The 144,179-nt window shown below is 43.4% G+C and overlaps 1 protein-coding gene across 1 annotated transcript; it reads left to right on the plus strand.

The window, feature by feature from the left end:
* The first annotated feature begins 59,254 nt into the window (after positions 1–59,254).
* On the plus strand, positions 59,255–109,325 carry GRPR (gastrin releasing peptide receptor). Its single transcript, XM_073328012.1, has 3 exons — positions 59,255–59,673; positions 103,550–103,901; positions 108,933–109,325. The coding sequence occupies exons 1-3, from the start codon at positions 59,255–59,257 to the stop codon at positions 109,323–109,325; spliced, it is 1,164 nt and encodes a 387-aa protein (XP_073184113.1).
* The last annotated feature ends 34,854 nt before the right edge of the window (positions 109,326–144,179 follow it).

Genomic DNA, 144,179 nt, shown 5'->3' on the forward strand with positions numbered 1-144,179 from the left:
TCTTGCACCTCATGGCAGGGGAAAGCAAGTCACAAAGTTCCATGAAAGTGCCCTTACGCATGCGAAAGTTTTGCAGCCACTGGGAATCGTCCCAGACCTGCAACACTATGCGGTCCCACCAGTCTGTGCTTGTTTCCTGAGCCCAGAATCAGCGTTCCACCACATGAACCTGCCCCATTAGCAACATGATGCCCACATTGCCAGGGCCCGTGCTTTGAGAGAAGTCTGTGTCCATGTCCTCATCACTCTCGTCACCCTGCTGACATCGCCTACTCACCCGGTTTCGCTTTGCCAGGTTCTGGTGCTGCATATACTGCTGGATAATGCATGTGGTGTTTAACGTGCTCCTAATTGCCAAAGTGATCTGAGCGGGCTCCATGCTTGCCGTGGTATGGCATCTGCACAGAAAAAAGGCGCGGAATGTTTGTCTGCCATTGCCCTGATGGAGGGAGGGGCGACTGACGACATGGCTTATAGGGTTGGCTTACAGGGAATTAAAATCAACAAAGGGGGTGGCTTTGCTAGAAACTGAATGGCCCCATCAAGGATAGAACTCAAAACCTCAAGGATAGAACTCAAAACTGGGTTTAGCAGGCCATTGGTTTCACGTAGGGAGGGAGGAGAAAATGAATTCAAAACAAATCGGGTCTATTTCTTGTTTTGAGCCACTTCATCTATCTTTATACATCTTGCTGACGACAGACCGTGCAGTACAACCGCTAGCCATCATCATCTCCTGGGTGCTCGGCAGAAGACGATGCAGTACGACTACTGGCCATCATCTTCTGCTGGCTGCTGATTAAAAGACAGTGCACTGCCGGTAGGACTCAATCGCCATGAGACAAAACCTAAAAGGGAAATGACCTGGCTGAGTCACTCCCATGTTTGCCCAGGCGCCCCTGACCTCATCGAGGTCGGTTAAAAGAGCACCCAGGACTACGTCGACAATGGCCACCAGTCATACCGCACTGTCTGCTGCCAAAAGGCAATAAACTGCTGCTGTGTAGCAACGCAGTACCACATCTGCCAGCACCCAGGAGACATACGGTGATCGTTAGCTGAGCGGGCTCCACGCTTGCCAGGGTATGGCATCTGCACAGGCAACTCAAGAAAAAAGGCGCAAAACGATTGTCTGCCCTTGCTTTCACGGAAGGAGGGAGGGAAGGGGGGCCTGACGATATGTACCCAGAACCACCCGCAACAATGTTTTAGCCCCATCAGGCACTGGGATTTCTACCCAGAATTCAAATGGGCAGCGGAGACTGTGGGAACTGTGGGATAGCCACCTACAGTGCAACGCTCTGGAAGTCGACGGTTGCCTCGGTACTGTGGACACGCTCCGCCGACTACATGCACTTAGAGTATTTGTGTGGGGGGGACACACAATCAACTGTATAAAAACGCTTTCTACAAAACCAACTTCTATAAATTTGACCTAATTTTGTAGTGTAGACATACACTTTAAAGTGTAGCGTGTACTCCCTTCCTTGCCTAGCCTGTTCCACTAAGCAATGGGGACGGGGGCAGTTTCTGGCTTTACTTTTATTTACTTTATTTTTACTTTTATTCAAGAATTGCATAACATAGAAACCTTAGTCTGCTCTTAGCTGTTGTCTGCTACTGTCTAATCTGTCCCTTGTCACCTGCAGTCCAGAGAGCCCTGCCTTCCAAAACGAGCTTTGGTCTCTGCAGCCATACTCCCTGTCAGTCACAAGGATATCTGCTCCGTGCACCATCCGACTCTTTTTGGGGTGGGTAATAGCACTAGCAGGACAAGCCAGAAGCAGTCTTTGCACTGTGGAGAGCAATGGGTAAAGGATACAATGAATAGAAATCTCCTTACACCCTCCCATTGTATAGGGACAGGGCACACTTTCCCCCTCAGTTAGAAAATACCCTGTCTATTGTCTTTACACAGAGCTACAAGATGGGTGCAAATGAGTTTTAATTGATATGTAACTAGTGATTCAATTTCTCTTGCATAATATATGCTAACAAGTAATTTCCTTCTTGTAAACATATATTTAAAAACTAATTTAACCAATGGTATTTCCCCCCCAATTTGATTACATATTTAAAAGATACAAACAGGAGATCTATTATAGTTCCCAGGTTTATTACGTTTTAATATGTAAAAATTAAATAATAACGAATCATTGCTGGAAGTAAGAAGAGTCTTCATGCTACAAGACTGTGTGAACCCTGCTAACTACATCACAATCACTTTATATGGGCAAGATTTGTATCATTTATATGAATCTACAGTTTAGTACTGACAAGAAAAATGCATTCTCCGATCCAAATCTCCACTAGGGAAAAGAGCTAATGCGGTTGAGGTAAAGATATTAAAGAAAACCATTATCATTCCATGCATTGTCAGCTCATCTTTCATCTGTGTGAAGTTATTTATCATACTGGTTCCATAATAAACTCCTATTTACTAATCCACTTTAAAATTATCTCCCATTTTATTGTTTATTTTTTGATTGATTTTCATAAGGAAATACAATAAAAATACAGAATGGTAAATGGCTTGCAGCTTGAATATGTTACCAATTACTGCACATTTCAGAGGATGTCTTATGCATTTACGCAACTCTACAATTTGCCAAAGATGCAAGACCAGACTTTACAAAATCAGACAATATCACACAAATGTAACATGTTAGGGTGGGAGTAACTGTATATAAAATAAAAGACATACACAAATAGGCAAAAGGGGGAAGGAGGAGATGGGGCAGGAAGAGTGGAAGTCTGGCATTATTTAAGCTATCTCCACATTCTTTATCCAAATGTATCAAGAAATGGAATACAACTTTCTTCAAATTTATATAATTTCTCTCTATTTTGATAAGCTAATCTTTCCTTTGCTGCTAATTCAGACAGGTCCAAATACCACTGCTCTATTCTGGGCATAAACCTATTCCTCCATTTTTATAAAATTTTGTGCTTGGTAATCATTGCTGCCCACAAGAACCAATTTTTTTGTGGCAGGGTTAAACTCAAGATATAATTTTCAGCTGAGGTTTGCTAAAGCCAAGCACTATGTTCACTTTTGTGTCCACCTCTTTCCACAGCGGCCTGGCTGTTGGACAGTCCCACAGCATATGCATCAGGGTTCCTTTTTCTTTATTTCAGCATCGACAAACATGAGAGGACAAGGCCCCCATTTTGCACAATCTCTGTGGTGTCCAATACACTTTGAATAGAATCTTTTCCTGTATCATGCCTTGCCTGAGGACCACAGAAGCATTTTTAAGGTCCTGTAATATTGCTCTGCCAGTTGTGTTCTTTTAAGGGCTGTGATAACTCCCCTTCCCATCCTTTCACAAAACCCCAGACCAGTGGAGTTCCTCATCATTAGTAACGCATACATAGTGGACATGGGCCTAAGGAGTTTATGAAACATTTCCAAGGTTCCCAGTAACTCTGGGGCCTCTGGCAGGCTTAGGGCATCTGGACCAAACAGATATATTAGTAAGTGTTTTAGCTGTAAGTTCTGCCACTCGCTGAGGGTGTCAGGTGATATTGTTCTTTAGTGTTAGAAAAGAGACACAGCCCTCATCTTCGACTAACTCAGAAATCCATATGATGCACTTGCTCAGCCAGTTCTTCCAAATTATAGGTTTTTTCCCAGTGTGTAAGTCTGGGTTATCCCAGGCATGAGAGCAAGGGTGAATCTGGCACCTCTTAGCTCTGACCCTTCACATAACCACCATTGTAGGAATCTTATTTTTCTCCTTTGGACAAAAAGGAACCAAGCAGACCCAAAAGGGGAATTGGCTGTCTTAACATCCTTTCTTTTCCAGTCAGGTGGCTGGCAGTGGGATAGCATGCTGGAACCAGTTTGACATGTGACATGATAAAAGCATAACAATAATTGTGTATGTCTGGGAGCCCAAACCTTGGCTACAGGGAGCTGGAGATTTTTAAGTAATAGGTGTGGCCATTGACGAGGGTGCCACAGAAAGGCTCTAATAATATTATTACGTTTTCTAAAATAAAATGGAGGAACATATACAAGTAGGGTGCTTAGACTACAGAGAAGTCTAGGCAGAATAGTTATTGGTATTGTACTAATCCTTCCCCACACGCTCAGGGAGAGAGGATGTCACCTCTTTGTATCACTAGTTATTTGACAGAGTGCAGGATCTAAATTTATCTTCACTAGTTTGTTCATTTTTTTTTGTACTTTTATACCTACATACTTAATTGCATCACTTTGGCTGTGGAAATTCCATTGAGGAAAAGTCCCACTACATGACAACCAAGAGATTTCCAATAGCTCAATTTTTCCCCAATGTATTTTATAACCAGAAATTGCTCCAAATGTTTGAGTTAGTGATAGGCGGGATGGAATAGTGGTTTGTGATATGGCTATATACAAAAGGGCATCATGTGCATCTAATGCAAATTTATATTCCATTGAACCAAGCTGTATATCTCAACTATCTGGATGAGCTGTGTAGCTATTGCCAGGGGCTCAAGAGACAAACCAAGGCTTCCTTGCCTAGTACCCCAGAAGAAACTGTGAAGGTATCCAAGGTCACATTGTTGGTCCTGATGCAAGAGGTTGGGTGAAAATATAACCCAAGTTGGATCCAAGAACTAAATACAGGTCCAAATCCAAATTATTGTAAGGTATAAAATATATGCCTCCAGCCCACCCTACCAAAAGGCTTTTCTGTACCTAAGGCTAATATGCTTTGGAGTTATCATATTTCACTGCTATAATATCAATAAGTTGTCAAAAGTTCTCAGACCCATGATGACCTCTGACCGACGTGACTTGATTTGGGTGTATGATAGAACCCAATACTTTCTCCAGTCTTGTACCCAGAATTTTTGCCAATATTTGTACATCTCCATTAATTTAAATTGGCCTATGATTGGAACATAGAGTGGCATCTCTTTATGGTTTAGGAATAACTGATATTAAAGCTTCCCTCAGTGTAGGGGAAAGGGTGCCTTCTCGGAGTGGCTCATTAAGCATCTTGTCAGACAGGCCATCAAGGAATTGTCCACAGAATTCAGGGGGGAAACCTTCTGACCCAGGGGCTTTCCTCATTTTCATATTCTTACTCATCTCTTCAATTAACTCACCCTCTGTTAGGGGCATGTCAAGGTTTCCATTTGGGCTGCAGTAATTTGTGGTAATGGAATATTTTTGAAAAATTGATCCAAGGTATCTGAGAAGGTGTTTGTGTCTAAATTATACAGATTGATATAGCAATTAACAAACTCTTTATTAATATATTTAGGTAATTATCATTGTCCCTGCCAAAGCACGTCCTGGTGTCTGGGTGCAGCGTTGCAGGGCTTTTTTCATTATAGCACCCCCTGTAGTTGTTCTGGTGTTGCAATGGTCTGTGATTGTACCTGGCCTAACCCTCTGGCCAGGTCATTGCTCAATCCGTTCCCCTTCTGGGGTTAAAAGAAAATTCCCAAATAGGAAGCCCCACAGTCTAGTGGCTTTTAACACTGGTCCTCAACCTCTGTCTGGGACTGTCAAGGTTCCTTCCCCACTCTGAACTCTAGGGTACAGATGTGGGGACCTGCATGAAAACCTCCTAAGCTTACTTTTACCAGCTTAGGTTAAAACTTCCCCAAGGAACAAACTATTTTACCCTTTTCCCTTGGACTTCCACTGCCACCACCAAATGTTTATCTGGGTTTATTGGGAAAATGTTGTTTGGAAACGTCTTTCCCCCCAAAATCCTCCCAACCCTTGCACCCCACTTCCTTGGGAAGGTTTGGTAAAAATCCTCACCATTTGCATAGGTGACCACAGACCCAAACCCTTGGATCCTAGAACAATGAAAAAACATTCAGTTCTTGAAAAGAAACATTTTAATAGAAGAAACAGTAAAAAGTATCACCTCTGTAAAATCAGGGTAAAATACCTGTAAAATACCTTACAGGGTAATTAGATTTAAAACATAGAGAATCCCTCTAGGCAAAACCTTAAGTTACAAAAAGACACACAGACAGGAATATTCATTCTATTCAGCACAACTTAATTTCTCAGCCATTTAAAGAAATCATAATCTAACGCATATCTAGCTAGATTACTTACTAAGTTCTAAGACTTCATTCCTGTTCTGTCCCCGGCAAAAGCATCACACAGACAGACACAGACCCTTTGTTTTTCTCCCTCGTCCCAGCTTTTGAAAGTATCTTGTCTCCTCATTGGTCATTTTGGTCAGGTGCCAGCGAGGTTATCCTAGCTTCTTAACCCTTTACAGGTGAAAGGATTTTTCCTCTGGCCAGGAGGGATTTTAAAGGTGTTTACCCTTCCCTTTATATTTATGACAGGGGCCCACAATACTTGGCCTCTTCTCCTTCTAACGCCCATATCATTCCTTGTGGTCTGGAGCATGGTAGGGAAACCCAGGCCCCTCTTCTCCTCTGAGTTCTAGCCCAGGGGCCTATTCCTTCAATCTCTCTGCCATTTTCCCTGGGTTGCTCCTACCTTTTGCCCAACTTGTCAACGTTTTCTCCCCAGATCTCTGAATTTTACTATCCCCACTTGGGCTGTATGAGTCCTCACCACTTCTTCTTTGGCAGCTCCAGCAGCACTTCCTTAAAGCTGCTTCCAGCCTTTTTTGCAACAGCTGGGCTGTGACGAGCAACTCCTCTGTTTCTTGCCTGGGACTAGTGTAACGATGCTGCCCTTGGTGGGACACTTCTGAGAGTACCAATTCAGGACAAATTGCTTAGAGCAAGGCAGTTACAGCCCAAGGCTGGGGTTCCTTTGCACACCAAAGCAAACCAAACCAGCTGAACAGAAAACATGCTGGTTTTACCCCACTGGCTATCCAGAAATCATATAAGCAATTCCCGTAGACACTCCAGTTTCCCAGTATCAGCACCAATGCCACTCATTATGGGGACAAATGGTTTTCAATACACCAGTAAATGAAAAAAGATTCTCTCGATCCCAAAGGACCAAGCCCCAGACCCAGGTCAATATACAAGTCAGATCTTGCCCACAAATCACACTGTTGCCAATTCTTTAACATCTAAAATCAAAAGGTTTATTCATGAAAAGAAAGAAATATAGATGAGAGCTAGAATTGGTTAAATGGAATCAATTACATACAGTAATGGCAAAGTTCTTGGTTCAGGCCTGTAGCAGTGATGGAATAAGCTCCAGGTTCAATTCAAGTCTCTGGAGTACATCCACAGCTGGGATGGGTCATTCAGTCCTTTGTTCAGAGCGTCAGTTTGAAACAAAGTCCCTCCAGAGGCAAGAAGCAGGATTGAAGACAAAATGGAGATGAGGCAGCTGCCTTTTATAGTCTCTTCCAGGTGGAAGGACTCCTCTTTCTTCTTACTTTGGAAAATTACAACAGCAAGATGGAGCTAAGAGTCACATGGGCAAGTCATATGTCCATGCATGTCAGTTTGCAGGCTGATGCCATTGTTTACATGTTAGTTTGAATGTTCCCAGGAAAGCTCAGATGTGGATTGGTGTCTCCCAAAGTCTATTATCAGCTAAGTGTTTCTTGACTGAGCACTTACTGAGAATAGTCCCTTCTCAAGAAGTTGACCAAATGCTTCACTGAGGCTACTTAGAATCAAAACACATTGATATACATGTACATAGCCAATATTCATAACTTCAACTACAAAAATGATACACACATACAGATAGCATAATCACAATCAGCAAATCATAACCTTTCCATAGATACCTTACACAACACCCTTTGTACAACATTTGCGGCAAATATATAACAGTGGTTGCAACAATGATGTATACGGCCACAGGTTATGTCATTTATGTCACAACTAGTCAATATTTCATTCCTCCAATCCGAGGTTTCCCCCTCAGTTAGGTCTCAGCAGCTGGGATTCTGCCTTAAAGCAGCAACAAGGTTTTTGCCAGTTTTCTTTAGCTCAACACCCTTCCCAATTAGCCTTCCAATCCAGAGGGTTCAGCAGGCCAGCGTTCTCCTGTCGGTGACTGACTGCTGGGAGGGAGGAGCATTAAATATAATTAAGAGTATGTAAAGTCATTGGCCAAAGCAAGCTACAGTGATTAATGAAATGTCATTGCATTCATATTCAATGATCACAGAAAGTGGAACATTTTACCAAACTATTGTACACTATTGTTAAAGTTAGCTGAGACCATGACTGTGAAATAAAATGACCAGCTAGCAGAGAAGGGGGAAGTGAGAGAGATACACTGGGCGAACCAAAACAGTTGTGGATTGACCCTTTTTTCAGACTATGGGATAGTGACTGAACAGATTGTGAATTAAGTTAAAGTGAATTAAGCCACTTTAATTCTGAATGAGTGTGTCCACACAAGGATTTAATGCAGTTTAACAAATCTACTTTAAATTAACACCTTTAGTTAATTTTGATTAATTTTTCTGAATGTCCTCTGTGTACACGAGAACAGAGACCTAGTGATGTTAAACTAAATCATTCTCTTGGGAGTATTCATTCCCTCAGGGAACTGAGAAAAAAACATTTAAAGGGAAGGTATGACATAAAGAGTTAAGTTTCAGCAGTAATTTTAAAGTTTTCACATATCCTGCAGGACACTACCAAGTGCCATGCTTCCTGTTGGTTCTCACACACAAACAGGAAGACTTAGTAGAGTATGAATCAAAGAATATAGCCAGACTAGATTACAGCAGCCTCAGTACTGTTGTATAATTTATTTCTTGCTGTCAGTTAAATACATAAATTATCCTAAAATCTGCCTCAATCATCACTGAAGTACTACAGGTCAACAGTGGGAGCAAGGTTCTTTGCACCCTCCCATTTTGCATACCCACAAAGGGGCCAGTCACAGTCTAGCATTTCATTAAGAAAGAGTAATAGCATACATCAAGGAGACAGCTAGATTGCTCCACACCTGAGCCCTTGACTATATGGACCTTTGTTACAGTGTTTCATTCTGAGAGTTCCAGCCGCTGAGTGGACCCAGATCTGAAGAGATGAGCAGTTCCAGATCCTGGAGTGTTGCCAGCTCTCATGATTTATTCTCAGTCCTGCAATATATGAAGTTTCACTTAAAGCCCCAGCTCCTGGACACAAGTTACTATGTGAGACTCTTGCTTTCATTTAAAAAAGTAATTGTCTAGCCTTTATGGTTTCAGAGAAAAGCTTGAAAGTGGGACTTCAGCACACCCCAGAGGCTCAATGGCCAGAAAGGAAATAAAAAGAACCCAGCATTTGTTACTGTTTTAAAATCTAATGATTCTAAAGCCAACCTAATGACTTTTTGTTCCAGGCATGACTCAAAGATTTTTGAACATTTGGAGTCGGCAGTGCTGGTGATGTGAAATCAAATCTATCTGAATGAGAGAAAAAAAAATCAATATTTTATGTGTTCGCCATTTGCTATTGTGTGATGAATGCATTTACATAAATTAGAATATAAAAGTTTTCAGGATGATGTGGTGATGTTAAAGGACAAGCCACAGACTAGACCTGGAAGACTCTGTGAGTCTGTGATTGCATCTACCTTTGAGGAAGAAGAAAGAAGAGAACTATGCCAGGTGACACTAGTATCAGTACTCACATCTTTGCTTCAGAAACGATATTCCAAGCAACACTTGGAAATAAATACATTATTTAACCCTATCATAACTTAAATTCTTAATTAAAAAGCATTTTGCAAGCATCTTTCTGCTAACCTAGACCTGAGGCTTAGTCATTCAACAGCTGATTTAAGGAAGTCATTCACTAATAAAGTAAAGCACCGGTTTGATTTATTGCTTGATACTGTTCTTTCCCACTGGTAAAAGAACATCATTTTAAGGACTAGGCTGTAAATCCGACACAATCTTCTGCTTGATTTGAGTAATTGTTTCAAAAATGCTCTTTCTAATATCACAGAACATGTTACAAAATATATGATTATGAATATTATCATAGAAAACATTGTCACATTTAGGACTTTAAGAGACAAATGTTACCACCTGATATTCTGCTTGGATCTGCCCATATTTTTGTGGTTAAGAAATTTATAGCTGATCTTGCAACTCGCTGAGGATCCGCTGACATGTTCCTAGCTACAGGCAATAATTTTTGGCCTCCTGGCTCTGTATTAATTTCTTTCTGGAATCAGTTTGATCTGAACTGTTAGAGCCACATTATGATCTCACATGGATATGTCTCATCCATATTTGGCTGTGGCATGCCATAAATCATCAGCGTGGCACAATCTGTTTGCCAAAATACAGGTATGTGGGATATCAAATTTTGTTCTCTGACAGGCATGTTATCTAATGCTGCAGCCTGTACTATACTGAGTATTTTGAAAAGTATCTAGATTTTAAAACATCTGTATTTTTACTTATATGTATTCTTTACTTTCTGATACATCTGTGACTTATAAACTGCTCAGGTTAGATTTTAATTTTATTTTTGACAAATTCATTTTAGGGCTTACACTTTCTATGGAAGAAATCAGCCCAGACATTTTTTTCCCCAATATGCCTGAGTTAAACCACCCCTGCAAATATATGTTTATAATGGATACACGGACAAACTTTTAGTTGGATGATTGCTAGAGTGCACAATAAATGTAAAAATCTTAACTGTTATGGGCAATATCAGCTTTTAATGGTACAATGGAAAAATTAGCACATTCTAGGAAGTTAACTTACCTCAGGTAACGTAGACCACTTTCACACCCAACAGCAGTTTGTAATGTGAACCAACCGAACAAACCAGATGGCGTGAATCACTATCTTATTCAGTGATACTTACTTGGACACTACGTGTTATTTATTCTCTTCAAAAAAAAAATCAGAAACTTTCAAACATTTGAAAACAAATGAGTTTAGTCATTGCCTACTGTGTAGGTGTACAAGTGAGACTTTAGTTCGAAAATAAACATTTCAATTGCGCTCACAGTTCTAAATGTATTTTCATCCATGTAAAATATTTGACATTATCTATGCTTTAGTGTTGTTCGTGGTATATAGTTGTGCATTTATGAACAGCAAATGAGAAAATATTAAGGACTAAGTGCAGGTTGGATGGAAGACGTTGAATCTAAATGTTCTTTCTATTTGCATTATTCTGGGGGAATAAGTACAGCACAGTAACAGTGAAGGACTGTATAGAACAGACAGCTGTTTTAATGCCAAAAAGCAGTTTCTGATTGAAGGAGACAATTCCCTAATATCTAATTATTTAGCCATTCAGGGGACTATATTGAAAAGGGCAGGTTAGAATCACCAGTAGAACCCACCTATCATGAATACCAGCAGTGCCTGGCTAATCTGCACGAATGACTGGGAGACCTATTGCAGATTAGTGAAATATGCGATTTAGGGGGGAAAACAAGCTTCTTGCTTGACAAATGTAGTTGGGTTCAACTCTATGTTCAAACTTCGTCATGCTGCAGTGGTACTGCCGTGTATTTTGTAAACATAAAGGTGTTTTAGAGAGATGGTGCCTTTGTACAGCAACATGCTGTTAAGTATCTTTGCTGAGAAGTGGAGTGTGGTGTAAGACAACAGCATTTTTTGTGGAGGATTTTATGAACTATATCTGGGTTGCGAGTTAACAGAATAAGAATGAGCAAGGGTCTACTCTAAGTGGAAAAGAAGCCGGGGAGTGAAGTAGGTTAGGAGACCCAGAAAAGACCTGGAGAGTGGCGGTGGGGAGAATGGGGAAGCATGACTAAACCAGGAAACAAAACAGCAGCTTAATCCAGCTCTTTGCTATAATTGAAATTAATGTAAGAAGATAAAAAGAACAAAGCCAACCTAATCTGCACAGATCTGTGCCCTAAATATGAATAACCACTAGTGGACAGACTGAACAAGTCTCCTGGTATTCTGGGGAATGTAGTTGACCTCTGCTGTGCTTTTGCTTTGACCAGTGGGAGTGCAGGAGGGGTGGGGTCAGCCAGGCTTGGTGGCCAATAGCAAGGTGGAGGGTGGGGGCTATGGTGGTGGCAGCACAGAAATTGGGTACCATGAGGCAGAAGCAGGTCAGTATGTCAAGGAAGGGGGTCATGCCCCATTCTCCCCCAGGCCTTGGCTGCGGCAGGGAAGGGGTAGATGCAGGGTTCAGGGAGTGGGTAACAGCCCCACTCACCTTGGGACTCACCACAGCAGGGGGAGTTCAGGGATCAGGCAGGGGGTTCATGCCCCATTCTTCCCAGGCCTTTGGGTGCAGTGGGAGGGGGATTGGAGGGTAATGCCCCCTCCTCTCTGAGGACTCAAAGAAGCAGGGTGGTGGGGGTGGGCCTGCATGGTTCTGTTCTGCTGCAAAAACTCTGCTGAAAACTAACTTCTTGTCTCCACTTCCCCAGGTGTAATGGAGGCCCTGCCTCCCCTAGTACCACCTATGGCCAGATTTATTATTGACTGTGGGGGAGCTGCAACTCTGTTTGCCTTGCTTCGTGTTCTACAGAGTACATGGCACTGGACAGAGTAGAGCGGTGGAGCGTGAGACTAAACAAGCTTGGGGAGGATAAACTGGACCCTCATTGTCCTGTAAAGAGCACAATGAGAGTAAAAAAATATAAATTGTACTACTGTGGCTGGAGGAGGAAGTGTGGCAGTGGCTGTTTTGGAAAAGTTAGAAAAACAAAGGGGAAGTGTGGTGGCAGCCATTTTCAAAGCGGCGCAGCAAGCAATGAGGAAAGACAACAAGAAGACCTACGTGTCTGGGAAAGGAAAGAATCATAGAAATGTAGGACTGGAAGGAACCTCAAGAGGTCTTCTAGACCAGTCCCCTGTACCCTAGGCAGGACTATGTATTAACCAGACCATTCCTGACAAGTGTTTTCTCTAACCTGTTCTTAAAAATCTCCCATGACACAGATTCCACAATCTCCCTAGGCAATTTGTTTTAATGCTTAACTACCATGACAGGCAGTTTTTCCTTATGTCCAACCTAAACTGCCCTTGCTGCATTTAAGTCTATTGCTTCTTGTCCTATCCTCGGTGATTAACAAGAACAAATTTTCTCCCTCCTTCTCGTAACAGCCTTTTATGTACTTGAAAACTGTTATCATGTCCCCTCTCAGTATTCTCTTCTCCAGACTAAACAAACCAACCTTTTTCGATCTTCTCTCTTAGGTCATGTTTTTTAGACCTTTAATAATTTTTGTTGCTTTTCTCTGGATTTTCTCCAGTTTGTCCACATCTTTCCTGAAATGTGGAGCCCAGAACTGGATACAATACTTCAGCTGAGGCCTTATCAGCTATACCAGATAACCACAATTCTTAGAAAGAACAATATAAGATATAAATCATAGAAATGTAGGGACTTGGAAGGGACCTCAAGAAGTCATTGAATTAGCCCCCTGCTCTGTGGCAAGACCAAGTAGACCATACCTGACAGGTAAGTTTTTCCAATCTGTTTTTAAAAGCTTCCAATGATGGGGATTCCACAACCTCCCTTGGAAGCCTATTCCAAAGCATAACTGACCTTAAGGGGGTTCCCATTTAGACTGTCCTTTAAATAGAAGGACAGATGCAAAAGAAGGGAAACAAGTACTTATGGACATGGGAATTGTGAATCAACTCTAGAACAATCTGGATGGGATCAAAAGCTTCTGTCCTACAGGTCACCAAGAAATCACTGGGGATCAGTGAGATCAAGGAGAGCCAGAATAATTAAAAGAGATGCATCTTCAAGACAACATGAGAGCAGAAGAAACTGTCCAAGTCCACAAGAACAAAATTGGGCTAAGACATTCCAATAAATAATGGATATTATATCCAACTGGTTATAATGATAAAGGGATGTAGTTAAATGGAAGTTTTGGAATTTGGGCAGGTATTAGGCTTCAAAACAAACAAGAAGTCAGAAATTTTAGGAACTGATATTCCCGAAAGGGTCAAAACCAGCTGGTGTCAGCTACATACATTTAAATAAGTAAAGGAATCTTTAAAATATTTAGGAATAAATATTGTGGAGAAACATAAATATCTTTTAAAGATAAATTACCTTACACTGTGAAATAAAATAATAAAAGACTTGAAAGAATGGAACAAATATGAAATTGCTTGGCTAGGTAGGGTAGCCTTGGTAAAGATGAATGTCCTCCCAAAGGTATTTTTGTTTCAGTGCATCCCTGTTGGTATCCCTGACATGACATTAAAAAAAAAAGAAGATAGGATGCGCTATTAAAATTAACCAGGAAACATAAAAGACAAACGGTGAGTTCCAAAGTTCTATAAAAGCCTACAAAGTGGGATGGACTAACTTTCCCTAATTTGTCTTATTATGCATTACAGTTAAAAGATGTGATCAACTGGATCAATAGACCATCCAAACACTGAGTAAAACTTGAACAAGACTGGAGCCCAACTATAGCTATTCATAATAATTTGGTACAGGTTCAACTTAATTCAGTAACAAGAGATGTCAAATAGATAGGCTATTTAATCAACTTTATTAATCAAAGATTATTAATCAAAGATTAAAACAACATAACACAGAAAGGAAAAACAATATGTTACCACAGATCTAGGAGGCAGCAGTGCAACTGGTCAATTTGTCTCAAAATCTGAGCACACTCCACCTCTATATACACTAGGGTTGAGGGTTTCACATTTCTTTCCATTACTTCTTGTCTATTATCTTTTGTATGTTTTTGAAGACTTTGCCAGGCTTGCACAGCCCCATGCAATAGACTGCACCAAACCTGTAACTAGTTCATTATCTTGTTTTGGCCATAGTATTGTAGACGTCAGCAAAACCTTAGAGATATCCTTTACCAGTCATAGCTTGGTGCACAGGGCATGTTTGCTAAGCATCAACAAAATCAGTCATCTTTGTCCTTGTCTCTGGAATGTCTCTATACCTAACACGGAGATTATAATATTTCAATTATCCCCTTGGTTAACTTGGTTAATTTAAGTAAAAATCATTTTGGAAAAGCTGAGCATGACAAAGTTCTTGGTAAGAAAACAACCCAGATGAAAAGCTCATGAAAGCTTATGCTCAAATAAATTGGTTAGTCTCTAAGGTGCCACAAGTCCTCCTTTTCTTTTTGTGGATACAGACTAACACGGTTGCTACTCTGAAACCTGTCATAGTTTTGGGAGGAAATTATTAAAGAGATTCATCTTATAACAAAATGGTGGCTTCCTAGAGATCCCCTGACCTGCTTACTTGATGCTGCAGTGAAGGATCTACATTTTAAACAGAATGACTAGGGCCCTACCAAATTCACAGTCCATTTTGGTCAATTTCACAGTCATAGGTTTTTAAAAATAGTAAATTTCATGGTTTCAGCTATTTAAATCTGAATTTTCATGGTGCTGCAATTGTTGGGGTCCTGACCCAAAAAGGAGTTGTGTGTGTGTGGGGGGTCACAAGGTTATTGTAGGGTCGGTTTGCCGAACTGCTACCCTTACTTCTGCGCTGCTGCTGGTGACAGCTCTGTCTTCAGAGCTGGGCAGCTGGAGAGCGGTGGCTGCTGGCTAGGCACCCAGCTCTGAAGACAGAGCTGTCACCAGCAGCAGCGCAGAAATGAGGATGGCATGGTGTGGTATTGCCACCCTTACTTCTGCGCTGCTGCCTGCAGAGCTGGGCCCTCAGTCAGCAGTGCCACTCTCTGGCCACCCAGCTCTGAAGGGAGCACAGAAGTAAGGGTGGCAATACTGTGACCCCCCCCCCCTAAAACAACCTTGCAACCCCCCACAACCCCCTTTTGGGTCAGGACCCCAATTTGAGAAACACTTCTCCTCCATGAAATCTGTATAGTATAGGGTAAAAGCACCCAAAAGCACCCAAATGCTGAGTTGTACAACTGCAGAGCATTGTGGGCTGTAGCTTAGCATGAGGGAACAAAACTCTGGGAAAAACATAGGCCAGTTCAGCTCTTGTATCTGCCAGGCATCTGTATAATGTGTTGGCTAACAAGTGTGGCTAACCTAACATATATGTGTTGGCTAACAAGTGCTTACAAGCCAGAAGCTTTAAGCAGTTTCTTAGAATATTAACCTGATCCTGAACAAATAAAGTATGATGCAGTATGTTAAAATTTAATGTAGCTATGCCTAAAGAAAGAAAGAAAGAAAGAAAGAAAGAAAGAAAGAAAGAAAGAAAGAAAGAAAGAAAGAAAGAAAGAAAATGGAGACTGCTCAAAAGTCTTAGGTCCAAATTCTTTCCTCAGAGACATACTCACCACTCCCATTGCCTTCAGTGGAAACAGGGAAATTCAGCATTTGAGGTCTGAGAATCAAACAGAGGCTTGAACAGACTGGAAAAATAGGCTGATATTGGGGTGAGAGAGGTGGCCTAAAAGGATCTGGTTTAAAAAATGGCAGAAAGGTGGTTAACTTAGAGGAGCTGCTTTGCCTGAATTTGCCATACCATGAGAATGCTCTTTTCATTGACATTCACCATATAGAAGTGGAACTCAACAAGGAAACAGAACAGTACATTGCTTTAACCTCCTTCAGACATGACTGTTTGTAATGGTTGTTTCTAATTACCTTCTGAAGAGTCTGTTTACTTTCCTTTCTGTCTAAAAGCCTGGTGATTCTCAGTATGGTTTTAGTACACTACATTACTTTTGTCTTTTTTTTTTACTTTGCCTATTGCATAATTGTCTTTTATATATATGCATCCGATGAAGTGAGCGGTAGCTCACGAAAGCTTATGCTCAAATAAATTGGTTAGTCTCTAAGGTGCCACTAGTACTCCTTTTCTTTTTGTGTTTAAATTAACAGTCCTGGAATATTTCTGAACAAAAAAATCTATTCAGCTGTTTATATCTGCCTGGAACTGTTGCTGAAGAAAAAGGTGGATGTCAGAGTATTCTGAGTCCTGTCAAAGTCTGTGAGAGCAGCTATCTAAATGGATTTCTAAGGAAAGGCGGGATAGCCCATAAAGGAGCTTGACCAAAAACCATGCAATGCTGTTACATAAATCAATGGTACGACATGCCCTTAAATGTACAGATCTGTTCACTTAGTCTCAAAAAGCTAAAGCAGAAATACGGTTCAAGGATGGATGATGACAGTTATCATGGAGAGGCTTCTTTATGAGAACAGATTGAAAAGACTTTAGTTTAGATTGGAGAGGAATAAGAGGAGACATGATAGAGAGATATAAAATAATGGATAATGTGGAGTAGGCAAATTGACTCCCATTTACCCGTTCTCAGTTTACAAGAACAAGGGGGCATTCAAGGAAATTGACAGGATAAATGGAAATACTGTTTTACACAGCACATTGCCATCAGATAACATGGAAAACAAGAGCTAGTAAGATTCACAAAAGAGTTACATATGTACAAAGATAATGTAAATATCCAGTTACATTACTTAGAACAAATTTACAAAGGATATAATTGCTCAGGCTTCAGGAAATAAGCTAAGAACTAACTGCCTGGGCTAGGAAGTAAATTCCCTTATCTGGGCTACTGGTCAGATTTAGTATGGTAATTCTAGTATGGTCCTAATCAGACATTAAGCTCAGATAATTGTCCTGCATCTTTAATTTCTTTTATTTTCATTTTCTGTTAGGTTTGTTTGTCTTTGCTCCTCCCCCTGCACCCTTTTTTTTTTAACCTTTGGCAGACAGTCTGAATGAAGGAGAGTCACTCCATTGACATTGTGAAATGATTATGCATTTGTGATTTCAGTTTCCCTTACTGGGTGAAAGAATTAGTTTTACCATCAAAATATGATGCGTTCAGAGTAAATTAAAGCCACCATATGAGGCAGCTCATTGTTTATTATAATATAATTTAGTTTCATAACCAGACATCTCAGTTTTCTGGTTTTTTTAAAGTGTAAAGTATACGACAATGTATTACAATATTCCGTGAAGGAAAATCTATGTGACCTTTTCACAATAGGTGTATAAAATTAAAACGTCCTTTGTGTGCTGCCAAATGTACTATGTTAGGTATCCTAATAAGCTACTGAATGTTGCCATCAAAGCTGCCTGCAGAAGACCAGTAATGAAACAAACTCTATTATCTTCCAGGTGGAAACAGTTCACCCTGAGCAATCTGATATAATGAATACATCCAAGTATTTTTTTTTATGTAGTCATTATCCTCTAGCTGTATGATTAATAGGCTTAGTTGCATCTGGGTGGGAACATATCTCAAATAAATAGAATACATTGCCATTAACCATAACAGCATAACAGAGTTTTCATTGGCTTGAGATAGAAGCCAGTTATCTTTATAGTACTGCACATTCCTATGCATGGATTTGGTTTTTCTTGTTAATCTTTCTGATTACAATGACTGCTGACAGTCTTACTTTGTCAAAAATAAGTTAATGTGTTGTATTATACTTAGATCAGGTATAAATAAAGTGGGGTTGGTTTAGTTCACTTTTGGTTTAGATATTCAAACTGGGTCAGATATATTTGTACAATTTAATGTTATTGTATTAGTGGTTCTCAGTAGTCCCTGGACTTTCAGAGTGTGCCTCTCCAAGCAACTCAGACTGGATAAAAAATTTGTAAATATTGCAAATTAATCACTGGATTGGCATCAGACTGAAAAAAAGAGAGCTAAAATCAAAGGGCAGATTTTGTACCTTAATAACTTAGAGTTTGATGGCTTTCAGTACATGTGATTGATCAGAATCAATTATTGATGGAATCAGAACTGCTCAGCTGTATGTCACAGCCCATATACTGCAACCCATCAATGGAGATGGTCCTTTAGTTCGAGTGACAGGGGCCTGGGCTTCTGGACCAGAAACTGAGTGCTATCCTTGCTCTTGCCATGAAGTTCCAAATGGCTATACTGTGCAGAACAAGAATAATGGTGAAATCCCATGTGTGTGTAGATTTGTTACATGTAGTGAAGTCACCTAAAAATTTAGAAGTTAAGAATTAGAGCGTGACAGCACAGAAATTCTTGGAGAATGTTCGAAATGAGCATGGCAGTTGACTTAGAGACAGACTCTATGAAGTCAGAAAAAAATCACGGTAGTAGGGCCTGTAAGACTCTGAGAGAGAAAAAAATGGCATGGTAACAGCTGCAAATCTGTGCCAAATAAGGTCAACTCCTACTTCTTTTATGTCCTTTGGAGCTGAATAATAATCAGTGTAGTAAATAACCTGCAGTGAAACTGGGCAAACTCAGCAAGAGAACTGAACTGGAGGTATCCATTGCATATGCATCTGTGACGCAGGGAGCGCCTTACTGATGAGACGATGGGTCAGAGAGAATCGGTTTGAAAACGACCGAGGCCGTGGTAGGAATGGGACAATTTGATATTTTGTTTCACTTAACATTACCAGGCCTCCTTCCAATGTCTAAATTGCTTGTTTTCCTTCAATCATGGTGAAATTGATTGCATTTTCAAAATGTTAGTTATGTTGACATTTAATTTCTGATTCTAAAGTGATGATCCAAAATAACTAAAAGAAAGGCATGGAATGAACTCATATGACTACAGTGATCGGTGGAAGAACAAGCTCTTTTCAAGAGCGCTTGAATTGGGAGGAAAAATCAGGAAAGACGACAAAAGAATATCACTGAATAGGTTGTTCTATAGGTAAGATAATCATCTCTGGCTGCTAGATGACTGTGAATGTCCTTTTTTAAAAAACAAAACAAAACATAAAATCTCTGGAAAAGTCAAGGTGCTGTGGAAGGGGGGAGACGTTTTGTATGTAAAAGCACTGATTTTTCTCCCTGACGTACCACAATTAGAAACCTAGCATAAAAGGCTGATGCTAAAGTGATACTGAGAAGACTTTCGAAGAGCAGCAAACCTTATGATCTCACCATCAATTAAGGATGACTGCCCGAGGTCAATGCGGTGTGCAGCTTGAAGGTAAAAAAAAAGGCACAAAATAGTTGCAGCTTGTTTGCCAGGCAGTGGCCTGCATGCTGGAAGACTGTGTGTATGTATATGTAATATACACACCACCCAAGAGCATATAACACCAATCCTTTGCAACCTATGCAGGCTTCCCATTCGTTGCCAGATCCATTAAAAAGCACTAGGCCTAATACATTGCTTTTAGCAGACCCAGCTATCTCAGAAATTGCTTCAGTTTCTGTAACTTCCTGGATGCACTGTGTTTTTTCTGGAACACTACAGCTGCAGTGTGACCAACTCTCTCACGATTGCATCATGAGTAATGTGATTTTTGGCCTTTGCTGGGATGAAATGAAAGCTCTTCAGGGAGGGAAGAAGGGGGAGAAATTCCCTCTGATTGGCAGCCTTCTCCATATCCCCACCTATTGGGGAAGAGCAACCAATCAGGGCTGCTGCAGGAGGCACAACCCTTCCCACCTCCACTCCCTCTTAGAAGCCCAGAGGAGTTTTCAGGTAGTAGGGAAAAGAGGGAGCAGCTGACATAATTGTTACAAGAGGAAAGCGGAGAGGAGGGAGCAGAAAGAGCCCAGCAGCTCAAGATGCCTGTTCCCGACTCCCTTCCTGTGAAAAATTGATCAGTCTGCTCTTTGTTTCTCCTCCCTCCCCCTTTCCATCCCTGAAAAACTGGGCTGCGAATGGAGAAGGGGTGAATAATTCCTGGAGCTGCAGGCGTAGGAGAGGTACGCTGAGAGGCAAGAGGCTGGGGGTGCATAATTAACAGCTCAACTGGGGAAGAGGTAGATAAGAGGTTGGGGTGGCAAGACACAGAATTAATTAATTAGAATTTCTGGTTGGGTAGAAGAAGCGAGAAGCTCTGTGTGAGCCCCAGCCACTGCTACCCCCCGCCCCCCAGGGCCCTTTAAATCCCTGTCAGAGCCTTTGCTGCCAAAGCCCTGGGGTAGCGGCAGCGGGGCTCTGGCAGGGATTTAAAGAGACCTGGATCTCCAGCCTCCGCTACTGCCCCGACCCTTTAAATCCCCGCCACCACTACCCCAGGGCTCGGGCAGCAGGGCTCTGGCGGGGATTTAAAGGGCCCTGGGGTGGTAGCAGCGGCTGGAGCTCCAGGGCCCTTTAAATCCCCACTGCCGCCCTGCCTCTGCTACCCCAGGGCTTTAAATTGCCCTCTGGGAAAGCCGGTCCCAATACGGCGCACCGGCTCTTACTGGTACGCCGTACTGGGGCGTACCGGCTTACTTTCACCTCTGGTGATACTTCAGCCTTCATCTCACTGATGGTCTCTGTACCATATCCATTAAGACCTTGAGGGCAGCAGTAAAATAGCATTGGTTATATTTGACTGCTGCACTGGGTGAAATGAGGAGGTGTGAAATTGGGATGTCAGCGTACATCATCACAATTGCTTTTCCTTTAACATCCTTCACCCAGATTTGGTTCCATCCGTTCAAGATAGAATTTCATTCTGTGTAAAATTATTTTAAACTTTCTCACAGGTTTTCTTTAGATAGCCTTGTTCTAGTAGGCCCAAATCCCAAGGACAGCACGTGGCCCAAGTAGAAAATTGAATGCATCAGGTGGTGCCAAATAAATGAGGCAAGACCCCAGTGTCAAAAGTCCAACAAAAGCTTGGATGCAGGCAAAGCCCTCAGGCAACGGTGCCTGTCTATTTTAGAGCTGGCAACAGGAAGCTCCACCCTCCAAAAGAACACTATTTCATTTAACATTCCCCATGGCTTTTCAAACCACACCCCCCTACAACCCAGCTCCTGGGGAAGGAAAACCCCATTATGATATTGTTAGAAAATATATTAGACAAAAGTGATTTATGTTAAATCTTACACTGCCTAATTACCTTCTATTTAGCAGAGTACTCAATTATGTGGAAGCATATATTTGTGAAAATAAAGGTCTGAGCCTGTATCCATGGAATTCAATGACAAAGCCATGGGGCATGGTTCCCATTTACACTAAGGGCACTTTACACTGCTCTGGCAGTCTAATGGGGCTTTAAAGTAGAAGTAAATTAAATTACATTTGTACCCACTTTAAGGCTCCTTTGTACTATTAGAGCAGTATAAAGTGGCTTCGATGGAAATGAGAGTCTGGCTCATCGTCTTCAGTGGTGCAGGATCAGGACCTAAACATGGAACAACTTGATAACATTTTTACCAATGCACTTTTTTTATTTGAACTGTACATTATGGTAGTAGATAGTATTGTGTTCCAGAGCCCTGGAAACGGATTCTGAAGTGTAATTAGTAACCACTGACTAGACCATATAACTGTAGTTTAGTAGATTAATGCTGTTTATTGTTGCTAATACATTTTTAATTAAATTAATTTGGGGATTGAGACTAGCCTGATTCTCGTGCTTCTTCCGTTTCCAGATATGTGGGGGCTGGAATTGCCACGGCGTACCTCCTTTCCTTTTCTTGTTCCATCATAATGTTAATCTCAATTACAAAAATATTCCATAAAATTTTAGTTTGAAAATAAGAAACCTGCTCTGTAATTGACAGAACAGGGCCCTTTGAAACAAGACAACAAATGTGTAAAGTGCTCTGCAAGTGTATGGTACTAGATATTTTTTAATACTACTATTCATAAAATTCTGGTCAGGCATACACCTTCAAATTAAATGGGCAGAGACCACATAAAGAAGCAGTGTTTATTTGGAAGTGCCTCCCACAGCCAGCTTCACAAGGTAAGAACCATGTTGCAGGTAGAAGATTTGGTTTTATTACCACTGCCCTTGTTGAATTGCAATGGTGTACTAACTCTTGCAAAAGTCACCTGTGTCTGTCCCCCTGTCAGCATGAAGTAACCAGAGAGCCTAATATAGGGAGACTGTGTTTAGTTACCCTATGAATGGAAGACCTGGGAGCTGTGATAAGTGGTTGTTCAAATTGCTTTCCTGATACAAAGCTCAATACATTGTCTAATCCCTTGATTTATGACAAACAAAAGTCAAAACTGGTGGAAGGAAGGGGGAAAACTTCCTTTCAAAAGGAGTATAATAGTACAACTTGTTTAACATGATTTTGAATATATATATATATATATTTATGATGATGATGATTGGCTGTGAGTTATTTTATTTTATAACCTTCACCATGGTGCTACATGGTGACCTACAACCCACCATGGCAAAACCAACATCAACAGGAACATTTTTGTCTTAAAAATGCAGTCAAATATATTAAAAGCTATCCAAGCTGGGGTTTAAACATTCTGTTCCCAGTTACCTGTGAGGGTTTTTTTACATAGTTGGTAAAGCTCTACATCTAGACAAATTCCACTGTGTATAATAAAATGCATGGATGGGTACTCAATTATTTAGAGACAGATGTTTTGTCTTGGTAATATGGATGGTAATAAAAAAAGTGTATTAGTCAAATTCAAGTATCTATTACAAGTTCATATTTGTTTTGTACTGTCTTTTTACTAATGCAATAAAAGTTGTCCTAGAACAAGATGGCATACCTATTAGCTTTACACTTGCTACAGTAAGATAGCAATTTCCTATTTTTATTTTTTATTAATACAAATCAGATTTAAGCATAGAATGTATTGTTGGTGCTATACAAATAAATAACTTGAATTCCATCAGTAGGTTTTTTATTTCAAATTGTAATACCAAACCAAGCCAGTAGGGTTTTTGTTTGTTTGCTTGCTTGCTTTGGTTCCTTCAGGCCTCAGCTTCCAAGTAGAGCCAATCTCATCAGCCTTCTACCGTGAGCTGCACGCTTCTACCGTGAGCTGCATGCAATTATGGGGGGTGATGCCACCACTACCCCACCACTGTCCATGGACACCTGCAAGGAGGGAGTAGCACGGAGTGAGGAGGATGAGTTTTTGGAGGACGAAGAAAAGGAGGAGGAGGAGGACAATGCACAGGCTGCAAGTGGGGAATCTGTTTTCCCCCCTAGCCAGGAACTATTCTTAACGCTGGAGCCAATAGCCTCCCCCCACTCCCAAAGCATGTTCCCGGACCATGACCCTGGAGAAGGCACTTCTGGTGAGTGAGAGCTTGATCGGAGCCACACGGTGGGGGGTGGGGGGAAACCCAGCCATGCTGGGCTGTTCGTGTTTAGTTTAAAGGGCTCGTCCCTGTTCAGAGCCTCATCGGAGCCCCGCAGTGTGTGTGTGTGTGTGTGTGTGTGTGTGGTAGGGGAAGGGTGTTGTGTGAAGCAATCAGCCCACAGAGCCTGCAGGCCCTCCTTTTATATGGCAAACCCACCAGGCATTGCTTGCTATGGGAAAGGGGGCCCGGCAGTTTGAAAGCATTGAAATGAATGCGGAAGAAGCAGAACCCCACGTGCCCCTATGGCTGCCTGAAAGCTGAATTCTGTTGCCTGGCTGCATGCGATGGCTGACTCACACCAAAGTGGCAGGCACTTCAGTATAAGAGGCAAAATGAGACCATGTACAGAAAGAACATGTGCTGTGTACTGTGAATTGCCTGTTTCACTGAGAAAGAGTGTCCCCTTTGTTCTCTAAAATGTATCTTTTAAAATACTACCCTCCCTTTTTCTCCTCCCGCAGCAGGTGCAAATGGCCCCTATCTACTCTGTCCCAGAGGTTGGTCCAGATTAGAAGGCGGAAAAAACAAACTCAGGACAGCATGTTTGCTGAGCTCATGCAGTCCTCCTGCACTGATAGGGCCCAGCTGAATGCGTGGAGGCAAACAATTGCGGAGTCGCGTAAAGCGTTACATGACTGTGAAGAGAGGAGGGACGTGCATGATGAGAGCAGGCAGGATGCTATGGTCAAGCTCATGGGGGAGCAAACTGACATGCTCCGCTGTATGGTGGATCTAATGCGGGAAAGGCAGCAACGCCACAGACTGCCGCTGCAGCCCCAGAATAACTGCCCTCCCTCCTCCCCAAGTTCCATAGCCTCCTCACCCAAATGCCCAAGAACACAGGGAGGGAGGCTATGGGGACCCATTTTGATTTGGTTTCTGGACTTGTCCTAAGCATACAAAAGTTTCTCAGCCACTGGGAATCATTCCATACCCACAACACTATGCGGTCCCACCAGTCTGTGCGTGTTTCCCGGGCCCAGAATTGGCGTTCCACAGCATGAACCTGGCCCAATCGCACCATGATTTCCCAATCACCACATGCCATGCCGTCTGTGTCCGTGTCCTCATCACTATAGTAATCGCGCTGTCGTCGCTTCCTCGCCCGGTTTTGCAGGTACCGCACATACTGCTGGATAATGCGCGAGGTATTTACAATGGTCAAAACTGCAGTGGAGATCTGATCGGGCTCCATGGCTATGGCGCCTGCATGGGTAATCCTGGAAAAAAGGCGTGAAATGTAGGAGAGCAGAGTGGCAGCGGAAGCTGTGCTGTTCAGTTCACAGTAGCCAAAAAAAGGTGGAAAATGGTTGTCTTCTGTGGCTTTCACGGAGGTGGGAGCCCAGGACAGACAACATGGAGAAGCTGGGAAGCGTGGCAATAGCGGAAGAGCAGAGTTGGCGGCGGAAGCGTTCGATGAGGAAGAGAAAGAGTAATAGTAGAGATTACATAGGAAGATGAGAGGAAATGAGAGGTGGATTCATAGTAGCAGGAGAGCAGCGGTGCACCGTCTGTTGAAAGCAGTATGGCGTCTGCGCACCAAAAAGGCGCGAAACGATTGTCTGCCGTAGCTTTCACGAAGGGAGGAGCAACTGACGACACACACCCAGAAACACCCGCGAGAATGTTTTTGTCCCATCATGCACTGGGAGCTTAACCCAGAATTCCAATGCGCGGCAGAGACTGCAGGAACTGTGGGATAGCTACCCACAGTGCACTGCTCCAACATTCAATGCTAGCCTTGGTACTGTGGACGCACTCCGACAAATTCACGTGCTTTAGTGGGGACACAGAAGATCGAATGTATAAAATAGCTTCTGAAAATTCGAATAGAATAATTTCTAAATAATTTCATACTCTAGACGTACCCTCACATGCTTAAATTGCTTGTGACAGGAAAAATCTATGAAATCTTCTTCTTTATGCCTGCCTTTCTTATCCAGAGCTCAAACAAATGCGTGTTTAACCTCTGATATTTTTCCTTGATGCTTTGTTGATGTTTTTGCAGAAGTTATCTAGGGTCACAAAAATTGCCAGTCAGAGCCGTGTTGCTTCTTGACAATATAGGTGTTCATCCATTGTGAATAGCCGATGAACTCTGGTAGTTTCACCTAGTCAACGTAATAGCAAAATTTCAACCTATGGAGATTGGTCAGGGGAGACTGGAAACAATGAAATGGTAGTGCAGAGCCAAGCTTCTTACAGTGACTGTAAAGGAAGAGCACTCTTTGGTAAAAGTGATAAAGTTTGTATCAATTAAAGGTACACTATACATGATGTCTAATGTGTGGAGTGACATAGTAATTGACATCTTTCATTACCTGAGCTTTAAAAGTGTTGAAGAGGTCATGGTGCCCAGTATGGGTCTAGAGGAAGAATCCAGAGCTGCACAGGAACTATTTAACTTTGATCTTTGAAAATACTGAGGAAAGGACATAAAGTGAAGAGAATGATGCAGGCGATGGGGATAAAGTCGACAATGAGACTTTAGCAGTAGCTCAGTGTAATAGGGGCTCTATTCTGGAAAATGCGCTATATTCAATGACAGAGGAAGAGAAAGGTGAGAAAGCTGTCCCACTTTGAAGCCATTTAATCTTTTGAGAAATGCTTTTGTGGGGGTAGAAAATGGAAGTTGCTGATTGTGTGTACCTTCTCTTTAGGCAGTGCTGCAGCAGGATGAAAGAGAAAATAAATAATATAAAGAAACAAACTGTTGCCATGGATTTCACATCTTAAATTTTAAAGCATTAAGAACACACAATTTTAATTAGATAATTCATTACATTTTAATTGGTTTATTATATTGGATTAAAAACTGTTTTGCAATTAATTGGACTTTGCAGTTTAATTGCACTGTTATTTGAACTTTAAATAAACTCAACATTGAACATTAATATGTTCTATGTATTCATGTCCAGCCATTATGGATTTCATGTATCAAATGTATAAATAATAAAAGCACACAACTATTATTTAAACTAGATAATTAATTATATTGTTGTGTGGATTAAGCAAACACAGCATTGAACATTTTTATCTCTGCCAGTTATTCATTGGCTCCCAGAACCTTAGCAAAATATGGGGGAGGTTACATTTGATAATTTTGAATTCCTGCTCTAACAGGTACCTGGGGTAACCTAAATTATTATGTACTATGCAATTTTTAAAGTCATGAAGTTTTTCATGTTGAATATATTATGTTGCTGAACCACTTTGCAGCTACTTGAGGACATACCACTGAGTTGCAACACAGAACCTTCCATTGAGTCCAGAGAAGAAAGAAGGCCATTCTTTGATCTTTAAGTTCAAGTCCCCAAGGTCATACATAGCTCTGATGCAACATAGGGTCAGAGAACAGCAGTGCTCCAATACATAACCCTTTGCTGCAAGCTAGATCTCTTGAGATGAAATAGATATATGGTATAAAGACAAAGCTAAGCAAACCCTGGTAAAAAGATCAACAAACCTATTTAGATTGCAATGACGAAGGAGCTCGACCATGACAAGCCAGAAGATGACATCTTTAAAATGCGCTGCAGCAAAGCAAAAGGTCATGCAACAAAGACCCTTGGAACGAAGACAAAGACACATCGCTCCAAAGCATAATTGAATGCACAAAAGGCATGCACAGCATGGAAAGAAGATCAACAGAAACAAATCTCAATAAAGCACTTGGAAGAGTGATAGATAGCAATTCAACACACAGCTATTTTTAGAAAGGAGACCAAGACAAAGCCATTTCAGAATATTCTCAAAGGGCACATAATGAGAGTAAACTGACAACACAAAGTAAAATGGAGGATGGAGGAAAAGAGTGAGTGTATACAACACACATTTGGGCAAACCATCAAGGAGAGTGTGCTTTATTGTTTAAACTGACTGAAAAATGTTTTCCAAGGGAGTTAATTTGTATAATGTGACCCGTGCAATAAAGGCCATTGTTAAATAGCAAACGCTATATCGTCATTTAAGAGCCACTTTCTTGAAACGTTCAACAAGGAAACAAGAGTTGGGGTGAACGTTAAAAAGCATGAAGGGAAAAGGGGGAGGGAAATAAATAACTGAGGGGAAAACAACGGTCATAATATTTACATTTGCACAGGACCGAAGAGTTAGATTCTCAGGAGTGGTGGTGATGCATGATGAAGTGAGCTGTAGCTCACAAAAGCTCATGCTCAAATAAATTTGTTAGTCTCTAAGGTGCCACAAGTCCTCCTTTTCTTTTTATAGTGTGTCAGTGACCCAAAAACAACAAAAGGAAATCATGAAGTGAACAAGTGAGCCTTAAGAGATCATTGAGCCTTAAGAGATCATTATGTATGTGCATATGGGCATTTCCCTCTTTTCATTACATTTATTAAAAGAAGAGAAAAACTTATTTCCAGCAAGGTCTGCTCTCTTTTTTTCCTGCTTATTGTATAATAGCACTTCTTCACTTCTATTTCTTGGTCCCTTCTTCACTGTCCAGTATTCATTCTTGTTCTCAACAAACTGTGCTGTCTTAGCAGTGGTAAGACTCAGATATCTGAGTATTTTGTTCCAGGAGGATGGCTGAGTTTTGGATTGTCTTCTTGGCCCATCACACCACTGTCTGTTTTGTAGCCTCTGCATTTTTGGTGGCAGATTAGCTAGTTGAGGACTTCACAGCTGTTTGCTCCACTGAGGATGGAATAGCTTAATGATCAGGTTAATAATGAACAGGTTAAGTAGCCTTGTCAACCTGGAGACATGTTTCTAAGACTTATGTAGAATTATCACCCACAAGTTTATAATTTAAAAAAAGGTATTCCTGCTTATGGTTTCCAGAAAAAAGTAAGACATGTATTTATAAAGGGAGTTATTTAACTTTTATAAAATTGTTGAGTTTCCATACAAATGCAGGGGCCTCTGATTAAAGGCTGATTACATCTCAGTTATAGTTGGACTGTAAACAAAAGGCCCACTATTGTATGCAGGAGCCCATCTGTTATCCCCAAAATATATACTCTAGGTGCCTGAACTTAAAAGCATGGTATTGCTGTATTTTAGGTCGAAAGAGTTACTCACTGAAAGAAAGATAAATTAAATGCAGCATCACTAGGGATGTTCTGTCTCATATTAGAAATTGTAGTATGAACGTATAACAATTAAAAGGGCCTGCCAAGACTATTGGGACTCTCCCAGGATTTACTGATATCTCTGTAGAGAAGAGGTACTTTTAAATAGTTTAGTACTGTATTAATTCAGTGGTTCTCCTAAAAGCACTACTATCTCTGCCCATTATTTATTAGTCTTTAAATAAACAGGATAGTTTAAGGCTAATCAGTTGTTAATGTTAGAGTTAGATATTACAATTAAATATTCACTGCTTGAAGCAACCCCAGAGGTTCACACCACTATTGTGGGTACTAAATAGAGGTTTATTTAAGTAGCTTAGCAATATTTTCCCCTCCATAGGTGCTGGAATTATGGGCGTTCGGGGGGCTGCTGCACCCCCTGGCTTGAAGTGGTTTCCATCATATACAGGGTTTACAGCTTGGTTCAATGGCTCTCAGCACCCACACTATACAAATTGTTCCAGCACCCCTGTCCCCCCAGCAAAAGTTCCTGGATCTCCAGAGAATGTTTCAGCAAGATTGAGACTCCTGAAACCATCTAGAGTCAGAGTCTCTCATCCTCCAGCAAAGTGCACTCCTTCCCCTGGTAGCTAGAGCCCAAATAATTCTTTGAACGGCTCAGGCTCCGATCCACAAAGACATATAGGCATTGCAATGCTCAGCTCTTGCCCAGCAATGCATGGGGAAGCATAGGTGCCTGAGAATGGGATCCACAAAAACAAGCACAGAAGGTGGGGAACTGTCTAAGCTAGCCAGTAGCAAACACCAAGGAGAGGGGTGTGTCTCAAGTCCCACACCTTCACAGAGCTAGACACCCAAGTCTGGGCTGCAGGGAGGCACCTATCTCTGCTTGTGATATGCAGTCATGAATTCTCTCCTGGAGTCAGGTACCCAAGCTGTTTTCTACCAGAACAGGAGCAGTGCATGACTAACTCCACACAAAATGGCAGCCATTTGAGCTGTGTGAGATCCAGGTTCCATTCTCGCCTCTGCCATTATGTCTGGTGTTAGAAGTGCTCAGCACATACCTACTGGATCAGTCCCTGTGGGCAAGATAGGCCCAGCCATGCCTATTTTCCCCTGGTATGGGGATCATGCTGAGGCTTAGGCATGAGAAAGGCATCCTGGTGTTTGCCTGAGACAGCAGCGCACATGCCCAGAGGCAGAAACTTAGGTGCCTTGGGGACTTTTACATCAAAAAATTAGGTGCCAAGTGAATTCAGGCGCCTACAGGGTTAGGTGACAGCTGAGTGGCAGCTTTGCAGATTACAGTGGTGCCTGAATCTGGGCTGCAGGTTTCTTATTTGCTTTGGGGATCTGGGCCTCCCTTCCTTATCAAAGCCGATCTGTGAGCCATCAGTTTCAGGACAACTTGTCTAATCCCTTAGGTACTTTCCTGAACTTAGAAGGATTGCTATCTCTTCCTCTCCGAGCTGGGACTTGTTAGATACACCCTATAATTCTGTTATAGAAACAGGGGATGCAGCAAGAATGTATGCACCAGATTTATCAAAAGTGAGCGGGGTGCCAGGAAATTCTCTAAAAATATACAGTGGTCAAAACATGCTGATAATGAAATGGCACTGAGGTCAGTGCTGGGCCAGAGGGGAGCTGGCTCATATCTCTGCTATTCAGGGATTGTTTAAGACCCAGTACAAGCTGCCTTAACTTTCATCACTCTTCAGTGGTCCCTGAATGCCATTCAGGGGTGCAGAATTGATAGGCCATAAGATCACCATGCCTCCTCCTGCTCCTGATGTAAACTATCACTCTTCTGGCCTAGCTAGCCTCTTCTGGCCTAGCTAGCTCGACCACAAAAGGCCCCAGGTTAGTAGGGATTCCTACAGAGGGAGTGCAGAGCTGATGAAGGTATCTGCACAGAGGCCATTCAGAGTGGGGAGGAGGGGAAGGGGGGACTCCACAAAAGGCATAGGGCTTATGTGGGTGCAGTTAGGGCAATGCAGTATCCCTGTAGACACTGCATTACTTACATCTATTGGCTGTATTCTTGTAAATTTCATGGCCCCGCTGGTCTCCTCTCCAAGCCTGGCTGTCACCCAGGCTCCTGGCTCAGGCTGCTGACCCAGCTCCCCACCCCCTTGTGGGGAGTCCTGCTGGCCCCCGAGGTCCCAGCTCCCCACTCATAGCTGAGCTGCCGTTGGGGCTCTCAGCTCCCTAATGGGAGTACAACAACTGACCAGACTCCGGACATGCATATCCCCACCAGGAGCCCCGCTGCCCCCCAGGGTCTTGGCGCCCCACTCCCTGGACTCTGGGTGCAGATTTCCCCTCCGGAAGCCTGGCTGTCCACCCTGGGCTCACCGTTCCCCACCGGGACCATCGCTGCCATGCTCCCGGTGGGGAGTGAGGAGCTGAGAAGCCCAGTGTGGCTGCCCCATCCGCAGCAGGGAGCAGGGAGTCGGAGTGGGGCACCTGGGCTCCCAGCAGGGAGCGGGAAGCTGGGCTACCAGTGGGGAACTGCATGCAGAGCTGAGAGCACCCTCTCAAACACACACACTGCCCCTCTTAAGCTAGTGGAAGCACTCCTGCTGAGAATGCACACCACCAACAGAAGCAGGGCAGTGTGGATGTGAACCACTACAGTAATTACTGTGGTGGCTGTAAGTCAAGCTAACCTAACCAATTTAAGTTTATAGTATAGGCATGCCCTAAGACAGGGAAAGATTAATAGTCTGATTTTCAGAGGTGCTGAGCATCTGTAGCTCCCATGAATGACATGCTCCAGAGGTCACACAGAAACGGACATAACTTGAAATGTTTTTTTAGAGCTTGTCTAGGTGTCATCTGATTCCTCTACAACCCCTCAATTGTGTGAAATTTGCTTATTGAAATTTTATAAATGTAATGTGACCACACTCAAAACTGGGGCACTTTTGTGACAAGAAAGTTTTTAGGGTTGCGAAGCAGTCATAGAAAAGACACAAGTACACTTGTGTTGTTGTTAAGTGTCGGCATTGCTACTGGAAGCTTGTAATTCAGCAATGATATGTGCATATTACTTGGAGTGGAGGATTGTTTCATGTAGTGTTGTGAAGGAGTTTGTCATGGAACGCTGAATAAGCATTATTATTTTTCACTTTAAGCTAAAGAACGGCTTGGATAGTGAAATGAGATGCCCTTACATGCTGTGTTATGCAGGAAATAATGAAATCTCCATATGGCCTTTAAACATACAGTGGTGTGGTCACACTCAAAAAGTTTCTTTGCTTTTTAGAGATCTCATCAGTTCTCATGAAGACATCACATTTATTCTTTCTGGTTTTGTTGTGTCCCTTAATCTGAAATAAAAGTCATTCAGCATGTAATTATAGAGTTTTTCTTTGTGTATAACAGTAATTTGCTACTGGTTTTAGTCTCTGATATGGACAAAAATTATTTTTAGATAATTGCAATAGCAGAAAATATTCCATAAATTAGCCTATTGAAGTAAATTGAAAGACTACTATTTGACTTCAGTGAGTTTTCATCAGGCCCAGAAAGTTGATAGCATGGTTCTGAAACATAGTGTTCGGTGTGGGAACAGATTTACTGCAATGCTTAGTAGTAATTGTCTTTGAAAACTGTTTCAGACAACATTGTGGACATGGTCTAATTACACCAGTATCTAAGGCAACTCACTTTGAGTGGATAATTTTCATTAGAAATTACAGTATTTTGTCATGGAGATGCTGTAAAACATAAATTCTCTGCTCTATCCATTCTTTCTTCCATGTGATTGAATGGATTTCAGACACTGAGGAGAAGCATTTAACTATTTTCAGATCAAATAGTCACTTTCTGAACTTCCAAAGTATTTGATCACATTTGGCAGTTCTCTACATTCTGGCAAGCTCATGAGATCAGACTGGATTTGACTCAAGCTTTTAACCTCACACTAGAAGAATAAAAAACACCTCTCTCTTTGTCAATCAGACTTGGAGTTCCTAGCAAGGATTTGACTAAGTGTGACAACATGATAATGGGTACATTGGAAATTTTGGCAACCCAGATTCCCCTGGCTTGCTTTCTTCCTGATGGATGTCTCTAATAGAATAAATGTTATGTCTAGGGTGGCCATCCTTTCTAGTGACTTTGGATCATTTTCCTTGATGGTTTCCTTGAAAAACCAGCCAATAATTTTTTCCAGGTATAGGCACTATAACTAGCAGATCTCATATTTATGGTAAGATATGTCAGAAGGAGGTAGTTAGGAGTTAAAATGCTCTTTGTGATCTTTGTATAATTCAGGAAAGTTCCATGTTGTGCATTAGAGTTGGATTTAATCTCCTTTGAAACCCAGACGCTTGAGGGTGAGCTTTGCCTAATTACAAGCAAATACATAACATCTCTAGCAAATCAGTCAACCAATGATAAAGTTTGGTTGTGTGTCAGTCAAGGATAGCCGCATTTATTTATTTAATTTAAAAAACCCACTTGCAGTCGTCAGGAATGTTCAAGTTATGTAACTGGTAATCTACCATATGTGACCATATGATCTTATTTTTGTTTCCCTCATTCTTCTCTCCTTTTGTTATACTCGTGTCTTGTCTTGGTTTAAAAGGTGAACTTTGTGGCACAGAACGTGTGAGGTGAGGGGAATTTTCTTACACCCTCCCATGCTCGGTTCAAGCAATCTGGATAGCAATGGGTTTCCAAGTCGTTAGTATGAATTAGTGAGGAGGTCTTATTTTATATGAAACTGCTGAGCCAGGAAACAGATCCTGGAGATCCCCTAGCACCTTGAGCCCCTTTATTGTGAGTGTTGATAATAGCTATTGTAACTCCTTTACGGCTGCTAAAGGGAACAGATCTTTTATAGTAATATACTTAAACACCTGGCAGCAAATTGAGATCAAATCGGTAAAATTCAGTTGGAGGCACTTTCTGTATTCACTGATTTATGAATAGCTATTAACAGCTCTTTGTGGGCACATTACATGATATCCCATTTAACCAAGCAGGCAAACTATAACTATGGCAAAAAAACAAATTAACTGGTATATGAAAAAATATACCCAAATGTTTCCTGCTTAAGTAAACATCCCATTTGTACGCATCCCAAATAAGACGGTCATACTGTTGTGTTATAGGAATAACCAAGGCTTATGTTCAATGCTTTAATTTTATCTCTCTTTCTAGAGAACCCACAAAGCATTTTGTTGAGAGCTATGGTCCATCTCTTTATTGAGTTCTTCTGAAACCCTAAAGACAAGATCTACAAGCTTTTATCTGAGTCATTGTCACTCTTGAAGCTGAGAGAAAATTCTAGCAGTTATCAGAATTAGTTTCTAATCAGTTTTTGTGCTATAGTAGAATCCACTCATTTGCAATCTGTATGAATGGGATGCTTCATTAAGCATGATAATATGCTGGAAAAAAATTAGAGTAAGTTATTTCATATACCACATTGTCTGTTTATTGGCAAACTTCTAGCTTTCCCACTCAGTTAAATGAGATGTATTGTAGTGTGGCTGAAAACTAGGAAGAGCTGTCAATAAACCTGTGAACTCAGAAATTGCCTTAATCTGAGTTTAATTGATTGGATTTTGAATGCTTCTGCTTGATGACTGTGGACATATACTGAAAGATCCTTTTTCATTTTAATAACCATAATGAAGGAGTCACAACAACCATTCCATGAGACAAAATTATGGTTCTTGAAGCTCTAGGGATCTCATATCTTGATTGCTTAATATATATAGTATCACCAAACTGGGAAGTTAAGCCTAATAAAGGCCTATATCATGGTGGAATGACATAAGTGAAACTTGGGTAAACCACATTTCAGAAGAGATGGTTGGGCAGATTTGAGGATGATCTTTCCCAAAGTTTCCAGAGTCTCAGACAAACTGGTCTTATTCATTAAACCTAATTCATATGCACTTTCTCCACAGATCTGTTTTTATTTCTTTTCCCATCGAAACTAGGAATTTTAGTTATTAATGAATTCCTATACTGATGATCTCTTATCCCATTTTAGTGGATATACCATGTTTTTCCGTATTTGCAAAGTACGACCTTTATTATTCATTTTCAAGGCCAGGTTTTCAAAGTTCATACATAACTGCACATCTAATTTGTGTCTGCAATTCTTGTGCTTGTGCCTGGAGTTGCTGCAATTATACATAAAATAGGGGAATACACTTGCCTGTATATTTTTCTGAAAATCTGACCCAGAAATTTAATTTAATTTCTAAAGCAATAGATATCTACTGATCTTAATATAATGGACCTGATTATGGTCTCATTTACACCACAGTAAATCAGGAGTAATTCCATTGAGGTCTACATTATTATAAAATTGATGTCAGCTCAGGATCTTACTGTCTCATTGTTAATGAAGCCACATTCCAAAGATGGACAAAAAAAAGTTTCTTCACCTGGCCTACATCCAATTTAATTTCTCATTTCATTTTCTGCCTCTCTTCTGTGCTGTACCTGTTCTGTGGATAAAACTCTCTTACAGCTAGGGCCCTACCAAATTTGTGGTCCATTCTGGTCAATTTCACAGTCATAGGATTTTAAAAATCATTAATTTCATGTTTTCAGCTACTTAAATATAAAATGTCATTGTGTTGTAATTGCAGGGGTCGTGACCCAAAAAGGAGTTGTGTGGGGGTCACAAGGTTATTGTAGGGGGCGTTGTGGTACTGCTACCCTTACTTCTGCACTGCTGCTGGCAGCGGTGCTGCCTTCAGAGCTGGGCAGCTGGAGCACGGTGGCTGCTGGCCAGGATCCCAGCTCTAAACACAGAACTGCCATCAGCAGCAGCGCAGAAGTAAGGATGGCATGGGATGGTACCCATACTTCTGTGCTGTTGCAGCAGAGCTGGGCCCTCAGTCAGCAGCTGCCACTGTCTGGCCATCCAGCTCTGAAGGCAGCAGCACAGAAGTAAGGGTGACATGGTATGGTATTGCCACTCTGACTTCTGCACCGCTTCTGGCAGGGTGCTGCCTTCAGAGCTGGCTGCCCAGCTCACACAGAAGTAAGGGTGGCACTACCATGACCTCCCTAAAATAACCTTGCAACCCCGTTACAACTCCCTTTTGAGTCAGGACCCCCCATTTGAGAAACACGGTTCTCCCCCGGGAAATCTGAATAGTATAGGGCAAAAGCACACAAAAGACCAGATTTCACAGAAGGAGACCAGATTTCACAGTCCAAGATGCATTTTTCATGGCCGTGAATTTGGTAGGGCCCTATTTATATCCCTTGTAACTTTTATCTCACAACCTGTATTCACCCTTTTTCACTCTTTACCAATTCTGATCAAAATATTTGTTGCAATATTTTTCTCTTTCTTCCACTCTTCATTAACTGATCATGGGTTTTATATATTTGTTGGTTATTCATAATTGATCAATGAACAGTTTCCGTGGACATCTTTGACTCCATAGATTTTCACAAACTGTTCATAGTGAGCACTCCTCTTAGTATATATCTGTAATTTGGGATTCAGTCCCCTAAATTGCTAATGTATTCTTTTCCCTGATTGGATGGCCTAAACTTTATAAAGAGGAGCAGCACTTGAAGTAATCACACATAGGGTGCTGAATCTCTTATAGATGGAGTGAGAAGAATTTTATAGAAAGCAAAACACAGGAAATAAAGAGGCCTAGATAATTTTTGGACTTCAAATGTTTTCCTTTTCTCTCTTGCTTAAGAAAGGACATTATATGTGGTTATAAAACTTTACCTTAGGGTGTAAATGATCTCATCTACCAGCCATGGTTTTGTCAGCTTGCTTCTCCACATGAACGTTCTACAATGGATGCTTCATAAACTGAAGCTCTTGTTTTGTGTTAAGTCCTCTTGCCTTTCCTCCATTCCCTCCGATATGGCTTACTTTGCCATTACTCTCCTCTGGCAGAATTTATTTTTGCTACCAAGACCAGAAATCTTGCATGCATCCTTGCCTCAACCTTTCTTTCCTTTCTTACATCTCCTTTAGTTTCAAGTTATCCAGGGGCCAGGGCTCTAACGTGGCACTATGCATTCTTTCTCTCAGGTTCTTATCTGGCTGGTTCTTCCTCACATGTTCAGGGTCTAACTGATCACCATATGTAGGTCTGGGAAGGAATTTTCTCCCAGGTCAGATTGGCAGTGGCTTGGGGTGGGGTATTGACTTCCACTGCAGCCTGGGACATGGGGTCACTTGTCCGGATTATCTGAATCATAGAATCATAGAATTTCAGCATTGGAAGGGACCTCAGGAGGTCATCTAGTCCAACCCCCTGCTCAAAGCAGGACCAATCCCCAACTAAATCATCCCAGGCAGGGCTTTATCAAGCCTGACCTTAAAAACCTCTAAGAAAGGAGATTCCACCACCTCCCTAGGTAACCCATTCCAGTGCTTCACCACCCTCCTAGTGAAAAAGTTTTCCCTAATATCCAACCTAAACCTTCCCCACTGCAACTTGAGACCATTACTCCTTGTTCTGTCATCAGCTACCACTGAGAACAGTCCACTGAGAACAGTCCAGATCCATTCTCTTTGGAACCTCCTTTCAGGTAGTTGAAAGCAGCTATCAAATTCCCCCTCATTCTTCTCTTCTGCAGACTAAACAATCCCAGTTCCCTCAGCCTCTCCTCATAAGTCATGTGCTCCAGCCCCCTAATCATTTTTGTTGCCCTTTGCTGGACTCTTTCCAATTTTTCCACACCCTTCTTGTAGTGTGTGGCCCAAAACTGGACACAGTACTCCAGATGAGGCCTCACCAATGTCAAATAGAGGGGAACGATCACATCCCTCGATCTGCTGGCTATGCCCCTACTTATACATCCCAAAATGCCATTGGCCTTCTTGGCAACAAGGGCACACTGTTGACTCATATCCAGCTTCTTGTCCACTGTCACCCCTAGGTCCTTTTCTGCAGAACAGCTGCCTAACCACTCGGTCCCTAGTCTGTGCATGGGATTCTTCTGTCCTAAGTGCAGGACTCTGCACTTGTCATTGTTGAACCTCATCAGATTACTTTCGGCCCAATCCTCTAATTTGTCTAGGTCCCTCTGTATCCTATACCTACCTTCCAGCATATCTACCACTCCTCCCAGTTTAGTGTCATCTGCAAACTTGCTGAGGGTGCAATCCACGCCATCCTCGAGATCATTAATGAAGATATTGAACAAAACTGGCCCCAGGACTGACCCTTGGGGCACTCCGCTTGATACCGGCTGCCAACTAGACATGGAGCCATTGATCACTATCCATTGAGCCCGATGATCTAGCCAGCTTTCTATCCACCTAATAGGCCATTCATCCTGTCCATACTTCTTTAACTTGCTGGCAAGAATACTGCAGAAGACCGTATCAAAAGCTTTGTTAAAGTCTGGGTATATCTCACTTAATTCCCTGCCATTTCAGGGGCCTCAGGCACTGGTGCACCTCAGTCCCTCCTATTCTCTGCCTGTGGCACAAAACAGCTTAATCTCCTTTGGTCATAATAGCTTAATACTGTGGTCTAATGTCAGTTGTGGGTTTAGTGTGCAGGTGCTAAATGGAAGTTGGAATGGAGCTTCAAGCTCTCAGCAGCTGACCTACCAGTGGTCTGCTGCAACCATCTATCCATCTTCTCACAGGTTGTCCCCTACTCTAATGACTTGCCACCATTCTTTCCATGATCATTTTCTTGAGGTTGCTTCCATTGCTATGCCTGATGTGACCAAAGTACATAAGGTTGCACCTGTTGATTTCCATCAGCAGGGTCTACTTCTCCCCAGTAATGTTTCCAACAGAAGCATTAATCTTCTTCTCCACGCAGGGGATACACAAGAGTCTTTGCTTGCACTCCATCTCAAAGGCTTCAATTTTCTTCTTGTCAGCAGCATTCACTTCCCACAATTCACATCCATATGTTGCTATGGGGAAAAAATCAAGCTTTTCACTAGTTGACCCTGCATACATTTTGAGATGCCATGTTTTTTCCAAACTTTTATAAGGGAGGCCATGGCTGAGTGAGTCATTACTAGTCTTCTTCTGATTTCTTTGGAACAGCCTCCTTGGTTGGATGTGGATGATCCCAGATAATTGAATTGATCTACTGCCTCTACAGGTTGACCATTGATGGTGATGTTTGCTTGCATCCTGTTTTTGTTGATAATGTCAATGTACATGCATTTTGTTTTCACCACAATCAGGGACAGTCCATATTCCTAACTATCTTTTTTTACAGACGCCAACCTTATTTAATTGCATCAGTGGTAGCAGCAAAGATCATTGTGCCATCTGCACTATTTAAGTCAGTTATGAGGTGTCGAGCAATAGAAATCCCACCGCCTTCCACTTTTTCAAAACCTTCCAGGGCTTATCTCATAATAATTTCTGCATACATGTTGGAAAGGCTTGTGGACAGAATACACCCTTCTCTCCCATTCTACCCAGTGGAAAACCACTCGCTGTGGCCTGTTGCTCTTTGCATCGTGGTCTGTTGTTGATTGCAGAGAGTCGCAATGAGTCCAGTGGGGTGTCTTGGAATCCCCATGTCTGTCAATATCCTCCAGAGATGGTCACATTGAAAAATATCGAACGCTTTTGAGTGGTCAGTGAAAACATGATTAGAGGGTGATTGTACTCTAGCATTTTTCAGTGATGTGATGGATGTTGGCACTTAAATCACTTGCGCCTCATCCCTCTCTGAAGCCAGCCTGTTGTGGGGAGTTCTGCTCCTATCATTCCCTTCATGTGGTCCTAGATTATGTAAAGCAAAATTTTGCTCATACACAGTATCAGGGAGAAGATACGATATATTTCCTTTCTTTGGTAAGGGCAGAAAGATGCCCTTTGTCCAATCGTCCAGCCAATTTCTAATTTTTCCGTACAGCAAAGCAAATTTTCCAGTGAGATCATTACCAGGGTGACCAGTTGCTTTTATCAGTTTTGCTGGTATGTTATCAGCCCCGGGTGCTTTCCGCTGATCCAGTGCTTCTTTAATTGTTTGTCCAAAGTAAAATGGCTTCAACTGGAGAGACTGAGGAAGAGGCACATCCACCACCTCCTCCTCCGGCAATTCTTGCAAAAAATGGTATAGGCATCTAAAGGGTTTGCAGCTGTGGACCACAAGCAGAGATAGGGGCCTGTCTCAGAGAGGGGGCTTCAGACACACCCCTCTAGGTGGCATCTCCCATTGGCTAGCTTAGGTAAGGAAATGCCTAGCATGCTAGCTTTTGGGGATCAGATTCTTAGGCACCTGTCTCTCCCTGTTCATTGTAAAGGCAGTATAGACCCCTAACTCAGGCCTCATGGATCCCATTGTCGCTCCAGTGATTTCCTGTGTGCCTCAGCACTGAAATGGCTAAGTCCCTTTGTGGATCTGGGCCTATTAGACTTTATGATGAGCCTCCAATTGACTCTTGGGGGAACTGACAACTTCTGTGATTTAGGTTAAACTCCACCTGACTGCTGCGCATGATACAATACTGTAGCAAAAATTGTATTTACAGTAGAAGCCCTTTAAAAATTGAGATTTGTCAATCATTAATATACCATTATCACAGGTATATTCCATTGCACTGGTAAGAATTCTGAGAACCTGTGGTGACATCTGTGTGATAACAGGTGACTAATGCTGATGGTAGCACTGAACGCAGAATAACGTAGCCAGTTCCTGTTGTTAAGAGTAGACATCATTGCAGTCTCTGAGAGTCAGAAAACCTAGACCCACACATGAACAAAATGCAAATGATTTAATTAACTTCCTCTATTGAAAAACATGCATTCTAGTTGCTCGTGCTGATATGGGTGGTATAAATCCCATGCTGGTGGAAGGATATCCTGTGTGATTATTTTGGGGTTATTGTATTTTGCTTCCATAGATAACATAATATTTCAGTTTGTGGACTATGCTTCTTTGATCTCTTTAGACCTTATCAAGCTTTCTGAATGGAGATGCCCAGATTCAATTGTGCTCAACTGTTGTGGAGATACTTTAAGCATTTAAAGTGCTATTCGTTCCTCCTTGTCTGAAATACTTGAACTAGGACTTAAAACAGCAGAACCTTTAAATAATAAAGACCTTATTAAAGTCTTTAAAACCATAAGAATGACCCCCAATTAGCACACTTATTCAGGGAAACTTAGTTCACAGGAAGTGAGTTACAGTGATTATGCAAGAAGTAATTCATTGTCTGAAAAAGAGTTTGTGGTTATTATACAATATAGTTTCCCTTTTTTAGTTTTGCTGAAAACAAAAACTCTTTAGCTAGACCATAAAAACTCAGCAATATTTTAATGCATACAATATGTAAGTTTAGGCATTACTGCATATCTCTGTGCTGTTAAGAATATCACTTAAATGAAAATAGTGTACAATATGTTGCTAGATTTAGCAATATAAATATAATCATTGGTCAACTAAAGTTTTGTTCTATAGAGGGTTAATATTGTTGATATAGACATTTCTGATGCTTCACCTTAAATAGAACACTCTCTCCACATGTTCAGTAATAATTCTTGATAAATATGGCATGTTTATATAGAGTTAATGTTTGTGCAAACAAGGAGAAATGTATTCCAACATAAATACAAGAGGATGGCTAGAACTGAACTGAATCAAAACAAATAATCTGAGACTGGCTGCCAACTGTGATAAATATTATGGTGCCTTTGATACAATACAAATATTTTTCTGTTTGTAGTGTGATATTTCATTCCGTATTTATAACCTGTGGACGTGTACTTTTGCAGCAGCATAACCTGATCACTGTGCAGATTTGTCTTTAGCAAAAGCTTTTGAAACTATAAAGGATCTTTGAATAATGCTTTTGGCTTTGTTTGTTTGTTTTAGTTATAAACCTTGATCCAAACATTAAATGCTTTGCAGGATATATCTAGAGATTTATGTTTTCATAGTATATGGCATTATATGAGAACAGAGATGTCCACTACTTCTCCAGAAGCCTTCTTCTTTATTTATATCATTAGCAGAATTTGCCAGGATTTTAAGAAAAGATGTACTCTTTCACTTTAACTGCTAGATATTTGGTTAATTCAGACTGCATAGTCCACGAGTTTCTGGAAACCTTCAGCTTCTAGAAATGAAGAGATCTGTAAGTCTGCAGTAAATGTTTTGCCACTTTTGTACTTTTTGCATGTGCATCTTAGGATAATTGTTATTGTATTTTATTAGCCTTTCAAATGTTTCTTTTGTACTAGCATGTACCATCCAGCAGGCAGTTTCAACTGTGTGATGTCACCTCATTATAAAATTAATTTATTAATTCACATTAATTAAAATCACTCAGATGAATTTCCTTCCTGGATAAGCTGAAAATGTACCCTGTTAAGTACAGTTGGCAAGCATGTGGTCTCTTATATTTTGAAATAGAACAACATATAGAATATTAAAATACCCCAGAAACATAATGAAAATGCGGTGCACACACGTGTGTTGTGCGTTATAATAGACTGTAAATCCTGAACGCTGTTAGATGATGGGCCAAAACTGGAGCCTTTGATTTCTAAGGAGTTTGAATTCAGAACGGGGGGGGATCCTATTTTCTGGTTCAGATTGGCTCAACTCTCACAAGAAGAGCTGAACTCATGAGATTTCCACTGTTAGTAACTTAAATGTCTGAAACATCATCAAAGCCAACCCGTAACTCTTTCTTAAACCTAATCTCTACCTGGTTATACCACATCCTTGGTCAATGTGTATGTATTTCTACCTCTTGTGCCTCTTTTAGATCTTTTGAAAGCATAGTGGCCTCAGTATTTGAGGAAAAGGAGATGTAAAGTTGAGTGCCATGCCACAAACCAAAGCATCTCACTAACATCCCCTACTGGGCCTATGTACACCCTGATAAAGAGGAACGACAAGATAGGACCTGGAGGAACTTCATGTGTGAGGGTCCCTGTGATGAGACAGAGAGGTCCCATGCTAGGGTTAAGGAAAGCCTATGGGCCCAGCTAGACTTGCTCCACTATATCTGCACCCAGTGCCAAGCCTGAAGGGGGAATAAAAAGAAAGAGGAGGGCTCAGTTCAGGGCTGACTGGCCAGAGCTCTGCCTCTCAGCCTGAAGGGAGCTTCACCTGCTGAGCTGCAGAGAGGTGGGCCTGCTAGCTGGAGCAGCCACTGGAGAGGAACAGTTAAACCCCAAGGAGGGAGCAACACACGAATCAGAGACTGATTGAGAACAAGCCTGAAGGGAAGGATAGGAATGCTTCCAGAAGACTTGGGGACAGCCCACCACTGAGTTACATTTGCTTTTTTTTGTAGAACATTTCAGAGCTGAGCCCCTCAAAACCCCCAGAAGGGGCTAAGACTGAAGAGACAATTAGCTGGTGGGCTGGAGCCTGCCCCAGTGAACACCAGAGAGAACTTCTGTTGATGAGAGAGACAAGCTTTTGAGGCACACAGAGCTCTTCTTCGAGTCTGGGAAAGGTACTCAGAGTGTAACAGCTAAATACAAGGTGGAATAGATTGTTTAGCATAGGTAGATGGAATTACGTAAGTACTCAAAACACGGCTGACACCCAGTGTCTACTAAGACATAAGAATGGCCATACTGGGTCAGACCAAAGGTCCATCTAGCCCAGTATCCTGTCTTCCGACAGTGGCCAATGCCAGGTGCCCCAGAGGGAATGAACAGAACAGATAATCATCAAGTGATCCATTGCCTGTCGCTCATTCCCAGCTTCTGGCAAACAGAGGCTAGGGACACCATCCCTGCTCCTGGGAATTTATGCCAAATTATTAATAGGTGGTAGAATCATAGAATCATAGAATATCAGGGTTGGAAGGGACCTCAGGAGGTCATCTAGTCCAACCCCCTGCTCAAAGCAGGACCAATTACCAGTTAAATCATCCCAGCCAGGGCTTTGTCAAGCCTGACCTTAAAAACTTCTAAGGAAGGAGATTCTACCACCTCCCTAGGTAACGCATTCCAGTGTTTCACCACCCTCCTAGTGAAAAAGTTTTTCCTAATATCCAACCTAAACCTCCCTCACTGCAACTTGAGACCATTACTCCTTGTCCTGTCATCTTCTACCACTGAGAATAGTCTAGAACCATCTTCTTTGGAACCACCTCTCAGGTAGTTGAAAACAGCTATCAAATCCCCCTTCATTCTTCTCTTCTGCAGACTAAACAATCCCAGTTCCCTCAGCCTCTCCTCATAAGTCATGTGTTGCAGACCCCTAATAATTTTTGTTGCCCTTCGCTGGACTCTCTCTCCAATTTTTCCACATCCTTCTTGTAGTGTGGGGCCCAAAACTGGACACAGTACTCCAGATGAGGCCTCACCAATGTCGAATAGAGGGGAATGATCACGTTCCTCGATCTGCTGGCTATGCCCCTACTTATACATCCCAAAATGCCATTGGCCCTCTTGGCAACAAGGGCACACTGTTGACTCATATCCAGCTTCTCATCCACTGTCACCCCTAGGTCCTTTTCCGCAGAACTGCTGCCTAGCCATTCAGTCCCTAGTCTGTAGCAGTGTATTGGATTCTTCCGTCCTAAGTGCAGGACCCTGCACTTACCCTTATTGAACCTCATCAGATTTCTTTTGGCCCAATCCTCCAATTTGTCTAGGTCCCTCTGTATCCTATCCCTACCTGCCACCGTATCTACCACTCCTCCTAGTTTAGTATCATCATCCTCCACACCATCCTCCAGATCATTTATGAAGATATTCAACAAAACCGGCCCCAGGACTGACCCTTGGGGCACTCCACTTGATACCGGCTACCATCTAGACATGGAGCCATTGATCACTACCCGTTGAGCCCGACAATCTAGCCAACTTTCTACCCACCTTATAGTGCATTCATCCAGCCCATACTTCTTTAACTTGCTGACAAGAATACTGTGGGAGACCGTGTCAAAAGCTTTGCTATAGTCAAGAAATAATACATCCACTGCTTTCCCTTCATCCACAGAACCAGTAATCTCATCACAGAAGGCGATTAGATTAGTCAGGCATGACCTTCCCTTGGTGAATCCATGCTGACTGTTCCTGATCACTATCCTCTCGTGTAAGTGCTTCAGGATTGATTCCCTGAGGACCCGCTCCATGATTTTTCCGGGGACTGAGGTGAGGCTGACTGGCCTGTAGTTCCCAGGATCCTCCTTCTTCCCTTTTTTAAAGATGGGCACTACATTAGCCTTTTTCCAGTTATCCAGGACTTCCCCTGATCGCCATGAGTTTTCAAAGATAATGGCCAATGGTTCTGCAATCACAGCTGCCAACTCCTTTAGCACTCTCAGATGCAATGCATCCGGCCCCATGGACTTGTGCACGTCCAGCTTTTCTAAATAGTCCCTAGCCACTTCTTTCTCCACAGAGGGCTGGCCACCTACTCCCCATGCTGTGTTGCCCAGCGCAGCAGTCTGGGAGCTGACCTTGTTCGTGAAGACAGAGGCAAAAAAAGCATTGAGTAAATTAGCTTTTTCCACATCCTCCGTCCCTAGGTTGCCTACCTCATTCAGTAAGGGGCCCACACTCTCCTTGGCTTTCTTCTTGTTGCCAACATACCTGAGGAAACCCTTCTTGTTACTCTTAACATCTCTTGCTAGCTGCAGCTCCAGGTGCGATTTGGCCCTCCTGATTTCATTCCTACATGCCCGAGCAACAATTTTATACTCTTACCTGGTCATTTGTCCAATCTTCCACTTCTTGTAAGCTTCTTTTTTATGTTTAAGATCCGCAAGAATGTCACTGTTAAGCCAAGCTGGTTTCCTGCCATATTTACTATTCTTTCAACACATCGGGATGGTTTGTCCCTGTAACCTCAATAGGGATTCTTTGAAATACAGCCAGCTCTCCTGGACTCCTTTCCCCCTCATGTTATTCCCCCCAGGGGATCCTACCCATCAGTTCCCTGAGGGAGTCGAAGTCTGCTTTCCTGAAGTCCAGGGTCCGTATTCTGCTGCTTACCTTTCTTCCCTGTGTCAGGATCCTGAACTCGACCAACTCATGGTCACTGCCTCCCGGATTCCCATCCACTTTTACTTCCCCTACTAATTCTTCCCGGTTTGTGAGCAGCAGGTCAAGAAAAGCTCTCCCCCTAGTTGGCTCCTCCAGCACTTGCACCAGGAAATTGTCCCCTACATTTTCCAAAAACTTCCTGGATTGTCTGTGTTCTGCTGTATTGCTCTCCCAGCAGATATCAGGATGATTAAAGTCGCCCATGAGAACCAGGGCATGCCATCTAGTAACTTCTACGAGTTGCCCGAAGAAAGCCTCATCCACCTCATCCCCCTGGTCCGGTGGTCTATAGCAGGCTCCCACCACTACATCACTCTTGTTGCTCACACTTCTAAACTTAATCCAGAGACACTCAGGTTTTTCTGCAGTTTCATACTTGAGCTCTGAGCAGTCATACTGCTCCCTTACATACAGTGCTACTCCCCCACCTTTTCTGCCCTGCCTGTCCTTCCTGAACAGCTTATATCCGTCCATGACAGTACTCCAGTCATGTGAGTTATCCCACCAAGTCTCTGTTATTCCAATCATGTCATAATTCCTTGCCTTCACTAGGACCTCCAGTTCTCCCTGCTTGTTTCCAAGGCTTTGTGCATTCGTATATAAGCACATGAGATAACCTGCTGATCGCCCGTCATTCTCAGTATGAGGTAGGAGCCCTGCCCTCACAGACGTTCCTGCCTGTGCTTCCTCCCGGTATCCCGCTTGCCCACTTACCTCAGGGCTTTGGTCTCCTTCCCCCGGTGAACCTAGTTTAAAGCCCTCCTCACTAGGTTAGCCAGCCTGCTCGCAAAGATGCTCTTCCCTCTCTTCGTTAGTGCAGCAGTCTGTTGCACTTTAGTGGGACAGCAACACATGGGGAATTCAGAAGGCAACTGTTACACACTGCAAGTGTTTCTGCTCTCATAAGACAAATTGTTTCCTTTATACAAGATTTGTTCTCACTCAAACAGAAGAGAAAATAATAGAAAACAAACTGTGATAGTAGGTGTAGTACAAAATGATTTGTTCAAAATCAGTACTATTGAAAACCTCTGCTATATTACATGATTCCCGCCCCCTCAGAAACAATATGAAAAACTATAAAGGCTAATGTGACATCATGGTGTTTCTTTAACGCATTTCTCTGTGACTTGTGACACCTAGTTTTGTAATCTCGTATTTTTAGTTAAAAATGGGTTAAACAGCCCAGCTGACAATGTACCATACGTTTATTTTTCTTAAAATGTATCTATTTGACAATTGAATGTATGTAACTGCCTTGTTTCCCCTCCAATTTAAGTGCTATCAGTATTATTAATAATATTGCCATTTTTATCTGCCTTTGCATTACTTGGGAAATTGTGGAGGGCCATGGTGATTGACTCTGAAGAAGAATAAGTAAGTTTAACGCTGAAGAAAAGGATTTATAAACTTATTTCTGCAACATTTTACTGCAACAATTGTCTGTCATTGGCAGCCAGGAGAGAAACAGTTCCAGCCTTGGAAAAACTGGCACCTGCAGGAATATACTGCAATCTCATGGAAGGGACAAATATCTGACAACAAAGGTATCAGCACCACCAGAGACTGGACAGAGCTCAGCCTGCTCCTGTATCCTCACTGAACACCCCACAGTCTCTGGCAAGGACTACACCAGCAACTGTCCATGTGCCCTTAAGCAGCATTGTGCTATAAGCTCCTTATTGTCCACATCTAAATCCTGAAAGCACGTGTCTGAAGTGATAGCGTGAGTAAGCTGAGAGGGCAGGTGTGTGGGGGTAAGAACACGCCTCAGGCTGTAGCACGGCCCCGTGCTCATGCCAGCATGAAGTGTGATCAGGAGAAAAGTTTATGTACCAACTCTCAAGTTGCAATAGTCCTGCACCCTGCATTCCCACAATGCACTGGACCCTTTTCTGCCTGACCCTTACCCAGTCTATAAAGTTTCCACTCCCCCTGTTTTTCACCGGTAGTAGCGAGAGTCAGAACGGCTTTCTGCTGCACTCTTTTGATCAATACTGGGGAATGTGGATCCTGCTCTGAGAGCAGCCGCCTGGCCTGCTAACTGCACCTGGGTGCTGATCAATGTGTGGTTGGAGTACAGCATCCTCCACATTATACCCATATCCAGTACACCATGTGTAGACACTCGGTGTGGGTATGGGGAACACGCATGAGCATGTACACAGTCAAGTAATTGGGTATGCACTCCAGGTCAGACATCGTCTCTGTTTGACAGGGCACAGGAATCACTCTGACCTCTGTGCCCTTGTGTTCCATGCTGAAGAAGATGAGATGGGACAGAGAAAACCTGAGGCCATGATTTTTATTGGGCCACAGAGCTGATCATGTGCAGGAGCGGCAGCAGGCTGTGCCATCTCAAGGAATCATGTACCCTGTGCACTCCCTCTGCATGCCAGGGACATGGGGGAGGGGAATAGTGCTACTTGAAACGCAGTCTCTGTCGTCTCACCTAGATTGATGCTGCTCTGACCTTGTTATATTTAACAGCTTCTTCTGGTCTTATGAACTCAAAAGGTCACACATCCGGCTACCGTTAACATAGCTAGCAAGTGAAACAATACTTCCAGTGACCCCCCCCACCAGTTTTCCCTCCTCACTTATTAATATTGTTAATTAGCATGGAGGTAGTCCCTACAGGCCCCAGTCAATTTCATGGCTCCATTGTGCTAGGCACTGCACAGACTTAAGAGGATAAAGTCCTGGTTCCAAAGAGCCTAGAGGTTATTTTTACACTCCTGAGCCCCGTAACGTTAGAACGTGTATGCTGTATGTCACATTGTACTGGGCTTGGCTGGTAGCATCTTCAGTTAAATACATTCAAATTTAAATCCTACACCAGCAGCCAACCATTGTTAAGTTTTGCTGTTCTGTCTACGACCCAAGAGCAGTAGCAGGATTGAGTTGATTAAAGTGCAAGGTCTCAAGCATGCTCCTTGTGAGATAATGAGCCCATCTGAAGTGTGGGTTTTCCTGACCCTCACCAACACTGCTCTCCCCTACTTCCTCTACATCTAGGCTCAGATCCTTCCCTTTCTGTGTAAAAAGACATGTTGATTTAGTTGGGGATTGGTCCTGCTTTGAGCAGGGGGTTGGCCTAGATGACCCCCTGAGGTCCCTTCCAACCCTAATTTTCTATGATTCTATGATTCTAAGAACATACATGAAAGGTAGTTCAGATCCTGAACTCTTCAGGATTCTTTTAGTCACTTTGTCCCTTATGGAAACTGGGGCTTGAGTGATAAGGTTCTAGGAGAAGAAACCATGTAAAATAAGAAGATTCTAGGATCCACAGGATTAACAGAGGACAAACCTCAAATGCCTTGCTTTCTACGCATATGGACTCTGGCTCACACCCCACTACCAGTGGCTCATGGCTAAGAACACAGGGATCACATACTGGATCTGACCAATAAGTCCATCTAGTGTAGGCTTCCATCTCACGTCCCAGAGGAAGGTATGAGAAATCCCATGAGGCCACATTTTCAAAAGAGCTCAGCATGTTAGGTATTGAGCTCTTCTTGAAAATCCGGCTGTGACAGTTTGGGGAATATGTGTCTGTCAACTCATGAAATCTTTTTTGTATGTGAAATACGATCTATGGTTGTAATACTCGTGAATTAGCTCATCCATTTGGTAGCAGTGACCTGGCACATAGTGAACAGAACAGATTATGCCTGGGGAGCTGAAACAGGGCCATCAAGAACCATCAACAGTTGAATAGCTCTACCCTACTAGAACAATTGAGTTTCTGTCCACAGAACCAATGACTTGTAAGGGCTCTCTGCCAGCAGTCCCACATGGGTGCATGGAAAATCCCAGCATAAAGGAGCAACAGTCAAGGTGTCTCAGACTGCTTTTAAAAAGAGATGTGCTCTCTGAGTAAGGACAGCCATCCCAAACACAGGAGACAGCTGGAGAGGTGGGTAGGAGGAGAGAAGGGAGCTTTGACTTACCACAGAGACAATGATGAAGACCCAGGGACTCTCAGGAGTGGGAAGGACTAAGGACTTGCATTCAGGTTTTATTGTCTTGCCTAGATCCGTAACTTTCTTATGCTGTCTAATAGTGAAGTATGTGTTTGTTTAAGAACTCTCTGTGCAAAGCCTATGTTCCCTACTTTACCTGCTGTGTGTCTCTGAAGAGTTAAACTATAAACCATAGAGCCTACAAGGGTGCAGCTCTGGGGGAGTGTGCCTAAGCAACTGGAGAGGCTTGGGAGATTCACCACTGGTCTCGGGGCTTAGGACAATTGGACTGCGGAGTGTCATGTCCCAAGGAAGGATTTCAGACAGGGAACTGGCACTCAGTAGTATGCTCTAGAGACTTTGAGCCAAAGATAGTGATTGAACTCTGCCCAGACCCAGTTAGCTCGGATGCAAATATGATCCAAAGGTTGGTATGATTATGAGTCTGGTGATCATCCACTATGGGGCTCTGCCAGGGGTGTTGTGCTGACCATAGCTGTCTCAGTGGGTCTGCTGAGTTCATATGAAAATCTGTCTCCATTTGTGGAAGTTTTTAAAAGGGCCTACGTGAATTAGGTCCCTAAGTCTTGTTGCCTTTCAATGGGATTTAGACACTTTTGAAAATTCTATTCACTGAGCTCTTGACTATCTAGCCCTGAGCTCTTCTGAAAAGCTGGCCCATTGTGGCCATTCATGGAATAAGGATGAGTTTGTTCCTTATAGCTGTCTATTAGTGGTTGGCTTTATGACCCTTTTTAAGAAAAAGTCCTATATGTGACTTTGGCTAGTCCCATTATCTGTCAGAGAGACACTGTAATGCAGTTGATAGGAACAGGGTTAGGCTGCAGGAGACCCAGATTCTATTCCCAGTTCTGCCAATGGCCTGCTGGGTAACTTTGTCCAAGTCACTTCACTTTTCTGTGCCTGAGTTTCCCCATCTATATAACAGAGGTAAAGGTACTTCCCTTCCTTTGTAAGGAGACTTGGCATCGAAAGATGAAAAATACTATCTAGGACCTAGCTTTTGTATAAATTTGCAATCCCTTTACCTGCCCATTGTGAGTAAATACTACAAAGAGTGAGTGTTGTGCATGATTAAAGGAAATATCCCAACCATATACAATTTATGGTAAGAATGAAAAGACCTCTGGGAACTATCTTCATTGTTTCAAAATTATTGTTCTGAATTTACAAAGGCCAGATGTTGAAGTTTCGATAAGGTCTATCAGTGAATGTTATATGCTTTGGTACAGTGAAATGGCAAACTAAGGGTATGTCTATACTATGAAATTAGGTCAATTTTATATAAGTCGATCTTTAGAAAGCGATTTTATACAGTCAATTGTGTATATCCCTACTAAGCACATTAAGTCGGTGGAGTGCATCCTCAATACCATGGCTAGCATCGACTCAAGGAGTGGTGCACTGTGGGTAGCTATCCCACAGTTCCCACAGTCTCCACTGCCCATTGCAATTCTGGGTTAAGCTCCCAATGCCTGATCGGGCAAAAACATTGTCGCGGGAGGTTTTGGGTACATGTCATCAGTCTCCCCTCCCTCCCTCCCTCCATGAAAGCAACAGCAGACAATCGTTTCATGCCTTTTTTCCTGGGTTACCCACGCAGACACCATAGCATGGCAAGTATGGAGCCCGCTCAGCTCACTGCTGCTGTTGTGACCATTGTAAACACCTCGCGCATTTTCCTGTAGTATGTGCAGAACCTGGCTAGGAGCCACCAGCACGAGGACGACTGTGAGGAGGACATGGACACAGACATTCCTGAAAGCATGGGATATGGCAATTGGGACATCATGGTGCCAGTGGGGCAGGTTGATACAGTGGAATGCCGATTCTGGGCCTGGCAAAAAGGACAGACTGGTGGGACTGCTTAGTGTTGAAGGAATGGAATGATTCTCAGTGGCTGCAAAACTTTTGCATGCATAAGGCCACTTTCCTGGAACTTTGTGAGTTGCTTTCCCCTGCCCTGAAGCACAGGAATACCAAGATGAGAGCTGCGCTGACAGTTGAGAAGTGAGTGGCTATAGCCCTGTGGAAGTTTGCAATGCCTGACTGCTACCAGTCAGTCGGGAATCAGTTCAGAGTGGGCAAATCTACTGTGGGGATTGCTGTGATCCAACTACCCAATTCAATCACTGACCTTCTGCTAACAAGGGTAGTGACTCTAGGAAATGTGCAGGTCATAGTGGATGGCTTCGCTACAATGGGGTTCCCTAACTGTGGTGGGGCAATAGATGGAACACATATCCCTATCTTGGCACCAGACCACCTTGCCAACCCATACATAAACCACAAGGGGTACTTCTCAATGGTTCTGCAAGCATTGTTGGATCACAAGGGACATTTCACTGACATCAATGTGGGATGGCCGGGAAAGGTGCATGACGCTCGCATCTTTAGGAACTCAGGGCTGTTCGAGCAGCTGCAAGAAGGAACTTACTTCCCAGACCAGAAAATTACTGTTGGGGATGTTGAAATGCCAATAGTTATCCTTGGGGACCCAGCCTATCCCTTGCTCCCATGGCTCATGAAGGCAGGCAGCCTGGATAGTAGTAAGGAGCAGTTCAACTATAGGCTGAGCAAGTGCAGAATGGTGGTAGAATGTGCCTTTGGACGTTTAAAAGCTCTCTGGCACTGTTTGCTGATTAGGTTAGACCTCAGTGCAACCAATATTCCCATTGTTATTGCTGCTTGCTGTGTGCTCCATAATATCTGTGAGAGTAAGGGGGAGATGTTTATGGTGGGATGGGAGGTTGAGGCAAATCTCCTGGCGGCCAATTTTGAGCAGCCAGACACCAGGGCGATTAGAAGAGCACAGCTATCTGTGCTGCGCATCAGAGAGGCTTTGAAAACCAGTTTCATGACTGGCTAGGCTATGGTGTGACGGTTGTGTGTGTTTCTCCTTGATACAAACCCGCCCCCTTTGTTGATTTTAATTCCCTGTAAACCAACCACCATCCCCACTTCAATCACAGCTAGCAAAGGAAATAAAGTCACAGAAACCATGCATTCTTTCTTTATTAATTGAAAAAAAAGTGAGCATAACTGACAGGGTAGCCTGGGTGGGGTGGGGGAGGAGGGAAGGACAAGACCACATTGCTTATTGTAGCCACAATACACACGAAAACTGTTTGAATGACAGCCTTCTGTTGCTTGGGCCATCCTCTGGAGAGGAGTGGCTGGGTGCCCGGAGCCTCCCCTGCGTTCTTGGGTGTCTGGGTGAGGAGGACATGGAACTAGGGGAGGAGGGAAGGTGGTTATACAGTGGATGCAGTGGCGGTCTGTGCTCTTGTTGCCTTTCCTGCAACTCCACCAGACGCCTGAGGATGTCCGTTTGCTCCTCCATTAGCCTCAGCATCGCCTCCTGCCTCTTCTCATCACACTCACTTACCGCTTTCCTGGCCTCTGCCACTGAATGCCTCCATGCATTCAGCTGTGCCCTATCAGTGCGGGAGGACTGCATGAGCTCAGAAAACATGTCATCGCGAGTACATTTTTTTCGCCTTCTAATCTGCGATAACCTCAGGGATGGAGATGATAGGGGGAGCATAGAAACATTTGCACCTGTGGTGGGATAAAAAGGAAGAGTGGAATTTAAGAAGATACATTTCTGAGAACAAAAAGGAGACTCTTTCACAGTGAATCAAGCAATTCACAGCAGACAGCACATATGCTTTAGGTACAAAGTCTCATTTTGCCTTTTATATTGAGCTCCTGCTAATATGGTGACACATCACACACAGCTGGGCAACAGAATTCAGTTTCCAGGCAGCCATGGTAAGCCAAAGGGTATGCAGGGTTGGCTTTTTACACCTTCATAACATGTGGGAATGGTTTCAAACTGCAGCACCCTCCTTTCCCATAGCAAGCAATGCCAGTTGGGTTTGCCATTTAAAAGGAGGGGCTGCAATTTTCGGGTGGATGTGCAGCACACCCTTCCCCCCACCACTTGGTTATTCTCAAGGATGATCACTTTTAACCAAGCGCAAACAGCCCAGCATGAACGGGGTTCTTTTACTGTTCCCTTACAAAAATTCCCCTATTTCAACCAGGTGACCATAAATGATATCACTCTCCTGAGGCTAACACAGAAAGATATAGACCGAATGTTGCTTGAATGCAACCAAAACCCAGGACCATTCGCTGCCATGCTTTGTGCTGCAAGGATTCCAGACTACGTGCTACTGGCTTGGCATGATAAAGTGTCCTACCGTGGAGGACGAAATAAGGCAGCCCTCCCCAGAAACCTTCTGCAAAGGCTTTCAGAGTACCTCCAGGAACGCTTCATGGAGATGTCCCTAGAGGATTCCCGCTCCATCCCCAGACATGTTAACAGACTTTTCCAGTAGCTGTACTGACCGCGAATGCATCCCGCTTCTTCAGGGCAAATCAAACATTAAACACACTTGCTTTTAAACCCTGTACTGTAGTTACAAATGTGCACTCACCAGCGGTGCCTTCTTCAGCTTCAGGGTCCGGGAACCCACCTTGGGAGGGTATTGGCTCCAGGGTGATGAAAAGGTCCTGGCTGCCGGGGAGAACGGATTCTCCGCTTGTCTGCTGTGCATTCTCCTCCTCCTCTTCCTCATCCACAAAATCCTCCTCCCTGTTGCGTGAGACACCCCCCTTGCAGATGTCAACGGACAGTGGTGGAGTAGCGGTAGGGTCCCCCCCTAGAATGCCATACAGTTGATCATAGAAGTGACATGTATGGGGCTCTGACCTGGAGCGACCGTTTGCCTCCTTTGTCTTTTGGTAGGCTTGCCTGAGCTCCTTGACTTTCACGAGGCACTGCTGTGTGTCCCTGTTATAGCCTCTCTCCACCATGCCCTGTGCGATTTTGGTATATATATATTAGCATTTCTTCTTTTTGATCAGAGTTCAGCCTGCACAGATTTTTCTCCCCATACAGCAATCAGATCTAGCGTCTCCCGTTCGATCCATGCTGGAGCTCGTTTGCGATTCTGGGACTGCATGGTCACCTGTGCTGCTGAGCTCGCCACGCTGACCAAACAGGAAATGAAATTCAAAATTTCCCGGGGCTTTTCCTATGTACCTGGCTTGTGCATCAGAGTTGAAAATGCTGTCCAGAGCGGTCACATTGGAGCACTCTGGGATGGCTCCCGGAGGCCAATACTGTTGAATTGCATCTGCACTACCCCAAATTTGACCCAGCAAGGTCAATTTTAGTGCTACTCCCCTCACTGGGGAGGAGTACAGCAGTCGATTTTAAGAGCCCTTTAGGTTGACGGAACAGGGTTGGTTGTGTAGACACATTGCTTTTAAAATCGACCTAACGCAGCTAAATTCAACCTAACCTCGTAGTGTAGACCAGGGCTAAGTTTGATGTAAACAACGCAACATTTTTGTAACATAAATACTGTTTCAAGCTTCACAGTATTTGGCTTTTCCTTCTCTTGCTTTGTTTCTTGAACTTTCCATTCTCTGGATCTCCATTTCTAATCTTCATCTTTTCCTTTTGACAAACCAGGTCAGTGCTCCCAGAACTTTTATGAACTAAAGAACTTTTCAATCATTTATCAGTGCCTAGTGTCATTTCTTGGACATCACTGAACATGATGAGCTGACTGGATTTCCCTGTCTGGCTACAGCTGACAAAGGCACTGCAAGATGATCTCCAAGAAGAAGTGAAAGAGAGGGATGGCAAATAAAGGAACCCGCTTGACAAAGACAGAGTTCAAATAATTGTCCCATCTTTACTTATTTTCCTTTTATTTGTTTGTCCCAAATAGTTTGAATGAAGGAGACTTTACATCCTAAATTGTGATGGGTTGCGGACTTATGTATTCAAAGAAATGAGACTGGCAAGTGCTGTGATTTGACTGTATTTGTTGTTTAGATTTTTTAAAATGGCCTATTATCAGAAGAGAAGTTATTACAGATCCAGCCAGAAGTTTCTAAAGTAGTATTAATATACATTGGTGCTCACTGAAAACATACCATGCTGCATGGCTGTTGTCCAGTCTCTTTTTTATAGAATCATAGAATCTCAGGGTTGGAAGGGACCACTGGAGGTCATCTAGTCCAACCCCCTGCTCAAAGCAGGACCAATCCCCAACTAAATCATCCTTTTCTCCAGCAATGTTCCCTTTCCCATGCAGTAGGTGCTATTATTAGAGCCTCTCTTCTTTTCTGCATAACCACATGATCCCATTTCTGTTGGACTCCCATGATTTGGCTCCCCATTACCCTGAAAGGAAACAAAGGCTGCTACAGTAACTAACAACAGAGTCTGATAGAGATTGTGTGTGTATCCATTTTTTCTGGGCCAAATGCATGGTATGTTCTGAAGAGTAAACTTTAACTTTTGTCATACCTTTTTGTTTCAAATGGGAACAGTGAGATTTATTTCTTTTCCTACTCTCTTCCAGTAGGCACTGGGGCCCCGCTTTGGCAAAGCAGTCATTCATGTGCTTAACTTTAATCATGTAAGTAGTCCTGGTTAAAGTGAAGCATGTATTTAAGTTCATTTCTGAATCGGGGCCTGAATGGATAGCAGCAAAGCTAGCATCAAGTGCTTACATAGATCACATGGTTGAGTCAAAACCCAGTTATCAATATGCTACAATGCTCCCACTGACCCTTAACCTCATTTTAGCATGCAACTCATGAGTATCTGGCAATTAAAGTTTGTCCAATTATATTTGGAAATATTCAGCTCAATCTAATGGTCAGTATTTATGCTTTTTAGCAAATGTATTATTTGATTCACCCATCCCTTCTTGTGAATAATTCTGGTAATTGATAGCTTATTGTTTTACTTGCAGAATTACCAGGGTGCAATCCAGACCAGTCAGGGACTGTATCACGACATGCCCCATAACCCTCACAATGCTTTGCTGCTATAGCTCCCAACCTGGGCCACTCACAAACAGCCTGACAGCATGCAGGTCACACCCTGAGTGTCTGTGTATAGCTATAGCCCTGGTCCAACATCTCTGACCCCAGGAGCCTGTCAGCAAACACCAGCCGCATTCTGGCTTCCAGCAGCCTTGATTACTACCTGCAGGGCGAAACCAATCCACTCCCAGCTCTTATTTTTCCCAAAATGTGTGTTATGCACTGTCCAGCGTTCTCCTGGGCAGTTTGGATATTAGAGGTCCACTGCCCTTGTAAGGGTCAATATTCAACAGTTTGCTACTTTAATTGGAGTTTCCACACAGCACAGTTTAACTGCAACACTGGCTTAGTTTATATTAAAAATAAAACAAGTTTATTTCACTACAAAGAGATAGATTTTAAGTGAGTACAAGTACAAGGTATTAAAGTCAGAAATGGTCACAGGAGAAATAAAGATAAAACGGTTCCTAGTAGCTAAAACTTAACAAGCTAGACTTGATTCAAGGTAAAATCTTTACCACAGGTGCCCAGCAACATAGCTGACCAAATTCTCAGGACAGGATCTCCCCCAGAGTCACAGGGCTGGTTCCTTTGTCTTCTTAGGTGAAAGAGAAAGAGAGACGCCTTGGGATGTTTTTGCTCCTCAGTTTTGTAGTCCAGTCACCCTCTGACGTGGATTCTTCTGAGGATTACCCTCAAATCAAAGTGTATTCAAACAGTAAAAAAGGCAATAGGGAGTCTCATGGAGAAAATGGCTCCATGCTCTTTCTTCTCCCCTATGAATGCTGAAATGCAGATTTCATTGTCTTCTGCCATTTCACCTCTCTTGCTGTCTCAAGGACCCTGTTTACTACTTATATGTAAATTGAGGTAAAGATACATTCCTTTGTTTAGGATAGACCTGTATAACACCTTTCTCCTAGTCAGGGCTTTGTGGGTTTGAACATGTGCTAACAACAGCAGGCAAGGAGAAGTCATAACTTTACAAATAATGTTCCTACATATATTTCACCATGATATTATTGACTAGCAAGTTATTAGTTTTTGAATGATACCTCCCAAGGCATATTTTATACAAAAATTATTACAATAGTGGGTAAGGAGTGAATATAGGGGTGCTTTCAGTCAAAACCAGTTGCAAGGGTAACTTTCAAATTACATAACATCATTGAATTTTGTAGTGTGATTTAAATTTACCCTTATTCCTTCAGAAGACAGAGTCCTCATACTGTGAGTTGCATTTCTGTTATAAAGCAGTGAGGAATTAGTCATAATGGTCCCTTGATTAATTTATAAGAAAGATCACCTGCAGTACTTGGAGTGACCTAGATACATCATCCCCATGCTTCATCTAAATGTGTATTAGTGTTCTGTGTATACAATTACATTGAAGAGAAGTGTTTGGATCACTAGCATGAAAGGCACCTCAGAAATAGAAATTCCTGAGTTAAACAGTAAAATTTACCACTCCCCATGGTTGCCATGGAATTCCTGAATTATAGTGATGTTTCCAATAATGTGCAGATTTCAGGCTTATGGCAGTTGCTTAGTTTTCATAAGTGTCTACCTAGGCTAACTGTAATATTGATTTTGTCTTAATTGGTCAAGTTCAGTGGAGTTGTCCTGGGGGATGATTTTATTTTATTTTATTGAAGCAGATTGAATATTAGAATGCCAGCACTCTCAGTTGCAAAGGTATAATTGCTGGGCAAATCATAGTATTTGCAGGCTAATAAAACAGTCATTTTTAAGGCATTCCCTGAACCACATCCAAGAGTGAATTAAATGAGACAATGAAGCTCTTTTCGCTTATAATACTGAAAAAAACAAGAGGTAACAATAACAGTTTTATTGGTCTAAAGAGTTAACAGCGACTTCTTTCATGATCAGGCAGTGATTAAATTGTCCAGCAGGTGGCTGGCATTCTCCAGCAGAAACCTGCAGCTTCCATACTATTATTGTAATCATTTAAGCAAGCTTGCTACCCTCCTACAAAGCAGGGAGAGTGTTGACGTCCAGAGGTTCCTGCCTATAGGATCAGAGTCTTTAAAAGAGCTGTTCCCTTCCCTCACATTTAAACCCAGCCTACAGCTGCAGGTTCTGAGAACCGGAAGAGACTGGGAAATGCAGTTTGACAGCCACAATCAAAAGTTTTTGCAAAATGTAATTCATGTAATTCAGACTGAACTCTGCTCAGAAACAGTGTGCTGATGCTGAGAATTTAACTAGCCTGGATTCTGAAAATGCCTTGCGTCTATTTGTCTCTTAATTTGGTAAATGGCCTTTTAGAACTGAGTAATATGTATTCGCAAGCCAAATGAATGAGAGGGAGAAAAGTTCAAGGATCAAACTGATTCCAGATTATGGAAATAGTTCTGTTAAGTGACTTTTAAAAAAAAAATCACACAGTGATGTATGAAGTTCAGTCTCTTCTGTCTATTTAAAACAAGCATACAGCAAGAAAACTCAACTCAAGCAGCTTTATGTGAGGATTTTTGAACAAGAACATTATCTTCCAGTAGAACTGAATTCAGACAATGGCTTCTGAAGAGTGTTTTCTTCTAGACTTGGAAGTGGATAACTTTATTCTTTGCAACATCTCCATCAATCAAAGTGCAAATCTTTCCATCCTGAGTGATGATTGGTTCTACCCAGGTTTCCTGTATGCTATTCCAACTATTTATGGAATCATCATTTTGATAGGACTTATTGGCAATATCACTTTGATTAAGATATTTTGTACTGTGAAGTCCATGAGAAATGTTCCTAATTTGTTCATCTCCAGTCTGGCTTTAGGAGATCTACTCCTCTTAGTGACCTGTGTCCCTGTGGATGCCAGCAGGTACCTAGCTGATGAATGGCTCTTTGGTCGGGTTGGATGTAAACTTATCCCCTTTATACAACTCACTTCAGTGGGGGTGTCAGTCTTCACACTTACAGCTCTCTCAGCCGACAGGTGAGCTTCCTACTGAAAGCCTGAAATGTGATCTAGACTTTTATGGACCCACAGGCCATAAAAGGTACAAATGCAGATAGGTAAAATATATACTGTTGCCAATCTAACATAGTAGATTAATGCAATTTCAGTTTATTTCTGGTGTTCATGCCTCCAAACACAAATGTTAGTGGGGAAGTTTTCTGAGGCTACACTGAGTCTTTGTACAGATTAGTTAACATGGTCAGTTTAATTTAATGCAAAGAAAAATGATAGCCGATTAAGATAAAGTTAAAGCCTGGTGAGAAAAGTATCCATTAGTGAAGGATAATTTGTCCTAAGGCAGTATTACAAGTTTTTTAAATAAGATGATTTAGTCACAGGTCTTTACCAGGTCATATTTCAAGAAGTTTGAAGAGACTGAAGTAGCAATTTACTATAGGTGAAATCATTTCTCTCTGATGGCTCAGCTTTCACACAGCTGATTTCATCTGAGGCAACAGTTTATCACGTATGTTCAAAATATTCAAAATTAGGTGCCTGACGTTAGGGACCTAAATCTGTATCAGACACCTAAGTGGTCTGATTTTCAGAGATCCTGCCCTCAAAAGATTTGCCCTGGTTCACTGATTTGCCATTATCTAACCAAAACTGATCTGTGCTATAATTTCTGGCAAACGTGTTTTTCCAGTTAGTGTTCAGGTTATCTATCTATCTATCTATCTATCTATCTATCTACCTATCTATCTATCTATCTATCTATGTTTGACTTCTTAAAACTGCTGTGAGTGTAGGAATCAAGCTGTTTTAGATTTATGTAAAGCTTTTTGAACCAATTTTATAAACTTTAGTTTTCAAAAGTCAACAGACATTTGAATTGTAATATTACTTGCAAGGATACAGCCTACTTTTCTGATATATTACAAGAATTCACTTGCAGTACAGCTCTTACATAAATGCATGCCTATGTCAAACAGCCCAGACTGTCTCATTTGCACTCTGGGCTGCAGAATTGAAGTAACAGATTAATGAATACTGCTATACCTGCTTTAAGTTCTGAACCCTCACAAAGGTACCAACTCTGCCAGTAAGAAAAATAGTGTCCGTTTTGTTCTGCACAGAAAGACATTATGGATGGTATTTTCCTATTCATAAGGAAATCAAATATAAGCTGCTGTGCGAAGATAGAATTAACCATGTGCCAGTCTGGTTGGGCTTTCCTTCAAAAATCACTTCAAATATTTTCATTTCACTGTAAAGGGAGTTTACACATCGACTCCTACATATGCTCTGTGGCTTTAAAACAAACAAACAAAAAAACCCAGTCCATGACACTTCAGAGCATGGTTGGATGTCAGTGGGAATGGAATACAGTTTTGTAGTCACAGTGATTCGACGACTGTATATTAATGCACACATAAAGACACCATTATCAGTGTCAGTCCTAGATAAAACATACACCTTAATGAAGCCAATACTCTCGCTGTAAGAGAGGCGAGAAAATGAGCAAAGCTATATCAATACACCAGAACAGATCCTGTGATCCACCTGTGCTCTTCATTTCTGTGTGACAGGCAACAGGGCTCTTCACCTAGCACAGCTCATTTGAGAGGTTACTGAAAAGCAGGGATCTGTCATGATAGTATTTTTTTCTCGAGAAACTATTGAAAACTAGTATCCTTTCTATGGGTTTAATATAAATCACTCAAAACATGTCAGGAAAAGAAGAGTTCACTGCAAAGAACAAATTACACCAAGGGAAAGATTTGTTGCTACCTAATCACTTGCCAGTAAAAGCAAACAGTGCAGATGTTTTTTACTGAACAATCAGTGAACACAAGCTACTGCTGGAACAAGGGAGCTGAACAGAAAACTGCAGCTGTAGCAAGCTGTTTTCCAGAGATTGAAGCTTTTAATTTCAGCCCCATTTGAACTCAAAGCCATTTGCCCATCATGCTGTGCTGATAGTTGAAAATTGCACCACACTGAAATGTCATTTTGGGAAAATGACTTAAGGAACTAAGGCACCCTTCTTTCTGGCACAACCTGCCCACTCTCTGAGGTAGATTTTGAACTCACTGTATGAGGCTGTATCCATGGAACTACTATTAACCTTAGAGTGAAGAAACTTAAATCCTGTGCATCATACTGACACTGTTCCTTTAATGGCCTTTTCTGTTTAGTTTACTAAGATTTTTATTTTGGTTATTGTCAGTGCTGCTGGGACAATAAAGTTGCAAAAGAACAGGGGGTCACATTGGCCAGTTTGCAGATGCTCAGTAATATAATGTTTATTTTCCGGAGACTGTCAGCTTATGTTCCAGAATCCAATTAAAACTTACAGAATGGTTTAAAAAAAAAACCCCATCTCTCTAGACTCTAACCCTCATGGGCGCAAAGAAAGCTGTCCAAGTGTGAACCACCTGTAAACCAATGCAGTGATCTCTGCCTGAATCAGCAGCCAGACTGAGATGGTAGCTTTGATGTGTATAAACTTTGTCATTCATCTCAGTAAAGTGTTGACACTTAAACCCAGTGATTACAATTTCATTGTTTACTATGTCAGAGTTGATCCAAGTATGTTAGGAAGGACAAGGAGGGTCATATTTCTGAGGAGCTGCTCAATCTACTTTGAGCGGCATCCAAGCCCCACTAAAAGTGAGCTTAGTCCACAGAACTCAGCTGGGCATCTGAGCCTCACCAAGGAGGAGCATAGCCCAAGGATTCCAGCAGGGTATGCCATCCACACGAAGGGGAACCAAGTCTGAGGGGCCCCGTAGGGCATCTGATGGTCACTAAGGGGAACTCAGGAGAATCTGAACTCCACTGCCCTGTTATACCAAAGCTGTGGAGCCAGGAGAGCATGAACATCTGCACAGCCTGCTTTTATGTCTCCAGTGGAGGGGGTTTGTCATAGCATCGCAAACTTTTTTCCCCAGTTCATCTTTTGCATAAGAGTAAACTCAATTCTAGTGTACCTCCGGCACCACTGGCAAAGTTGCACAGTGTGTTGACAGTTAGAAAAAATACTATTATTATTGTTTATTGAAGTAGTGCCTAGAGGCTCCAATTAGGGATCAGAGCTCCAGTGTATTAGCTGCTGTAAGAACATATAGTAAAAATAGAGTCCCATGCCCAGACAGCTTACAGTCATATCTTACAATCTAAGCACACAATGAGAAACAATAGGTAGAATCAACAAACAGATTCGGGGGCAGGAGGGTAGGAGTCACAAGGTAGCAGTGAGATGAGTATGATAGTATAATAAGCAGTAGCCACAGCACCCCATTGTGTAGGCATCATGCAAGAGGTGAGTTTTAAGGAGATTGGAGAGAGGAGGGTGAAGTGATTGGGGAGCTGCTGCCTTGCAATCTTGCTCTGGTATTTACATTAAGCTAATTTGATATGGAAATCAGGGATAAGGAATAAATAGGAAAACCCAGATGTTTGACCATAATGACTCTTTAACCACTGAGCCACCACACTATTTTAAGTTCCTTTTAGTAGAGAAACCAGAAGAGTTACAAAAACCATAATCAGATTGAGTGCCACATAGGGTGACCAGATGTCCCGCTCTTATAGGGACAGTCCCGCTATTTGGGACTTTTTCTCACATAGGCACCAATTACCTCCCACCCTGTCCCAATTTTTCACATTTGCTATCTAGTCACCCTACAGAGAATTTTATATATTTATTTATTCTACTGATTTTAATTGCCAAATGCACTGAATTTATCAGGCAGGAAAAGTTTAATGAAAGTACAATGTAGAAGGAATGCAATTTTTAAGCTCAAGATAAAATAATTGAATGAGTTGATTCAAGTCAATTTAACATATCCTGAGCTCAGAGGAAGAGAGCATCCCAATTAGCAGAGTCCATGACAAGCTTACTGCAGCACATGGCAATAAATAACCCTTTAACCTTGACAGCCCTACACACATACACAGATTTTTTTGCTAAGTGCAAAGTAAAATCGTTATTTAATGACAGTAAGAATGATGGAAACTGCAGGAATGAAATGTGACTTTTCTTAACTTTTTTTCATTAATGAAAAATTAAAGTTTGTATTTTATGGGCAAATGTTCATACTTCTCTGGTTTTCTGAAGTTAATTTTAACATCAATTAATCCATGGTTTCATCACCTCATGTGATCGCTCTCATGTCTTTCCACTCTGTTGAAAAATCCATTCCACCAGTCTCCAGTTAGATCTGGAATCTTTAAGAAACAGCCCACTCAAAAAAATGCCACTCATGATAAGCTTTCAATGAAGTGTTCTTCCGTGAAAGGTCATTTTGACTGGCTTGGAGATATTTGTATTTCCTTTTGGCTTGGTAGCACCATTAGTTTTATATTTTCTTTAGGCTCATTCTTCCTTTTGAGCCTGTCATAACGAAGAATGAACTCACTAGGACAGTGGCATGAAGTTTGTGATCTTTAAGCAGTTTGTTTAGCGTTCCCTAGAAAGGATGAACAGAACTTCTCTGATGAGCGACCAGTTGTGATCTCAGGCCACAAAGAGACGCAGTTCAGCAGTGTAAGAAACAGAATGTTTTAAATCAGGGGTGGGCAAACTTTTTGGCCTGAGGGCCACACTGGGGTTGCAAAACTGTATGGAGGTCCGGGTAGGGAAGGCTGTGCCTCCCCAAACAGGCTGGCTCCCACCCCCCTGACTGTCCCCTTCAGAACCCGTGACCCATCCAACCCCCCAGCTCCTTGTCCCCTGACCTCCCCCTCCCGGGACCCCTGCCCCTAACAGCCCCCCGGGACCCCATCCTCATCCAACTCCCCCGACCCCTATCCACCCCCCGGGACTCCCATGCCTATCCAACCCTCCCCCCCACCACTCCCTGTCCCCTGACTGCCCTGACCCCTATCCACACCCCCACCCTTAACCACCCCCCAGGACCCCACCCTCTATCTAACCCCCCCTGCTCCCTGGCCCCTGACTGCCCCCCAGAACCCTCTGCCCCTTATCCAAGCTCCTCACCCCCTTACCAGGCCACTCAGAGTGGCAGGAGCTTGCAGCCCCGCTGCCCGGGTAGAGCCAACCACACCGCCGCGATGCCCAGCAGGAGCAGTAAGCCAGAGCGCTGGTGGTGCAGTGAGCTGAGGAGTGGGGGAGAGGGACGGTGGGGAAGAGGGGACAATGGGAGGGGCTGGGGCGAGCCTCCCTGGCTGGGAGCTCAAGGTCTGGGCAGGACGGTTCCATGGGCAGGATGTGGCCTGCGGGCCATAGTTTGCCCATCTCTGCTCTAGAGGAACAAGCACAGGACTAGGAGCAATGAATTCTTGCTTTCTAACGGTAGATCTGATGTGGACTTCCTCTGTTGACATAACTATGTCACTTAATCTTTCTGTTGTAGTTTTCCCATCTGTACAATAGGGATCCTACCACACAGAGTGTTTGTAAACTACCGTATGAATGCTAAACTTCACTAACATACACACAAACTCCTCCAGTGATCTGCCCTCCAGGGACCTACAATTTATTTAGACTATTGAACTTTCACTTGCAAAACTTCTGGCATTGTTAGCAGCTATGCACAAACACCAGGACAAAGTTCTGAGCTCTATTTCTCCTAGAGTAGGAGACAAGGATGGGAGCTGAAAAGCCCCTCCCCCTCCCCCCAAATTGAATTGGTTAAATGTGGGTGTACCCTGAAACAAGGGTTCTCAAACTTTTTCTTTTGGAGCCCCCCCCCCAACATGCTATAAAAACTCCATGGCCCGAGGGGGGGAGGGCGCTCTGGGATCGGAGAAAGGGGGCTTACGCCCCATTGGGCTGGGGGTAGCTCAGGGCTTTAGGCCTGCAAGGTGAGGGGCTTGGGGCTTTGTCCCCATGGGGTTGAGGGCTCCGGGTTTCTATCTTGTGGGGAGCTTCTGCCGAGGCTCAGGTCTCCGGGCTCAGGGATTCTGTCCCGTGGGGTGCCAGGGCTTGGGACTTCTGCCCTGTGGGGCAGCTTCTCTCAGGGCTCGGGGTGCTGGGGCTCCTGGCTTCAGCCCCACAGGGTGCTGGGGCTTGGGACTCTGGGCTGTAACTCTGCAAGCGGGGGCTCAGGGCTTCAACCTCGGAGGGTGCTGGGGCTTAGGACTCTGAGTGACAGCCGTCAGGGCTCAGGACTCCAAGCGGCCCTGCAGGGTGGACCCCGTAAAAGGGCTTGCAGTCTCCCAGTGGGCCATGGAGCTCCGGTTGAGAATCACTGCCCTAACGAATCATCTCACAAACTATCCGCTAAACCCTTAAGCCCAACCTGTGAATAATAGTGTGATCATAATAAACAGGAATCAGTTAAATTATAGGATGTGGGGAAACTGTTTTGCTAGATGGGGCATGCTACTGACTCTTTACTGTTATTTACTCTTTGTGTTCCAGTAAAGCCCAGAGGCCCCAATCAGGGTCACATCCCCACTGTGCTAGGTCTGTACAAACCAATAATAAATTATTTAGCACATAGACTGTTTAAAGAAAAGACACAACATTTGAATGAGACAACAAGTGAGGGAGGGGGCACAAGGAAGAGGTAACAATAATATGAACGTGTTGTCAGGTTGGCTACATTGTGCACACATCTGCTCAGCTGTGTTGGGTATGAGCAAGGAAGGTTGTATCCTGTACAGTTTGGCTTTGTATCTACCTGGGTGGCTTCTGGTTTCCTTTGAGCACTTCAGGGGTGTAAGGGCAGATAGGAAAGCGTTAAAGGGTGTGGGGTATTTGAAGCTGTGCTCCATGGCCTATCAGGCACCATTGCTGGGTACAAAAGAACAGGAAAATAAGTCGTGGCTGTGTGGTGGGAGAGAGATCAGGCTAAAAGAGGCTTGGTGAGTCCTTGGAGAGAGAGTGTGTATGTTTTCTAAAATCTGTGAGTGAACCCCGCTGAAGGAAGGCCGTTCATCAGGGTTATTGTCCTGTCTTGGCAGAGGACAGGAGTTTTTGTAATAGTGTTTATTAAATCCCACACAAGGACCGACTTTGTCTTCTTGGGTGTATGCTGGACACAGCTATGTGGCGAGAGCTCACACGTGTGACACTGGCCCACCCAGAAAAGTCAAAACTGTCTGTGTAGATGATGCTCTGTGAACTAAGAAAAAAGGCAATTCATTTTATTGTCCCTGTCACCGGAGATTTCTCTGTTGGTTTGTAAGAGTTTTCCCTCAGAGCATGAGGCTGACAGGCATTTCACTTTTTTTTATTTAAATGAGCTGGGCTGCCATGCACTGAACACGAACTCTCAGTTTTTCACAGAGATTGTTAAAACAAATGTCAAGGTTTTCATGCAGTGAGTTACAAGCCTTTCATCTTCCCAACATAATCTTGTTTTCACAAAACACAGGAGGAAGAAGTGTAGTTGCAGTGAGTTTGCAAATGGCATATTTATTTTAAGCATTCTAGGACAATTTCAAATGGAGGTGCGGACCCCTTTGGAAATCTTAGACATAGTCTACAGTCCCCAAGGGGTCCACAGACCACAGGTTGAAAAACACTGTTCTAGATTATCAAGGTGTTAATACTGGCAGTGTGCAGGGTTGTGTGCCACTCAGCTGTTTCAGAAAACTGCATCGTTATAGAATACAACAGCATTTGATAAATTTATGTGCAGGAGTTGCAAGCATACAGTGATGGGCTAGATCTACAAATGGGACTCAGGGTCACCACTGCAATGTCTAACTTTAGGTGCCCTGACACCTGATGGACTCCACGGCCCACAGTTAGGTGCCCAGGTTCCCTATACAATGCCTGGGAGAGTTAGGCACCTGAGACTCCAAATTCACAAAGCCCAGCATGCTAAGTGGGGAGCTGTCTAAGCTAACCAATAGGAAGATGAGGGGTGTGGCCCAAGCTCCACCCCTCAAAAGGACTTGGGCAGCTTCCTTTGCTTGGGATTCTCAGCTGTGAGCCTCTCCTGAAGTGAGGTGCCTAAGCCATATCAGCCCTTTTTCACAAAAAAGTGAGGAGGTAGACCCCCATCCCCATAGACTAATATTTGAACACTCTCTCAGGCTGTAGGAGACCTGGGTTCAAGTCCCTACTCTGCCTGATTCAGAGCAGAGAGCTGAACACAACTCTCCCATTTCCTGGTTGTGTGCCATATCCACCAGACTATTAGGTATTGTGGGATGGGGCTCTCTCCTGTTGAAGCTGTTCCACTTAGTATAACTATTGATTGAGCATGAGAGTGATGCTATGCTCCAATGGTGAGGGCATCCACCTGTGATGGGGGAAAGTCAGGTTCAAGGCTCTCCTCCAATACTTATTTAATTATTTATACAAAATGGAACAGCTTCAGCAGGAGACCTCAAGATATCCAGAGCTCAGAGGTTCAGGTACTCTCCTAAGAGGTCTGGGGTCAAATTCTTGCTCCATGTCAGACAAAGAGGGGATTTGAAACTGGTTCTCCCACTGAGTACTCCCAGTGAGTACTCTAACCACTGGACTATGGGGAGTGGAAAGGGACTTCCACCTGTATTTTGTGGTGGCGTGTCTGATCTGGTAGGCATGCTGTATGGTGGCCCCTGAGCAGTCCTCCCATATTGGGCTCTGCAGGCAAGGTAGGTGGGGAAATGCCTAGTCTGAGGAGCCTGCTGGGACTTGGGCATGCCCAAGGCATCAGACCTTAGGTAGCTGTGCAACACTGGCAGAAATGTAGGTACCTAGGGGACTTTTCTTGGTGGAAACTCAGTCAGCGATGGGAGTTTAGGTGCCTACTGGATTAGGCGGCAGCTGAGTGGAAGTTTTGAGGATCAGAATTTTGGACTTAGGTGCCTAAAGTGGTAGTTAGGCACCTAAATCCCTTTGTGAATCTAGACCTTGGTTGTTTACAGTTGAAGACAGTGGTAGCTGCAGTAGTTCAGGGCTTTGAAAATCAGGCTTGAGGTGTCTAAAGTTGGGTACTCAAAAATTGAGGCTACTTTTGAAAACGTTGGCCCTAACACTTGGCTTTGTGTTGTCTTGGGCAGCAGCAGAAATGGAATGAAAACTCAGACACACCTGACTCTCTGTCCTGTGCTTAGACTATGTTGTGTCCCTTACAGTAAGTGTGACTATACAAACAATGTGTGCTTCTTCTATGTACTGTTATAGCAGTTTATTGATCTCAAGAAAACCATGGAAAGAAAAGAAATCCACATCCTTTGGGAAGATATTTCCAAGGACTGAAAATTAGAGAAGCCAGTCTCCTTACCTGTTGAATTAACCTCTCCTGCTCCCTGTAGGCATACAGTATACTTTAGTAACTATATGTATAATACCAGAAGAAAGGGTAATGCCTGTAGATCCATTCAGCTGTCCAATTTTATTACTAGTGGACTATAGTGTCTACAGTGGGATTAAATAAAACATGCCACAGGGAAATAAAACCACAATATGGCTTGCTTTTCGACTCAGATTGGATTTCCATGCTATTGTTTTAAAGGTTTGATCTTTTGTGGGTGAAAAAAGCTTGAAATCATTTTTAGCATGGGTTATAAAACTTCAATGTGCATCTGGGTTATGAATGTATTCCAGGCAATCTAGCAATAACACTTCATAAACTCTGTATTGCTTCCAGGGCACTAAAGCACTGTTTTCAGATAATCTGCTTGTTGTGCTATAATTTTCTGTGTAGTAACGGGAAGCTTTTGAGTAAAGTCTGAGTAAATCATTTTCTGGAATAGCAAAAGATTGCCTGTTCAAAGCTATGAAAATTTGCTGAATAGTTCCCTCACAATTACTTTCTGGATTCAGATATGAGAGCTCTGAACCTGAACATTAACACTTCCGGTTCAGATAAGAAAATCTGAACCTGCTGAATGGCATAGGGTTTGATCCAACTTCTATTGAATTCAGTGGAAAGTCTCCCTTGACTACAGTGGGAGTTGCATTGGGCCCTTAATTAATTGTTTCCTCGTGATTGCTTTTGAATAGTTCTTATTGTGCTGCATGCACGGTATACATGTAGATATGCGTATCTCTTTTGCTTGATGTACAAAATCTTACATCCTGTGTTGATTTCCACTGTGTCAACACAATACAAACTCTTATAACAGCCGTGGTTTTAGTTTGCATTAGCTCAGCTCCCTTGTCCATCTGCATGAAGAAAAACAGCACAAACAGCATGAGCTTTCTTAATATTTTGATTACACTTCCAGTTACACCAGATGGCCTAAGCATGGTGGATCCAATTCCATTATCAGAAACACATACAATGGGACTTGTGGATGAAAATCTGAGGGCAGAATTGGTGCTAATGGGCCAGTGTGTGTCAATATTTAAGCAACAGCGGATTATGGGTGGGTTATTGTTTAATATTTGATGTTTTTAGGCATTACTGTAACACAGTCAGGAACCCTGGCTCCATTCTGCTAGGCACTGTCCAGACAATTACCAAAAAGAGCCCTGTTTCTGTCCCAGGGATCTCACAATCTATACATCAGATGGAACACAACAAGGGATAAAACAGAAAAATAGGATGTAAGTGAATTGGGAGGGTGAGCTTTCTGTAAAGGGAACAAGTGTTTGTGACAGATATTAGTCATGGCCATCAATTTACTACTGGAAGGCACTTGTGCCTGGATCCACAAAGGGATGGAGACATTGCAACGCTCAGCATCGCGGCACCTAGAAAATCCAGGGACAATATTACAATCCACAAAGTCTGAGCTAGGTTCCCTATACAACAAATGGGGAGAGAGAGGCACTGTAGAATGAGATCCACAAAAGCCAGCATAGATAGCAAGGAGTTACCTAAGCTAGCCAATGAGAGATGCCAAGAGAAAGGGTGTGTCCTAAACCCTGCACCTCTCTCGGACTGAGTTGCCTAAGTCCAGGCTTCAGGGAGGTGCCTATCTCTGCTTAGTGTTCCATAAACCAGAACCCCACTCCTGGAGTCAGACAGTTTCAGCACCTAAGTAGTTTCTCATAGGAATGACTTAGGTGGCTGCTTCGTACTGCACAAAACAACTGCTCCACTGTGGATAAATACTTACAATAGTCTGTGGGCCAGAAAGAGTGGGAGTGTCATAAATATAAAGGGAAGGGTAAACACCATTAAAATCCCTCCTGGCCAGAGGAAAAACCCTTTCACCTGTAAAGGGTTAAGAAGCTAGGAAAACCTCGCTGGCACCTGACCAACATGACCAATGAGGAGACAAGATACTTTCAAAAGCTGGAGGGTGGGGGAAACAAGGCTCTGTGGGTGGGTGTTATGCATTTGCAGGGAACAGAAAGGAATGGAGTCTTAGAACTTAGAAAGTATCTAGCTAGATATGCGTTAGATTCTGATTCCTTTAAATGGCTGAGAAAATAAGCTGTGCTGAATGGAATGGATATTCCTGTTTTTGTGTCTTTTTGTAACTTAAGGTTTTGCCTAGAGGGATTCTCTATGTTTTGAATCTAATTACCCTATAAGGTATTTACCATCCTGATTTTACAGAGGTGATTCTTTTACTTTTTCTTCTATTAAAATTCTTCTTTTAAGAACCTGATTGCTTTTTCCACTGTTCTTAAGATCCAAGGGTTTGGGTCTGTGTTCACCTATGTAAATTGGTGAGGATTTTTATCAAGCCTTCCCCAGGAAAGGGGGTGTAGGGTTTGGGGAGGATTTGGGGGGGAAAGACGTTTCCAAGTGGGCTCTTTCCTGGTTATATATCTGTTAGACACTTGGTGGTGGCAGCAATAAAGTCCAAGGGAAAAAGCAAAATAGTTTGTACCTTGGGGAAGTTTTGACCTAAGCTGGTAAAGATAAGCTTAGGAGTTTTTTCATGCAGGTCCCCACATCTGTACCCTAGAGTTCAGAGTGGCGAAGGAACCTTGACAGGGAGCGAGAGAGTGAGTGATTCCGTAGCCTTGTGGTTAGAGCACCCACATAGGATCCAGTCCCTCTGCACCAATCACTCTTTCATTGTTTATCCAGCGGAACAGCTTCAAAAGAAGAGACTGAGGAAGCTCCAACATTGGAATATCTTATAGTTCAGTGATTAGAGCAGTCCCCTGCAAGGTGGGAGACCCCCTTGTTTAAATCCTTTCTTCCCCCACTTCCAGAGAGGGGGGGAACTGAATCTGGGTCTCCCGCATTCCCAGGGATGGCTCTAACCACTGGGCTAAAAGTTACAAGATGGGCACCACCTCCTCTAGCTGGATTGTGAATGGGATTTTGCCTTTTCCAGACAGATTTTGAATGAGACCCAATCCAGCCTGCAGCCTCTGCGTACACCTAAAGCAGAGAAGTTAGGTAGATGAGTATATATCTTCCCCTGGTTCATGGATAACATAACTCTAGGGCTTAGGCAGGAGGTAGGAATCCAGACGCCTAGCGTGAAGCACCAGTGCACATTACCAGAGACAGAAAGTTTGGTGCTGAGGGAGCTTTCACATGTGAAAACTTAAATGTTGAGTGAGTGTAGGTGCCTACACGGCTCAGTGGGAGTTTTGTAGTTTACAGTAGAACTGTAAAACTTGGACTTAGGAACCTAAAAATGAGACTTGTGGATCAGAGCCTTAGATACTACTATGATGAGGGAGGCATAAGAACCTACCTGAAATAGAACAGAGTTTAGCAGAAAATCATAAGCATGCAATCATGAAAAATGGACTTGCATCAAACATATTGACACATCCTGAACAATGGATAGGCACCATTGTTTTAAATTGTGTTTTCTTTCTGAAAAGTGACTTTAAACATGGTATTGTGTGAGTTCCATTGGGCTGCTTTTCACTGGTTCCATATCAGATGTGCTTATTTTACAAGTAAAATGATGGGCTCTTTCTAAATGTGATCCTTGCAAATTCAGTCTGGGATTTTAAGTTAACCTGTATTTTCCTTCTCATTTATCACCACCACTAACAAAGATTCTTCAGGTTTAATTAAGCTGTTAGCTAAACAAGAAGCTCTTTTCTCTTCTTTTCTGTCTTTCTTTTTTTTTTTTTTCATTTTACAGTTATTTTTATATACTCTCGTATCCATTTTTATCCATGAAGAATGCAGGATCTGGGGTTTCACGATGTGGAATGGATTGTTAATCTTCATCTGAGTGACTTGTGGTGCTTGTGCAAGATACCATATAGTCAGACTAAAACATAGTACAGGCCTCCATAAATTAGGAAGAGCAAGAACAGGGGCAGTGTAAGCTTCTCCACCACGCCACCAATGCCTAAAAACTGTTCTAGAGCAGATCACTTCCAAGAGCGTAAGGCCATTTTTGTCTCCATGCTTATTCAGTTCTTGGCCTCAGTGCTAAGACTGCCATAATTGCTAAGACTTCCAAATTTTATAATGCTTTTAAATATACGGCTACAACACCTACTAGGACCTGGACTGAGACCACATATCTCATTTCACAAAAGGCAACAAAAAGCCATTAAAAGACAAACCATGAAACCCTGGCTTCTTTGAAGTCAGTAGAGTTTTACCAGGTACTTCAGTGGGACCAGGATTTCATGCAAGGACTTTTGACTGATAATCCCAAGTAGAGAACAGGGGCACTATTTAGGTGGAACAGGGAGGGGCTTCTGCACCTCCCCCACCCCCACGAGTTTCCTACAGGAGGTGTGCTCCCAGGCAGAACTCTTAACAACAGCACTGCATGCATGTGGAATGTGAGTTCTGCAGAGAGGTGCTGCTCCCAGCTTGTGCCCCTGGGGCAGGGAGTCAGTGTTTTGTTTACAAACAGAGGCAGGGTGATTACAATAAGAAAGGGCTGGTAATTAAATTAAGGATCTGGAAGTTCTTAGATGAGCCTGTAAAACAGGACTCCCTCTGCAGGGGGTGGGAGGTGTTGAAGAGAGAATGCAGGGCACTCCAAAGGAAGAAATGCAGCCAAGCCCTCTGAGCCAAGGTTACATTCAGAAAAGAGGGAGATTTGAGGTATGTGAGCCAAAACCAGGGAACAGCCAAAACCCAGGGAAGTTCCCACTCTACCTGTGGTACATATGTGGCCCCATCACCATACAGTCTGAACGCCTCAGAATATCTAACAAAAAGAAAAGGAGTACTTGTGGCACCTTAGAGACTAACCAATTTATTTGAGCATAAGCTTTTGTGAGCTACAGCTCACTTAGAATCATAGAATCATAGAATATCAGGGTTGGAAGGGACCTCAGGAGGTCATCTAGTCCAACCCCCTGCTCAAAAGCAGGACCAATCCCCAATTAAATCATCCCAGCCAGGGCTTTGTCAAGCCTGACCTTAAAAACTTCTAAGGAAGGAGATTCCACCACCTCCCTAGGCAACGCATTCCAGTGTTTCACCACCCTCCTAGTGAAAAAGTTTTTCCTAATATCCAACCTAAACCTCCCCCACTGCAACTTGAGACCATTACTCCTTGTCCTGTCATCTTCTACCACTGAGAATAGTCTAGAACCATCCTCTCTGGAACCACCTCTCAGGTAGTTGAAAGCAGCTATCAAATCCCCCCTCATTCTTCTCTTCTGCAGACTAAACAATCCCAGTTCCCTCAGCCTCTCCTCATAAGTCATGTGTTGCAGACCCCTAATAATTTTTGTTGCCCTTCGCTGGACTCTTTCCAATTTATCCACATCCTTCTTATAGTGTGGATAAACTGGACACAGTACTCCAGATGAGGCCTCACCAATGTCGAATAGAGGGGACGATCACATCCCACGATCTGCTCGCTATGCCCCTACTTATACATCCCAAAATGCCATTGGCCTTCTTGGCAACAAAGGCACACTGCTGACTCATATCCAGCTTCTCGTCCACTGTCACCCCTAGGTCCTTTTCCGCAGAACTGCTGCCTAGCCATTCGGTCCCTAGTCTGTAGCTGTGCATTGGGTTCTTCCGTCCTAAGTGCAAGACCCTGCACTTATCCTTATTGAACCTCATCAGATTTCTTTTGGCCCAATCCTCCAATTTGTCTAGGTCCCTCTGTATCCTATCCCTGCCCTCCAGCGTATCTACCACTCCTCCCAGTTTAGTATCATCCGCAAATTTGCTGAGAGTGCAATCCACACCATCCTCCAGATCATTTATGAAGATATTGAACAAAACCGGCCCCAGGACCAACCCTTGGGGCACTCCGCATTTATACTTGCTGCCAACTAGACATGGAGCCATTGATCACTACCCGTTGAGCCCGACAATCTAGCCAGCTTTCTACCCACCTTATAGTGCATTCATCCAGCCCATACTTCTTTAACTTGCTGACAAGAATACTGTGGGAGACCATGTCAAAAGCTTTGCTAAAGTCAAGAAACAATACATCCACTGCTTTCTCTTCATCCACAGAACCAGTAATCTCATCATAGAAGGCGATTAGATTAGTCAGGCGTGACCTTCCCTTGGTGAATCCATGCTGACTGTTCCTGATCACTTTCCTCTCATGTAAGTGCTTCAGGATTAATTCTTTGAGGACCTGCTCCATGATTTTTCCGGGGAATGAAGTGAGGCTGACTGGCCTGTAGTTCCCAGGATCCTCCTTCTTCCCTTTTTTAAAGATTGGCACTACATTAGCCTTTTTCCAGTCATCCGGGACTTCCCCCGTTCGCCACGAGTTTTCAAAAATAATGGCCAATGGCTCTGCAATCACAGCTGCCAGTTCCTTTAGCACTCTCGGATGCAACTCGTCCGGCCCCATGGACTTGTGCACGTCCAGCTTTTCTAAATAGTCCCTAACCTCCTCTTTCTCCACAGAGGGCTGGCCATCTATTCCCCATGTTGTGATGCCCAGCGCAGCAGTCTGGGTGCTGACCTTGTTAGTGAAGACAGAGGCAAAAAAAGCATTGAGTACATTAGCTTTTTCCACATCCTCTGTCACTAGGTTGCCTCCCTCATTCTGTAAGGGGCCCACACTTTCCTTGGCTTTCTTCTTGTTGCCAACATACCTGAAGAAACCCTTCTTGTTACTCTTAACATCTCTCAGTAGCTGCAGCTCCAGGTGTGATTTGGCCCTCCTGATTTCATTCCTACATGCCCGAGCAATATTTTTATACTCTTCCCTGGTCATATGTCTAACCTTCCACTTCTTATAAGCTTCTTTTTTATGTTTAAGATCCGCTAGGATTTCACCGTTCAGCCAAGCTGGTCGCCTGCCATATTTACTATTCTTTCGACACATCGGGATGGTTTGTCCCTGTAACCTCAACAGGGATTCCTTGAAATACAGCCAGCTCTCCTGGACTCCTTTCCCCTTCATGTTAGTCCCCCAGGGGATCCTACCCATCCGTTCCCTGAGGGAGTCGAAGTCTGCTTTCCTGAAAAGTCCAGGGTCCAGGGTCCGTATCCTGCTGCTTACCTTTCTTCCCTGTGTCAGGATCCTGAACTCAACCAACTCGTGGTCACTGCCTCCCAGATTCCCATCCACTTTTGCTTCCCCTACTAATTCTTCCCGGTTTGTGAGCAGCAGGTCAAAAAAGCTCCCCCCCTAGTTGGCTCCTCTAGCACTTGCACCAGGAAAGTGTCCCCTACGCTGTAGCTCATGAAAGCTTATGCTCAAATAAATTGGTTAGTCTCTAAGGTGCCACAAGTACTCCTTTTCTTTTTGTGAATACAGACTAACACGGCTGTTACTCTGAAACCTAACAATATCTAACCTATTTCTCCTCACAGCCCCTCTGAGGTAGAGCAGTGCTGTTATCCCTATTGTTCAAATGGGCCACTGAGGCACAGAGAGACTAAGGCCCAGATTTTCAAAGGTATTTAGGCACCTAACAGGATTTTCAAAAGCACTTAGAAGGTTTGGTGCTTTGTAAACCCCACTAGATGTTTAGCTCCTTTTTTGGGTGCCTAAAAGCCTTTGAAACTCTGTCCCTAAGGCACCAGCCTGAGGTCATTCAGGAAGTCCCTAGGGGAAGTAGAACGCAACCCAGGTCTCTCAAGGCTAACTCCGCACATGTGCTTTCTTCTTTCTGGGGGGGGGGGGCGTGAAGGGGGGCTCCACCCTCACTCCACTCCTTCTCCCAAGGCTCCACCCTTCCTCCACCTCTTCCCATCTCCGCTCTGCCCCCTCTCCCCAACACCTCCCACACACCACTGAACAGCTGATTGGCGGGTGACTGGTGGGTGCTCAAAACTATTTTTTTCCGTGGCTGCTTCAGCCCCAGAGCACCCATGGAGTTGGCACCTATGTAGCTCCCTATACACTGGATCAGCCTATCTTTCTGCTGTAGGCTGCAAAAAAGAAGATTGATAGATGGGAGCAAAACCAAGAAGGCCAGTTCTCTGAGACTCCAGCAATCGGTCCCAGGCGATTGGGAAGGATGTCATGGTTGACACCATGAAAAGCAGCACAGAGGTCAGGAAGGATGAAGAAAGAAAGAGAACAAGAGTCAGATTAAAGGAGATCACAACCCCCAAGGGGTGGCAGGTTCTGCCCCAGGCTGGGTTGTAGAGCAATGGCTGCTGTGCAATTTTAGATTTTAACATTTTGTCATTTTTTGTTCTGAGTTTGAGAAAAGGAAGGAATGAGAATGTCAGATGAGTATCAGATGTGTTTATGCCTCAAATTCTTAGGATTTCAGCTGTACCCAGGCCACTTCCAGAACAAAGAACAGAAGTTGCATCCACAGAGTCCATAAAGTCAAAAATTATTTTCATGGTTTGTATTATTTGCAGGGCACCATCTGTGTGCTCAGCACTGTTCAGCATATGCCAGAAAATGTAGTCCCTGAGCCAATGCATATAAGATGCATAACTCTGGATAAGATGATTCAGATACTTAACTCTGAAGTGTATAGTTATTGAGCACGTTAATATCTATGAGTGGAGGCACTGATGGCAGTAGAAGTTTTATTTAATTAAGGATTAGAAGACTTGACCGTCCAACTTTCTTTCAAGAAGAAGAGCTGCTCAGAGGTCCTGTGCCTGTGTATTTCCCTTTCCTGCCTGCAGTGGCCCTGATATACCTCAGAAGTCTCAAATTTTCTCATCTTCAAAATGTGGAATGTTCTTGATGTTTGGTTTTAAATCTCCTCCTGTGAGAACTGCATCTCAATCACTGTAGGGCTGTGTTTAAGAGCCGCCTGGAAAGTAATTAGTCTTTAAACAGAAGTGAAAGCAGTGTTGCCAACTCATGATATTTTCATGAGTCTCATGATAATTATTGTTTTCCTTAAAGCCCCAGCTCCTGGAGTCAAGTGGAGATGTGATGATTTCAGCCTTCATTCTTAAAGAAAAACGAAGTTTCTAGCTCTTGTGGCTGCAGAGAAAGCTTCAAATTGGGACCCTAGTGCATCCTAAAAGCTCAAAAAGCAGAAGGGAAATAAAAAGAACACTGAATTGATTATTTTTACATAATCTCATGTTTTTAAAGCCAATCTCTTGATTGTTGGTGAGCCTGATTAATGATTTTTGAACATTTGGGGTTGGCAATACTGTGAAAGTGACTTGAAAGGGTCAGTTTCACTCCTGTTTAAAGTCAGTTTCTTGAGTATTATTTGTAGGGGGGTAACACCCTTAGAGCCCCAGGCAGTTGCAATATAAACTCACAGGCTCTTGCCCTAGTCGGATGTTTCCAAAAGTTAAATAATCCATTCCAAGGTTGGTGAACTGCCAAAAAGTGATAGAAAGTAATCTGGATTTTTCTACAGTTGTTTGAATTGTTGAATTCAAGTTAGTAACAAAGTAAGAATATACATTAAAATTTTAAACCTAACCAGTGTCCCTTAAATTACTTGAAACAAGATATCAGAACATGCTAGTATTAGAGCTGCGTGGGTCTAATATTTATTACATTTTCTTTCTTTATATAGGAATTAGATACTGTGCTCCTGTCTGCTAATATCTAAGTTATTAGAAAGTAGCCACTGGAATCACGGTTAGAGTTGCCCCCCACTACCAAAATCTGAAATGGTGCCCTGGTAGAGAACTACTGAAGTGTTTGCTAAGGAATAGACTGTCCCTAGGGCTGCCATTATTTCAGTGCAATAAACTACTTCACTTCTTCCACAGATTTGTTTTTTATTTTTTAAATTAATTTGGGATAGATTTGAGTGCTCATGACAGGAAGCATCTATAGCAATGATGTTAGCCAGGAATAGTGCAGTCACTGTTAATAGTCACTATTAAGCTCTCCTTCTCAAAATACCGATGAAATGTAATTCTGATCTAATCCCCTTTGCTGTATCAGTCCTGAGCCATTCCTGACCTGAAATTGCAATTCATCCAGATTGTATGGTGATTTTGTAATGCGCACAAGTGAGGAGTAGGATTTGAATTCAAGTCTCAAGAAGTGAACAGTACCTACTATGTTAACTCTGCCATTGAAATGTCAAGTCAGTGGAAAAGGAAGAGGAAGTGATCGACATTCCAAACACTAGCTGCCTATGTATTCGCTTGTCCCAGTATAGATGTATAATTTATTAAAATCAACAAGCTTCAAATACGGATTTCAACAACAACAAAAGTCCATCCTGGAATCAAACATTCTAACCACGGTCTGTAGCAAAGCCCCAGGAAAAATAGGCCCTCTATGAATTGCTAGGCAGCTGTCAGGAGTGTCTTGGTGAGTTGCACAGTCTAGCAACCATGTGTGGAAATATATCTATTTTATAGATTTGCTGATTTACTGATCTACAGATGTATAAATATTCATACGGTTCAATTCTGGGAAAAAAAAAAAACAGCCCAAGGTTTATGGTATTGTTCCACTCACTGCTGCTGCAGATGTCCAGTCAGATTTCTTTTTAATTTCTCCTGTGAAATGCTACTTTACTATCAACAAGACTCCTTCTTACATTTAATTAATATAGTAATTCACACACGTATTAAGATTAAACTACTTTCCCGACTGCTCACGGCCTTTTATATATAAATTAAGCTAGCTGGAATAATGCCAATATGTTACATTTCATGTTTTCGAGGGAACTCTTGCACTGTGACAATAGAAAACTGTAGTTACATATCTTTAATAATTTTCAAATTTTCCCTTTATACGCCGGAGCTGAGCTTGAGGTGCACATATTATGTTTAGCAAAAGGGACAGAGGAACCAGTTCAGGTGAAATTTTAAAAATACATTGAACCTAAGCCTTTTTGACCTTTGGAAAAGTTGACTTTTTAAAAATTGTTCATGTTTTTCTGTTCTTTTCAGCTGGGAGCTCAAATTTGGGAAGACAGTAATAAGAGTTGTTTTTTGCTTCATTACAGCAGGACACACTAGATACTTGATGGGAGTTTTGTTTTCTAGATCTGTGCAAAACTCAGCAGTTTCACTTCTCAGAAATTCACCTCAACATTTGTGAAAACTTCAGTCCACCTGAATTAATACCCTACCCCTTGAGCTTTTTCTTTAAGGGTACGTCTACACTACGAAATTAGGTCGAATTTATAGAAGTCGGTTTTTTAGAAATCGGTTTTATATATTCGAGTGTGTGTGTCCCCACAGAAAATGCTCTAAGTGCATTAAGTGCATTAACTCGGCGGAGCGCTTCCACAGTACCGAGGCAAGTGTCGACTTCCAGAGCGTTGCACTGTGGGTAGCTATCCCACAGTTCCCACAGTCTCCGCTGCCCATTGGAATTCTGGGTTGAGATCCCAATGCCTGATGGGGCTAAAACATTGTCGCGGGTGGTTCTGGGTACATATCGTCAGGCCCCCGTTCCCTCCCTCCCCCCGTGAAAGCAAGGGCAGACAATCATTTTGCGTCTTTTTTCCTGAGTTACCTGTGCAGACGCCATACCACGGCAAGCATGGAGCCCACTCAGGTAACCGTCACCCTATGTCTCCTGGGTGCTGGCAGACGCGGTACGGCATTGCTACACAGTAGCAGCAACCCCTTGCCTTGTGGCAGCAGACGGTACAGTACGACTGGTAGCCGTCATTGTCATGTCTGAGGTGCTCCTGGTCGCCTCTGTGAGGTCGATCAGGAGCGCCTGGGCAGACATGGGCGCAGGGACTAAATTTGGAGTGACTTGAGCAGGTCATTCTCTTTAGTCCTGCAGTCAGTCCTATTGAACCGTCTTATGGTGAGCGGGCAGGCGATACGGACTGCTAGCAGTCGTACTGTACCATCTTCTGCCGAGCAGCCATGAGATGTGGATGGCATGCAGTCCTTCTGCACCGTCTGCTGCCAGCCAAAGATGTAAAAGATAGATGGAGTGGATCAAAACAAGAAATAGACCAGATTTGTTTGTACTCATTTGCTTCCCCCCCTCCCCTGTCTAGGGGACTCATTCTTCTAGATCACACTGCAGTCACTTACAGAGAAGGTGCAGCGAGGTAAATCTAGCCATGTATCAATCAGAGGCCAGGCTAACCTTCTTCTTCCAATAAGGACAATAACTTAGGTGCACCATTTCTTATTGGAACCCTCCGTGAAGTCCTGCCTGAAATACTCCTTGATGTAAAGCCACCCCCTTTGTTGATTTTAGCTCCCTGAAGCCAACCCTGTAAGCGCCCCTCCCAGCGTCAGAGCAATGGCAAACAATCGGGCATCTGAGAGTGCTGTCCAGAGCAGTCACAATGGAGCACTCTGATGGGGCTAAAACATTGTCGCGGGTGGTTCTGGGTATGTGTCGTCAGGCCCCCGTTCCCTCCCTCCCTCCGTGAAAGCAAGGGCAGACAATCATTTCGCGCCTTTTTTCCTGAGTTACCTGTGCAGACGCCATACCACGGCAAGCATGGAGCCAGCTCAGGTAACCGTCACCCTATGTCTCCTGGGTGCTGGCAGACGCGGTACGGCTTTGCTGCACAGTAGCAGCAACCCATTGCCTTCTGGCAGCAGACGGTGCAATACGATTGGTAGTCGTCCTCGTCGTGTCCGAGGTGCTCCTGGCCACGTCGGCTGGGAGCGCCTGGGCAGACATGGGCGCAGGGACTAAATTTGGAGTGACTTGACCAGCTCATTCTCTTTAGTTCTGCAGTCCTATTGAACCGTCTTATGGTGAGCGGGCAGGCGATACAGACTGCTAGCAGTCGTACTGTACCATCTTCTGCCAGGCAGGCAAGAGATGAGGATTTCTAGCAGTCGTATTGTACCATTTTATGCCAGGCAGGCAAGAGATGAAGATGGCTAGCAGTCGTACTGTACCATCTTCTGCCGAGCAGCCATGAGATGTGGATGGCATGCAGTCCTTCTGCACCGTCTGCTGCCAGCCAAAGATGTAAAAGATAGATGGAGTGGGTCAGAACAAGAAATAGACCAGATTTGTTTTGTATTCATTTGCCTCCTCCCCTGTCTAGATCACACTGCAGTCACTCACAGAGAAGGTGCAGCGAGGTAAATCTAGCCATGTATCAATCAGAGGCCAGGCTAAGCTCCTTGTTCCAATAACAACGATAACTTAGGTGCACCATTTCTTATTGGAACCCTCCGTGCAGTCCTGCCTGAAATACTCCTTGATGTACATGCACACCCTTTGTTGATTTTAGCTCCCTGAAGCCAACCCTGTAAGCCGTGTCGTCAGTCGCCCCTCCCTCCGTCAGAGCAACGGCAGACAATCGTTCCGCGCCTTTTTTCTGTGTGGACGCCATACCAAGGCAAGCATGGAGGCCGCTCAGCTCACTTTGGCAATTAGGAGCACATTAACCACCACACGCATTATCCAGCAGTATATGCAGCACCAGAACATGGCAACGCGATACCGGGCGAGGAGGCGACGTCAGCGCGGTCCCGTGAGTGATCAGGACATGGACACAGATTTCTCTGAAAGCATGGGCCCTGACAATGCATGCATCATGGTGCTAATGGGGCAGGTTCATGCTGTGGAACGCCGATTATGGGCTCGGGAAACAAGCACAGACTGGTGGGACCGCATAGTGTTGCAGGTCTGGGACGATTCCCAGTGGCTGCGAAACTTTCGCATGCGTAGGGGCACTTTCATGGAACTTTGTGACTTGCTTTCCCCTGCCCTGAAGCGCATGAATACCAAGATGAGAGCAGCCCTCACAGTTGAGAAGCGAGTGGTGATAGCCCTGTGGAAGCTTGCAACGCCAGACAGCTACCGGTCAGTTGGGAATCAATTTGGAGTGGGCAAATCTACTGTGGGGGCTGCTGTGATGCAAGTAGCCCACGCAATCAAAGATCTGCTGATATCAAGGGTAGTGACCCTGGGAAATGTGCAGGTCATAGTGGATGGCTTTGCTGCAATGGGATTCCCTAAATGTGGTGGGGCTATAGACGGAACCCATATCCCTATCTTGGCACTGGAGCACCAAGCCGCCGAGTACATAAACCGCAAGGGGTACTTTTCGATAGTGCTGCAAGCTCTGGTGGATCACAAGGGACGTTTCACCAACATCAACGTGGGATGGCCGGGAAAGGTGCATGATGCTCGCATCTTCAGGAACTCTGGTCTGTTTCAAAAGCTGCAGGAAGGGACTTTATTCCCAGACCAGAAAATAACTGTTGGGGATGTTGAAATGCCTATATGTATCCTTGGGGACCCAGCCTACCCCTTAATGCCATGGCTCATGAAGCCGTACACAGGCAGCCTGGACAGTAGTCAGGAGCTGTTCAACTACAGGCTGAGCAAGTGCAGAATGGTGGTAGAATGTGCATTTGGACGTTTAAAGGCACGCTGGCGCAGTTTACTGACTCGCTTAGACCTCAGCGAAACCAATATTCCCACTGTTATTACTGCTTGCTGTGTGCTCCACAATATCTGTGAGAGTAAGGGGGAGACGTTTATGGCGGGGTGGGAGGTTGAGGCAAATCGCCTAGCTGCTGGTTACGTGCACCCAGACACCAGGGCGGTTAGAAGAGCACAGCAGGGCGCGGTACGCATCAGAGAAGCTTTGAAAACCAGTTTCATGACTGGCCAGGCTACGGTGTGAAAGTTCTGTTTGTTTCTCCTTGATGAAACCCCCCGCCCCTTGGTTCACTCTACTTCCCTGTAAGCTAACCACCCTCCCCTCCTCCCTTTAATCATTGCTTGCAGAGGCAATAAAGTCATTGCTGCTTCACAGTCATGCATTCGTTATTCATTCATCACACAAATAGGGAGATGACTACCAAGGTATCCCAGGAGGGGTGGTGGAGGAGGGAAGGAAAATGCCACACAGCACTTTAAGCACAGCACTTTAAAAGTTTACAACTTTAAAATGTATTGAATGACAGCCTTCTTTTTTTTGGGCAATCCTCTGTGGTGGAGTGGCTGGTTGGCCGGAGGCCCCCCCACCGCGTTCTTGGGCGTCTGGGTGTGGAGGCTATGGAACTTGGGGAGGAGGGCGGTTGGTTACAGAGGGGCAGCAGTGGCAGTCTGTGCTCCAGCTGCCGTTGCTGCAGCTCAACCATACACTGGAGCATACTGGTTTGGTCCTGCAGCAGCCTCAGCATTGAATCCTGCCTCCTCTCATCACGCTGCCGCCACATTTGAGCTTCAGCCCTGTCTTCAGCCCGCCACTTACTCTCTTCAGCCTGCCACTTACTCTCTTCAGCCCTCCACCTCTCCTCCCGGTCATTTTGTGCTTTCCTGCACTCTGACATTATTTGCCTCCACGCATTCGTCTGTGCTCTGTCAGTGTGGGAGGACAGCATGAGCTAGGAGAACATTTCATCGCGAGTGCGTTTTTTTTTTCTTTCTAAGCTTCACTAGCCTCTGGGAAGGAGAAGATCCTGTGATCATTGAAACACATGCAGCTGGTGGAGAAAAAAAAAGGGACAGCGGTATTTAAAAAGACACATTTTATAAAACAGTCGCTACACTCTTTCAGGGTAAACCTTGCTGTTAACATTACTCTCAGAAATATAAAGGGAAGGGTAAACCCCTTTGAAATCCCTCCTGGCCAGGGGAAAGCTCCTCTCACCTGTAAAGGGTTAAGAAGCTAAAGGTAACCTCGCTGGAACCTGACCAAAATGACCAATGAGGAGACAAGATACTTTCAAAAGCTGGGAGGAGGGAGAGAAACAAAGGGTCTGTGTCTGTCTATAGGCTGGTTTTTGCCGGGGATAGACCAGGAATGGAGTCTTAGAACTTTTAGTAAGTAATCTAGCTAGGTATGTGTTAGATTATGATTTCTTTAAATGGCTGAGAAAAGAATTGTGCTGAATAGAATAACTATTTCTGTCTGTGTATCTTTTTTGTAACTTAAGGTTTTGCCTAGAGGGGTTCTCTATGTTTTTGAATCTAATTACCCTGTAAGATATCTACCATCCTGATTTTACAGGGGGGATTTCTTTATTTCTATTTACTTCTATTTTTTATTAAAAGTCTTCTTGTAAAAAACTGAATGCTTTTTCATTGTTCTCAGATCCAAGGGTTTGGGTCTGTGGTCACCTATGCAAATTGGTGAGGCTTTTTATCCAACATTTCCCAGGAAAGGGGGGGTGCAAGTGTTGGGAGGATTGTTCATTGTTCTTAAGATCCAAGGGTCTGGGTCTGTAGTCACCTAGGCAAATTGGTGAGGCTTTTTACCAAACCTTGTCCAGGAAGTGGGGTGCAAGGTTTTGGGAAGTATTTTGGGGGGAAGGACGCGTCCAAACAGCTCTTCCCCAGTAACCAGTATTAGTTTGGTGGTGGTAGCGGCCAGTCCAAGGACAACGGGTGGAATATTTTGTACCTTGGGGAAGTTTTGACCTAAGCTGGTAAAGATAAGCTTAGGAGGCTTTTCATGCAGGTCCCCACATCTGTACCCTAGAGTTCAGAGTGGGGGAGGAACCTTGACATGGTGGCATAGTGGTGGGATTAACCTGAAATCATTTTGAGATCCAGTTGAGACTTTTTTGAACTAGAAATACAGATTTTAAAAAGGAATTTTTTTTTCCTGTGGAAAGGAAGTCCAGAAAGCAGCTTTGAAACTGAAAGCAGCTTGTTTTTCTCTGCTTTTGTGGCCAAGCAGAGACAAAAGGGGATTATCTTGTGAATTGCAGGTTTTCTTTGCCTGGAGGCAGGGTACTTAACTCCTGCAGGGAAATTCACAGTCTTCCAACCCAGAGGTTTTTTTTTCTTTTCTTCCTAAAAGTAAATAGGGGGTGTGTGTTCTACCCATTTGCTTTTTCTTTGGGCTGGGTAAGCAGGTTTCCAAGTAGTTGGAGGTTTTTTGCTTTAATTTGGGCCCAGAGCAGAGACAAGGGAATTGTCTTTTTCTGTAGGCTGACAGTCACTATCAGAGAATAGGTATTCTATTCCAGCACAGCAAAATTTTACAGCCACGTTTTGTTTGTTTATTTCTAAACCTCGGGTGTAAAGTTAGTTAAAAACAGAGAGGTTAGAATGACCAAATCCTCAGCTCGACGACAGCTGGAATTAGCCAATTTTCAGGCTGAGGAAAAACAAAGGGAACATGAAAGACAGATAGAACTCATGCGGCTGGAGAAGGAGGTACAGGAGGCTGCCCACAAGAGGGAAATGGAGGCAAGGAAGCATGTGGAGGAGGAGAAGGAAAAAGAGAGGAAGCATGTGGAGGAGGTGGAGAGGATAAAGGCCCAGCAGAATATACCAACAAACCCTAGCAATCCTTCTCCAGGTACCACTTCCCATCCCAGGAAGTTCCCCACCTACAAGGCAGGTGATGATACTGAGGCCTTCTTAGAAAACTTCGAAAGGGCCTGCCTTGGGTACAACATCTCTACTGACCAATACATGGTAGAGCTGAGGCCGCAGCTCAGTGGACCCTTAGCTGAGGTGGCAGCTGAAATGCCTAAAGAACACATGAACAAGTATGAACTGTTTAAATCCAAGGCGAGAGTCAGAATGGGGATAACACCCGAGCAGTCTCGTTGGAGGTTCAGAGCCCTAAGGTGGAAACCAGACATGTCATTTACCCGACATGCCTACCACATTGTGAAACATTGGGATGCCTGGATATCAGGAGCAAGTGTTGAATCTCCAGTAAATTTGCCCTTCCTAATGCAAATGGAACAATTCTTAGAGGGTGTTCCTGAGGAAATAGAAAGATACATCCTAGACGGGAAGCCCAAAACTGTAATCGAGGCAGGAGAGATTGGAGCCAGATGGGTGGAGGTGGCAGAGAAGAAGAACACTGGTCGCAGTTGGAGCGGAGACCAGAAGGGACCACCCCAGACCACACCCTATTACCGGGGGCCACCCAAAGCCCCACCTACCTCCCAAAGAATCCTCCAGACCCCTTATCGTCCCACCACCCCATTCTCCAGCAACCCTCCTCGCCCCAGTGACCCGTCAGCTGGACGATGTTTTAAATGTAACGAGCTGGGGCATGTAAAGGCCAACTGCCCCAAGAACCCCAACAGATTACAGTTCATTGCACCGGAATCACACTAGAGGTCCACAGGCCCAGATACCTCCCAGATACCCTTGGAGCGGAGGGAAACTGTGAGTGTGGGCAGGAAGAAGGTCACCGCGTGGAGGGACACCGGAGCACAAGTGTCAGCTATCCATGCTTCCTTAGTGGACCCCAATTTAATCGACCCAGAGATCCAAGTGACGATTCAACCCTTCAAGTCCAACTCTTTCAATTTGCCTACAGCCAAGTTGCCTATCCAGTACAAGGGCTGGTCAGGAATGTGGACTTTTGCAGTCTATGATGATTATCCCATCCCCATGCTGTTGGGGGAAGACTTGGCCAATCATGTGAAGCAGGCCAAGAGGGTGGGAACAGTCACCCGCAGCCAGGCTAAACAAGCCGTGAGGCCTAGCTCTGTTCCGGAAACTTCTATCAGGACCCAGTCAGAGGTGATGGACCCGGACCCCAGACCAATGTCTGCAACAGCAGTAGTGGATCCAGTCCCAGAGACCCAGACGGAACCAGTCCCAGAACCGGAACCAGCCAAACAACCAACACCAGACCCCGTGCCAGCACTGAATCCAGTACTTGCAACCTCAACACCAGAGGGCCCCACTGAACCTGCACTGGCAGCAGCCGATAACCCTACACAAGAGGCTCAGCCGGAGCCTGAATCCCAACACAGTGCACCAGCGGAGAGCGGTTCACAGTCAACAGAAACAGCTCCATCCCCTATATCGCTTCCAGAGGGAACAAGCCTATGTCCCCAATCCAATGAGGAACTGATGTCTCCAGCATCAAGGGAACAGTTCCAGACCGAACAGGAAGCAGATGAAAGCCTCCAGAGAGCTTGGACAGCGGCACGGAGCAACCCACCGCCTCTCAGCTCTTCTAATCGATCCAGGTTTGTTGTAGAAAGAGGACTTTTATACAAGGAAACTCTTTCTGGTGAACACCAGGAAGACTGGCATCCTCAGAGACAGTTGGTAGTTCCAACTAAATACCGGGCCAAGCTCTTGAGCTTAGCCCACGATCACCCTAGTGGCCATGCTGGGGTGAACAGGACCAAAGACCGTTTGGGGGGGTCATTCCACTGGGAGGGAATGGGCAAGGATGTTTCTACCTATGTCCAGTCTTGTGAGGTGTGCCAAAGAGTGGGAAAACCCCAAGACCAGGTCAAAGCCCCTCTCCAGCCACTCCCCATCATTGAAGTTCCATTTCAGCGAGTAGCTGTGGATATTCTGGGTCCTTTTCCGAAAAAGACACCCAGAGGAAAGCAGTACATACTGACTTTCATGGATTTTGCCACCCGATGGCCGGAAGCAGTAGCTCTAAGCAACACCAGGGCTAAAAGTGTGTGCCAGGCACTAGCAGACATTTTTGCCAGGGTAGGTTGGCCCTCCGACATCCTCACAGATGCAGGGACTAATTTCCTGGCAGGAACTATGAAAAACCTTTGGGAAGCTCATGGGGTAAATCACTTGGTTGCCACTCCTTACCACCATCAAACAAATGGCATGGTGGAGAAGTTTAATGGAACTTTGGGGGCCATGATACGTAAATTTGTAAATGAGCACTCCAATGATTGGGACCTAGTGTTGCAGCAGTTGCTCTTTGCCTACAGAGCTGTACCACATCCCAGTTTAGGGTTTTCCCCATTTGAACTTGTATATGGCCGTGAGGTTAAGGGGCCATTGCAGTTGGTAAAGCAGCAATGGGAGGGATTTACACCGTCTCCAGGAACTAACATTCTGGACTTCGTAACCAACCTACAAAACACCCTCCGAACCTCTTTAGCCCTTGCTAGAGAAAACTTACAGGATGCTCAAAAAGAGCAAAAAGCCTGGTATGATAAACATGCCAGAGAGCGTTCCTTCGAAGTAGGAGACCAGGTCATGGTCTTAAAGGCGCTCCAGGCCCATAAAATGGAAGCATCGTGGGAAGGGCCATTCACAGTCCAGGAGTGCCTGGGAGCTGTTAATTATCTTATAGCATTCCCCACCTCCAACCGAAAGCCTAAGGTGTACCATATTAATTCTCTTAAGCCCTTTTATTCCAGAGAATTAAAGGTTTGTCAGTTTACAGCCCAGGGAGGAGACGACGCTGAGTGGCCCAAAGGTGTCTACTACGAAGGGAAATGTGGTGGTGGTGTGGAAGAGGTGAACCTCTCCATGACCCTTGGGCGTATGCAGCGACAGCAGATCCAGGAGCTGTGCACTAGCTACGCACCAACGTTCTCAGCCACCCCATGACTGACTGAACGGGCATACCACTCCATTGACACAGGTAATGCTCACCCAATTAGGGTCCAACCTTACCGGGTGTCTCCTCAAGCTAAAACTGCTATAGAACGGGAGATCCAGGATATGTTACAGATGGGTGTAATCCGCCCCTCTGAAAGTGCATGGGCATCTCCAGTGGTTCTAGTTCCCAAACCAGATGGGGAAATACGTTTTTGCGTGGACTACCGTAAGCTAAATGCTGTAACTCGCCCAGACAACTATCCAATGCCACGCACAGATGAACTATTAGAGAAACTGGGACGGGCCCAGTTCATCTCTACCTTGGACTTAACCAATGGGTACTGGCAGGTACCGCTAGATGAATCTGCCAAGGAAAGGTCAGCCTTCATCACACATCTCGGGCTGTATGAATTTAATGTACTCCCTTTCGGGCTGCGAAATGCACCCGCCACTTTCCAAAGACTTGTAGATGGTCTCCTAGCGGGATTAGGAGAATATGCAGTCGCCTACCTTGATGACGTGGCCATATTTTCGGATTCCTGGGCAGACCACCTGGAACATCTACAAAAAGTCCTTGAGCGCATAAGGGAGGCAGGACTAACTGTTAAGGCTAAGAAGTGTCAAATAGGCCTAAACAGAGTGACTTACCTTGGACACCAGGTGGGTCAAGGAACTATCAGCCCCCTCCAGGCCAAAGTGGATGCTGTCCAAAAGTGGCCTGTCCCAAAGTCAAAGAAACAGGTTCAATCCTTCTTAGGCTTGGCCGGTTATTACAGACGATTTGTACCGCACTACAGCCAAATCGCTGCCCCACTGACAGACCTAACCAAAAAGAAACAGCCAAATGCAGTTCAGTGGACCGAAAAGTGTCAGAAGGCCTTTAACAAGCTTAAAGCGACACTCATGTCTGACCCTGTACTAAGGGCCCCAGACTTTGACAAACCGTTCCTAGTAACCACAGATGCGTCCGAGCGTGGTGTGGGAGCAGTTTTAATGCAGAAAGGACCTGATCAAGAATTCCACCCTGTAGTGTTTCTCAGCAAAAAACTGTCTGAGAGGGAAAGCAACTGGTCAGTCACTGAAAAAGAATGTTACGCCATTGTCTATGCTCTGGAAAAGCTACGCCCATATGTTTGGGGACGGCGTTTCCACCTGCAAACCGACCATGCTGCACTGAAGTGGCTTCACACCGTCAAGGAAACTAACAAAAAACTTCTTCGGTGGAGTTTAGCTCTCCAAGATTTTGATTTCGACATCCAACACATCTCAGGAGCTTCTAACAAAGTGGCTGATGCACTCTCCCGTGAAAGTATCCCAGAGTCAACTGGTTAAAATCGTCCTTGAGATGTGGAAAATATTGTTAGTCTTTATGTACTTGGTAGTATATTTAGAGATGCATGTGTCTTATTAACTCTGTTTTTCCTAGAGCTCCAGGAAGAAATCCCAGCCAGTGTTTCACCCTAGCTGAGATTTGGGGGGCGTGTCATAAATATAAAGGGAAGGGTAAACCCCTTTGAAATCCCTCCTGGCCAGGGGAAAGCTCTTCTCACCTGTAAAGGGTTAAGAAGCTAAAGGTAACCTCGCTGGAACCTGACCAAAATGACCAATGAGGAGACAAGATACTTTCAAAAGCTGGGAGGAGGGAGAGAAACAAAGGGTCTGTGTCTGTCTATATGCTGGGTCTTTGCCGGGGATAGACCAGGAATGGAGTCTTAGAACTTTTAGTAAGTAATTTAGCTAGGTATGTGTTAGATTATGATTTCTTTAAATGGCTGAGAAAAGAATTGTGCTGAATAGAATAACTATTTCTGTCTGTGTATCTTTTTTGTAACTTAAGGTTTTGCCTAGAGGGGTTCTCTATGTTTTTGAATCTAATTACCCTGTAAGATATCTACCATCCTGATTTTACAGGGGGGATTTCTTTATTTCTATTTACTTCTATTTTTTATTAAAAGTCTTCTTGTAAAAAACTGAATGCTTTTTCATTGTTCTCAGATCCAAGGGTTTGGGTCTGTGGTCACCTATGCAAATTGGTGAGGCTTTTTATCCAACATTTCCCAGGAAATGGGGGGTGCAAGTGTTGGGAGGATTGTTCATTGTTCTTAAGATCCAAGGGTCTGGGTCTGTAGTCACCTAGGCAAATTGGTGAGGCTTTTTACCAAACCTTGTCCAGGAAGTGGGGTGCAAGGTTTTGGGAAGTATTTTGGGGGGAAGGACGCGTCCAAACAGCTCTTCCCCAGTAACCAGTATTAGTTTGGTGGTGGTAGCGGCCAGTCCAAGGACAAAGGGTGGAATATTTTGTACCTTGGGGAAGTTTTGACCTAAGCTGGTAAAGATAAGCTTAGGAGGTTTTTCATGCAGGTCCCCACATCTGTACCCTAGAGTTCAGAGTGGGGGAGGAACCTTGACAATTACATACATAGCACATGTGCTTTCATTACAAGGTCGCATTTTGCCTCCTCCCACCGCGTGACTACCCCCTCAACCTTCCTCCCTCCCTGTGGCTAACAGCGGGGAACATTTCTGTTTAGCCACAGGCAAACAGCCCAGCAGGAATGGGCTCCTCTGAGTGTCCCCTGAAGAAAAGCACTCTATTTCAACCAGGTGACCATGAATTATATCTCACTCTCCTGAGGATAACACAGAGAGATAAAGAACGGATTTTGGTTTAATGCCAGCAAACATACACTGCAATGCTTTGTTCTACAGTGATTCCCGAGTACGTGTTACGGGCCTGGAGTGGTAAAGTGTCCTACCATGAAGGACGAAATAAGGCTGCCCTCCCCAGAAACCTTTTGCAAAGGCTTTAGGACTACGTCTAGGAGAACCGCAAATGCCAGGGCAAAGTAATCCTTTCACATGCTTGCTTTTAAACTATGTATAGCATTTTAAAAGGTACACTCACCAGAGGTCCCTTCTCCGCCTGCTGGGTCCAGGAGGCAGCCTTGGGTGGGTTCGGGGGGTACTGGCTCCAGGTCTAGGGTGAGAAACAGTTCCTGGCTGTCGGGAAAACCGGTTTCTCCGCTTGCTTGCTGTGAGCTATCTACAACCTCCTCCTCATCATCATCTTCTTCATCCCCAAAACCTACTTCCGTGTTGCCTCCATCTCCATTGAAGGAGTTAAACAACACGGCTGGGGTAGTGGTGGCTGAACCCCCTAAAATGGCATGCAGCTCCTCATAGAAGCGACATGTTTGGGGCTCTGACCCAGAGCGGCTGTTCGCCTCTCTGGTTTTCTGGTAGGCTTGCCTCAGCTCCTTCAGTTTCACGCGGCACTGCTTCGGGTCCCTGTTATGGCCTCTGTCCTTCATGCCCTGGGAGATTTTCACAAAGGTTTTGGCATTTCGAAAACTGGAACGGAGTTCTGATAGCACGGATTCCTCTCCCCATACAGCGATCAGATCCCGTACCTCCCGTTCGGTCCATGCTGGAGCTCTTTTGCGATTCTGGGACTCCATCATGGTCACCTGTGCTGATGAGCTCTGCATGGTCACCTGCAGCTTGCCACGCTGGCCAAACAGGAAATGAGATTCAAAAGTTCGCGGTTCTTTTCCTGTCTACCTGGCCAGTGCATCTGAGTTGAGAGTGCTGTCCAGAGCGGTCAGAATGGAGCACCCTGGGATAGCTCCCGGAGGCCAATACCATCGAATTGTGTCCACAGTACCCCAAATTCGAGCCGGCAACGTCGATTTAAGCGCTAATCCACTTGTCAGGGGTAGAGTAAGGAAATCGATTTTAAGAGCCCTTTAAGTCGAAATAAAGGGCTTCATTGTGTGGACGGGTGCAGGTTTAAATCGATTTAACGCTGCTAAATTCAACCTAAAGTCCTAGTGTAGACCAGGGCTAAGTTTCAGGATGAAATGAACCCAGCATCTCAAAGTAAAACTCAAACTGTGTGAGTTAACATTAAAAAATAAAAAGACTCATGATTTCAATGTAAAACCTGATACTAGCACACAATTGGCTCCAACTCAGCCTGAAAGGTTCACAAAGTATTCAGCAAACCTGATACAGTCTGAATGTTGAGTTTGTATTAAAACAGAGGCCAGGCAAATTTTCTGGAATTTTGTTGTAAACCTTTTGCCCAGGAGTCCGGACTCCCCCCGCCCCCCTCAATATACCCGAGTTTTCTGACCAATTTATAAATTGTAGAGGATGGTCTACTGTTTTGTTTTATAGACTGTCCAAAACCCAGCAGCAATAGGATTCTTTTTAGCTGGTAATATTTGGGCCTTGTTCTAAGACCTTCCTACAGACCCAGCCCACAGGAATGCTCTGTCTAGCAGATGTGATGCAGAGTTTTCTCCTCATGTCTCTCCCCAAGATGCATGCAGAGTCTCAGAGTTCTGCCATATAGGAGTAAGGCTTCAACCCTGTCTGCGGTGGGAGGGGAAAGGCCAGCGGAATGGTGCTCTGATGGGAAAACTGAGGATCTCTGGAGGCATTGGGAGACAAGAGACCAGGAGTCTGTAAGGGCACATGTGTACCCAAAATCTGGTGGAGTGTTGGAACAAGTGCAGTCTCACCTGGCAGTCACACTCAATAAGGCAGATATGTAATGCCTGAGAAGGGGGACATTACTATGCATGGCTGATAGGGGACTCGTGCAGGAAGTAGGTGGAACAGAGGTTCTGGGAGGGGTCTGTGAAATGCAGCAGGCTAGAGGACAGTACACTACATGTTCTGATCATCTATTCTGAGTAAAAAGAAAAGGAGTACTTGTGGCACCTTAGAGACTAACCAATTTATTTGAGCATAAGCTTTCGTGAGCTACAGCTCACTTCATCGGATGCATACTGTGGAAAATACAGATGTTTGTTTTTATATTCTGAGCTAGATCTCCAAACGTTTCCTGAGCTAGATCTCCAAATGCCTATCATATCAGAGGGCACATGCAATCTTAGATACTGCCCTTTGATTAAGCGTAATGAGGAAATTTTTCTGGTTGCCACCAAGTCAGTGCATGTTAAAGGGAGATCTCTGTCTAATTGTCAGACTGAAAGTAAGTGTGACTTCTGATCAGTAAGATGAGTTTTTAGTACACTAAATAGGCATCATTCTGAGATATACTGTTGAACATCTGGCTCACCTTCCATTGCATGTTCTTTACTGGAAACTACTGACTTTGGGAAACGTGTGCTGTTATAAATTCATATAAAGCTTCATGACAAGTCATATTTATCAGGGAAACTGTAGGCTCCAGTTGTTTATGGGGATAAGCTAGGGCTATGGGTAATTTGAGATTTGTGAATCCATGATATCTGTATTGGAAAGGAGACTTTGGAATGGCTGTATGGCTCCTATGCACTCTGAGTTTTTAAACTAGGCCCTACCCAGGCCTCCATTTTTGTAAGTAGGTGTGTAAATAGTTGCAGGCCCCCTTTTGTTGCCATGCTCATTTGTACCCACAATTTAGGTAGCTTGGAAGTCTGTGTCTTTGGTTGCATCCACAAATAAGAACTTCAGATCTAAATTGTGAGCAAAAATAATTGCAGTACAAAATTGCACCTTCAGTTATGTGCACACTCAGAAATGGAGAGCAGTGTCCCAACGGACAGAGACTTTGGGTAGTTTAATATGGACACTAATGACTTCAGCTTCTCTGAGATGAGGCAGCCAGACTCTTCAGAGGTGACATTGTTTAGTCAAGGGTTCCCATGGTTTGTTCTGTTATTCTGTGCATGTAGCCCAGATATCCACTTCTACATCAGTGGGCAATCATTCTCTGTGAGAGCTGAATCAAAACATTTTAGACAAAATTTAGTTTTTGCCCCCAAAAAATGCATTTTCAGATCAACAGAAACATTTCACAAATTCATATCCATTTCAGCAAATTGGCTGGGTTGAAATGAATTTTTCTTTCAACATTAGCGAAAACAAAACATTTTGATTGTTTGGAGCTAGCTTCACAAAAACCAAGGAGAAGGTAGTAGTGGTCCCCTTATATCTAATAGCTCATTGGCTAGAGTGTTCACTTGGGCTGGGGAAGAGCTGTGTTCAAATCCTTGCCCCAGAACAGGCATTTGACCTGGTCTCCCCCGTGTCCCGAGTAAGTGCCCGGACTGCTGGACTACTAGATATGAGGAGGGGAACTCCTCCATTTTTGTAACTCTAGCCCTTCATTTCCTTTGTCTCTGTTTAAAGAGGTGAAAACAGACCAAAACCAAAATGTTTCATCTGACCCAAAACAATTTTTTTAAAACTTTTGATTTACCCAAAATTTGGGAAAATGTCGGTTTCAGTTCAGATCAAAACAGATTTTTTTCAGAACTGCCAGAAAACTGAAAAAGTCAGTTATTCACCCAGCTCTGTTGTCTGCCCCATCTACATCAACTCCTTCAAGGAGTGGGACAATCAGAAATAACACAGGGACCCCCATCAAAGGGCCTTATAGCAAAGCAGGGATGCAGTGATTCAAACTTCTCCTACACTTGTTTCAACTGATGACCTGAAAGAGGGAGGAAAAAAAAAAGAGAATGTGAGTCATCAATTCAAAAGAGGCATGAAAGAGAAAAGAAAGGTAAGGCTGCCAGGGGCACCAGCTTCCTCACACAGCGCAGAATTACCTCCTTTAAACAAATGATGGAAACGGAGACAAACATGGCTAAATGGATTTAAACCCTGAGAGAAAACATCACATGTCTTTCCCCAGATTTAGTCATTTTTAAGTTATTTTGCAATGGATGCAACATCCATAGGTCACTCCTCAGCTGTAAGTAGTGAGGAAAAAAACACTAGGGACTTAGACTATGGCAGCAGGGACAGAATGTCTCTCTCATTGCTGTGGAATAAAAACTGCCCTTCAAATCTCTACAGTTAGGGGTGTCTGAGCAATAATACATTGGGGGGCAGATCCTCGGCTGGCGTAAATTGTCTTAACTTTGTAGAGGAGCACAATGGAGCTAAGCCAATTTATACCAGCTGGCAAGGAACAGAGTTCCCGGTGTGGAGATTTGTTATAATGAATGCTTTTAGAGAATAGGTGTGCAGTTTTTTTTTTCTTATGGCACACATATTAGTCTGTTTATGTCTGTAGGTGCTGCATTAGTGCTGTTTGCATTGCACTGACTAATGTTTGTATAGCTGAAGCTGGAAAGTACATCAGTGGTGGTATTATTATTGGCAGTATTATTACATATCGGAGTGATAACGCAATTTCCCAACATTTTCCGTGACATATTAACCTCAACAGGAAAAAACCTAACCATACAGATCCCTTGTCTATGGCATTTATTAGAAAGGTAAGGCAATTTCAATGATTGGAAAAGCAGGAAATAATTATCTAATCATCACAATACAGATCCAGCCAGATGCACGTAAACAGAGGCGTGCTGGGAGTCAGTCCAGACTAGTAGAGTGGCCAATCCTCCAGGATTGCCCTGGAGTCTCCAGGAATTAAAGATTCATCTCTAATTACAGATGATGTCATGATATGAAACCTCCAGGAATATGTCCAACCAAAACTGACAACCCTAGTCTAGAGACACATACTTAGAGAGATCTAAGTACTGTCGTGTCCTCAACAGCCTGTCTTCTATTCTTCTCCCGGCTTGGTTTTTAATTCTGGCAGTTATAACAAACTCAGAAGAGCAAAAATTAAATAAATCAGACCACATATTGGAGGGAGTCAGTTAGCCATGGCTCACAAAAAGGGGTGAGGCTAGGAAGTGCTCTCGGTGAAACACGACTGAGTATTGTATGTGTAGCTATTATCCTGCTTCTAGGGCAACGGCAGGGACTACACTGGGTCAGGTTTTGCTAGGCAGATTCTTGCCTTGTTCAAATTTGAGAAAAATTCATCATACATAATTCAGTCAGACAGAAGTTTATTGGCATTTAGAGTCAGTAGGCCAGTTCCTGGGCCTTGGCTGGGGAGAGCTGGGTGCAGCTCACAGGAGATTCAAAAGGGACCTTTTGGATCTTCCAAGTGGTGACTTCAACACTAGACCAGCCTCCTGGCACAGATTAGAGTAGCCATGTTCTAAACTATGCTGGCTGCCCATGACTCTCCTGGGCTGTTCCAGCAGCCAGGAATTGCCAGGGGCAGGGATATTCTGGCCAGGCCCCCTTTGAAAAGTCCAGAGAAAAGGACTAGCGCTGAAGCTGTTGTAGCAGCTCTTTGCCACCCTGCGGGGTGCCCTAGGGAGGGGGAATTGTGAAATGGGCTAGCTGAGCTGGCTTTAGGGCAGCTTTGTACTGCTGCAGCACTGGCTGAGCATCCAGCCCTATGTTTTTATGATTGACTGCTTTCCTGCTACGTATGGTGCCTTAAGAATGGGTTTTAAAAGAGTAACTGATTTTGTTTAAAGCCTCATCTATGATTTCTTTGTCCTGGTAATAATAGGATCCCAAGGCACATAGCACTCAGGCAACCATCCTGCATATGAGGTCATTAGTGGCTTCTGTGTGATTCTCTGTCTAATGCGTACAATGGGTACAGAACAGTTCAAAGTCTGAACAGAAGCATAGGTCAGTCTCATTCATATTTCCAATTGAATCAGCAATCAGGCTTTTTCCTCTGTGCAGATTGACAACTTGGAATGCTTGGCACTGACGGTGTTTCTTGACTAGCATCAAATTTTATGTGATTGAGTCTTCAAAAGGCATGTTCTCCTTTCCAAATGTTGGCCTTTATTATGGCCCCTGAATCATCTCTTGCTTTTTAATCCTCTGTGGGAATTCCTTTAGGTATTTTTCAACTGAAAAATGTCAGTATCACACAATAATTAGAGATATTGAATTTGAGAGCAAACTGGGGTAGCAGCACCAGGAAGGTGGTGGCTAGGTTTGTTACTGAGAACTGAATGGTACCATACAATGCACACCTCAAGCTGCCATTGAGTTTAGGGGGTTTGTGTGCTTGTGTATGTATGTATGTATATAATGGCAGGATCAGGCCCTGAGTGTGTGTGTGTGTGTGTGATGACAAGATCAGGCCCTTAGTCTCACTGCATGGATAGCAGAGAGCACATTATATTAAGAGCTTCAGTTAGGCCCTGCTTCAGCAGGGTACATAAGCTCATGGCTAACTGTCAATATTACCACTGAAGTTCTATTTGAAATGAATGAGACTACGGTGACCCAGGAATCTCTCAGTGCCATCTGGCAAGGGACACAGAGGGAGTGTACGTGGGTTACAGGAATCTTCTGCCCCAGCCCTGATCCCCCTCCTGTACCCCAAACCCTCATCCCCGGCCCCACCCCAGAGCCTGCACACCGAGCCAGAGCCGTCACCCCCCACACCCCAACCCTCTGCCCCAGCCCTGAGCTCCCTCCTACACTCCAAACCCCTCATCCCCAGCCCCACCCCAAATCCCTCACCCCCAACCAGAGCCCTCACCCCCTGCACCCCAACCCTCTACCACAGCCCTGAGCTCCCTCCTACACTCCAAACCCCCCCAGCCCCAGCCCCGTATACATCACCTCCATATTGGTGCACATAACAAAATTCATTCCACACATGGATGTAAAAAATTAGAGGGAAAATTGATCTCGGCCAGGCTTGGCTGAAAATGCTGGAGAGACCTTTGGGTGAGAAACTTCTTTAGACAGGAAGTTAACCTGTTAGTTAGGTCTAGAAAGAAAGCATGTTATGATTTTATTTTACAATAAACCATTTGAATCTCTATTATTTGATTGATTGATTGATTGATTGATTGATTGATTGATTGATTGATAGATATAGTGAAAACAAGAGTAAGAGTAAGTGCTGTGGTGTTAAACCAGCTGGCGATCCTGAGTATATTGTGACTTTGGGAACAGCTGACCTGATAATTAGGCGAGTCTCCAGTGGATCAGGAACAGAGCACTGCAGGGAATGCTCTGAGGACCCAGAGGTTGGTGTGTGCCTCTTGCTACCTGTACAGAGGAGGCGAGGCCTGTGGAGGCTGGTAGGCAGTGCTTGTGCTGTCAGAGAGCTTATCCACAGCAGGCACAGAAAAGACTGCTCCATGCTAAAGGCAGGTGGTGATAATGGTGAGGGGCCTCACCCCGCTGGGTACGCTGGGGAGTGTCACAATTACGCCCATGCTTAAAGTTAGGTATATGCTCAAGCACCTCGCTGTCTAACATAGAGAGTAGGAGAAGCGCAGATCCTCATTATCCCCTATGGTCAGTTATTTGCTGCGTATGTGTTCTCGCTGCATGCTGCACTGGTTCTGGCCAGATAGTCCATACAGCAGGCTCGATCAAACTGCCCCAAAAGATCACAGACTTTATTCAGTGGCAGAGGTGCTTGGCCAGGTTTATTGCCAAGAAAGCACAGTATTAATGCCCTATACGTGCTACAAGTGCACTTAATACATGTATGCCCAAGACAATGGATCAGCTCAGTGAATGGCGGGACTTTCAGTTCCCCCCTCGACCGGCCAAAGACACCCCCTTTTTGACCCCTCTTTTATACGCCGATACAAACAAATTACGCATTGCCCCACTGACGTGGTTAGTTGCCACCCTTTACCGTGTACCTATTGGTTTGATCAAAACGTCTCTAGCCATCACCCTGTCAGCCTGACCTTATCTTTAAGGGGGGGTCAGTGTGTCCACGTACCATCTTCGGGGAGCGTGTTTATACCATAACCTTGTATCGGGGTATTCTGGTACTAGCCTTCTGGAATATGTTTACAGAAATTCTCAGTGCCTAGGAATGCTTGTGTTTTTGCAATGACAGCTCTGTTCTTGCCAAGTTCATATATCGGATCGTGAACCTGCAAGCAAGCATCTGCTTTGTAACAGGGCCTGACTTTTGCTCATAGCCAAACTTTTGCTAACTTTGCTTTATATCAGCAGTGCCTGACTATTTTAGTTCAGGCCTTAGGCCTTACACCAGACCCGCTATACCAGGCCTCATGTCTCAGGCTCTCTCTTTCTACTACATCCCGCCAAATATGTGGTATTAGTAATCATGGGAAGCAAAGATGTTGATTCCTGCACTTTTACCCATCCATGGGTCTGATCCAATGTCTTCCCACTGATTTCAGTGGGCAGACTCCCATTGACTTAATCGTACATTAAGTTAGAGACAAAAGGAGCCCCACCGTGGTTTGGGGCAATATATCACTGGCTACACAACAGTCAACGTGGATGTGTCTGTAGATATTTTTGGGTAGAGACCATTTTGAATCTAGAACTTAGCTCTGAAGAATGTTTACCTGTTGAACAGGTGACCCAACAAACAGGATGCTATAATGCTGAGTGACAATGAAAGATTTAGAAAAAGCCTTCAAGAAACTTCATGAATGGTCCCTCAACACAAATGTTCTAGCATGGGTATTCAGTGTAGAGGGTTTCCCATCTGTAGATCTGATTACAACTTGACAGAACAGGAAGTATCCCTACTTCTGTTCCAGGGTGGGACACACCTCAGGATCAATGTCAGACACTTTCCTGTTTCCATGGAACAAAGAGCTCCTCTTTGCCTACCTGCCAGGACCCCTGATTCCCAGGTCATAGAATCATAGAATATCAGGGTTGGAAGGGACCCCAGAAGGTCATCTAGTCCAACCCCCTGCTCAAAGCAGGACCAATTCCCAGTTAAATCATCCCAGCCAGGGCTTTGTCAAGCCTGACCTTAAAAACCTCTAAGGAAGGAGATTCTACCACCTCCCTAGGTAACGCATTCCAGTGTTTCACCACCCTCTTAGTGAAAAAGTTTTTCCTAATATCCAATCTAAACCTCCCCCACTGCAACTTGAGACCATTACTCCTCGTTCTGTCATCTGCTACCATTGAGAACAGTCTAGAGCCATCCTCTTTGGAACCCCCTTTCAGGTAGTTGAAAGCAGCTATCAAATCCCCCCTCATTCTTCTCTTCTGCAGGCTAAACAATCCCAGTTCCCTCAGCCTCTCCTCATAACTCATGTGTTCCAGTCCCCTAATCATTTTTGTTGCCCTTCGCTGGACTCTCTCCAATTTATCCACATTCTCAAGAGGTCATTCTCAAGCTCAAGCAAGATCAAGGCAAGATGATCCTTATAGCTCCAGCCTGGCTGAGACAGATGTGGTACACAGAGTTCTGCAAATTGTCCACTCATGAACCTTTATTGTTACCAATAGTCAGAGATCTCCTGACACAGAACCACAGTTGGGTGCTACATGTTATGGCATGATTCATCAGTGGCTGAATGTAAAGAAGGCACATTGCTTAGTAGCAGTTCAGAAAGTACTCCTTAATAGCAGAAAGCCACCCACAAGAGCTACTTACCTGAGTAAATGGAAGTGTTTTTCCATCTGGGCCACCTCCCATAATTCTGGACCATTTTGTGTACCTTCAGGAGTCAGATCTAGCCCTTAGTCAGGGGATAGTCAGATCTAGCCCTTAGTCATCTTGGCATTTCACCCTTGCACAGATGATTAGACTGTTTTCACTTGCCCAATCACTACCAGGTTCCTTTAGGGTCTTGATAGATTGTTTTTATTTGTCAGAGACCCAACACCTTCTTGGGATTTAAATCTGCTGTTGTCTGCGGTTATTGACCCTCCTTGTGAGCCTTTAGCATCATGCTCATTTCAACATCTGTCAGCACAGGTAGCCTTCTTAAAGGCCATTACCTCCATCACAAGGATGAGAGAACGGAATGCATTGGTCACAGATCCATCCTCCACAGTCTTCTACAAAGACAAGGTTCAGCTGAGAATATACCCCATGTTCCTTATAAAGGTGGTGGCCAATTTCCATTTTAATTGGTTTATTCACTGGCCAGTTTCCTTCCTGAACCACATACACATAAAGACAAGCAGAGGCTCCGTACTTTGGACATTCAGCAAACATTGGTGTTTTACCTAAATAGAACAAAGCCTTTTTGTGTCTTTTCCCAGCTTTGCGTCTTTTATGGAATATATGAGAGACCACCCGATTACAACTCAGACTCTCGAAATGGATCACCAGCTGCATTACAATGTGCTATACTGGCAAAGGAGCAATGCCTCCTGAGAAACACACAGTGCACTCAACAAGAGCTCATTTGAACTCAGCAGCATTTGTGGCACAATCCCAGTTATGGGCATCTGTAGAGCAGAGACATGGTTTCCATTCATACACTCACCAAGCACTGTATGCTGCATCATAGAAGCATGCCAATGTTGGGAAGCAGTCCCTCTTCTGATGAGACTCCCTACCCTGCCTCTTGGGGTAATATCTTGGGAGTCACCTAGAGTATAACAGGCGTATGCAAGCACTTGAAGAAAAAATGGTTACTCATCTTCTCATAATCATTGTTCTTCACGATGTTCGTAGGCATGTGTCCATTACACGACCCACCCTCCTTTCCTGATGCATCAGAGCCTACTATCGGTTCCGGTGTGAAGGAACTGAAGGGGGGATGGGGCAACTCCACCCTTTATATCCTTGCTTCAGAGTATGAGGAGCCCAGCAGTGGGCAGAGCCACCCTGATGGGTACCACTACAGAAAACTCTCCAGCACTGGTGCACGTGATGTGCAGACACCTAAAGTGTAATGGACATATTCAACACATCGTGAAGAACAGTTATGAGAAAGTGAGTCGCCATTTATGTTTTATTCTATGTTGACCACTTAACCCCTAACTCTATAGGGATTCATTTTCCATATACTCTTTTAAAGGGGGATTGGGCAAATAAAAATATCTAGATTTTAAGTAGAAAATAGGATATAAATTCCATTATCATGAGTATGATTAATTTAATAATACTGTATAAAACCTGTAGATATTATTTCCTAAATTCCATCTGTTACTTCTAATTTATACTTTATATACTATAGTATAATACTATACTATTTATGAATTGTGAATTTTTAAATGCACCTATTTCAATCTGGGGTTCTTTTTATATGTGGCTATTTTGTTATATGGGCTTTTCATTCTACATACAAGCTTCAAATATATTTTGCTTCTGTGCTGAATTGGAAATTCAAACTTTTAAAAAAGTTTGAAATTCTGGAAGGAAAAAGTGTACAGAAACACAAAATCTATTATGCATATTTACATAATGTAGCACGTAATTTCTTTCTTCATAACTTGTCTTCTGTAAATCACCACATGCTAGTTAATTTGGATACAATTAATTATGAACAAATGGAAACTGCGTCCTAGACCACACATAAGTAATTTAAATGGGTAGAATATCTGTTACAATTTTGAAAACACAAGGTCTGAGTTTCAGAAGTGCTGTGTACCCTCAACTCCAAAAGAAGTCACCAGCAGCTTTTACAAACTCTTTAAGCAATATCTAGTCTAGTTTTCTTGAACAATACTGAATGAAGTGCTATTCTATTTGTAGTAGTATCACGCTGTTTATGCTTTAAAAGTACACGCATTTATTTTACTTCCTCTTAATGCCACTTGTACACATACGTGGATCTCAGAATATATCTGTACATGTTCAAAATCAATACACCTGAAATTGAATTAACTGGTGACAAGTTGAGCTGATTGCAAAATTTCAGAAATGTTAAAAATTTCAACCAGCACCAGTTGAAAACTGTTGCTGGGATTTTCCAAAATGAAAAGGGGACTCAGTGAAAGATTGGACAAAGATACATTTGACCCAGTGTGACTATTTTCAATGTCATAGTTAGTAACAGTTCTTTCTCTTTGCTCTTAGGTATAAAGCGATAGTGAGACCGATGGATATCCAAGCCTCCCACGCGCTGATGAAGATTTGTGTGAAAGCTGCTATGATCTGGATTTTATCCATGCTGCTGGCCATTCCTGAAGCAGTGTTTTCTGACTTGCACCCTTTCTATGACAGAGACACTAACAAAACATTCATCAGCTGTGCTCCTTACCCACATTCTGATGGGCTACATCCAAAAATTCATTCAATGGCATCATTTCTGATCTTTTACATCATTCCTCTATCCATCATTTCAGTGTATTACTATTTCATTGCTAAAAATTTGATCCGGAGTGCTTACAATATACCTGTGGAAGGAAACATACATGTTAGGAAACAGGTATGAAATTATTTTATTTGAAAGTACATTACCCTTGTGGACGACACCCACCTTGATTGCATTGGCCTCGTTGGCACTACAAAAGTACTTTTCCCTCTCTTGATATTCACCCCTTCTTGTTAACTGTTGAGAATAGGCCAGTTCCACTTTAATTGAATTGGCCTCATTAGCACTGACCTCCCACTTGGTAAGGCAACTCCCATCTTTTCATGTGCTGTAATGTACTGCTTATTGTATTTTTCACTCCATGCATCTGATGAAGTGGGTTTTAGCCCACAAAAGCTTATGCCCAAATAAATTTGTTAGTTTCTAAGGTGCCACAAGGACTCCTCATTGTTTTTGCTGATACAGACTAACACAGCTACCACTTTGAAACCTGTTCTCATTTAGTGGCTGGAGATTTGTGAATCTACTACTGCTTCCAGCTAAGGGCACAAACAGTATATGTTTATACTGGAGATGGCGTTATTTCTAGCTCAGGTAGACATATCTTTCATAGCTTTGATCAAGAGAGAGTACTAAAAATAACAGTGTCCATGGGGGCACAAACAGTGAGCTGGGCTAGCTGCCCCAAGTACAATCCTGTCTGAAACCCTTGGCATGTACTTGCGGGACAAGTTGCTTGCACCAGTGTGGCTCCACTCCTATTTTTAGCACACTAGGTTGATCAGAGCTAGCACAGGTATGTCTCCTTGAGCTGGAAATGACCCCTCCAGCTCCAGTGTGCTGCTACCCTTAGATCTTGTCTAAATGGGAAAGTTACAGTTCTTTAACTTGAATTGCTTTTAAACTTTTAAATTAGTACAGCCCCCTGTGTGGACTTTCCTATTTCAGTTTACATGTGGATTATTTCAGTCTGGCTTAAGTCCCACTTGATTGTAAGTAAACTAACGTAAGCCATGCTTAAACTGAAATAAGTGTTAGTACAGGGTTTTGCTCCAGTGTCAATAAATCAGTTTAAATCCTCACCTTAAATTGAGCTGGTGCAACTTTCTCATGTAGCAACTTTCTTGCTACTTTAGCTCAATCAGTAGAGGCTCATGCTTTTATGTTTTAGGCTCCAAGTCTGCTGTTAGTCTGAGTGGGATCAGCTGTACAAACAATGACTTTACCCTAAGTCAGTAACAGATCTGAACTGAATTTCTTGAACCTTTAGAAATTTTCCCATCACTGGTTATCAGGTAGCACCACGTGGGTGAAAAGATGTGCTTTCAGCATAGTAAATGGGGGGATTTCACAAAGGACGTATCTTACATTACTTTTGAATGTTTATAAGTCTTTCTCCCACCACTCCCACCTTTCCACCTGTTTGGTGACTGCTTTGATTACCCACTAAAGTGCACTAGAAGTATAAAGAGCCACTTCTCGCCTGTCCTTTCCCCAAAGGTTTGTATACAGAATTATAAAGATAGCAAAAAGTGAGTCTGCTCCAGCAAAGTCAGTCAATGATTTGACTCCTGCAGTGCATTCAGCAGTGATAGGTCTTTGTCTTAGATAAGTGATATTGATTTCTTTATTGCATTGTTTCCTTTCTTCATAGTGCGGATGTGGGCCACAATAGCTTCAGTATCAAATTAAGGATACATTAAAAATATATATGTACAGTTCACTCATGAGAGACTTATCCCACAGGGTTTAATTTACAGTTAGATCTTTGGGGACATATGACTGTCATCTGGTACATGTCAATCTTTTCTGAATTCAATAGCTAATTTTCAGCTTATGCAATTAAAGGAACACAAAATAAAGTCATGACGTGCTATGGCAGTGTTCTGTTGCCTGCTTCGTGCTTGCTTCTATCATGGGAAAAGATTTGCTTTTTGTGACCATCTTAATTCTCAATTTACTTATAGTGCTTTGGGATGTGACTATCTGACTCAAATCTTTCATGTGAGTAATGAGAATATAGCATTTGCCACATTGGGTCAGAGCACAAAAAGCCTCAAATCTTGCCTCAAGCAGTGCCAAGCAGTACCTAATGATTGTTCAGTGCTATACATTGGGGTGTGAAAAGGAGCACAAGTGTGTAAAGGAGTGGCTGATCAGACTTTGATACACTTTATAAACATCTATACCTCAAATGAGACCCATCTAACTCTCCTTAAATTTTACAAGGATGAGAGCTGGGATTCTGAATATGACTACTCAGCAAAAGCTGTGTACAGGCTAGTGTATACCAGTGTTTCTCTACCAGGGATACATATACCCTTGGGCAGGGGAGGGCAAACTATGGCCCACAGGCCGCATCCGGCCCGTCAGGGCTTTCAATCCAGCCCACAACATTTCCAGCAGCCAGGCCCCCTGCCTGCCCTGGCCCCGTGCCACCTCCCGGAAGCGGCCAGCACCACGTCCCTGGTGGGGTGGCGGGGGAGGGCAGAGGGCTCCGTGCGCTGCCCTCACCTGCAGGCACCGCCCTCCACAGCTCCCATTGGCTGGGAATGGGGAGCTGCGGCCAATGGGAGCTTCAGGGGTGGTACCTGCAGGCGAGAGCAGCATGCGGCGGAGCTGCCTGCCCCACCCCACCCCCAGGAGCCACTGCCAGACATGCTGGCAACTTCTGGGAGTGGTGCGAGGCCAGGACAGGCAGGGAGCCTGCCTTAGGGCCGCTGCACACCGCTGCCACCCGGAGCTGCTCGAGGTAAGCGGTGCCGGGCCGGAGCCACATCCCGAACCCTTCCTGCACCCTGTACCCTCCACCCCACACCCCAACCCCCTGCCCTGAGCCCCCTGCTGCAGCCCGCACCCCTCCTACATCCCAACCCCCTGCCCTGAGCCTCTTCCTGCACACTGCACCCCCCCCACACACACAGCCCGCACTCCCTCCTGTACCCTAACCCCCTGCCCCAGCCCTACATTCATGGCCCTGCATACAATTTCCCCACCGAGATGTGGCCCTCGGGCCAAAATGTTTGCCCACTCCTGCCCCTGGGGGGTACGCACAGGTCTTCCAGGGGGTACATCAACTCATCTAGATATTTGCCTAGTTTTACAACAGGCTACATAAAAAGCACTGGTGAAGTTAGTACAAACTAAAATTTCATACAGACATTGACTTGCTATACTATACACTGAAATCTATATTCTACTTGCTTCTATATCTATATTCTACTTGCTTTATGTAGAATTTTATGGTAAAATGAAAAAGTAAACAGTTTTCAGTCATATTGTACTGTGATACGTTTGTATTTTTATGTCTGATTTTGTGAGCAAGTAGTTTTTAAGTGAGGTGAAACCTGGGGGTACGCAAGACACATCAGACCCCTGAAAGGGGTACGGTAGTCTAGAAAGATTGAGAACCCCTGATCTGTCCAAGCTAGGAGGTAACAAAAGCAGTGAAGACAAGAATTTGAGAACAGGTAGTGAGACTCTGGGTATGTAACCAGCTTGCTGTGCTGTCTTCCTTGCTATTGCTACCTGTGCCAGCTGGAGTCAGGCATAGGTAAGCGAGCCTGTGCACAGCGTTTGCTATGTTGTCCTACCCACACTTTCAGCTCTCACCCTTCTCAACTGAAGCAATCAGAACCGAGCCCATTACTCTGCAAGGGCCTGAATGTGCCCAGCTGCTGCCCGGATATGGAAGAGCAGGGAGGCCCCAAGCGGTGTTCACAATTTCAAGACTTACATGCAGAGCAAGTGGAGCTAGCAGCAAAAGCCACTCTAGGAAGGGTGGGGAGGAGGTAGGGCATGACCACAAAGTGACATGCATACAGCAGCCTCTTAAGACAAGTGGTAGTACACTGTCTGCCAGCAAGGTCCAGGAGGCATTGCATCTCCCATGATGCAATACTGTCTAGAGGTTCCCTGGGTGGAGCAGCTGTATCTTCCTCTTTTGGATGGTGGGTCCCCTCTAAGGTCTTGTCCTCTCTAGGGACATAAATATGTTTTTACAATGAGAGAGAGAGAGAACACATTGTATCACCCTAGTGCAGACTGGGCAGGTTGTAGCTTTACTTAGATTTAGCTGCTCGAGGTGAACCCTAGGCCCCCCTCAGGATTTCCCCTTCGCCCTCTAAATCAATGTAAGACCACAGCTTGCCCTGTCTGTGTAACATGTTAGCTATCATGTGGTAAAATTACAGCTTTTCCTAGTGTAGGTCAGGCCTCAGGGAGTTTGTCCTTTCATTGCGCCTCGGCCTTCTCCCATCATGGTTTGAACTGGAAGATTGGCACAGCCATTTCTGAGATGGCCCTGTGACAAGTTGGGGGTTCTGTCTGCAATTTACGAATGGTGGATGATATTATTAAATTGTATCATGAAATTTCTGTGTCACGGAAAGCCGATACGTATGTGGATCCATCATTGCTGACAGGACATGCAGCTGGTACTCACTAGACAAAGGACAATGGGGAATACTTAATGTTAATGATGGTTGTTTGGTCATACAAAAGTTATCCTAAAGAGTGACTGCAACTTAGGGAAAGCCATTTTTACCCTTCTTCTCTGAGGGGAGGGTTTTTCTGGAGAAAATTTACTAACCATAGATCAAAGAAACCCAGGAGACTAGGAGGGGTTTCAATAAGGAAATATACAAGAAGCTTGGAGAAGGAGAAAGGAAGGCTACAGGAGCTGGGGAAGAAGACTCCATGAAGGAGAAACAATGATCCCACCTGCCTGACGAGCAGGGTCTGCCGGCATTATATACGCGTATGTTTACCACATGGCCCCAAGTAGTAACGTATTTGCACTCTGTGAAGTATGCTAGGTAGCCCCTACCCTGGCTAATATGTTGCTGATTCTTGGACTTCTGTAGACCATGCTGGGGTTAGTGATACTCTGTCACTGAGCATTAGGTTCACCTGAGTTTTATCTTTAGGATAGAAGAGATGTTTTAGTTGTTTTGTTTCTTACTTTTTGGGCAGCTGACTCGCTCAGTGCTAAAGTCCTGTCCAGTCCAGACTCCCCTGCAATAACTGTCTCATTTCCCCCACATCCACGCCCGGTGACAGGAAAAGTAATTAGCTTCCAATTTCACCAGCTTTTGCCAAAGTGAGGAACATTCGCTAATCTACTTTTCTCTTTGTTCTTTTCAGATTGATTCACGTAAGCGTCTGGCCAAGACAGTGTTGGTGTTTGTGTGCCTCTTTGCTTTTTGCTGGCTTCCTAATCACATCATCTATTTATACCGGTCCTACCATTATTCAGAGGTAGACACCTCAGTGCTGCACTTCATCACCAGCATCTGTGCTCGAATCCTGGCCTTTGCTAACTCTTGCGTAAACCCTTTCGCGCTCTACTTGCTCAGCAAAAGTTTTAGGAAACAGTTCAACAACCAGCTGTTGTGCTGCAGAACCCGTCTCCTCATCAGGTCCCAAAGCATGGGCAGAAGCACCACTCGAATGACCTCCCTCAAGAGCACCAACCATTCAGTGGCCATGTTCAGCCTCATCAACGGCAACCACATCTGTAATGAAGGCTGTGTATAGGGTACATGGCAGGGGACAGCTTTGGAAACTGTTGTGCGGTGTAGTTAGCATGGCTGCCTGCTCTGCTTTGCGGGAATAGTGCGTCGCATACATGCATAGAGAAATCAACTGCATACAAGAACTTCCAGGTACTTTAGGGCCTGACACCGTCATAGTGAACATCTCGTGTGATGTGCTGAACGCCTTCAGTGCCCACCGATTTAACAAGAGTTGAGTGCACTCAGCCCCTATAAGATCAGGCCTTCACTGGCTTGGAGTCAAATCCTGAGATCCATAGTTTTGCCTCAGTTCTGACTCAGGCAGACTCCAACCACGGTCACATAAAAAAACTGTGTAAGGGACTCAAGATTTGTCCCTTTGTTTGCGGAAACAGCTTCATGGAGTTTTTTTTCTCTGTCTTGTTTTTTGGCTGAAGTAAATTCATCTAAATGAGAGCAACCCTTTTAAAAAAAGTGAAGTGTAGATCATTCCCTAGAGCTGTCAAATATTTATAAATGTTTGAATACAGTATTCATAGTGTAAAAAGATTTTCACAGTGTTTACTGGGGTGTGTTGGCCCCATCTGAAATGAGTAGTATCTTGTACACTATCAATGTACCATTTGAATAAATGTGAGTTAGAAGATGTTTACAGTTTGAGTGTGTGCGTTTTTCCATATTGCAGAGGCAAAAGCACAGCACTTTGAGAGTCACTGACAATTCTGCTCTTCTCTTCAGGGGGCAAAATAATGGGGGTTACATTATTAAACGTGTAATACAGAATTTGAATTGCGTTTGATTAAGGATGAACAACAAATGTCAAATGAAGCACAGAAGTTCTTCATGGGGATGTATTCTAATATGGGGATGTACAGTGAATGTCATTACAAACTCAGGGCCTGGTCTCAAACCCATTACAGTAGATTTATACCTGTATTTCCACTGAAATCATAAAACTGGTGGAGAATCAGGCCTTCACTATTTTCCACTGCCAAGTGGTTGGGGCACCATGGCATCCATTATTCTCAGAATAGGAAGATAATGTGCCACGGACACGGCAGATTGCAAATCCTGCGTTAACATAAGGCAAAATCCAATTCCCATTGAAACAGGTGGGATGCAGTTAAGCTGTACAGTTACAAGCCTCTTAAAGCAAACTGGTGCAAGTGAGAGCAGAATTTGACCCTTGGAGCAGTGAATGCTGAGTTAATGGTGCATCTTGTTGGGGAAGGGGAAAGAATCAAAGACAAAGAGAGAATGAAACCAGCAAAACATTGTGGTAAATTTGGATTGAAAATGCAAAACCATAATGTAATGGTTGGGGTATAATCAGAGCAAAACCTCCCAGTGCCCATTGAGTTCAGTAACAGGTGCGTGCCTGCCTCCAGGGGCAGACATTGGATGTTCAGCAGTTCACAAGGGTTGGTTTCCTTCTCTTTCAGTCTACGGGAGTGCATGTCCCCTAAATTTTAGTTAGGGGGTTATATTAACTCAGCATTCACAGCCGTAGAAATGACTTTTGTCTCGTTTAGATGTGAAACCATAGATTGTCCTGGGATCTCAAGACTAGGGCCCTACCAAATTCATGGCCCTGAAAAACACGTCACGGACCATGAAATCTGATCTCCCCTGTGAAACCCTATACTATACAGATGTCATGGGGGAGACCAGTATTTCTCAATCTGGGGGTCCTGACCCAAAAGGAAGTTGTAGAGGGGTCAGAAGGTTATTTTAGGGGGGTCACGGTATTGCCACCCATATTTCTGGGCTGCCTTTAGAGCTGGGCGGCCAGAGAGCGGCGGCTGTTGGCCGGGCGCCCAGCTCTGAAGGCAGCGCCCCACCAGCAGCAGCGCAGAAGAAAGAGTGGCGATACCATCCCATGCCATCCTTTCTTCTGTGCTGCTGCTGACAGCGGCTCTGCTTCAGAGCTGGGCGCCCGGCCAGCCGGCGACGCTCTCCGGCCGCCCAGCTCTGAAGGCAGCACCGCCACTAGCAGCAGTACAGAAGTAAGGGCAGCAGTACCGCACCCCCCACTCCAATAACCTTACGACCCCCCCACCCGCCCAACTCGTTTCTGGGTCAGGACTCCTGCAATTACAACACTGTGAAATTTCAGATTTAAATAGCTGAAATCATGACATTTATGTTTTTTAAAATCCTATGACTGTGAAATTGATCAAAATGAACTGTGAATTTGGTAGGGCCCTGCTCATGAGATTGGGCCCAGGTCTGGGAACCTTTGAGAGACTCTGGGTTGCATTTCAAGCAGTCCAGGAAATGCCAAATGAGAGGAACATATGTGGTTTTGGATTTTGCAATGAATATTTTCCATGATCTAGTACAGTGGTGGGCAACCTGAGGCCCACGGGCCACACGCGGCCCATCAGGGTAATCCGTTGGCGAGCCGCAAGACAGTGTTTACATTGACCGTCCGCAGGCACGTCCCCCTGCAGCTCCCAGTGGCCAGGAACAGCAAACCAGGGCCACTGGGAGCTGCGAGCGGCCGAGCCTGTGGACAGTCAATGTAAACACTTTCTTGCAGCTCGCCAGCAGATTACCCTGATGGGCTGAGTGCGGCCCACAGGCCACAGGTTGCCCACCACTGCTCTAGTAATTAAGTACATTCAACTAATGTGAATTAGTGAACACAATGAGGAATGTTTAGGGCTTAACCGATTTTGAGTAGTACCTTACAGCATAAGTAGTCCCACTGACGTCAGATGGACCTATCTGTAGCTCAGGGTACTACTTAGGCCTTGTCTACATTACAGGGGGGAGATCGATCTAAATTATGCAACTTCAGCTACGTGAATAATGTAGCTGAAGTTGACGTGCTTAGATCTACTTACTGCGGGGTCCACACTAGGTGATATTGGTGGGAGAGGCTCTCCTGTTGACTTCCCTTGCACCTCTCATTCAGGTGGAGTACAGGAGTCGATGGGAGAGTGATCAGCATTTGATTTAGCAGGTCTTCACTAGACCTGCTAAATCAACTGCCGATGCATCAATTGCTGCGCATTGATCCCCCGGTACGTGTAGACAAGCCCTGAGTGTGAATAACCCATCAGACTCTGGTACTAACTGACTATTGTTAGTTTTCACCTTTCTACTGCAAGTACAGGTACTGAGATCTATGAGGGCGGCAGTGGAGAGATTTGCTGTTCTGATTTAAAAGTGCTTTCCTCAAAACGCAAACAGCAGGTAACAGTTTGTTCTTCAAAAGCAAATGCACTAATTTTGGTGCACAAGATAGATGGGACAGTACAGTGAAAGAAGAGAGTTCTTTCTAGTTACAAATTCATGTATGTAATTTACTATATTCTCCTGATGTCTCAATTTTGTTCTTCACATCTAAAGCTGGTCAAGGGTGTGTGTGTGTGTGTTTCTGCTGAAAATTTCAACTTTTCACCAAAAATTGGAAAACCTGAAAAAGTGTTTGGTTTTTAGCAACTGAAAACCAAAATAGTTTGGCTGAAAACTGAACAGATCTTGGGGTGGGGCAGAAAAAAAATCAGGGTTTGGTTTTCTGCCAAAAATATTTCAGAAAGCGTCTACTTTCCTCAAAATAGTCTCCCTTCAGTCAAAACCCCAGTTTTCCACTGAAAAAAGCATTGATCGAAAATTTTCAGATCGCAAAGAATTGAACTGGGCTGGCCCAGATGGATTTCTCAAATGTGTTTTCTTTGAAATTTGCAAAGAATTTTTTTTCTATCAGACAAAGAACAAATTTTCTCTGCAGCTTTCTTGCCTGTGTGAAGCTGGCATTTGTTTTTGGCCCGTCACTGTACTAAAGTAGCAGCAAAACACAACCTGGGACATAAGGAAGGACAGGGACTTTGAGAGGGCTTTGTTTGTTTGTCTGTTTGTTTGTTTGTTTTTAAGGACGATGAAATTTTGGGGGTGTATTTTTTGTAGTCTATTACTTGTCTCATTACCCCAGTTTCAAAAACATGATGCAATTTGTTACAGAACTGCAAAGGTCTGAATCCTGATCTCATTGAAATCAATAGCAATTTTATCATTGACTTCAGTAAGCCCATGGATTTGGCCCAAGATGTAGTCTCAGGAAATTGGGGTTTTTTGTTTTTTGTTTTGCTTATTTAAAAACAAATGGGATTTTAGAAACAATTAGCACTAAAGAGCAACCTGGGGTTACACAAGTTATATATCAGGCTGAAATATTGCTTAATCAGACTGTAATCATAGAATATCAGGATTGGAAGGGACCTTAGAAGGTCATCTAGTCCAACCTGCTGCTCAAAGCGGGACCAATCCCCAATTTTTGTCCCAAACAGCTCCCTCAAAGATTGAACTCACAACCCAGGCTTTAGCAGGCCAATGCTCAAACCACTGAGCTATCCCTCTGTCCCACCCTTCAATGCTTTATACAGCAGAGGAGTCTTGCCTTTGACTTCAGTGGGGCCAGGGCCAAGATTTCATCTTAAAATTGCATTGGCTTAGAATTATTCTTTGAGAATTGTTCATAAGAAAAACACCAGAAACAACCTAAAAAGACAAGAAAACCTCTGTGATTGAAAGGAACTAATCCAGCTCTCTTATTCACCATGCAGCTCTGCACCACTAGTGCAATTGTAACCCAGTGTTTCTAAATATTGTATTCGGTCAAATATGTAATTATTGACCCTCAAATGTTTGTGCTGCATGGCAACAATTACCTAATCAAGCACATGGTGGAATGTAAGTGTGATATTGTTGAATCCAAATATTTATTTTGGGCAGAAAAGACTGCCATTTTACTCTGAGCAGTGACTTCTAATTTTTCATTTAAAGGAAGTTTTTTAACCAAGCAAGGAAACGGGAAATATGGCATATTGATAAACATATAGGCAATTTTCATAATTAATTTGATCAGTATGGAAGTAAAGCTATGGCCATAGAATAGAAAGATGACATTTTCCATGCATGATTTGGCAAAAGATACTTCCATTATTGCTTGTGCCTCTGTCCCGCTGACAAAAAAAATCCCATTTTAAAGCAGAAAATCTGTGTTTATTCCATGAGAAGAAACTATCTTTCAGCCTAGCTCAGGTTTGGCCTCTAAAGGCATGGAATTCATTGCTCCCTAACTGAGCAATAAACAATCCACTGAATGTTATTATTGCCAGTGTTATGCATCATTATCACAGTGCAGCTTAGAGTACAGATTCTGTGGAGTCACATAAGATGTGCCGATATAGTTTTTTAAAACATTGTTTAACCCATATATAGTATTGGTCAAGAGAAAAGAGGCAACTGTTCAGGGATGCAGTGGAATATGCAGAGGACATTGTTTAAAAATGGAATGCTTACCGCACCTCTGTGGCAGTATTTGTGATAAACCCTACACTTCATCCAGTTTCTAATGGTACCACTGTATATAATCTCTCATGATAAAACACACATTACTTAGCCAAGGAGCCATAAGATATTACAGTTAAAGAGGTAGTTGATTTGAGGGTCACTTAAATCTGTATTTAGGATCAGAAAAACACACACTTTGCCATTACTGTGAGGATGTGGTTTGCCAAGTATTTGTATTTTGGTTTGTATAGTTCATGAGTCAGTTTCTGCTTTTAGTTACACCAGTACTATTCACACAAACGTAATTAAGGGTAGTTCAGGGCTATAAACTCTAGACCAGATTTTGTTCTGTCAGTGTAACTGAGCTGGCCCGAGATTTATAAGACTGACCCAGCCCCAGTTACATTAATCAGTGCCAATCATACTAACAGAAAACACGTGGCCTTTAAATTACTAGAACTAGATGTGGAATCTGAGTTATAGATATTTAGTATAGTTTTAAGCCCTCAGTTCTATAAAGGTTTACATACATTTAACTTAAGGCACATGCTCAGGTGTTTGCAGGATCAGGACCTTAGAAATGATACTGTATTGAATCAAAACATATACCACCATTTGTAGAACAATTTGATAGATCAGTGTTAATCTTTCTATGTTACATTTCACAATGATTAGTTCACTGGCAATTATAAGTCTGTGTTGTGTCCCAGTTATCAAAGAGACTTTTTTACAAGTCTCTATAAAACCACATTCAGAATCTCTCATTTTTTAAAGTATATAATTGCTTGTTTCTGGAAATAGCTACTTTATATAATGCATGTGATTAGTTTGCTTGAATATTTACAATAAGTGGAGCCACGATGGTAGAATTCCTATGGAATTATGGATTAAATCCATTTTAGTATAAATGAATTAATTATACTTCAGGCTAATTAATGATGAATATCCTTTTGCTGAGAAGTGTTGCTGTTTGTTTGCAAGACAAGTCAGACTCTAGGGCCCACACAGTATATTGATTTGAATGAATCTTGTATATTTGTGAGCACTTTTCACCCTGGAGGCAGATAAAGAGTGCTACTGATAACCAGACCATCACAGGACATAAGCATTCAGTTACAAGGACCTGTTTTCTCTTGTTGTTGCTTTTTACTGGAAAGTGAATGTGAGAAGTCCGTGCACCAAGAGGCAGACTGAGGGCTTGTCTACACAGTGGGGTAATGTGCATGATCAGGATGTGATTTCTAAAGCTCATTAACAAGATGTGCATTAATTGGTCTGTGTAGACCCTGCAGGTGCACACTAAAGATTCCCTAGTGCACTTTAGTGGACTACATTAAAGCGTACTACGGAGCCTTTAGTGCACACCGGGAGGCTTTATACAGACCAACGAACGTGGAACATGTTAATAAGCTTTAGAAATCACCCCTCAGGTAGTGCGCCTTTTCCAACCGTGTAGATAAGCCCTGAGAATGATGAGAATATTCAGCTCTTATGTAGCACTATTTCTCCTTAGAGCTCAAAGGAAGTTTTCATTGTTCCCATTTTACACTTGGTAAAACTGAGGCACAGACAGGTGAAATCACTTGCCTAAGATTACCACTGATCTCAGAGGTCACCAACAAAGTTCAGCGACCACATGAGTAAAATGAATTTGTTAACTACTAAGCCAGCTATGCCTTGTAACTCTGCTAAAGCCATGTTGTGGCCAGTTTGTGACTGCCCCTTACCCAGATGTGAGGAGAAGGGGTTAAGCAAGGATCTTCCCTCACCCTTGAACTGTCTGTGTGAGGGCCTGTCAGGTGCAGCCTATGCTCAAAGAGGCAACTCCTTTGCTATGGCCCTTGTGGGAGGGCGATGGTCACAGAAATGAAAGGCTTATGGATCCACCCCCGCTCTGCCAGGGCTGCCAAAAGGTTGGGTAGGGGGAGAACTCTGGAGTGAGCACTCATCATTCCTACAGACACATTGAGGGGATTAGAAACATGAGGCTAGATAACTGTGGTGTCTACCTCTTGCCTACCTCAGTCCCACAGTGCTTATATCTTTAACCTCTGCACCAAAGGCTGGGGGTGAAAAGCAGGCTGCAACATCTTGCCTTAGGCCAGTGACTAAATATGGCCCTTCATCTGGTGTATATTAGTTGTGGATGCACAAAGGAGGCTGGGCCAGGTTGGTGGCCTACCAGGAATATTCTGCACTGTGGTAAACCTGAATTTATTCTCAGTCTGGGTGCCATATTCCTGATACAGGCAGGAACTGGGATTGCTGCAAAAGCTCTGCATTTTACCTGTGGTGCAGAGATTGTTTTGGGGGAGGGGTCCCCTCACACTGTTCAACAGCAATGCAGCCCCTCTGTCCAATTTATAAGCAGCACCAATAAGCTTCAAAGGGGATTCCATCTAGTGGACACAAGGCAGGGCCTTGAGATGGTGATTGAAAGCAGGACTCCAACACTAATCCAGAGCCACCTTCCCATCCATGGAGGAAAAATAAATGTGTTACTATAACTGCTCTGGATGGGCATTCGGGACCAGTTGGGTACTATATAGAATTGGTTTGGATGGATGGCAATCCATGCACTTTAAAATTGTCTCATAAAAAGACCATTTAGTATTTGTTTTTCTACAGAAGTATTATGATGGTGATCAGTAAATTTGTTAGTCTCTAAGGTGCCACAAGGACTCCCCATTATTTTTGCTGATACAGACTAACACAGCTACCACTCTAAAACCCTTCTAGACTAGATTTATTAACACTTCACACTTAGGTGGTTCAAAGACACAGCCATCCTTTGTGTCATTTTCTGAGTTTAGATGTACAAGTGCTGAACAAAACCCGTACCTATTTCCAGGTGTGTATGATTTTAATATCTACTTTGAATATTTATTGCCTTATAAAGTAATATATGCATTATTAAACCATCTGGCTAGGATCACCGTATTTTAGTTATTGTGTACAGAGATAATGACATTTATTTTATTTGAAACACGCATCGCTTTCTCTTTTCCAGAATGCTGTGTAGTTAGATGTGAAATCTGTTGACCAACTATTTTTCTTATAAAAAGAAAACTTGCATTGATTGTAATGTTTCAACTCCTATAAAATAAGACTCAGAAGCCAATTTTTAGGAAAAACAAATGCTAAAATATGTGTCCTTAATTTCATCTGTATGTTTCTGAAATATTTTCTAGTTTTAAATGTGCTTTTAAATGCTCATGAACAGCCTGTACGTAAATGTGGGCTCAAATCAAATGCACTCTATCAAAAGATAAATATTGAATTACATGAAGGTTTGACTGAACAGCACCCCGGTAGCTAATAAAGCATGACAGATGAAATAAAAATGTATCTTCTTGGTTTAGAACAAATCTCCTGTTTGCTAAGAGTGTATTCTGTTCAATTGACATCAGCTGTCAAGCATTTCAACCGCTTTTCCAATATTGATCAAATGTGGAAGTTAAAGGTGGCATCACATAAAATCCTTAAGCTTTCCTTTGTCACTGGGAGTTCTTACATTGGGGTGAATTTGGTCCATGTGTCCATTTTATCTATGATGCTCGTTTATAGCAGCTGAGGATCTGGTCCTTAAATGTTTTACTTTGCTGGCAGTAAGCAAACTAAGCAAACTAAGCAGGAAAGTGCTCCTTAGGTGGGGTCCAGTTGGCTACCAAATCTCTGACAGCTGTGGCTGGCATCTAGTCAGAAGAATGGCATTCATTAGAACAATTGAATTTTCATGATAATCAGTTTCAGGTAGCAGAGTTCAACTGAATTAGTCTGCTTGATTAATGGACAAGGCATCATTCTACATTAGGGAAATTGTCAGCAGCTACACCAATGGGAGTCTTTCCATTGACTTCAGTGGGCTTTGGATCAGGTCTACTGAAAGAAATCGATCAGCCTTGGTTTAACTTTTATTCTGCTTTGACTGAGCATCCATTGCATAGCAATTTCGGCTTTTGTAGAATCAATGACAGATTGTGTTTAAGAGAGTCCCTGTTGACCCCTGATGATCCAGGATGCAATAATGTCCTTCACTAAACACTTCCCACACTTGATACAAAACAACACTGTCAACTGGACTCAGAAATAAAGAGTGAAGGAGGCTGTATGGCAGTAGAGTATCAAAGTAACAATACTGTTCGTTCAAGTCCTGCCGATTTCAGTCCCTTCTCTTTGGCATGGTATGATTCATGTTTATATTCCAGCTCATACTCTTTGTTCCATTTCTAACCTAGTCATTCCATTTGTATCATATACAGTATCCGGATACCAGGTTTGTTTATTGAAGGCATTCTCTTCAATACAGTATTCACACTAGCTAGTTTACCTAATTTTTTACCTTTGAACAGTGAGCATTACTGTTGTGTGCGCTGTATTGCTACTCTTTTATACTGCATTTTGATACTAATCAGGGGTGCTTTCAAATTAATAAGTGCTACAATATATAAGAAGAGTACTATATTTGGAGTGGAGTTTTCAGTCAGCATATGCACCCAAACTAAGATATTTCAATGTGTGTGTGATGTGAGGGAATATGAAACTTGATAGTCACAGATTCCAGTATCTTTTTAAACGCAAATTTAATTCAGTGGATTGCACAAAACAGAAAGCCCCTTTTACTCCATGGAACACTTACTTTCTGCACAGAGGTGTTGCAAGCTTCCTCATAGCACAGCACTTGAAGAAAGTCGATCTTTGGAACTGTAGAGGAAGATTAGATTCTAAGCTTATTCCATCTTGTTCCTTTCTACTGAGACAAGCAAAAGTTGTGTCATTATGATAGTGTTTTGATGATCTTGTGAACAACTATCTTCTTGGAATTAAATGAACAGTCACCTATGGCTAGATTTTTAAACAGGTATTTAGATGCCTAAAGGTGCAGATACGTGCCTAGTGGGATTTTTAAAAGCATCTAGGTAGCTAACATCTATTGAAGTCATTGAAAGCTGGCCCCTAGATACTGTGATGATTGGTCCATTAGAAATATCCTGATAGATTACAGCAGATAAAATTAGATTGACTATTGAACAATCTTATGAAAAGTCTTTGATCCATAACATAGGTAAACTATTCTGGAATTAATATATCTATAGAGATAATAAATAAAATAAGAATTGCCTGAGCTCAGGTTAAATTACTTTGTGACGCTAGAAATGCACAAAAGCTAGGGAACTGACCCTAAAAACAGAACACTTAATAACTTATTCACTAAACATAACTGAATCTTGATGTGCAGCTGATCTACTGGGGAATATGTTGGAGTTCAGTTAACATTAGTTAGTAGTACACATGCATTTATTTCTGTATGATAGGTGTTGTGAACTCTTTCCAGGTAACAAGGCCTGGATTCAAAGCTAAAATAATTTGTTAAATGTAGGTATTTTCTGCAACAAAATTTGGGGTATATTATGATTTTAGTTGATGGGATTTGGATTTGATATTTAAAATGTCAATCTAGCAGTCCTCAGATTAGATTTCTGCCAGAAGCTTAAAACAAATATTAAATAGAATCTAGATCTAGTGATATTTATTTTTCAACATGATCTGCATTAAGCTCTCCATTAATTAGTACTAACAGGGCCCTGATTCATGGCTATTTAAATAATGGCTGCATTAATTTTTTCCTAGGAGTTATACTACGATGCTTCAGGCTAGTTAATCAATTCTATTTCATGAATATGATCTAGATCAGATTCTTATGTTTTCCTAAATCCCCCTTATTATAAGGTGTGGTCCTGCAAAGTACTGTGTGCCCTCAACTCCTGTTGAATTCTGTGTGAGCTGAGAGGAGAGCACTTGACAGCTTGCAAAACTGGGCTTCTACCTAGACAGATTATTTTCCTCCCAAAAAATATGAATTTATTAACAGAGACTGTGTCTAAAACTACTGAAATCCCATGAGCAACTCCAGTGAAACTGGAATTGGGTCTTTTATCCATTGAAAGTAAAAACTTTTGGAAAGAAGCCATTGCACACAAAAATAAAATAAGCTCCTTACGAAAATCAAAGCTTCCGAGAACATGAGAGGAGCAAAAAGCAGACTCCACGAACATCTTCCTGCACCAAACAAAACCATTGGATTAAGCACTTAGACATTGTGGTGACAGGCAATCTAGAAATACCTAAAGTAGATTAGATGCATAGAAATGAGTTAACCCCCATTATCCAGTAACATTTGGTTAAAATAATTATTATTTTAGAAACAGGAAATTAGCTGTTTCTAGCCAAAATGATTACATCAATTTTTAACAGATATCACTAGAAATTTTCTCTACATTCAATTTTTCAGCCCAGAAAGATGTTATTTTAGTCTCTGCAAATAGGGTTTATAATAAAATTGCACAAAGACTGACTTATAAATACTACTTTCCTTTAACCAACAAAGTAGTCTTACATGGCAATGACTAAATTACTGTCACTACAGCTAGTTGCAGTGTACCAGTACATGAGTGATTACATTTCAAATGTCTTAGGTAAGGAACATTCACTCTTAAAAAGAGCCAATGAAAAAATACCTCCAACAATAACTAAATATAATTTCATTTAAAATAACCCATCAATCACCTTCTTGTCAAGTCCAGGGCTGCAGCAGCAGACCAGTGATTAAAAAACTTTGGAAAGGAACAATGCACTTAATTATTTTTCAGTTCAATGTAAAATAGGACAAGCAAAAATCTGAGTAAAAACATAAATGGAAGCACTAACCAATGCCATTGCATTGCTCACATAGGCTCTGATTCTTTTCCCAGTAGAGTCAATTGGAGCTGGGCCCACACTTGGCAACAGGTTAGGGCCCTGATCCTCAAAGGCATTTAGGAGCCTAACTCCCTTTGAGTTCAGTGGCAGTTAGGCACCTAAATATCTTTGAAGAGCTGGGCCCAGGAGCCTATAGTGGTCCAATTATTATTCATTTTATTATTTTATGCTTACTTTGTAGAGCAGGGCCCCATTGTGCTCTGAACTGTCCAAACACACAAGTAGATATTGTACCTACCACGTAGAGCTTCCGATCTAATTTGAAACAAGTGAATAACAAATAATGGCAGGAAACAGGCAAGGGAAAATGAGCACAATAAGGTCAAGAGGTTCCATATATGTACAGTTTGATCACTCCAAATCATTTGAAAGTTTATCTTAAAATAAAAATATCAGCTATCCCTGGCTGCTTGTCAGTCTATCATCAGTCAATGGTTGGCTGATTTCTTGAAGGTGCCACATATAAAGATGTGAAGATCTGTGATGTGCAGATGTGAAGAAGGGAAAGTGCAGTCTCATGGGGTACTCACTCAACACAGGTGGCGCCTCCTCCTGGCTGTTCTGGGGATTGTCTGTCTTCCTGGTCTAACACCTCCCCTTGCAGTCTCTCCCCACCCCCCACCCCTCACCTCCACCCCCCATCGTCCTCTTTCTCATGCTGCAGCCCCTCTCTCGCTCCAGAAGCTGCAGCTTCCTCTTAGTAACTAGGCTCTCTAGCCAGCTGACAACAGTCGAACCTCAGAGTTATGAACTGACCCGTCAACTACACACCTCATTTGGAACCGGGAGTATGCAATCAGGCAGCAGCAGAGACCAAAATAAAAGCAAATACAGCACAGAACTGCGTTAAACGTAAACTACTAAAAAAATAAAGGGAAAGATGAAAGTAAGATTTGACAAGGTAAGGAAACTGTTTCTGTGCTTGTTTCATTTGCTTTAAGATGGTTCAAAGCAGCATTTGTCTTCTGCATAGTAAAGTTTCAAAGCTGTATTAAGTCAATGTTCAGTTGCGAACTTTTGCAAGAACAACCATAACGTTTTTGTTCAGAGTTACAAACACTTCAGAGTTATGAACAATCTCCATTCCCAAGGTGTTCGTAACTCTGAGGTTCTATCGTAATGTGTGTTCCCAGGTTCAAATCTCTGTCCTTTTCAATAAATGTATGGAGTGTGTTTGTGTCTTTTTGTTAATGTTTATAGAGCAGGGGAGCAGAACTCCTGCTTAGCTACTCCGTTGTATAGTCTACACTTGACCATTTACACTGGTTAGCTACATTTCTGTCTTTCTAACGTCCTTTTCGTGCCTCACAATATGCATTTTGCCCATGACGTGGCTTTGTAGTATATGTCCATATTGCCTCTAGAGGCTCACTACTTGGTTCCCCAGGGCACTTATCTGCCCCGCCACATAACGTTTCCCACTTGTATGCTACTTCTTGTGTCCTGCTGGCAGCGTAGCACTCCACAATGAATAGGCAATGGCTAATCCTAGCCTGCCTCAGCACATTCTAAAAAAGGCTCTAAGAACCCGACCCATTCGCAAAGGTACCAGCCTTTCACTGAGCTGCTTAGCAGTCACAGTGGAGCAGTGAGGGGCACTTTTGAAAGATTCCTTAACTAATGAATGAGTGCATCTAAGAAGACTTATAGATAAAATTCTGTTAGAGCCAGCACTGTATGTAGGCTAAAATTCCTATGATAATATAGGTCTATTTCAACCTTAATTAACAGAGCTCTCATTGCCCTTTGCATAACTGTTCTTAGTGTAAACTCCAATGCTTGCAATTTCCACTAGATTAAATGGATAATTGTGATAAGACATGCTGCTATGTATCTATTGTGAGACCCTGAGATGAGAAATACATTCGTGCATGTCACAACCACTGGGTACCGCCTTCCAACATGTCGGCGTAAATAAAACTCATCAAGTATCTCTGAGTTGCTCATTACTCAGATTTGAATGACACACTTATTGTTCATCTGTCTTCTGTGTCTTTCCAGAACTCTTCATCATGTCATTTTGAATCTCTCCAGAGACAAAATGTATTCGTTTCTCTAAATTATATTTTTGGCTTGTTACTCTTTTATATTGGTCAAAAACTGCATAGGTCTCATTTTATTCTGGAAAGTCTGGGGGAGATTTTAGTTCCCCAGACATAAAGATTTCATTAAAATAAAATTTTAATCTATACTTCCTAAGTAAAATGTGTCCACGTGGATGCAGGAGATGAGGCTGGGATGCAATATGCTGCAACAGAAGCTAGGACCTGAGCCAGGATAATGAGCTGGAATACTTATCTGATATAACTGTAAGAAAAAAATTTAGGATTGCTGTTCATTATCTTAATTATCTGCTGTGCTGACATCTCTGCAGGTGTACTAATCAACAGTGAACTCTGTGGTTCGGGCAGAAATGGGAGTTAATCACTTGTGTTCTGCTTTCGTTTATCAGATCTTGGTTTCAGTCATTACTAATGGCAAATGATGGAAGGGTCAATTCAACGTTCCATCCTCACAGATGGAGGGCCAGCAAAAGCAAAACAGACTTTTCTCTAGTCCCACCTGCCCTTTAGGAAATCAGACAATGGAATTAATGTCTTTGCAAAACATCAATGAAAATGGTTCTAATATCCATGAAGTGAGGTTTAATTCACTATACGTGACATAGTACTGTGTTTTTTATCCATGCTGGATGAGATAGAATGTATCCTATAACAAGGTCTCTAGCAACCTCTGATTAGGCAACTGCAAAATTTGTTGCAATGTTTACATTCTGCGGTACGTTGGAATGACTGCAGTATTTTTAATGTTTTACTTTTTGCAGAACCCCATGGAAGAGCCTACAAGCTACTACATTTTACATAGTTATATCCTGGCAAAACTCTCCATAATAAAAAGGACCCTTTTTACATGGGTGACATATTTTCCAGTGAGGTTTTCTCCATTTAAGCCTGGATCCAGTGCCCACTGAAATCAATAGGAATCTTCTCAACAGCTTCAAGGGGAATTGAATCAGACTATACAAGCCTGATCCAAAACCCATTGTAGCTAATGGAAAAATCTCCATTGGTTTCAATGCCCTTTGGATCAGACCCATAGTTTCTTGCAAAATCTAGTAATAAGCTGTGCTCCGTCAAACCAGTGCTGAGTGATGGTTGGAGTTTTCAGAGATGTGTTAATTATCTCTCCATAACTACTTCATTAGTATGCGTCACCATGGCAAAATAATTACGAAATTAGTTATTAAGATAGCTAGGGGCAGCAGTAACTGTGAATTAGTCGGAAAGTTAAGTAGTTTCTTCAACATAATAGATCTTACTGTACTGCTACAAGATAATCCAATTTAGAAGGGGTGTGAACAGTTTTTTTTAGCCAGAAGCAGTAACGATTTCTCTAAAACAGCAACTAATACTGGAAAATCCGACGGAGAGATCAGAATTCTGAAAAGAACAATCAAAACATATTGAAAACATTAGAATGTTTCAGTGCTTCTATGAACACACTCTTTGCTATAAATACCACTAGAACAAACTCACCGTCTTTTCACAATTCAATAGCACCACATCCTACGACAGTACAAGATTGCAATCTTCAAATGTATTGAGAATGTGCTCTGTTTCTACTCCATTTACAATAATGATCAATAGGAAATATTACTGTTTGGCCATTATATCTATTTGTGACACACTATCATGAAAATAGACCTTTTGTGTCATCATTGTACAGTACTTTCTCATAAGGATATTAAACTAGTACTTAGCTCTCCTATATACTTTTGGAAAAACAGTAAGACTTTTAAATATTATTTTGATTGTCTGCCTATGCTAACTTTTTCCTGCAGTTTACGGATGCCCCGTAAACAAAAGAGAACAGGGTGAGCATAAAAGAAATTGACATTGAAAAGATCAGATATTTGACCCTGCGGGCTCCTGTGTGCAGCTGAAAGAAGCACAGAGAACAAAATGGCTAGCACTGAGTGGCTGCTGAGCACCAATGCAGAGTCGTTTCTGAATAGTGCAGAGAAATAGGTCCAGTTCACAGCAGTGTCAACACACCATTCTTCTTGTATTCAAGATAAGCACTGCTGAGTGTTGGGGAAAGCGGGCATGGCGGCAAAGGCTGCTTTAGCTATAGGTAAGCTAGAAAACTGCCTCGGGTGGCAGATTTCTGGGCAGCAGATTTGACCCAGCCACTTCTCAGCCATGCTGGAGAGGCAGTTGGGCCAAAGCTGACAAAGTTGGTGCTGTGACTCTGTGCAGCAGGTTGCAATGCGACTCGCTCACATTTGGCCTGGCGGAGATAGTTGGACCATATATGAGTGGAGTGGGGGGCAGCACACTGAAGCATTGCTGAGGGCAACAAATTGGCTTGCGCAGCCTCTGCAATGGCAGGGGGCAGAGTTGGATCAGTGCAATTCAGTGAATGCAAATTATGGGTCAACTGATGTAAATTGGCATAATGCCACTGCTTTCAGTGGAACTGTGAAGGATTTCTGCTAGCTGCAGCAGATCTGGCTCTCTGAAAGCACCGGATTGAAGTTATTAAGGTTTTGAAATTACTTACTCTTGCTCGTCATCTGCGAGTAGTGGCTCCTCTGAGCACGCCTATGAGCAGGGGCAGCCAGGAGGGCTGGATCGTAGGAGAGAAAAGTTCTAATAAAACATTCTATTTCACAGGCAGGTGGTCAGTGCTGCATGACATGTACTGGACACAGAGTTCTTGCCAGCCCCAGCCTGTAGTCTCCTCCAGGTTAAATTATGAGAAGCAGCCCTCCTGATGGCTCAGTAATGGTCTCGCACACTCATCCAAACCCCAAAGGAGGGAACTGCAAGCAGTGCAACTGAAATTGTTTTGCAAAATAAACTACACAAGGCTTCACACGGAATTTAATCTCTAGGGATATTAACTATAATGAAAGAGAAAACAACAGAAGGGTGAAAGTACTTGAGAAACTCTGAGTTGAATTCTGCATGTAATGGGAAAAAGTTTGCTGATTTCTGGAGAGGGTGTGAGGTGGAGTCTATCCATTTTTCAGGCTCTTCCCTCTGGCACCTGAAGCTCTGTATTGCTCCTTAGGCCCCATTTCTCACAGGCAGCACAGCTCATTCCTGCTCTATGGAGCAGAAATTGATGCTGACTGGAACAGCATTAATTTACATGTATGCTAGCTGAAATCTGAAGGGAACATGCCATACAGAGCGTCTGCTCCCCAACTCCACTTCTCATCCCCAAGAAGCCCCTGAAATATGTTCGAATCCTATCCATACAGAGATACTGACTGGTGTTTCTACGAGTGAAAGGAAAGAGTAGCATATCTTAGCTATGTCTACTTTCTCCTTCTCTGGGTTCAGGGTCCTTTTGGCTCCTTTTTTATATGTTTTTAATGTCTTCAATGTCTCAGTGCATGGAGCAGAGGGATCTAGGCCATTTAACATAGAAAATAAGTTGTATTTTGTCTTTTCTGCAATTTTCATAATGCTGCCATGGCAAAGTCAAAAGGATCCATTCATAAAGAAGAGAAAACACCCCCCACCCCTACTTATTTTGGGACCCAGAAGAAGGTCAGTAATCCGCTATTGGTCACAAAGAAAGACTGGACTGCAGAGTCTGGTTCACTGATGAGCTCCTGGGAGAGCACCTCTGTGATGTTCCTGTGGTGTTATCTGGACTGGTGATCTGCGAGGTCACTCCAATCCTCAACTCTGGGAGCCAGCCTTACCCTGCTCTGCTGTGAGAACCCCCACTCCCGAGCTGTTCACGCACAGCCTCTAGCATGTGAGCTGCTTGGATTGTGCAACCGAATGACACTAGCCAATATCTCCGGTCCCAGACACAACCCTAGGAACCTCCGCCTTGCGGTGTCCAGTTATGCCCGCTGGACGCTGCAAGCTTATGTGAGTTCGTCAATTTAACAAATACATTTATATGCATCAGGTTTGTTATCCCAAGGGGAGTTTTTGACATGCTTCAAACCAAATGCACTGCTTCAGGTAGAATAAACAAATGGATTTATTGACTACAAAAGGTAGATTTAAGTGATAATAAGTCAAAGCATAACAAGTCGGATTTGGTCAAATGAAATAAAAGCAAAACACATTCTAAGCTGATCTTAACACTTTCAGTGTTCTTGCAAACTTAGATGCTTCTCACCACAGGCTGGCTGGTTGCCCTTCAGCCAGGCTCTCCCCTTTGATCAGTGCTTCAGTCGCTTGGTGGTGATGTCTGTAGATAGAGGTGGAAGAGAGAGAGGAAGAGCATGGCAAACGTCTCTCCCTTTTATCATGTTCTTTCTTCTCTCTTGGCTTTGCCCCCCACCTTTCAGGGTCAGGTGAACATACCTTATCGTAGTCCCTGACTGACCAAGGGAAGGGGGGTATGACTCACTCCAGAGTTCAACAGACTCTTTGTTGCTGCCTAGGCCAGTGTCCTTTGTTCCTGTGAGGCTGGACTGGGTTTGTCCCATACATGCCCTGATGATGTGTGAACTGCCCCTCTGTTCCTGGAGAGTTTTGCCTGGGCTTGTTTTAAGCCATGAGGACACATTTTCAGCCTCATAACCATACACATGAAATTACAACCTATAACATTACTATAACATCACTATAACAACTATGCTCAGTGCATCATGAGCCTTCCAAAGACACCTGACATGACAAATTTTACATTGGATACCACACAATCATATTATAAGGATGAACATGGGGGTGCAGGGTGTTCCCCTGAGGTACAGAGTGTCACAACCTCCAACACGATTTGGACCTCAGTCAGTAACCACATTATGTCTCCAGGACCCTTCATTCCCCTTTCACCCTCATGTAGGAGCTAGCCTAGTGCAATCGCTCTGCTCTCCTGAATAGCATTACCTCTCAGAGTGCAGCATAGAGTACTGGGATACAACAGAGTTAACAGAGTTCTACTGCTCTCTTATAACCTGATCGCCCACTCAGCCACTGGCATCCTTCCTGGCACACCTAGCCTTGGACTAGAGGAGTCCACAAAGCAGAGGCCACAAGCAAGCACCCCTGTGTATATATGTGCAGCCATTCCTGAGCTAGACACAATACAGCAAGCAACCCCAGAAAAGGAAGTCAGAGGAGAACTGGAGCCATGAACATCCACACTCTACAGCCGTCTAAAGGACAGGGTGCATGCTGAATGCTGCTTCGGCATGCTACTCCGATAGGATGCTCTTTCTGTGCAATGGAAGACTCCAGGAGGCCTTGTGAGGACCAATACTTCTTGGGGCTCCACCTAGGACAACATAACGCCATGTGTCAAGGTTCCTTCCCCACTCTGAAGTCTAGGGTACAGATGTTGGGACCTGCATGAAAGACCCCCTAAGCTTATTCTTACCAGCTTAGGTTAAAACTTCCTCAAGGTACAAACTTTGCCTTGTCCTTGAACCCTATGCTGCCACCACCAAGCGTGTTAAACAAAGAACAGGGAAAGAGTCCACTTGGAAACGTCTTCCCCCAAAATATCCCCCCAAGCGCTACACCCCCTCTCCTGGGGAAGGCTTGATAAAAATCCTCACCAATTTGCATAGGTGAACACAGACCCAAACCCTTGGATCTTAATAACAATGAAAAAGCAATCAGATTCTTAAAAGAAGAATTTTAATTAAAGAAAAAGTAAAAGAATCACCTCTGTAAAATCAGGATGGTAAATACCTTACAGGGTAATCAGATTCAAAACATAGAGAATCCCTCTAGGCAAAACCTTAAGTTACAAAAAGACACAAAAACAGGAATATACATTCCATTCAGCACAGCTTATTTACTAGCCATTTAAACAAAAGGAAATCTAGAGAATTTCTAGCTAGATTACTTACTAACAAGTTCTAATACTCCATTCCTGTTCTGTTCCCGGCAAAAGCATCACACAGACAGACAGACCCTTTGTTCTCCCCCACCCTGCCAGCTTTGAAAGTATCTTGTCTCCTCATTGGTCATTTTCGTCAGGTGCCAGCGAGGTTATCTTAGCTTCTTAACCCTTTACAGGTGAAAGGGTTTGGGCTCTCGCCAGGAGAGATTTTATAGTTCTGTCTACAGAAAGGTGGTTACCCATCCCTTTATATTTATGACACCATGGTATTCCAATGGGAGCAGTTATTAGCGGCCACCATCAAGCCTCGAATGCTGATGAATGTTAGGGGCTGGTGTTTGCGTGTATTTCATTTTAGAGGAGACACTGAGGTAATGTGCCATTCGCAGCTCAGCAAGTCCCCCAATTAAGTACTAAGCACCACTGGTACATTTTAGTGGGGGGAGCACTGCTGACAAATAGGTGAAAGAAAGAATCAGCTACAGATATAAAGGCATCACCAGGACCCTTCGGAGAAGCTGTGTATTACGCAGGCTGCACCAGGCTTGCCAGCATGGGTGGAGAAAGTGCTGACTTGGTGACAACAGGAATGAAGAAATTCTGATTCGCACTGGGGCTGAGCTAAGGGAGCAACAAAAGACAGATGTCAAAACATGATTTATCTTGCAACACAAGTTTGACAATCATGCTGGAAGGCATGACTTTGAGGCTTCCTGTATTATATTTAAAGTGGAGAGTACAAAATGACAGGGAAGATATATATATGGAGCAGATGAAGAAAAACTGTCACCAAATACGAAATAAGAAATCAGTAGAGATGGAACTTTGGAAGGTCACCATCAAACAGTAAATGAGCTCATGGCCTGAGACAAGACATAGCAGATTATTATGTGAACATAGTAGTTACACAATGATCAGCTGAACAAATGCAGAATGACTTTTAAAACTTTCAGTAGGCAATCTCAAAAAACATCCCTCTTTCTGAATCCCAGGAAATAGCAGCAAAAATACCCCAAGAGAAGGCAGAATGACCAAGTACCTCTGCAGCCTTCCTATGAGAAATTCCTCTCCTATCTTACCCACCCTCAAACAGATTTTTGAGTAAATAGATGGACCTTGCACTGTGCTTCGACGGTCAATAAATTTTGGTTATGGGGGACTAAGCAGAGGAGTGAATTGCAGAGCAGAAGTCCTCACTCTGGTGGAGCCCTGCCTCCAGTCCCATGGAGTTCATATCCATGGACTGTCAGGGAAGGATGAAAGGTGGTCTCCTAGGTAGCCCAAATTCGGATTATGTGTCATGGAGAGTTGGGGTGTTGAGTGGGGTCACCCCTGTTTGCCCAATGCGGGGTTGACACACCCATCACACACACATCCCTGCAAGTCAGGACCAGATAGCAGCCCTCCCTCTTCTTCTTTCCCCTCTTTTTCTATCATTGAATACCTCATTTCACAGGGAAATAGCTTCCTGATTAGGTAGAGTATCGGGTGTTCTTCTCTTTTCTGCTCCTGAGAAAGCATCACTCCAAGGCCTATCTCTGAGGTGTTGGTCTGAAATATAAACCACTTCAAAAAGTCTGGGCAGAAAAGGACTGGTTCTTGACTTAATCAATCTGTCCAGGTCTGGAAAGCGTTTTTGCAGTCCCTAGACCACTGTTCCCTCCTAGGCTTGGAGTTTTTCTATCATGTCCAAAAGGGGAACTGCTAGGGTTGCAAAATCAGGCACAAAGCACCCATAGTAACCGGCCAGCCCAAGAAACTACCGCACCAGCTTCTTGGTTGAGTTTGTCAGGAAGTCCCTACGTGCTCGGACCTTATTCATGAGTGGATGCAGCCGACCCAGTCCCATCTTGTATCACAAGTACGTTACCTCCCTCTATCCTAGGTAGCATTTGGATAGTTTCACAGTTGGCCTGATTCCCCAAGGGCTTGCAACACCATGGTGAGGTGTCTTTGATGGTCTTCCCAGCTGGTGCTGTCATCAATATAAGATGCTGTGTATTGGTCATGTGGTTGCAACAACTGATCCATAAACCAATGGAAGGTAGCCATGGCCCCATGTAATCTGAAATCTGAAAGGCATAGTTGTAAACTGGAAAAGGCAGCATGGTGAAGGCCGTCTTCTCCCAGGAGGCCGGGGTCAGGGGAATTTGCCAGTACCCTTTTCTCAGATCCAGAGTAGATATAAACTCAACATTCCCTAACTTCTCAAACAGCTCATCTATCTGGGGCATAGAGTAGGCATTGAATCGGAAGATCACATTGACTTTCTGGAACTCTATGCAGAAGCTCATGGATCTGTCAGGTTTTGGAAGGAGGACAATGAGGCTCCTCCACTCACTGTGTGATTCTTTCATGACCCCCAGCATAGCCTCAATCTCTTCCTGGATGGCTCCCCCCATCATCCTGGGCAGTGGCCGGTGATGGTCTTGCACCTTCTGCCCTGGGCTGGTGGCTATATGAAGTTAGTCATATTTGTCTGTCCAGGGTGAGATAATAGTACGCCTGTATCTATCGGACAGGAGCCCAGTTGCTGCTGTTGCTGTCCACTGAGCTCCTGTCCGATGGATACAGTTGTTGAGTGGGAGGGGTTCAATGCTACTGGCCCCAATTCTAGTTCAGCGGGGTAGAGAGCAATCAACAAGCCCTTCTGAGCCTTCCAGGCCTTTAAGAGGTTGACATGGTACACTCAGGTGCTTCGTCACCACCTGGGTAACCAAACTTCATAGTCTACTGGCTATGTTCACCCCTGCCAGTTGGCCAACATCTTGAACTTGGACAAGGGGAGCAACAATAGTACCTGATCATGGAGGTCAAAGGTCTGTAGCTAGATCCCCTGGTTGTATCTTTGCTCCTGGGTCTCCTGGGCTTTTATCAAGTTCCCATTAAACCTGTCCATTTAACCATCAGTTTATGGGTGGTAGACGGATTTCTTTAGGGCATGAATGTTCAACAGCCTGCACAACTCCACCATTATTCAAGATGAAAAGTTGGCCCCCCAATCCATTAGTATCTCCTTTGGCATCCTGACACAGGTGAATATTTTCAGGAGTTCTGTCGCTATGGCAGTCACAGTTATTGAATGCAACAGGATGGCTTCAGGGTATTGGGTTGTGTAGTCTACCACTACCAATGTGTGGTGGAACCCTGACCCTCATTTCTCTAAGGATTCCCATCAGGTCCATACTGTTCCTTTCAAAAGGCACTCCCACCACTGGGAGGGGGATCAGTGATGCCTTTATTTATCCATTTAGGGCCAGCACATTGGCATTTTAGATAGGAGGCACAAAAATAACTCACTTCCTTGTGAATGCAGGGCCAGAAAACTTTAAGGGCCACCCTCTGTAAAGTCTTCTCCTGCCCCAGATGTCCAGCCCATTGCACTGAGTGAGATAAATGCATCAGATCCCATTGGAACTTCCGGGATACCAGTAGCTGTTGCAGTACCTCTTGGGTTTGCAGATCCTTGGTCATCTGGTATAAGCGGTCATTGTGGACTTTGAAGTGGGGCCCTTGAAGTGGGGCCCTCTGTTGATCGTTGCCCCCTTCCTCCTTGGTGTTGGTCATTTGTTCCCACGCACAACTCAGTGTTGGGTCTTCCCTCTGCTCCCTCATGAAATCTCCATTGACCATCAGACAATCGTTTCCCACTTCCTCCGGTGCATCGCTCTCTACGGAGTGTGGTCCAGGGCCTTCGAACAGGTCAGGGGGCTCTCCTTCTGGCTGTTCATTCTGCTTTGGCCTAGGAGAGCCCTCAGCCATGGTCTTGGGTTTGTTTCCACTGATAGTCAGATTCTCTACTCCTCCATGACCTCCCCAAACCATGCCGTCATGTCCCAGGACCAAGGGGTATGCTAGCATCTCTGCTGCTGCCCTGGCATGTTTCCTCACGATGACCAACATCTAGCTTTATCCTGGGGGTGAGATATGGCTGTACATTCCCGTGGATGCACTGCAGATATGTCGGAGCCTCTGTCCAGCCAAATGATTCACTAGTTTGGCATGTACAATTATCTGGCTGCACCCCGAGTTGACCAGACATGTTACCAGGGTTCCATTTACCTGTACAGTGATCAGAAGCTTTGGCTGGCCTCTCTTCTGGACCCGAGAGCTTGCCACACAGGCCTGGCCATAATTACAATCCATGAAGGGGCAATCACTTCTGAAGTGCCCCTCCTGGCCACACTCGTAACACCTGTCTCTCATTGTCTCCATTGTGGAGTTCCATCATGACAATCCAGGCCCGTTGGGTGGGGTTTCATCACACTCATGGTCTTGTGCTGGGGTTGTCTCTGTGATCCACTGGTTGTCGGCTGTGTAGTACGGGTCCACGGTCCCAATGGCCTGGAAAGTCGACAGTTCCTCTGCAGCAGCCTGCAGCACACATCCTTCCTCCTCCTCAGCCAGCCCTGACTGAGCTGGGCTGCCTCCTTTTATCGGTCTCCTCCACCTGCAGCACGCACAGGAGGGGCAAGGGGGCATGATCTCCTGGGCCCACAGTAATTGGTCAGCCCTCATTTGCTCAGTGAGGGGTTGATACACCCTGTCACACTATGCACTTGGAAACAAAAAGGAAAAAAGTGCAGCGTACAAACTACAGATACATTATGCTCAAATTGGCTTGCACCCTGAGCAGGTAGGCTGCCTTATTCCACACTCACTGAAACAGAACATATTTCAGTAATCCAAAGACAGGGATATCTGAAACTATAAGATTGTAATTTATTTCAAACCCCCTAATCGGACAGAAACATTTTCCAGGACTTTTTTAGTCTTGTGTATAAATGAAGCCAGGTAAAGTCCAGAACAGGTGGTTACAGAATGCTGGATGGTTGTCTGTTAGGTTTATATTCTTTCTCCATATTACAAGGAACAAGACCGGGAGTCCAATTTTGTTTGTCCTCTTTACAATCATTGTAGAACCTAGGGCATAATGATTAGAAAGAACAAAGCCATCTGAGGTTTGTGCTACACTAGATGGAACTTCAGGTAACCCTCTATACTAATGATGTTATGCTTAGCATTAGAACACCAAATTTTTGAAATACTAATGCCCTGAATGAAGAAGAAAAATTTGGAATGAGTTTGGAGTTTAAAATACATATATATAAAAGAAGCTATGAGAACAGATATAGCAGCTAGTGATAAGGTTAGTATGAAACATTAATTCTAATTTACATAAGATAAAAATTCTCATAGGGGGTTGGGAATATAGATATCCCACCCCAATTAGAATATTTATTTGAATGGATTTATATTCTACTTCTTCATCTTAAAGATGACGTAGAAAGTTGGATGGATGTATTTGTTTCATGGTTAGGAAGAATCACTCCATTCAATGGAAGGGAATGCAAAGACTTTGTTGATGATCCAAAGGAATTTTTTAATTCAATGGAAATAACCAAGAGTCTTGGAACTCCCAAACATTAGAAGCTATTAACTATTAACTATTAACAAACTATTAAACTGAGCAATGATGAGCAATTATTGGCAGGATTTGAGCTTTGCAGTCGAATCATTGGATTGATGAAAGCAAAAACTCTGCTAGGACAACTGTTTTAAATACATACATACAAATAGATTGACCCAGGAAATTATTTATTAATAATTCAATTACTAAACTTGGCAAATCTGGAATCCTGTGGATTCAAAATATGGTCTGACATCATTTCTATCCTTCATGGTGCATATGCAAAAACTAGCACTACAGTACGTAGTTAGATGGCTGTCCTGCTGCCCATTCTCACACCCTTTGCAGGAGGGGTTTTTTTGGTTTATAGCCCAGGAAGCACAAGGACTATAGCTGTGCTCAGGTAGTGCTAAAAATAAGATTATTAACTTGCTTAACTAAGCACATGTTAAATGCTTTGCTGGAATGGGATCAGAGTGCTCAGCACCTTGCAGGATTGAGAAGGGGAATATATCCCCTTCTCAATATATATACACAGCAGCACAAGAAGGGGTAGAAGAGGATACATCCCATTGCACAACCATGGAGCAGCTGGGCACAATCTAGCCCTTACTTTTATAAGGTAATTAGCCAGTTTTAAAGGACTACCACTGTGCAGGTCTTAAAAAGCAAAAGTAGTCATGTGCTACATTGTTTGCTGTGTGGATCAAAGTGATGGATGAGTAGATTTGATAACAAGGCTGAAAGGGAGTGCAAGGAAAGATCCTTGTGCACATCTCCTTTATATTCTTTGATGCTGCTTGAATATAAGAACAGACTGTGACAGATATTAGGGACACAGGGGCTTTCTTTGAGACTATTGAATCACCTGTATACATTTTACATGTATCTGTATGGGCTAGACTTTATATTTTAACTCTACGGAGGAGTTACAGGGGTTTCTCACAGGAACTAAAATCACTGGGGGATAGTTAATGCAAATCCCTAGGCAGGTAAACAAGTCTGGAGAAGACTTGCCCCCTAGGATAAATTGCATAGACTGATTTGAATTTGCTGAAGTAGGCTAACTAAGAACTGAGAACTATTAGAAAGTGACCAGCCTGGCATGGTGAGGGAGGTCACTGTTGGTTGATCCAGGAACTGATGACACTGTGACCAAGAGAGACACCCTGTGGGAAGGATTTGAAGTATTTTGTTACAAACAAGATCTCCCTGTAGAAGATGAGTGACTGCCAGTGCAAGTCTTTCTATCCATTTCAATCTGATTTAGATCAAGATATACAGACGGAAACTCAGTTTAAAACTTTTTTCTTTCTGTATGCGCATACTTTCCTGACCTTTTCCACTAAATATTCAAATTTAATTAATGGAATGGAGAATTATATTTTCCAGTTACCAAGATCCAGTGGCTGGAAGTTGAAACACGGGGTGGGTTGATTTAAACCAAAACTATTTAAATAATCAATTTTAATCATGATTTAAATCAGCAAGCAGGAAACCTTGATTTAAATAATTGATTTTAATTGTGTTTACATTTGTATTTTTAGTTATTTTCCTAAAGAAAAGATGATTTTCATTGGTTTGTAATGATGACATTATATTGATTTGCAACTAAATTTAGTGTTTACTCTAAATTTGGGGCTTCTTTTTGATAACCAGGAGGGTACACTATATCCTTACATTTATTTAGGCAATTGTACAGCTTAAACATTTTACTAGATGATTAATTTTTTACTTGCAATTTGTGTCATCCTGTCTGGAGTGGCTCATGACCATGAGTGCCAACCTCAGAGCAGACTGTCAAGAAGCAGGGCACAGACCCCAAACTGGTTGTATGTTCTATAATTAGATTTCACCAACCCAGTAACAAGAATGAACACTTAAAGCACTGTAACAGTATTACCATGGACAGTTCTCTTGGGAATTCCAATCTATCTTGCCACCCAGGCAAGCTGGACTTAGTGATAGATAGTTGCTATACGCCAAAGACAATAAAATATTCAGGTTATTCCCAGTCCAAAAGGACCAGTCACTTACCCCAGGTCAATTTGCACCTTAGATTTCATACCAAAGAAAATGATTGTAGCCAATCCTATAGTAAACTATCTAAGGATTTATTAACTAAGAAAAGAAATGAGAGTTATTACAAGGTTAAAGCAGGCAAGCATATAGACACAAATGAGTTACAGTCTGTAGTTCCAAAAGGTGACAGAGTTGTAGCAATTATCAGCTCTGAATCTCTTTTAGGGCTAACCCAGGTTGACCTTGGAGATCTCTGCTTCTGTTTTATAACTCAGACCTGCGAGAGTGCAAACAGCAACAGAAATGAAAAATTTTCTTGTCGGTTATTTTTATTTCCTTCTTCTAGAATTCAAGGTGCTGGGATGAGCCCTTTTGCACTTAGCCTCTTCATGGGTCCAAGGGGCCATTAACAAAATCTTTGTATTGTGATGTCCAACAATGGCCAATTTAGTTCTGATAGGCCTTCTTGATGGGCAGGACATGATCCCTCCTGACTGGATTCACAGTTTCAGAGCAAAGATTTTTTTACAGTAACAAAGCAAAAACTTAAATATTACCATATAGCAGGTGATAAAGAAATTATAAATGAGATTAATGAATGCAGCATTTTACAAGAATTCCATAAAGTCTAAACACTAAACACATTTTATAAGTTCAATACCCATCTTAACCATACTAACACACAGGTCAAACAAACTGGTTTCCAGCAATGATTTTTTCAGGACTTGTCTGAGACCTAAAACCTTAGCAAGAGCTGGCATCTGGTCTGCCAGTATCACAACATGGATGGAAATTCAAATTCAATTAAAAATGCACAGAACAGCATTTTAATTTTTTTTATTAACTAAATCTACCTTAAATATGCTGGATACATTAAAAAGTAAGTTTATCAAAACATGTTTTGCATTTAAAACTACTGCTTTATCAAACAAAGGATGTATTATCTGTTAGTGAATTGAACTGATTTTTTCTGGTCATTGTGTCCTTCAACATTTTAGAACTAGGAGACCTCATCCTCTCACACTTAGTTTTCATTCATAGACTGGACGAAGTCATAGACAAGCTTTCATGCTTTTTCAGCTCCCAATTGGTTTCTCCACTTTGAATGAACTAGTCATTGAAGTGAACTAGTTGAATGAACTGAACTGAAAAAAAAATATCTCTGCACCTACAGAAGAGGGTACTGCTATCAAGACCTGGTTTAGCACCTCAACAAACTCTGGTTCCAGATGCTTAGCCAATGATTACTATCAGTTCAGTGGTATGACTTTCTTTAAAACTTGGCAGCAAACATGTACTGTTTATATTATTTTGTGTAGACAACACGTCTTCCGATCTTCTCTCTCTCTGGCCATCCTTCGCCATGCTTGTCCATATCTCCTTGTTAGGAAATCATCCCACCTCTTTGGAGGCCAACCGTGTGGCCGTTTCTGTTCTCATGGATACCACTCGGATATAGCTGTGGTCCATCTGTTGTCGCTGAGTCAGGCCACATGTCCCGCCCACCACATTTTGCTGAGCCTGCTTTCAAAAACAATGTCTTGCACTCCAGACTGCTGCCTAATTATTTCGTTGGGGATGTGATCGCAGCGCGAAATGCCCAAAAATGTTCGTTCCATTGCCGTCTGTGTGACAGACAGTTAATGTTCTTCAATCTTTGTCAGCAACCATGTTTCGCTGTCATATAACATTGCTGGAAGCACGGTTGAGTTAAAAAGATTTGCATGAGTTGTTTTGTTGATCTTTCCTTGGAGAGTGTCCTTAATATCATTAAATGCGCACCGTCCAACTTTTTTTCTGAGCGACAGTTCGCCTTTCTGATCGTGGCACATATTGACTTCCTGGCCCAAATAAATGTATTTATCAACCTCTTGGATCTGCTCTCTTCCAAGCGTTATTTGGGTTCTTGGCAGAACATCTGATCTCATGTATTTTGTTTTCAACCGGTTCATTTTTAATCTGACTTAACTACTTTTCACATTCAGTTTTTTAAGCATTCTCTCAAGCTGGGCTGTATTTTCAGCTATCAGCACTATATCAAACCTGAGATGGTTTAGCCACTCACCATCGATATTAATCCCGCCTTTCAAGTCTGCTCTTATTTTTTGTATTTAATTTAAATAATTTTGATAGATTATAATAAGATCAAGGCTTAACATCGGTTGTCAATTTCAAATTTTATTTTAAACAGGTTCTTTTTAATAAATCTGTATTTAATTTAAATAATAAAAAAATAAAGTCCAATTTCAATAAAAACAATCTGATTTTAATATCAATATTTACTCACCCTGGTTATAACTAGACAAATTAAACTAGAAATAAAGCACAAATTTCTAATAGTGAGATAACAACTTGCCTACAAATGTGGTAGATTACCCATGATTTGGAATCTTTAAATCAAGATTGGCTGTCTTTCTAGAATAGTGGTTTTCAACCGATGGTCCATGGACCACTGGGGGTCTGCAGATCATGGCTAAACTTTCCAAAGAGATTTGCACTTCCATTTGAAATTTTTAAGGGCCCGCAAATGAAAAAAGGTTAAAACCAATGTTATAAAATATATGCTGTATTCTGACCACAAATTTTTAGGTTTGACGGTAGAGCTGAGCTGTTGGAGTCATGGCTGTGGAGATTTGTGAGGCAATGAAGACTGTAGTTTACCCACAGGTGATTGGCATTGTGATGGGGCATCTGCCCCACTCTGGTGAAGAAAGGGTTAAAAGCCCTGGGGAGGCTATTCAGCAGGCAGCCAATCAGGGCAAAGCAGGCACATATATAAAGAGAGCTTCAGGACAGAGGAGTCAGTTCCCTTTTGGGAGCTCAGGGAGAAGGGACTTGGTCCCTAAAGGGCTGAGGGAACTGCAGGCCAGGCGAGCTCCTGTCTCACTGGCTGAAAGAATGAAGCCCTGATACAGGGGCAGGGAGCATGCTAGGGCTACCTTGAACTGACCCAGGAATTGGACTGTGGGGGTTGAAGGATATGTAGTGTGTGGCTGCCACCTAGAGTGTCCTTGGATTGGGACCCAGAGCAGTGGGCAGGCCTGGGTCTTTCTCCCCCTGCCTCTCACCCCCACTTGCCCCTGAGGGGAGTGGCCAGTAAAGGTCTACAGTTTGCCACTGAGGCAAACGGCTAGAATCTTGGGTTGCAGTCGGCCATGGAAGTGAGTGGCTGGACAGAGGACTGCTGTTCTCTCGGAAGGGGGGAGAATGGAATGGGCACGGCTGGAGGGCTGTATCCTGAAGAGGACACCGTGATCCTTGAGGCAACAAGGGTCTAGAGCAGAAGTAACAGCAGGTGATACACCACCGGAGGAGAGCGCCCTGCAAAAAGACTGAGCTAATTCTGAGAACAACTAGCAGAAGGTGCCACAGTGGTGAGTTGGAACTGTTACACGTGGTAGAGAATGTGGGCACATGGTCACTCCTGATACATGAGGAAGGGAAAGGACTGTGGACTATTGCCTGTTTAAGAGGCTCAGAGTGAAGACCATGGGGATGGACTCTTATTGGAGAGCCTGGGTGGTCTGGCTTGTCGAGCAGCAATGGGGGTTGTACTGGCTGCTGTGGAAGGGGTTCCATGGTACTTACTGGAGGCCAGGCACCATGGGCTGGAGGCCAGTGTCTGGGCCAAGAAATTGTTTTGCCTGTGGGCGACCTAGACTCTTCAGAAGGGAGTGCCCATACCAGGATGGAGCGTGGAGGCCCCACCCAGAGACTAAGGGGGAGAAGCCTGATAGAGGCCTCTCCGTGAAGCAAACAGGAGGGCAACGGACATGTTGGGCCTGTAGGAAGCCAGGGCACCTGAAGAGGCAGTGCCTGTATGGGACTTGCAGGGCCCAGGCTAACCCCAAGGGAGGAGCTACGCCAGGGATAGGGGTGGAGAAGGCCGTGGCCAAGGGAAAGCATGAGGGGTGCTTCCAATGCCACCAAGAGGGCCATAGAAAATGTCATTTCCCCCGAGACAGAATGGGGGGATGTCTGAGACACGGGCTCGGGCTGAGATTGGCCAAAAGAAAGTGGCAGTGAGGACTGGGACCCTCAGAGAAAGATCAGGTGGGGCAGAGTGGCCCCAGATAAAAAGGGGAACCCACACTGGCGTGGGATGGGCTATGGTGGGAAAACAAACAGAAGAGGGAACCCACACAGAAGCTGAGAAGGCTACAGCAGGGACCCAAACCCTGGAAGAGGGAAGCAGGTTGCTACAGTCGGTGGATAACCTGCAGCAGCAGAGGGATTCCCTGAGGGCCCAGCTGAGAGGAAAGCTTGGGAGATAGAATGCATGCCGCCCCCACCGGGAATTGTCTTAAGGGGGAGGGTGTGTGATGGGGCCTCTGCCCCACATTGGTGAAGAAAGGGTTAAAAGCTGCCCTGGAGAGGCTGCACAGCAGGCAACCCATCAGGGCAGGCCCATATATAAAGAGAACTGCAGGGCAGAGGAGCCAGTTCCCTCTTGGGAGCTCAGGGAGAGGGGACAGTTCTGATGTGATAAGTGCAGCAGACAGCTACCAGTGCATAGAGAAGGGGACAGGGTCAGGAAAAAAGGGTTCAGTACATTGTGGGAATGGGGGTGGAGGACTATTGAAACTCAAGATATACATATCCCTTGCCCCCATTCATACTGCAAACTGGCACAGGATGGGGCCAGGCCACAGCTAGAATGTGAACTTACCCACATGCCTCAGGCATGCTAGCTTGCTTGCCCCCTGCTTACCTTGAGACATGTGCTTCAGAGGTTCCAGTGTGAACAATGGGGAGGTTATGGAACAAGTCCATGCATGGAAATGTGTACCATCTCTACTGTAGACATACCCTAGAATGGGGCTGAGCAGGATACATTTTCTGAACTTTGCCTATTGCTAATCTTTTTTTTTTTTTTTTTGGAAGTTTGTCCCATTGTGTTGCTTGATTTCATTAAGTTTCTTAAAAATGTAACTTTTCCAAATTGTATGGTCTTAAGTGTTTTGGTTTTTAATTGGTACCTAAGGTTAGGCTCCTGAGTCCATCTTTAGGCACCTCAAGTGGCCTGATTTTTCTACTCTGCAGCTCCCATAATTATAGAAGCTTGACCTTGGAGACCCATTTTTTAAAATCTTGGCTATTAAGTTTTGGATTTTGACTTGTTGTATAATGTACCTTCTTGTTTGCCCAGTTTTAAATAGAGGGGATATACCTTTTTAATCCAGGGGTGTGTAGTTTATTTATGCCTTGGCAGACTTGCTAGACAATTGTAGTGTATTCATGTAAGAGGTTTGTCTCTTTAATTGCTCTGTTTACCTGTTTGTTCTAAACATTGGTCGGTGATACAAAACATCAGCAGGTTAGTGTGTTTAACAAACTCTCCTAAAGAGCATCAATAAACATTTTAAAAATATCTCCTTGAATACTAGGCCTGTGTGTCTATCTGTTTGCTTAAGTATCTATACCATGCTCTCTGTAGTACTGGAGTGGGGACAGACATATGAACGTTTAAATAGCTCTTGGAGAGTTGGAACTACATGACCTACCCAGTTCCTCATGAGACAATTTAGTTTCTTTCTCCCTTAATCAATACAGTGTAAATAGGGCCTTACCAAAGTCATGGTCTGTTTTGTTCAATTTCACGGTCATAGGATTTTTAAAATCATAAATTTCATGGTGTCAGATATTTAAATCTGAAATTTCACAGTATTGGAATTGTGGAGATTCCAACCCAAAACGGGATCGTGGCAATGCTATTGTGGGGGGGTCGCCGTATTGCTACCCTTACTTCTGTGCTGCTGCCTTGAGAGCTGGGCAGCCAGAGGGCAGCTGCTGGGTGGAAACCCAGCTCTGAAGGTAGCAGCACCAGCAGCAGAGCAAAGTTAAGGGTGGCAACACTATACCATGGCACCTCACTTCTGCAGTGTGGCTGGCTGCCTTCAGAGGTGGACTCCCAGACGACAGCCGTGGAGCTTCCTGCAGCCTGGGGAGGCTCCCGGTAGGGTTGCTAACCGTCCAGGATTGTTCTGGAGTCTCCAAGAATTAAAGATTGAATTAAAGATAATGTCATGTGATGAAACCTCCAGGAATACATCCAATGAAAATTGGCAACCATAGTTCCCAGAGATGGGTCTGACTCAGCCTCAAGAGCGGACTGTGCAGAAGAAAATGAAGTCCTATCCCTCCCCAGCCCATGCAGGACTAGCAGCTGGAGCCCAGCAAACAGTAGGAGCCCCTGGCTGGGGCACCTCCAGCCCTGCCTCTCCTTGGCTCCAGGCCCAGCCCTTGGGAGTTAAAGGGGCCTTGAGCTGGCTGGGGCGGGGGGTGTGAACACAGCAGCCCCCAACCCCAGTGCTCTCGGCAGTCACCCACTCTCACCCACCTGTAAGGCCAGCCCTGCCCCCACAAAAGTGATTACTACCACCCACACCATGCCACCCTTACTTCTGTGCTGCTAGTGGTGGCATTGCCTTCAGAGCTTGGCTCCCGGCCAGCAACTGTCACTCTCTGGCTGCCCAACTCTGTGAAATCTGATCTCCCCCATGAAATCTGGCTATTGTAGGGGAGACCAGATTTCACAGTCCATGACACGTTTTTCATGGCCCTAAATTTGTTATGGCCCTAAGCATTAAGCAGTTTTTTACTTTGAAAATAAGAGTATATTCAAGTACAGTAAACAAAGCAAAGAAAATCAATCCAGAATATACCTTGGATAATCAAGACAGAAGGCAATCACTTTAAGGCCATTAAGCAACAGCTGGTGACAAAACTCTATAATCAGGTAGGATCCATTCCATAATTATGTAAACAACAAAGGGAAGCCATTCACATATAATGTAGTGTTATGTATACTGACAACCATTGACTGGATGGAAGTTTCCAAACTGGTGAACAAACTTCAGTAATATGGAAGATATTCAGACCGCCTAAGAACAGACTAGGGGAACTCCAAGGAAATGATGAAACTAACAATCTGTAAATTCATAAAGAGCATGCCTATACTACTTGAGAATGTTTGAAGAAAAATTGATTCTATGAATGTTTGAAGAAGGATTGACAGAGCTGTAATATTTATGACATGATCATCCTCCCTCTTTGTACTTTATACCCAACAAAAGCCTGAGATCCAAATGCACTGAACCCTAAAATGTAGCTCATGCCCAACTTTCTGGTACACTGTATCTGTAACTTAGCTATGCAAGCACAGCCCGTGAAGAAGAGTAATGACTTGGACAGGCCAGCGTATTGAGAATATCATTCTTTTCCAGTGGTCTTTGTGATGTATTGTCTGCCTCTTTCATTGAGCCTCCTGCTGCCATGGGAGTTCACACTATTCCTCCCAGAACAAGGTCCATTAGCAGCAGGGTTACTATTTATCAAAGACAATTTTTATACAGGCAATTTTCCAGTTGTGTGCATCTAGTTTTATTTCTAAAATATGACCGTGTATATACACAAGTTACTGCCCTCAGGCTATTGGCAAGACATCAGTATGTTCCTTGATGTCACAAAGTTTGGGCACATTATATACAACATTGCAGAAAATAGTGATTAAAATCCTGTTATCAAAAACTTTGTTCTCTGACAACAATGGTAGCAACT

This window comes from Lepidochelys kempii, chromosome 1 (genome assembly GCF_965140285.1).
Source record: "Lepidochelys kempii isolate rLepKem1 chromosome 1, rLepKem1.hap1, whole genome shotgun sequence".
In the NCBI taxonomy this organism is placed as follows: Eukaryota; Metazoa; Chordata; order Testudines; family Cheloniidae; genus Lepidochelys; species Lepidochelys kempii.

Bases quoted from the DNA above. Each gene is read 5' to 3' on its own strand.
- GRPR (XM_073328012.1), top strand. From the start codon at position 59,255: ATGGCTTCTGAAGAGTGTTTTCTTCTAGACTTGGAAGTGGATAACTTT. The intron at 59,674-103,549 runs GTGAGCTTCCTA...CTTTGCTCTTAG, and splicing joins ACAGCTCTCTCAGCCGACAG to GTATAAAGCGATAGTGAGAC. The intron at 103,902-108,932 runs GTATGAAATTAT...TGTTCTTTTCAG, and splicing joins ACATACATGTTAGGAAACAG to ATTGATTCACGTAAGCGTCT.